General features: G+C 34.1%; 11 protein-coding genes and 2 pseudogenes across 15 annotated transcripts in view; 5 read left to right on the top strand and 8 right to left on the bottom strand.

Moving 5' to 3' along the window:
- The first annotated feature begins 3,924 nt into the window (after positions 1-3,924).
- On the top strand, positions 3,925-10,869 carry LOC118048946 (myosin-6-like; annotated as a pseudogene).
- Positions 10,870-53,000: 42,131 nt separating this feature from the next.
- Positions 53,001-55,637, top strand: LOC118048947 (probable indole-3-pyruvate monooxygenase YUCCA3). The gene is made up of 3 exons (XM_035058795.2): positions 53,001-54,062; positions 54,173-54,544; positions 55,073-55,637. The coding sequence occupies exons 1-3, from the start codon at positions 53,364-53,366 to the stop codon at positions 55,298-55,300; spliced, it is 1,299 nt and encodes a 432-aa protein (XP_034914686.1). The 5' UTR covers positions 53,001-53,363; the 3' UTR covers positions 55,301-55,637.
- A 2,094-nt stretch (positions 55,638-57,731) lies between these two features.
- Positions 57,732-63,444, bottom strand: LOC118048948 (7-hydroxymethyl chlorophyll a reductase, chloroplastic). Its single transcript, XM_035058797.2, has 17 exons — positions 63,084-63,444; positions 62,886-62,997; positions 62,664-62,748; positions 62,536-62,577; positions 62,315-62,393; positions 61,379-61,430; positions 61,219-61,281; positions 60,655-60,752; positions 60,175-60,210; positions 60,030-60,091; positions 59,514-59,541; positions 59,200-59,279; positions 58,999-59,068; positions 58,850-58,907; positions 58,296-58,360; positions 58,121-58,215; positions 57,732-58,034 (listed from the first exon to the last, which is right to left on the bottom strand). Exons 1-17 carry the CDS (start codon positions 63,339-63,341, stop codon positions 57,944-57,946), a joined length of 1,374 nt encoding a protein of 457 aa, XP_034914688.1. The 5' UTR covers positions 63,342-63,444; the 3' UTR covers positions 57,732-57,943.
- A 778-nt stretch (positions 63,445-64,222) lies between these two features.
- Positions 64,223-75,923, bottom strand: LOC118048949 (protein BLISTER). Of its 2 annotated transcripts, XM_035058799.2 has the most exons (14): positions 75,749-75,923; positions 75,488-75,598; positions 73,795-74,461; positions 73,092-73,642; positions 72,444-72,563; positions 71,522-71,587; positions 71,306-71,416; positions 70,645-70,721; positions 69,996-70,063; positions 67,883-67,993; positions 66,821-66,999; positions 66,593-66,661; positions 65,545-65,700; positions 64,223-64,732 (listed from the first exon to the last, which is right to left on the bottom strand). In XM_035058799.2, exons 2-14 carry the CDS (start codon positions 75,551-75,553, stop codon positions 64,652-64,654), a joined length of 2,322 nt encoding a protein of 773 aa, XP_034914690.1. In that variant the 5' UTR covers positions 75,554-75,598; positions 75,749-75,923; the 3' UTR covers positions 64,223-64,651. The 2 variants fall into 2 exon arrangements, with proteins under 2 accessions (XP_034914690.1, XP_034914689.1); XM_035058798.2 differs by having other exon boundaries at positions 75,488-75,922.
- Positions 75,924-87,633: 11,710 nt separating this feature from the next.
- Positions 87,634-88,796, bottom strand: LOC118048950 (probable glutathione S-transferase). Its single transcript, XM_035058800.2, has 2 exons — positions 88,407-88,796; positions 87,634-88,137 (listed from the first exon to the last, which is right to left on the bottom strand). The coding sequence occupies exons 1-2, from the start codon at positions 88,713-88,715 to the stop codon at positions 87,787-87,789; spliced, it is 660 nt and encodes a 219-aa protein (XP_034914691.1). The 5' UTR covers positions 88,716-88,796; the 3' UTR covers positions 87,634-87,786.
- Positions 88,797-92,794: 3,998 nt separating this feature from the next.
- LOC118048951 (probable glutathione S-transferase) lies at positions 92,795-93,883 on the bottom strand. Its single transcript, XM_035058801.2, has 2 exons — positions 93,506-93,883; positions 92,795-93,373 (listed from the first exon to the last, which is right to left on the bottom strand). The coding sequence occupies exons 1-2, from the start codon at positions 93,815-93,817 to the stop codon at positions 93,017-93,019; spliced, it is 669 nt and encodes a 222-aa protein (XP_034914692.1). The 5' UTR covers positions 93,818-93,883; the 3' UTR covers positions 92,795-93,016.
- Positions 93,884-100,721: 6,838 nt separating this feature from the next.
- On the bottom strand, positions 100,722-101,966 carry LOC118048952 (glutathione transferase GST 23-like). Its single transcript, XM_035058802.2, has 2 exons — positions 101,548-101,966; positions 100,722-101,305 (listed from the first exon to the last, which is right to left on the bottom strand). The coding sequence occupies exons 1-2, from the start codon at positions 101,854-101,856 to the stop codon at positions 100,946-100,948; spliced, it is 669 nt and encodes a 222-aa protein (XP_034914693.1). The 5' UTR covers positions 101,857-101,966; the 3' UTR covers positions 100,722-100,945.
- Positions 101,967-103,546: 1,580 nt separating this feature from the next.
- Positions 103,547-104,337, bottom strand: LOC118048916 (probable glutathione S-transferase; annotated as a pseudogene).
- A 685-nt stretch (positions 104,338-105,022) lies between these two features.
- On the bottom strand, positions 105,023-106,290 carry LOC118048954 (probable glutathione S-transferase). Its single transcript, XM_035058805.2, has 2 exons — positions 105,744-106,290; positions 105,023-105,597 (listed from the first exon to the last, which is right to left on the bottom strand). The coding sequence occupies exons 1-2, from the start codon at positions 106,050-106,052 to the stop codon at positions 105,247-105,249; spliced, it is 660 nt and encodes a 219-aa protein (XP_034914696.1). The 5' UTR covers positions 106,053-106,290; the 3' UTR covers positions 105,023-105,246.
- A 1,414-nt stretch (positions 106,291-107,704) lies between these two features.
- On the top strand, positions 107,705-108,831 carry LOC118048953 (probable glutathione S-transferase). The gene is made up of 2 exons (XM_035058803.2): positions 107,705-108,099; positions 108,232-108,831. Exons 1-2 carry the CDS (start codon positions 107,788-107,790, stop codon positions 108,583-108,585), a joined length of 666 nt encoding a protein of 221 aa, XP_034914694.1. The 5' UTR covers positions 107,705-107,787; the 3' UTR covers positions 108,586-108,831.
- A 1,788-nt stretch (positions 108,832-110,619) lies between these two features.
- LOC118048957 (uncharacterized) lies at positions 110,620-114,223 on the top strand. Its single transcript, XM_035058809.2, has 4 exons — positions 110,620-111,034; positions 112,832-112,936; positions 113,091-113,147; positions 113,681-114,223. The coding sequence occupies exons 1-4, from the start codon at positions 110,804-110,806 to the stop codon at positions 114,008-114,010; spliced, it is 723 nt and encodes a 240-aa protein (XP_034914700.1). The 5' UTR covers positions 110,620-110,803; the 3' UTR covers positions 114,011-114,223.
- A 4-nt stretch (positions 114,224-114,227) lies between these two features.
- On the bottom strand, positions 114,228-121,592 carry LOC118048956 (uncharacterized). Of its 3 annotated transcripts, XR_012171009.1 has the most exons (10): positions 119,505-120,271; positions 119,215-119,328; positions 118,435-118,499; positions 117,960-118,075; positions 117,819-117,873; positions 117,602-117,722; positions 115,854-115,901; positions 115,410-115,504; positions 114,831-115,262; positions 114,228-114,757 (listed from the first exon to the last, which is right to left on the bottom strand). XR_012171009.1 is itself a non-coding variant. In XM_073412028.1 (9 exons), the coding sequence occupies exons 1-9, from the start codon at positions 121,450-121,452 to the stop codon at positions 115,164-115,166; spliced, it is 852 nt and encodes a 283-aa protein (XP_073268129.1). In that variant the 5' UTR covers positions 121,453-121,592; the 3' UTR covers positions 114,775-115,163. The 3 variants fall into 3 exon arrangements, 2 of the variants coding, with proteins under 2 accessions (XP_073268129.1, XP_073268128.1); XM_073412028.1 differs by lacking the exons at positions 114,228-114,757; positions 119,505-120,271 and adding an exon at positions 121,314-121,592 and having other exon boundaries at positions 114,775-115,262; XM_073412027.1 differs by lacking the exon at positions 114,228-114,757 and having other exon boundaries at positions 114,775-115,262.
- A 5,711-nt stretch (positions 121,593-127,303) lies between these two features.
- Positions 127,304-131,890, top strand: part of LOC118048958 (uncharacterized) — a 10,310-nt gene continuing 5,723 nt past the window's right edge. Inside the window, exons 1-12 of one of the 2 annotated variants that reach the window (XM_035058810.2) lie at positions 127,304-127,649; positions 127,738-127,823; positions 127,909-128,010; positions 129,058-129,164; positions 129,280-129,380; positions 129,635-129,722; positions 130,123-130,211; positions 130,458-130,597; positions 130,704-130,869; positions 131,020-131,155; positions 131,292-131,388; positions 131,670-131,796. In XM_035058810.2, coding sequence (XP_034914701.1) covers positions 127,443-127,649; positions 127,738-127,823; positions 127,909-128,010; positions 129,058-129,164; positions 129,280-129,380; positions 129,635-129,722; positions 130,123-130,211; positions 130,458-130,597; positions 130,704-130,869; positions 131,020-131,155; positions 131,292-131,388; positions 131,670-131,796 — 1,446 coding nt within the window. In that variant the 5' untranslated portion in view covers positions 127,304-127,442. Of the gene's footprint in view, positions 127,650-127,737; positions 127,832-127,908; positions 128,011-129,057; positions 129,165-129,279; positions 129,381-129,634; positions 129,723-130,122; positions 130,212-130,457; positions 130,598-130,703; positions 130,870-131,019; positions 131,156-131,291; positions 131,389-131,669; positions 131,797-131,890 lie in introns of those variants that run through there. The other variant, XM_035058811.1, reaches the window with a different exon arrangement.

Here is a 131,890-nt window from a genome sequence, read left to right as displayed (position 1 = left end):
GAAAAGAAAAGGACCTAAGAGAAGATTCTCTTAGGCCTCCCGCACCCGTCGCCGCCTGGACCAGGGGCAAAGCGAGAAAAGACATCGGGAGGGAGAGCAACATCTCATTCTTTCCATGAGAACTCCACTTTCAGATCAGAACAGCATTCGGAACGGGCTCCGCGTTGGAGTGCTGAGCAACCCATTATAATTAATATTTTGAAATTATATGAAATTTTATGTTATTTTTATAAATTATATTTTTTAATATCAGATAGATTATAAATTAAATTTTATAATTTATTTTAATTTAACTTATATAAAAATATTCAATTCACATTAGCTTTGTAGATCGTTAAACTTATATTAATAAAAATTTAAAAAGTCAAAGCATTGTTTTTTTTTTAAAAAAAATAAAAAACCACTCAAGTTTTAATTAGATTAATCGAGTCAAATTAGACCAGCTTTAAGTTGATTTTTTTTACACCCAACTTAGACTATAGAGCAAGTCAAGCGAGTTCCATATCCATCCGAATAAGTCGAGTTTAATGACAATGCACTAACGACAATACCAGTTCGTAGAGGTAATCATTTTCCGTTCAGTTCAGTTTTTACCTAAAAATAATTATACCAAAAAAAAAAAAAAAACCAGGTTCAAACCAACTGGTTTCGATTCGGTTGAACTGGTTTCGATTTGGTTGGTTATTTTAGAAACAAAAACCGAAACCAATTGATTGGTTTCGATTTGGTTCGGTTATTTTATATTAAAAACAACAAGCTACATTGTTTTTTTGGGTTTTTTTTTTATATAATTTCTAATGAGTTTGGTTTTGGTTTAGTTTTTTTATTAATTTCGGTTCAGTTTAGTATTTTAATTTCAGGTTTATAAAATCAAAACCAAACAAAACCGTATCATTTTTTTAAATATTCTTATCAGATTAATCGATTTTTTTCACAATTTGATATTTTTAAAAATTTTTTTGTTTAATCTATTTTTTAGTTTTTTTTTTACCCCAACTCTCAGCAGTAATAATATACTAATATTTCAACGAAGACTTTGTGCATTCATTTTCTATATATCACTCGTTTGTATCTTATTAATTCTTCTCCCCAAACAAACAATTTTTCCTTTCAAGAAAACAAATTAAATCGCTGTCACCATGTCGCAATTTGTGACCTTGTAGCTATGTGTTTGTATATACAAATACATGTACATGACATCAGCTCTTGCCGCAGCAACTGCTTTCAACACCGAGAGAGCATTATTACAGATTTTACGATTGAACAAACAGCCTTATCAGAGCACTGCAAAAGACAACATCTCTCTTTCCATCACGTATATGTTCTTCACTGGCAATCGATTCCAGTACTTTTTCGAGCATTAAAGTTTGTGGTTAATTTTTTAAATAAATTTTTGTATTAAACTATATATTAATAATTTTTTTTATTTTTTAAAAATTATTTTTGATATTAATATATCAAAATAATTTGAAAACATTAAAATTATATTAATTGAAGTTAATAAAAAAATAAAAAAATTATTTTTTAAAAAAAATATAAATAAATAGATCCTAGAAAAGGTTATAATTTTGGTGCCAAAATAGCTAGCTTGCTAGCTAGGGCATCTTTGTCCTTGCCCATTGACAGAATTGTATGTGTACAAAATACACTTATGGTGACACTCTTCGGATTCCCTGCCTGAAAGAGACTTGCTGCAATAGCGCAATGCTTGGAATTTGACATCTACCAAAGAAATGAAGAAGGGAAAGCATGATTGTAAGCGAGTAGGGACCATTCTAGTTAACTTTGGCACTTAAATAATGCTTGATTTTCTGGTACAATTGTTTTTTTTTTTTTAATATTCTGATTTTTTTTTAATTCAAATTATTATATATATATATATATATTAATGTGCTGTTTTAAAAAAAAAAAGTTTAAAAATAAATAAAAATATTATTTTAAATATTTTAAAATAAAAAATATTTTTTTAAAAAATAAATTATGCTAACTCACTAACTAAAATGCTTATATACATGTATAATTAAATAAATTAAAATTAAGATATTTGATCTCGCCGCATTGAACTTGCACTCAATTGTGTTTAATAATTTTATTTATTATAATAAAAAAAATTGAATAAAATTATGGAACTCAACTATCAAATAACTCAATATTGAATGATAAAACTAAAAAAAAAAAACATAAGATAAAAAAGAACATGGATCAACTTATGTTAACTCACTAATCCCACAACCATGGATATGAGATTAGGATAGACTAATGCAAAGGAAAGTGAAAAAAAAAAATAGATAAAGAAGCATGGATATTAATTTTTTAGAAATTTTATGTTGAAGAATAAAATTAAAAAAAAAAATCAAAATCAACTTGTATTAACCTTCAAAACCCATGATCATGGTCATGAGATCGAGACTAACCTCACTGAAGGCAAATACAAAAAACAACGAGCAAAACTCTCAATAAAAAATGCTTAGTGATGAAACTAAAAAAATAATTAAGAAAAAAGCAATACAAAAAATCTAAGTCAACTTGAGATCAGGATAATTTTATATAAAAAAAAGTGAGAAAAAAACACGAAAATCAATTAAAAAAGTAAATGTTGAATAATAAAATAAAAAATAAATTAAATTTTATAAAATGATCTAAAAAAACAAAATCAACTTATATTAACTTTTAAAACCCATAATCCTGACCTTGAAAACCCGGACTAATCCCATAAAAAGAAAGAAAAAAAAACAACAAAGAAAAATTATCAAAAAAAAAAAACACAAAGAGATTAAACAAAAAAACAAAAAAAACCGTTTAAGTTTCTTTAGCACATTTAGTGAGATTTTAAAATCTTCTTTGAAATATATTAAAATATATATTTTTAAAAAATAATTATTTTTTATATTAAAAAATTAAAATAATTGAAAATACAAAAATAATAATAATTTTTAAAATAAAAAAAATTCATTTTTTTAAAATAACTGGATTGCAATGACAAATATCACATTTGCATTATTTGAAATCTTTTAGAGTTTTGGAAATTCATCTTTCAAGCTTTCAAATTCAACCTTTTAGATTGAGCTGTAATGTGGGTAACTCGCGTCAAACCAAACCCATACTAAATCTAGAAATGTCGCTGCCAACCCGTAACCCATGTACATATAGTTTTTAGATCCGGTTTGATGGCCAGCGCGGACTATAACCCGGGTTTCGGGTTTTGATCGGGTTAATTTTTTTTTAAAATTAAAACGACGTTGTTTTATAAAAAAAAAAGTTAACGGGTTGCAACTGAGTTTTTGATCAGGTCTTGCTGGTTCAACCTACCAGGTTTTTTCTTTTCCTAACCTGACTCGGTTCCAGTCCCGGGTCAACGGGGCCTAAATTAACCTGTCGGGCCGGGTTTTAAATTACACGACAGTCACATAACTAAGATACAGTTTTTAATTAGTTATAAATAACATTTTATAAAAAAAGCAAATTAAATTGTTTTATATTTTTTTTAATTATTTTATTATTCAGATATAAAAAATAATTTTAAAAAATATTATTTTAATATATTTTTAAATAAAAAATATTTGAAAGTTAATCGATACACTGTATCCGCTGCAACTTCCAATTTTTTTTGTTGAAGGTCTGGATTAATTGCGTCCTTGCATTAGTTTAAAGTGAACGCCATATATCAATGATATGTTTGAATTAATTCGACATTAATTCTTTCAGTTCAGACACATCAATTGAGTGGGAAAATGACGATCCACAATCACAACGAGCTCGACGAAGAGTACTAGAAAATAACGTGACGAGAGCACAATTTAATAAAGGCATCAAGTCCATGTAAAACACGTGTCCTTAAAATCTACGACAAAGCTTAATTCTGATTAAGAAATAAACTGATTATTAGAAAAAATAAAACACAACTGCATGGCAGTGTTATGCGCGTGGGAGCATCCATAGTCACTTCACGTGACCTCCCTAACCCCCTTCTTCTTCCTTTCAACTATTTTCCCTCCACGAAAAAGTTCCCTGCTGTTTTACAATAAACGATGAAGTTGCTGCATTCGTAGAGAGAGGGGAATTACAACTCATTCAGGACAGGACAGGACAGGACAGGGCTGGATAGAAGATATTTAGGATCTTGTCGTGACAGCATTTTGTTGCAATTGAAGAATTGGTCTATGGTTTCACTGGCATTGTTTGCTGAGGGAGGGATCTAGGGTTTCCATTGCCTACGATCTAATTCTAATCATTTCCCTTCTCCTCTCTCAATAATGGTATTTCCTTTCTCGACAATATTGTTTAATTATTTCTTCTTGCTTCGTGCTGAATTATTGAAGGGAATTTGTAAAGGTTTTAGAAATATCTGTTGCTTTTTATAGATAATTAAAAGTACTAAGAGTTTAGTTTTTTTATTGTATATAGTGTTGTGCAATGTCTAGAGTGTAGATAACGTGAGTAGAGTCTTACTCTACCCATAATCCTGCCCAGAGAGGCCAACCAAACTCTTTGGACATTGCTAGAAACTCATGAAACTGACAATCAAATCAACATTCTGACTTACCGAAAGTAATTTTTGGAACTTATGAGTTGGAACATGTGGTAAGTAATCTTTGAACTCGTGATTTGGAACATGTGGTAAGATATGTCAAGGGCTGTAGCCAGAATTCGTAACTGATTTAAATGTATGGAGTGTGTAGCTTGATGATGGTCAGTTGAGCTGAATAATATTTTGTTTATGAGATTCTGTTCGTAGAAGCAGTTATACTTGCTGCCAGCCCCTTCCGTGTTTGGGTGGATTTTTTTTTTTTTAAATGCTGCTTCATGCTCATAAATGAGAGTTTAGTGCTTTACCCACTCGGGTTGATGTTCCGATGAACTGGCAGGCCACACAGGCTGCTCAAGGCAGTTCAATAGTTGGATCTTTTGTTTGGGTGGAGGATCCTGAGGAAGCATGGATGGATGGGGAAGTTGTGGAAGTTAATGGTGAAGATATTACAGTAAACTGTGCACCAGGGAAGATGGTGAGTTCTTTCCAGGAACTTATATCAAGTTTTTATAATAGAATTGAGAATATTCTTGTTTCTTAAAAAAGTTCGTTCTTCAAACCCCCTTCCCACCTTCCAACCCACCCAATTTATGATTTCCGATCTGATAGATCCAAATGGTTTCCTTTCTGCATTCAATGTCTGATCTAAAATATATATGGTTTTATTGGCTAGTTCAATCAAATGCTTCCAGTGTGAAGGGTTTGGGAGTTGGTCTTTCTGTTTTGGCTTGTAGCAAAACAAGCTTCATGCTTATATATGTACTCTTATGATTTCAGAAACCTGGCGGCATCATAGCTCATCATGACGAAGCTTGGCATGTATGTTATAGAAAACAGTGGACAACAACCATTCATCCCATTTAATTGATGCAGACATTAAAGAGTATTTTGGTTTGTCAAGAAATTTTCCTTTGATGTTGTAGTGACATATTAGCTTTTGTTTATTGTTTGCAGTATGTTTCCTAGATTAACACATGAAACATTTGCAGAAAAGCTTTATCAGACTTTTAAAGACCACAAACGTTTTAGCAAGCCTAAGTTAGCACGCATTGACTTCACCATTTGTCATTATGCTGGTGATGTAAGTATGCTCTGGTTTTTGATTCATATGAGAGCGTGCCACAATATTAGTTGTTCATGTAGCTACTAAAAAGTGAAGCACAACCAAATACTCATCCCTGGAGAATTTTGATTGTAGGTGACATACCAAACTGAACCTTTTCTGGATAAGAACAAAGATTATGTTGTCGCGGAGCATCAAGCTCTCTTGAGCGAGTCCAAGTGCTCCTTTGTTTCAGGCCTGTTTCCGCCATTGCCTGAGGAATCTGCCAAATCATCAAAATTCTCATCAATAGGTTCTAGGTATAAGGTCAGTCTATGTTCTAGTGTGCATAAGTTTAATGTGTTATAACATTTTTAACATATTTCTGTTCTAACTCTATCTCTCTACCGCAACAACTACAAGCATTGCTTGAAACACTGAGTGCCACAGAGCCACACTACATGCGGTGTGTAAAGCCAAATAATGTTCTAAAGCCTGCCATCTTTGAGAATAATAATGTTTTACAGCAACCACGTTGTGGGTAATATTCAATATCGTGGCCATTTCATGTGTCATTTCATTTCTTCAGTGATAAAAACGATGTTTGTCATGTATTGTTTATACAATTTCAGGGAGTGATGGAGGCAATTAGGATTAGTTGCGCTGGATATCCCACAAGAAAAACATTTGATGATTTCGCCCGTTGTTTTGCCATTCTGGCACCAGATGTGCTGCATGGCAGGTAGCTTTTCAAAATTTTCTCGTTTAAATTTGTTTCATACTTCTAGTATTTTTTTTTTATTCTTTCTTGAATGTGAATTGCATTTTTTTTTTTTTTCATTTTCTATTATTTATTCCTCGATAGCTGTGATGAGGTTAGTGCTTGCAAGAGGCTTCTAGAGAAGGCGAACCTTGAAGGTTATCAGGTATATTTTTGTTAATTCCTTTTAAGTTAATGAATAATTGTAAGATATTGTTATAACCTTCGCAATTCATTTACAACTATTGTTATAGCCTTTGCATGCGTGGAATGACTATCAGTTAGGCAATGAATGAGTGTTGAAATCTTGTTTAATATAATGAGCTCTCTTTGGAATTTATAGCTGTACAGTATTTCTGCTGTTATAAATTGTTGGGCTACACCGTTCAAACACCCTTGAACTATAGGCCATTTTCATTGACACCCTGGATTAATTTTTTCCTTATGTCAAATCTTGAACTATATGGTGTTTTGATTGACACCCCTTCTGTTACATTCTGCCCAATTTAGTCATTAAATATCACATACAAGGTACATATGTTTTCCTTAAAAACTACAAAAAAGTCATGAAGCAGCTGAACAGTTCCCAATCACACAGGAAGTCCCAGTTATTGATAATGAACTGGTGAATAAACTTACTGCTGAAAATGAAATGCTCAAGGTAAAGCTTTTATACATTGCTATTTGCTTCTAAATGAACTTTGGATCTGTCACAGGCTTGCAAATGACTGTATACGCATTGCTTAAATATGACAGGATTTAGCATCCAAAAATGAAGGAGAAATAAGAAAAATCTTCCTGTTTGAGGTAACATGTCTCAACTGTCACTTGAATGGTGTTTCGTGGATGATTCTTTGTAGGCTATGGTAAGCTCAATGGAAAAGAAAATTGTTGAAACAGAGAAGAAATATGAAGAGACAAATAAGCTTAGTGAAGTGCGACTGAAGCAGGCATTGGATGCAGAGTCAAAGATAATTGAGCTGAAAACAACCATGCAGAGGTTTCTACAGTGATTTCTATTTATAGTAGTCAAGTACTTAAATTGCATTTTAAGTCAATGTGGAAGCAGGATAAAGGGATTTTTCCTTGATAACTTGGGGTTAATTATATGAATTTAAATTATTGACAACATCCTTTCTCAGGCTTGAAGAAAAACTTTCTGACTTGGAAGCTGAGGACCAAGTTCTGCAGCACCAAGCGTTGTTCAGTTCATCTTCAAGAAAAATGTCGGAACATTTAGAAATTACCTCCCTGGTAAAGTGCTTGGTTTTTTTTTTAAACTACTTTTCTCATGCTAGCCTTTGGAAACTTATTAATTCTTTTCCTTCTCTTAAACTGCTGCAGCATCTAGAAAATGGTCATCATGTTAGTGAAAAAAATAATGATAATTTAATTTTATTTAAGACTTGTTTACCATTGTCTGAATATTCCTGTATTATCTATCATCCTGATTGAGCATACTTCTTCAGGAACCACCTACCCCAGCTAGAATGTTTGGTACTGATGCTGACAAAAGATTGAGGAAATGACAGATTGAACGGCTAGATGTACGTGCTTAAAGTGGGAAAAACAGTTCTTTTTTCCTGATATATTTTTGGTTTGGGAGTTTAAATGGTTTGATGTAATCTTGATTGTTCATTTTTTTTTCCTGTGATGTAGGAGAGTGTAGATGCTCTGATCAGATGTGTGGAGCAGAATCCTGGGTTTAGTCAAAGGAAAACCAGTTGGAGCCTTTACCATTTACAGATGCCTTTTCCACTGGAGATTGTTTGAAGCAGAAAGAACTAGAGTATTTGATTGTCTTATTCAGATGACTGGTTCTGCTATAGAGGTAACTTGATTTTCTCCTTTCACGCTTGATTTATTTGGAAATTGTCCTGCCTCTAAACCAAACCACAGCACAGGTTACTGAAGAAAAAGGAATTGTTTTCGAGTTCTGTGATTTGATTTGATATCTAACATGCTTGATGTTGTTAATGTAATGCTTGCAGAACCAGGATGACAGTAATCATATGGCATACTGGTTATCTAATACCTCGATGTTGTTGTTCTTACTTCAACGGACTTTAAAAGGCAGTGGTGCAAATCCAAATTTGCCTCCACCTCCAACATCATTTTTTGGAAGGATGGCCAAAGTAATCAGATACCCTCCAGGAATTTCTTTTGTAGTAGTGCTCACAGAAAAATGATTTAATAATCTTAAATCATGTAACTACATTTTGAAGACACATAACTCTACTTTAATTCACAAAATTGTATTCTTCTTTAATTCTCAAAATTTTATTTGATGTCCTGCTTATGCAAATGACCTGATATTTTCTCAGAGTTTCCATTCATCGCCTTCTTCAGCCAATCTTAAAATTGGTAAAGATATACAGCTGGTCGAGGCTAAGTATTCAGCTTAGCTTTTTAAACAGCAGTTGACAGCATATGTGGAGAAGATGTAATTCGAGATAATTTAAAAAAGGATTTATCACCTCTTCTTTCTTCATGTGTCCAGGTAAACTGACCTTGATTCTTCATTTATGAATCTTGCCATGATGTATTTAATGAGTTTTTTCTCTCCCTATCAATAAATGGGCAAGCCCGTTGCATTTTTTCAATGATTTAAAATCTTCCATAATTTATGCTGTAATGTTTTGTTAAAAACTAACAGGAATGAAATGATTCATTGCATGGACCATTGAAATCCATTTTTATGTTGATCATAGATTTTGATTAAGTGTCATCCTCTATTGAGATTTTACTTTTGTTGCTTATCTTGCCTTTCCTTTTTCCCTTTGGTTTTCTTTTGTAATTAGATTTGCAAACTTTTCATGTTGTTGCATTGATGTATTCTTATGCAAATGTTTGAAGATATATTCGGATGTTGGAATACATATTTGGAACCAGTTTTTTCCTTGGCTTGAATGCATGTTCTTTTTAATTTTTACTGCCAAGAAAAATGACAATGGGTGCACTTGTAATTGGAGAGATTAAGTTACAAGTTGTTAGTTCTTGATTAACTTCACGTGCTATCCTGGGGAATCCCCCCTCCCCCCCCGCGCAACCACAATTTTCTAACACTAACAATGTGCTAATGAAATTCAGGCACCAAGGGCATCAAAGTGAACTATTTTAAAATCATCTCGGTCATTTAGCCATGATCATCTGGTTGATTACTGGCGCAACATTGTTGAAAGTCTTGATGGGCTTCTATGTACATTGAAAGAAAATTTTGTATGTGATCATTGCTTTCAATAATATCAAAGTTATGCTATTGTCCTTTTTATGCTCTGAACTCTGCATAATAATGTTTTAGGTGCCTCCAATTCTTGCGCAGAAGTTATTCATTCAAATTTTTTCATACATCAATGTACAGCTGTTTAATAGGTAAATAGCTTCTCTAACCTTTTCAAATTTCATTGTAGAATGCTGTATACTTGGATAGTGTTGCTGTTGTATTCTACTGCATTAACTTGTCAATGCAATTGCTGGTATAATTGCAGCTTTCTGCTTCGTCGAGAGTGTTGCACATTCAGTAATGGGGAATATGTGAAGGCTGAGTTAGCTGAATTAGAATTATGGTGTGGCCATGCAAAAGAAGAGGTACTCTTCTAAAGCTGTCTGCAATTAGTTGCTGTATTCACCACAATCATATTTTTCCATTATGCATGTATCATCAGATGCCACTATTTTTTCATGCCAATTCAAAAGCCATATAAAGGGATTTGAACAAACTTAGCAAGGCTGTGTGACCAATTAATGGTTTTGTTTAAGTCATTACAATCAAAATTTTTTTTTGAAAAGAAAAGTGTGGACGCTAACCATTAAGACCTATACAGTCCCTTTTTGTGTGGTTTTGCTATTATTTTAAACATGGAATATTGGCTGTTATATGGTTAAAAAAATGCAAGCTGAGTGATATTTCATATCTTGATTAATTACTATTGCATGCTTTACCTGCATCAAGTATATTTCAACGCAAAGGAGAAAAATGGTTTTGTGAGAATATTTAATTTCACATTAGACCTCACTGTCTTTGTGCTTGTGGCTAAGAACCTTCCAAGGGGCCTTGCAGTTTGTCTCCATATTAATCATTGTTGTGTATTGACTTTGAATTGCATTATTGGGATGAACTTAAACACATAAGGCAAGCAGTTGGATTCTTGGTATGGTTCTTTTTTTTGATGTTGCTTATTTTTTGAGCCTCGTTATGGATTACCAAGATGACATAGTTAGGTTGACCCTTGAGTTATGAAGAAAATGATACTATGACTCGTTTATTTGCAATCTTTTTTAGGTGGCCCAGGAATATCTTTAGGTGTATAGCAGGCATTCTCTCTCTTAGGCAAAAGTAGGATTTGACCATAAAGAAACATGTCCATGAAATGAGAATGTCACGAGAGAATACAAGGACATAACAAGAAGGGATCCAAATCCTCTCATATTCGGAGAGGAACAAGAAAGGTCATGTTACTAATTTTTTAATTCAATGATCTGGATGTAGTGAGAAAAAAATATTTACTATTTAATATGTTGCCATGCTTAACACCTGCTAAAATCATGCTCATTCAATTTGAATTTAATATTTTATATTTAATAAACATGAACTAAACATGAGAGAAAGGAACATGAGACAATATGGATTTCATAAGAGCACCTCCAACAAAAATGTAGAAGTTATAATGATCAAGGATTGAAGGACAATATGAGTGATCCATTTATGTTTGAGTGAGGGAGGGAGGGCAGTGAAAAGAGAGGAGCGATAATGTAAACCTAAAGTAGGGGGAAATGAAAAACTTGACCAGTAATGAGAAAGAAAGTAGAAGAGTACACCATGTATTGTGAGAAGCTAAAGTGGAGACAAAATGTTTATGGGCATTAATATATAGGTGCTGTTAATTTAAACTTAGCCCCGTTTGATATTGCGTTCCAAACATGGATTAGGTACAAATTGAATTTTTTTTTTTTTATATATTTTTGGATCCTTTTGATGTGTTGATATCAAAAATGATTTTTTAAAAATAAAAAATATATTATTTTGATGTATTTTTGAGTGAAAATTATTTTAAAAAGTAATCGCTATCATATTTCCAAACACTTCTATAATAAGACAAGGTTGAGCCTGTGTTTTAGTGAGTGTTTGGGAGAGTGGTGGCTTATGTGGTTTATCCCAAATACAGTGACTATGTTGTTCGGTAGTGTTTGGAAGAATGCTGGCTTTTGTGATTGCGGTTGGTAAAAAAAACTTTTTTGAAAATCACTTTTTTGTATGGTTCTTTTAAGTAAATGTATTTGGTTACTATTGTGGTTAAAATTAAAGTTGTCTAAAGAGGAATTGATATGTGTTTGGTTAAGTGTTTTTATTGGTAAAATTACCTAGAAGGACATGTGTAAATTTGTGAGGAAATTCTTTTAATACATCAAAAAATATGAATGTTACATTATTGTTGTCCTCATTCATCTCATTAAACTATCCGCCATTCCATCACGAACATAATTCATTTGAGAAGGCCTATGGTTACCCTGACTTTGAGAACGTGATACAACATCTGCTAAAAAATTATCAGGGACTAAAATGAGGATTGCGATCATATTCTACAAATGCAACATCTTCTTGTGACTTCCTTTTTATATAGTTCTGTAGTGCCATTGATGCCACTACAATCTGCACATGTGATTTTTACGGATATGCCGGCATGTTCTGTAAAATTCTCCATCGTTGTTTCCACACCCCAAATGCACGTTTAATGACATTGCGGAGTGATGAATGTGCATGATTAAATCGCTCTTCCTGGCTTGTTGGTTTCCTTTGACGTCAAAAATCTTAGAAGTGATACCTCTCACCTTTATATGGATCGAGATATCCAAACTCGTTTGGGTACCCAGCATAAACCAAATAATATTTACCTGAAATAACGATAGAGAAAATTATATCAAATGTAATAAAAAAATACAGAATAAACATATTTAAAATTATTATCATATATTTACCTTCAGGAGGTTTTGGAAATTTTATTTTTGGATTGTCAATAGCCTAAAAAAAATACGAGTATCATAAGCGTTACCTTCTCATCCTGCCCAAACAAACGTGAATTGCATATTAAAACTACATATTGCCATTATATTCTATGTTGGCACATCTTTTTTATCGATAAATGATACTTAATTTTCATGAGAAACAGAAGCACGCATATGTGTCCCGTCAATCGCACCAATACAATTCTACAAAACAAAACAATAACCAGCATTTCATAAGTAATTAAAGATGAATAATATAATATTGATGATTATGTCTATAATTGCTATAAAGACTGTCTGTCTGACCTTAAAATGAGGCATAAATCTAGGATTCATCGCAATTTTTCGTGGAGTGTATAAAAACTCAGAGTTCTCTAGTTTAATTATATCTACCGCAAGCAAACAAATTATCTTCAACACTTCATTAAAATAGCGACTCACGGTTTCACCTGAGTGTTGAAATCTTTCCTGCACTTGCCTATTTGTTGCACCTAATGCAATGGTATACAAAAACATTGCCACCTTCTCAATAACAGTTGTCATTTTCGATGGTTTCAAGGCATATTGTATTTCCAAGTAATAACAAAGGTTTTGTAACGTCGTTGCATCCATCCTAAACATATTAACACACCATTTCTGGTGTCCTTGTACGACTTTAGTAAACCATTTAATCCCTGTGTTATATGAAACAATACAAGGTTCCTTATGCACATAAGTAGCATAGTACATGTGTAAAACACCAGTGATGCATAATAATAGTTTTTTATGCTTAAACTCTCGTAGCCAAAACGATTCATCCTCATTGTCAGTACAATCTGAATCCTCATTTTCATCACTATCATCATCATGATCATCAGTTCCGTTGGAAGCATTCCTATTGTCACACCCCAAAAAAAAATCATGGCGCGCGGCATCGGTTGGCGATTTTTCTCGTTGTTGCGTTTGCTTTGAATTCGTTCGTGGGAGTCGCCACCTAGTAATTTATTGAGGGCTACTAGGAAACCTGATGTACTGGTCTTGTCAGAGATCATGGGTAAGGGACTGGTTGTGGTTAGGGAAGGTATTAGCACCCCTAACACACCCTACCTGAGATAAGCTGCTTCGTGTTCTGATGTGATTTGAAAATTTAAAATATTAATTAAATTCTTAGGCTTGAATAAATCAGTTATTAAATCCCCGAATATATGTAGAAACTTGTCCTCATATTTTCATGGAAAATACAACTTGATTTTATTTGTCCTTGAGATATTTAACCATATTTAAATTAACAAATAATTCTTTTTGTCTTTTTTTAATTTTTATAATTCAATAACATATAATAAAAAATACAAACACACACATTCATATTTCACTATTTTATTTTTTTGTTTCTTTTCTTTTCTTTTTCTTTTCTTGTCTTTTCTTTCCATAATACAAATACAAATACAAATTCAAAACTAAATAAAAAATTACATGAAACAAAAATTACATTAAAATTACAATAACAGCCCTAAAACAATATGGAATTCACAGGAACACCTTTTGCACCACTGAAACAGTGCTGGGAGCATTTTCAGGGCAACTGAACGCTGGTGGCGCGTCTTCCCACGCGCCGCCGTCACTGGCGGCGCGTGGGTTCACGCGCCGCCATGAAATCTAGGCAGCGTGAGGGGCTGTAATGGCTTCCTCCCCTCTTCCTTTCTCTCGCCGGCGGTGACCTGCAATAACAGAAAATGCACAACACAGTCGATTTTAGTTTTTTAGATCTGTTCAAGTTCTCTTCAGATCTGTCCCGTGCAGGTCTTTTGAATCTGCCTCGCTGCAGATCGGTCATCTCCTTCCTCTCCTCCGTTTCAGGTGGCCAGCAGTGAAGAGGGAAACGACTGAGAAGGGGGCGTTGCCGCTGGGACTGTTCGGCCGCTGCTGTGGTCGTCGCTGGGTTCTTCAGTTGCGGGGAGATCGGGTGCTGCTGTGGAGGAGCTGCTGCTGTTGGAGGACGGCGTTGATGGTCCGGAGGAGGAGGAGAATGTTGCCCCGGCGCTGCTGTTCGGCCGCCGCTGGGAGAAGGAGCTGGGTCTGCGGAGACGCCGCTGGTTTGCCCAAATGATGGGCGGTTGGAAACGATGGAAATCATGGCCAAGAGAGAGAGATCATTCCGATGCTCTCCTGTTTGTTTAGCAAAACCAAGGAAAAAAATAAGTGGTCGGCTCACTGGTCTGCGGGGGAAAGATGAGGGTTTTGTGGTTCTGAGATGAAGAAGGGGCTGTCGGGTTGAAGAAAAAATTCAAACCGACTGGGGGCTGCTGTTTTTGAAAGTGGAAAGGGAGGAATAAGCCGGCTCTGGTTTCTGAAGGATGAGTCGCCGAAGGAGAAGAAAGGGAGAAACAGCCGAGAGGGGGATGAGAAATGGTGGGGGTCCTTGGCTCTCTGGTTCTGGGAGAGGAAAATCCAAGGACCCCGGGGAATAAAAATTCAAAACCAGTAAGGGAGGCGCCGCCGGCTGGTTTTTTTTTTTGAGTGAGGAGAAAAAGTGGGTTTTTAGGGTTTTTGTGTTTTTTCTCTCAATGTGTCAAAAATGTCCCCCCTTTTGTAAGTGTTGGAAACCAGTATTTATAGACAAAAAATATTGCCAAGTTTTCAAAATTGGTCCCTTAACTTTCTTTTTTGTAAAATTTGATTTTTCTTGTTTTTTTGTATTTTTTGAAAACGAGCAATATCAACGTCGACTCGATGAGGAAAATCAATGATTTTAAAAACGACGCGTGAAAAGTCGAACGCGTTTGAAAATCTTTTGAAAAATTAAATTCTTTTTAGACGACGTTGAAAATGCTAAAATGACGAAAATATATTAAAAAACATATTTTTTTGGATTTTCTTTGTTTTTCTCTATTTTTGGATTTTTTGAAAATATATAAAAAACATGGGTCAAAAATTGGGTAGCAACAGATGCCCCCTCTTTACAATGCTTACGAAGCGAAAATCCTCAAAATTTTGCATAGTAAGCTTTGTAAAGAAACCAAAAGGAAAATGATTTCATTATCTTGGGCGACCTGCCCACACACTCACACTGATCTATTTTCACGGGCGACCTGCCCACACATACTCACCCTAGTCTATTTTCACGGGCGACCGACCCACACATACTCACCCTAGTCTATTTTCACGGGCGACCGACCCACACTCTCCCAATAGTCTATTTTCACGGGCGACCTGCCCACACATTGGGTTTACCTGAGATCCCATCTGGCGACCTCATTCAACTGGAACGAAAATATTGCGTAACTCGGTTAACCTGAAATCCTGTCTGGCGATTCCCTTTAACCAAAGCTACATGAGATCCCATCTGGCGACCTCATTCAACTGGAACTAAATTGTGTAACTCGGGTAACCTGAAATCCCATCTGGCGATTCCCTTTAACCAAAGCTACATGAGATCCCATCTGGCGACCTCATTTAACCAAAACAAAAGAATGTGTAAAAAATGGTCTCATTGTACGGGTGACGAACCCTAGAAAAAAGCTGGTCTCATTGTACGGGTGACGAACCCTGGTGCTGGTCTCATTGTACGGGTGACGAACCCTAGTGTTGCTGGTCTCATTGTACGGGTGACGAACCCTAAACAAGTGCTGGTCTCATTGTACGGGTGACGAACCCTAGAAAAAATGGTGGTCTCATTGTACGGGTGACGAACCCTAAAAAAATGCTGGTCTCATTGTACGGGTGACGAACCCTAGAAAAATGGTGGTCTCATTGTACGGGTGACGAACCCTAGAAAGATGCTGGTCTCATTGTACGGGTGACGAACCCTAGAAAAATGCTGTGAAGTGCGGTCTCATTGTAATGGGTGACCTACCCACGTGGAAAAAATATGAAGTGTGGTCTCATTGTAATGGGTGACCTACCCAGATAGAAAGAATGTGAGGTGTGGTCTCATTGTAATGGGCGACCTACCCAAAAAAATGGAAAAAATATGAAGTGTGGTCTCATTGTAATGGGTGACCTACCCAGATATAAAAAATATGATGAAGTGGTCTCGTTGTGATGGGCGACCTACCCAAATAGAAAGAATATGAAATGCGGTCTCATTGTAATGGGTGACCTACCCAGATGGAAAAAATGTGGAAAATTGCGGTCTCATTGTCATGGGTGACCTACCCGGATGGAAAAAATATGATGAACGGTCTTATTATGATGGGCGACCTACCCAGATGGAAAAAATGTGATATGACAAGTGTGAAAAATAGGACTTACCTGGCGAAGTCCTGAGGGGATGACAGAAGAAGGGCTGGAAAACTTGGTGCTTCCTGATAAGTCCCGATCATAGGATTTGAAAACTCGGTGTTTCCTGACTGCAAGGGTTGAAAACTCGAGGCTTCCCGATTGCAAGGTTGATCTTTTCATTTCTTTGGGATTTTCCTAATGGTAGGGTTCATCCCATCGTCCTTTTATTCCATGATCAAAACCGATTCTTTATTATCATCACCACCATGCTTCTTTCTTTTTCCACCATCTTGCTGGACCTCTTTAAGGATTTTCCTGTAACAATTCAAAAATATGTGCAAATTTTTTTTTTTTTTTAAGGTTAGATGATATGCATGCATCCTTTACCTGATTTGAAATATAGGTCCCCCCCTCTTTGATGCTCCATCGTCATAGGGTGCCTTTGTTTTCATTCCAAAGCTTTCCTTGCTCTTTCGATGCATTGGCTCATTCATGTGCAAGCCATCCACTCAGCTGTAAATGTAGTGCCCAACCCGGGCTGTCTTCGACAATTACTGCTTGCATCGTTCATCAAGCTTGACCCTGCCCCCAAGTGTGGTACTGCTTGATTCATCATGAAGGATTTTCTCCTGGCTTCTTCTGAGAATTATCCTCTGATTGATTGTGTGCATCATGCCAATACCCATCAAAATTGTTAATCAGTCATGAACTTGCCTCTATTTGAAACAGTACTCTTCAAGTACATGTTATCATTAGCCTTCTTGGAACTCATTCAGTCATCCAATCATGCATCTCATAGCTTGCAGTACAAAGGCTTATGGTTGTATGCTCAGTGCTCTTCTCATGGACTCCTTTCAACTCTTCTAATCAGATTGTGAAAAGAAATGCCTCGGCCTCATCAATGATGCTACTTCTATCACCCATACTCATGCGGTGAAGTGCTCATCTGGCTTAAAACAAATTGTCCCACACAGTCAGTCTTCGGGGTGGGTGCCTTTCTGACATTCATTCAATGCAGTTGCGTGGTAACGTCTGTCGATAACCATGTTTCAAAGGATGACAATATGAGATTGTCCTTCAAGTGCAGCATTGTTCCACAGTCAGTCTTGGTGGTGTGCATATAGTCGATGTTCATTCAAATGCACTCACCCGATAACATCTGTCAGGAGTCATAGCCATGTTTCAGAGGGTTACCCAAGATGAAGATATGAAAATATCCTTCAAGTGCAGTGTTGCTCATCAATTGCTGCTGAAGTTCACTAAATCATGGATTGTCTTTGAACAACATTGCCCCTAGTTGATCTGAACATGCTCATTCTTCTGTTTACAACCAAATGGCTTTTGTGAATGCCAGGAATGACTTTGATGGACTTTGATGACTCATCATGTGATTCTTTCTTTGCTCCCAGTTGATCTGGATACTGTTTGTTTTCCTTCTTAAGGTCCACTGTATTGCCCCCAGCTGCTCAACTTTTCAAGGAGTGTCGAGGACTTCAATGTCATTTCTATCAACGATTTTGCATACTCAATCAATGTTCTTCTGTGTTTGATAATCTTCCTTGTTCTGGAATCAACTCTCATATTTCAAAGATCATGTCTATTCAAAGTCTAGTTTGTTGAAATGAAATCAGAGATGTCCTTTTTTGGAAATCTTTTGAAAATCAAGCTTTTTGATCAAAGACCCAACACACGTTATTCGAAATACACGGTCCTTTGATTGTCTTGTATTTTGAAAACAGAAATCGACCCGTTGTAGGATTAAAATGGCTTTTTCCATGGTTCTTTGTATCAATTTGAATCCTTGATATTGGGTATATCATTTGATGGTCTGTGATGGGGTGACATTTTTATGAATTTCAAAAACAAGATGCTGAGGCTTTATCAAGAAAAGTTGTTTCTTTTCTTAGCATTTGTTTTATCAGCATGCATAATAACCAGTAACTTAATTCATGAAGTCACGACCCTTATGGAAAAGCTCTTTAAGTTTTGAGAGCGCCATTTATCGGTTCAAATTTCTTACTTGATTAAAAAGGGCTTTTAAAAGCACGTAATGCAGGCTATGGTTCATGGCTATGAAAGAAAAGAATTTCAAAGGCTCAAAAGGTGTTTGAGGGTTTCAAAGACCTAGGATCAACATCAACTATTCATCAACTCTTTTCTATTGTTGTCTTGGTAGAGGAAATGCCATATAACCTTGTTAACCTCAAAGATCAGTCTTTTCTTAACATAAGTCATAATCAAAATCCACGTTTCCATGATGAATAACCAACCTTAATCATCTGATAACATCATAGGCTTTATAATGGATACCAAAAGTCAGCGCTTATAGCTTAATCTCTTTTTTTTTTTTAGTATTGACTTTTGTTGTGCCTTTCCTTGATTGAAATTTCTTTTGCTCTTCATAGACTTGATAGGCGTTCTCCTTCCTTTATCTTTGACTTGTATTTAAGTGAAGGCAAATTCAACTTCCTTTTTTCATTCTTTTTTTTTTTCATAGCCTTCCTCAAAACTTTCTTATATGCCCCCAGTCTATGTGTCTACTATTAGCTCTCTCTCAATCATTGCACTTTTGTTCTAAGCCTTACCCTTTATCCATTAATCATATCAGTGTCTCTAACATATCTATCATTTGCCCCCAGTGTGGGGTGTGATCCTAGTCAGGGTTTTCATGAAAAGATATTTTATCCAGCTCAAAATGGGACTACAAGGGATATAATCTTTAGAAAGTGAAGGGAATATCAAAGATGGCCTTTTCTCATTTCAAGCAAGGTCGGTTAGAACCGATAAATTTTGATCTCATCCAGTGTAATGATTGGGACTTGTAAGAATCATGATTCACGAGTCCATAACTACCGAATCCACTACATGTCATTATGCATACTGTTAAAACTTAGCTATATGATGTGTGGTTCAGTTTCAGGAGGTATGAGTTCAAAATTGTTTAGTCACCTCATGTTGCTTTCAAGCATCGAGTCATTTCTGTAATCAAAACACTTTTAATCTTCCGGATTGATTAACCTTTATCGCATGTTGGAGTTTGATCAAAATATTTTGTCAGAATAAAATGTTAAACATCTGTTGATTTCAAAACAACAAAAAAAGATAAAAGCAAGGCATGTTTCGTTGAAGGATGAGATGTGATCCCAAAACAAAATGCAGAATTCCATAACAATATGATTGACAGTCCATCACCATTTTTGAATCAGCTTTTCTGGCAATATCTGTGTTTTGCCAAACACTTTCGATCACATGTCATCTTGATGATGTTCGGGGAACAATATAGCCAATGACACCCTTCTTCACCGACTCCACTTGTCTCTTGCTCACCAACTTTCAGACTCAATTCTTGCAATTCTTGAAACTGTTCACTTGAAATGGTTGAGGACCCCACCATGACATCACATCTCTTATCTGGATTATACCAACTAGAAATTGGTGGTTGCATGGGATTTGTCGGAGTCAAGCAAACTGGAATCTGGCAGATGCTGGTCGACAAACTTAAGTGCTAGAGGAATGTCAATCTTGGCAAAGACATTTGAGCAACTGATGCTACCGTGAGACCTGGCTAGACCACATAATTAAGGTTTCACACCGTCAAAGTCATCTCCTGATTCACCTCTCATCATTGTTCTGGAATCCATGGCAGATCCTTCAATCTTTCCTCTCTTCATAGCTTGTTCAATTCTTCGGCAAATCCTCACAACATCATTTCAATCTTCCAATGTTGTTGTGGTTGGCTGCGGATTGTTAGAAAACTTTCCAACAGCTTGGTAATCTTGGCAGCGCCCAGAAACTTGTAGTATCGCCACTACCGACGTGTGGAATCATGTCTTATCTCTTTTATGGGAGAAAATGATGGACATGAATCTCCTCTATTTCTTCTTCGATTCCTCTCGAACGGTGCAGCAAATAAGCACCAATAGAGGAAGTCCTGCTCTGTTGAAGTTTCAGTATTCTTCATGTTTGTTAGTCTAGGCATGTCTCTTCTCTCTACTTTTGTGTTTTAATACTGACATTGTTGGAGAGAAATCATAGATGATCTGAAACTACTGTATTCCTTCTTGGATTTCCCACTTACGGATCCACAAACAGATTCCTGCCGAGAGAGCTCTGCTACGTTGAAGTTTGAAGTCTGCTCATATTTTCCAGACCAGGTCTGGCTCTTCAACCTACTAAGATGTCTTCGTGCTGAAACTGATGAGAGAAATATTTGTAGCATATGCAACTTATAAATCCCCTCTTGCATTCCCAATTTGCAGAGCCATAAATGGATTTTTGTAGAGAGAGCTCTGCCACGTAGAAGTTCAGTGTCTAATCATGGTTTTTCAGACCAACATCTTGTGCTGCTGAAATGGAATTGAGCTCATAATTGGGGTAGCTTCAAAGAAGACTAATGCACCATGTACAAGAGGCTAGTAGTCATTTGGTTCCATTAGATGATGTGGAGGCAATGAACACTTAAGAGTGCAACAAAGCAAGAACCAGAGTTGTCATTAGTTGATGACTGAAGGCATTGTTGTTGTTGTTCATGACTGAAAAGAAGAGGCAGCTTCAATTGAACGTGGACAAGCAGTGTTCCCACGGAAGATTGTGCAGACATTCTCTTTCCATTTGATACTCAACACTTGTTCGAGCAAATCTGCGTCCAGCTACTTCACCTTCGATGCTCTCAACCTTAATCTGATAATGAGCCTCTATCTGACACATTTCTTCACTTTCATCATCTTTCTTCAATCACTTGCAGCACAACTTGTACAGGGGACCTACCTTTCAACCCGGTTCATGCATGATAAATGTATGAACATGTAACCTATATGATGAACTCGCCCTTCGAGGGGTGACAATATGATCGTAACTCTTGTATGATGGAACAAGAATCATGATTTTTGCCCAAACTCTCCAATGAAAATTTTCGGAGTGACGGCCAATGCTTCAAGAAGGGTTTGCTCGGATGCAAAACAAATATTTACGGAGCATACATCCTACAGGCAGGTTCTATTCATTTTACGTGAGACAGGGTAGGTTTGCTACTTGGTCTCTAAAAGGGGTCTCTTGTTGTCCCAGTGATTGCCCTCGTAAAGGCAATATAGGGGCCCAGCAGATAGTGGGATGGCACGTGTACCAATCACAATCAGTCTAAACACTCAGCAAAGAGTTGGGGTTTACACAAACTTAAACCTTGACTCAAGTCATAAGGCAAGCTGCTAGTCCCCCACTTAACCTTAAAGTTACAGGTGTGTGCCCTCATAATATAATAACAATAATAAAGTGATGCATGACCATGCCATGTACGATAGAATGTAAAGATGTATGCTAAAGCTTTTAAACAAAGCATCGTAAGAAAACAAAAACCAATAACACATAGCCTAAACAAACAAAAAATCAAGCTTAGTCCAAGGGTCCCCAGTGGAGTCGCCATTCTGTCACACCCCAAAAAAAAATCATGGCACGCGGCATCGGTTGGCGATTTTTCTCGTTGTTGCGTTTGCTTTGAATTCGTTCGTGGGAGTTGCCACCTAGTAATTTATTGAGGGCTACTAGGAAACCTGATGTACTGGTCTTGTCAGAGATCATGGGTAAGGGACTGGTTGTGGTTAGGGAAGGTATTAGCACCCCTAACACACCCTACCTGAGATAAGCTGCTTCGTGTTCTGATGTGATTTGAAAATTTAAAATATTAATTAAATTCTTAGGCTTGAATAAATCAGTTATTAAATCCCCGAATATATGTAGAAACTTGTCCTCATATTTTCATGGAAAATACAACTTGATTTTATTTGTCCTTGAGATATTTAACCATATTTAAATTAACAAATAATTCTTTTTGTCTTTTTTTAATTTTTATAATTCAATAACATATAATAAAAAATACAAACACACACATTCATATTTCACTATTTTATTTTTTTGTTTCTTTTCTTTTCTTTTTCTTTTCTTGTCTTTTCTTTCCATAATACAAATACAAATACAAATTCAAAACTAAATAAAAAATTACATGAAACAAAAATTACATTAAAATTACAATAACAGCCCTAAAACAATATGGAATTCACAGGAACACCTTTTGCACCACTGAAACAGTGCTGGGAGCATTTTCAGGGCAACTGAACGCTGGTGGCGCGTCTTCCCACGCGCCACCGTCACTGGCGGCGCGTGGGTTCACCCGCCGCCATGAAATCTGGGCAGCGTGAGGGGCTGTAATGGCTTCCTCCCCTCTTCCTTTCTCTCGCCGGCGGTGACCTGCAATAACAGAAAATGCACAACACAGTCGATTTTAGTTTTTTAGATCTGTTCAAGTTCTCTTCAGATCTGTCCCGTGCAGGTCTTTTGAATCTGCCTCGCTGCAGATCGGTCATCTCCTTCCTCTCCTCCGTTTCAGGTGGCCAGCAGTGAAGAGGGAAACGACTGAGAAGGGGGCGTTGCCGCTGGGACTGTTCGGCCGCTGCTGTGGTCGTCGCTGGGTTCTTCAGTTGCGGGGAGATCGGGTGCTGCTATGGAGGAGCTGCTGCTGTTGGAGGACGGCGTTGATGGTCCGGAGGAGGAGGAGAATGTTGCCCCGGCGCTGCTGTTCGGCCGCCGCTGGGAGAAGGAGCTGGGTCTGCGGAGACGCTGCTGGTTTGCCCAAATGATGGGCGGTTGGAAACGATGGAAATCATGGCCAAGAGAGAGAGATCATTCCGATGCTCTCCTGTTTGTTTAGCAAAACCAAGGAAAAAAATAAGTGGTCGGCTCACTGGTCTGCGGGGGAAAGATGAGGGTTTTGTGGTTCTGAGATGAAGAAGGGGCTGTCGGGTTGAAGAAAAAATTCAAACCGACTGGGGGCTGCTGTTTTTGAAAGTGGAAAGGGAGGAATAAGCCGGCTCTGGTTTCTGAAGGATGAGTCGCCGAAGGAGAAGAAAGGGAGAAACAGCCGAGAGGGGGATGAGAAATGGTGGGGGTCCTTGGCTCTCTGGTTCTGGGAGAGGAAAATCCAAGGACCCCGGGGAATAAAAATTCAAAACCAGTAAGGGAGGCGCCGCCGGCTGGTTTTTTTTTTGAGTGAGGAGAAAAAGTGGGTTTTTAGGGTTTTTGTGTTTTTTCTCTCAATGTGTCAAAAATGTCCCCCCCCTTTTGTAAGTGTTGGAAACCAGTATTTATAGACAAAAAATATTGCCAAGTTTTCAAAATTGGTCCCTTAACTTTCTTTTTTGTAAAATTTGATTTTTCTTGTTTTTTTGTATTTTTTGAAAACGAGCAATATCAACGTCGACTCGATGAGGAAAATCAATGATTTTAAAAACGACGCGTGAAAAGTCGAACGCGTTTGAAAAATTAAATTCTTTTTAGACGACGTTGAAAATGCTAAAATGACGAAAATATATTAAAAAACATATTTTTTTGGATTTTCTTTGTTTTTCTCTATTTTTGGATTTTTTTGAAAATATATAAAAAACATGGGTCAAAAATTGGGTAGCAACACCTATCATCGCCACCATCATTCACCCCTTTATTACCACAACCATTTTCATTACTGGTAACTCCACCACTACCACCGGTACTACTACAATTAATATGATCAATTACATGATTCATCACGGTATCATAATTGTCATCATAGTTAACACCAAACATGGCATTAACCCATTCATCTGTCATAACTACCTACATAAATTCAATTGCAAATGTTTGTGTTTATTTCAAGTCATTAAAAACAAAAAAACCATTACTTTTTATATTTAAATTGACAACACTATTTATCACTTTGGAAAATATGAAAAAAATAATATCATGTTATAGATTAATAACATGAATTTTATTAATAACTGTATAGCATTCAAATTCATGCATACAAAAAACTAGCATGAAAATAATAGTGTGAGGATAAACTATAATAAAGAATTGCATACAAACCACAACACAAGGCTAGTATTGAAAGACCAATGAACTTTTTAAACATTAATAGAAAAAATGAGATTGAAGTAAAAGAACTTACAACTACAACTTCTGTTGCAGAAGCTCCCAAGACCAAAAGTAAGAATTTTTATAGTGTATTAAATGTCCATGAAGAATATTTGTAAATGTGAAATAACATGTATTATATAGAAAGCAATGTACTATGTCAAAACTTTTATAATTTTAAAAAATACACATACTCAGCAACAATGAAGAATATGCCTGACTGCAGTGCTGAAAAGCTTTTATAAATTGAGAATATTATTGCTTTGCTTTTTTAGGTGCATGTACTTATGGATTATTTCTATACTGCAGCCTTACATACACATACAATCAAGAACTTGCAGCCTCACATTTTCATGACTGTGAAGAAAACAATGCCTGTAAAGAACCTGCAGCCTTACATAATTACTGTTAAGAAAACAATGGCTGAAATATAACAACTGTTTTTTAATTGATGTGATACTTGATTCCATAACTTCCTGTTGCCAAAGCCCCACCTATCATAGGTCCCTGTATGGTACTACTCTTCCTGTGAAATCACGTCTCCCAAACGGCAATAACTCACTACTCTTCCTGTAAAGTCACATGTCTCCTAAAAAGTAATGGCTCTCTCCCCTTTTCTATCTGTACGCGTTTCTTTTCCTTTGGTCCTTTCAATCTTCTAGCATGCTCTTACTGTTCCAGCAAACCAATACACCAGTACCAATGTACAACAATAACAACATTCACAAACATAACATCACACAACACAATCAGCATAGCCATACTTATTCACAAACAACATACTAATACTACACTAGTACTAGCATAACAATAATCATTCACAAACAAACTTATACTACACTAGTACCAGTATAGCCATAAGCATTCACAAACAACATACAATCACACAATAGTACCAGTACAAGTCAGAACAGTCATTATAAGTATCCATCAACATAACAGTAGACAATACAACAATTTAACAATACTTCATGAGGCTGCAGGTTCTTGACTGTATGTGCATGTAAGGCTGCAGTATAGAAACAATCCGTGAGTATATGCACTTGAAAAAGGCAAAGCAATAATATTCTCAATTTGTAAAAGCTTTTCAGTATTGTAGTCAGGCGTATTCTTCACTGTTGCTGAGTATGTGCATTTTTTAAAATTGTAAAAATTTTGACATAGTACATTGCTTCCTATATAATACATGGTGTTACTTCACATTTACAAATATTTTTCATGGACGTTTAATACACTACAAGAATTCTTACTTTTGGTCTTGGAAGCTCCTGCAACAGAAGTTGTAGTTTTAAGTTTTTTTACTTCAATCTTATTTTTTCCATTAATGTCAAAAAAGTTCATTGGCCTTTCAATACAAGTTTTGTGTTGTGGTTTGTATGCAATTCTTTACTATAGTTTATCCTCACACTATTGTTTTCATGCTAGTTTTTTCCATGCATAAATTTGAATGTTATGCAGCATATCATGCTGATTTTGATTTTTTCTTTCTTTATATAAGTTATGAATAAAATTCATGTTATTAACCTATAACATGATATTATTTTTGTACATGATATTATTTTTTTATATTTTCCAAAGTGATAAATAGTGTTGTAAATTTAAATATAAAAAGTGATGGTTTTTTGTTTTTAATATGACTTAAAATGAACACAAATATTTGCAATTGAATTTGTGTAGGTAGTTATGGCAGATGAATGGGTTAATGCCATGCTTGGTGTTAACTATGATGACAATTATGATACTGTGATGAATCATGTAATTGATCATATTAATTGTAGTAGTACCGGTGGTAGTGGTGGAGTTGTCAGTAATGAAAATGGTTGTGATAATAAAAGGGTGAATGATGGTGGTGATGATAGGGATGCTTCCAACGGAACTGATGATCATGATGATGATAGTGATGAAAATGAGGATTCAGATTGTACTGACAATGAGGATGAATCGTTTTGGCTACGAGAGTTTAAGCATAAAAAACTATTATTATGCATCGCTGGTGCTTTACATATGTACTATGCTACTTATGTGCATAAGGAACCTTGTATTGTTTCATATAACACAGGGATTAGATGGTTTACTAAAGTCGTACAAGGACACCAGAAATGGTGTGTTAATATGTTTAGGATGGATGCAACGACGTTACAAAACCTTTGTTATTACTTGGAAATACAATATGGCTTGAAACCATCGAAAATGACGAGTGTTATTGAGAAGGTGACAATGTTTCTGTACACCATTGCATTAGATGCAACAAATAGGCAAGTGAAGGAAAGATTTCAACACTCAGGTGAAACCGTGAGTTGCTATTTTAATGAAGTGTTGAAGATAATTTGTTTGCTTGCGGTAGATATAATTAAACCAAAGGACTCTGAATTTTTATACACTTTGCGAGAAATTGCGATGAATCCTAAATTTATGCCTTATTTTAAGGTCAGACAGACAGTCTTTATAGCAATTATAGACATAAACATCAATATTATATTATTCATCTTTAATTACTTATAAAATGTTGGCTATTGTTTTGTTTTGTAGAATTGTATTGGTGCAATCGACGGGACACATGTGTGCTTCTGTTTCTAACGAAAATCAAGTACCATTTATCGGTAAAGAAGGTGTGCCAACACATAATATAATGGCAATATGTAGTTTTGATATGCAATTTACATTTGTTTGGGAAGGATGAGAAGGTAGCGCTTATGATACTCGTATTTTTTTTAGGCTATTGACAATCCAAGAATAAAATTTCCAAAACCTCCTGAAGGTAAATATATGATAATAATTTTAAATATGTTTATTCTGTATTTTTTTTATTACATTTGATATAATTTTCTATTGTTATTTCAGGTAAATATTATTTGGTTGATGCTGGGTACCCAAATGAGTTTGGATATCTTGATCCATATAAAGGTGAGAGGTATCACTTCCAAGATTTTCGACGTCAAATGCAACCAATAAGCCGAGAAGAGCGATTCAATCGTGCACATTCATCACTCCGCAATGTCATTGAACTTGCATTTGGGGTGTGGAAACAACGATGAAGAATTTTACAGAACATGCCGACATATCTGTAAAAATCACATGTACAGATTGTAGTAGCATAAATGACACTACATAACTATATAAAAAGGAAATCACAAGAAGATGTTGTATTTGCAAAATATGATCGCAATCCTCATTTTAATCCCTAATGATTTTTTAGCAGATGTTGTATCACGTTCTCACAGTCAGGGGAACCACAGGCCTTCTTAAATGAATTATGTTCGTGATGGAATAACGGATAGTTTAATGAAATGAATGGAGGACAATAATAATGTAACATTCGTATTTTTTAATGTATTAAAAGAATTTCCTCATAAATTTACACATGTCCTCCAATATAAGCACTTATAAATGCAACTTAGCCAAACACATATCAATTCCTTTTTAGATAACTTTAATTTTAACCACAATAGTAACCAGATACATTTACTTAAAAGAACCACACAAAAAAGTTCTTTTTACCAACCACAATCACAAAAGCCACCATTCTTCTAAACACTACCAAACAACATAGCTACTGCGTTTGGGATAAACCATAGAAGCCACCACTCTCCCAAACGCTCACTAAAATACAGGCCTAACCTTGTTTTATTATAGAAGTGTTTAGAAGTGTGATAACGTTACTTTTTAAAATAATTCACTCAAAAATACATCAAAATAATATATTTTTTTTATTTTTTAAAAATTATTTTTGATATCAACACATCAAAACGATTCAAAAATATATGTAAAAAATTCAATTTATACCTAATCCATGTTTGGAACGCAATACCAAATGGGGTTAAATTTAAATTAACAGCACCTAAATATTAGTGCCCATAAACATCCTGTCTTTACTTTAGCTTCTCACGGTATATGGTGTACTCTTCTACTCTCTTTTTCGCTGCTGGCCAAGTTTTTCATTTTCCTCTACTTCTTTGGGTTTACATTATCGCTCCCCTCTCTTCACTGTCCTCCCTCAAACATAAGTGGATTGCTCATGTTGTTCTTCAATCTTGATCATCATAACTTCTATATTTTGGTTGGAGGTGTTCTTATTGAATCCATATCCTCTCATGTTCCTTTCTCCCATATTTGGTTTATGTTTTTTAAATATAAAATATCAAATTGAAATTGAATGGGCATGATTTTAGCAGATGTTAAGCATGACAACATCTTAAATGGTAAACATCCTCTCATGTTCCTTTATATGGCTTTTGAATTGGCATGAAAAAATAGTGGCATCTGATGATACATACATAATGGGAAAATATGATTGTGATGAATACAACAATTAATTGGAGACAGCTTTAAAAGAATACCTCTTCTTTTGTGTGCAGACACCATAATTTTAATCCAGCTAACCCAGCCTTCACATATTCTCCATTGTTGAATGTGCAACAATCTCGACGAAGCAGAAGGCTGCAATTATACCAGCAATTGCATTGACAAGTTAATGCAGTAGAATATAACAGCAACACTATCCAAGTATACAACATTCTACAATGAAATTTGAAAAGGTTAGACAAGCTATTTACCTATTAAATAGCTGGACATTGATGTATGAAAAAAATTGAATGAATAACTTCTACGCAAGAATTAAAGGCACCTAAAACATCATTACGCTGAGTTCAGAGCATAAAAAGGACAATAGTATCACTTTGATATTATTGAAAGCAATGATCACATACAAAATTTTCTTTCAATGTACACAGCACAGAAACCCATCAATACTCTCAACAATGCTGCGCCGGTAATCAACCGGATGACTATGGCTAAATGACTGAGATGATTTTAAAACAGTTTTCTTTGATGCCGTCGGTGCCTGAATTTCATTAACACACAGTTAGTGTTAGAAAATTGTGGTTGCAGGGGAGGGGGGGATTTCCCAGGATAGCATGTGAGGTTAATTAAGAACTAACAACTTGTAACTTAATCTCTCCAATTACAAGTGCACTCATTGTCATTTTCTTGGTGGTAAAAATTAAAAAGAACATGCATTCAAGCCAAGGAAATAACTGGTTCCAAATATGTATTCCAACATCCGAATATATCTTCAAACATTTGCATAAGAATACATCAAAGCAACAACATGAAAAGTTTGCAAATCTAATTACAAAAGAAAACCAAAGGGAAAAAGGAAAGGCAAGATAAGCAACAAAAGTAAAATCTCAATAGAGGATGACACTTAATCAAAATCTATGATCAACATAAAAATGGATTTCAATGGTCCATGCAATGAATCATTTCATTCCTGTTAGTTTTTAACATTACAGCATAAATTATGGAAGATTTTAAATCATTGAAAAAATGCAACGGGCTTGCCCATCTACTGACAGGGGGGGGGGGAAACTCATTAAATACATCATGGCAAGATTCATAAATGAAGAATCAAGGTCAGTTTACCTGGATACATGAAGAAAGAAGAGGTTATAAATCCTTTTTTAAATTATCTCTAATGATGCCATACATTTTCTCCACTTATGCTGTCAGCTGCTGTTTAAAAAGCTAAGCTGAATTTTTCATTTTTTCATTGTTTAGAAAAGAAAAGAGGACTACGTGTGCTGTAATTTTTCTTCCTTCATCATGACATTGTAATGTTCTTTTCCGAAATCAACTAAGTGTTCCTAAGCATACCATGATCTAAATTAACATATCAACGAAGCCTACCCTCCGTGTATTCAGAATTCTTCTAACTGCGAACCTTGATCCTAATTTTGTCCCAGACGTTCTAGGTTTATGGTAACTATGGTCTATACGTTTGGAGTTTGATATTCCGTAATTTGCTAAAAAATCTTTAGTTTTGAGATTGCTAACTTGTTCTTTTGCCTCAGCAGTCTCGTCACCTGACACTATAATTTATAACTTTTTCCAGTCCTTTTCCCCATATTTAAGTTGAATTGTACTTTAGTGTTGTTATAAACCATCCCCTTTGTAAAGTTTAGTTGGGCATATGAAATTCTGCATTAGCTGCTTTTCTGCTTTGCTCAAATAGAAATGATTCTTTCAATTGTATTTTTTACTATCCTAGTTCAGCATACCGTTTCCTTCCAGGTTATACACTAGAAATCGAGAATTTCGTATGATGAAATTACAAATGACCTTTGCCCGGTATGCCTCTCCCTCCCTCCTCTCTCTCACAGAGAGAGCGCGCGCGCTCACAGACGCATCTTGAATTGACAAAATATCATAGCTGTTGGAGAGCTAGTGATGCAGCAAAATTCAACTAAAAGAACTTAGTGGAAACAGGCGCATTGTTTGGCAATTTGTCAGTAATGAATCAAAGAATAATGATAGCAATACTACACTTTTTTTATTATTATTATTATTATTAACGTGAATGTTCGGGCTAGATTACGCATACCTCAATTAATCTCACAGGTCTTGAAGTTAACGATCATGTAAATCTTTAATAACTCTAAGATTTATGGGGTTCGAATTGGTGATCTCTAAGAACAAACTTAGAATGTGACCAGTTAAACTACACTCCACTCTTACTAATTGTTGTGATAGTGGTAACTCGTGACAGGTGTTTTGTGGTTCATGATAAAATGTGATAGATCAATTTAGGGATCACCATGTGTGATTTTAGTGAATGTTGGTAAAATGTCTATACATCTTGCATTACCATGTGAGCAATTGCCAAGTTATAGTTTTTCTGGTTAATATATCAAGATTGCCATGCTCTGCATCATTCAAACTCTCTCACTCACGCTCTCTCTCACGTCATTTCTTCCTGGTTTCAGGTCCTGAGTGTTCAACAGTTAAACAGATTATGTACTTTATACTGGGATGACAACTACAATACTCTTAAGTGTATCTCCCGATGTAAGCTGGATTGGATTGGTCATTACTCATTAGATTTTGTAGTTTAAGTTGCCCTGGTATTGATCTAAATATGTTAATTTTTTATGTGTTAATACTGCATCTTGTTTTTTAGTAGGTGATTTACAGCATGAAAATACTAACAAATGATCATTACTCATTCTCTTTTTAATGGAACAAAAATTTCTTCATTAGAATAACATTAAACAAGATAAAATTTATTTTTATACTTTTTAAAGATGCTCCAAACAACTTCACAAAAACAATTATCCTGTCCAGGCCATCATTATCTAACATCCCAAACATTATCATACTGAACGAGCAGAGGTTGTCACCGAAAGGACAATGCCCTCGGTCTTCAGTACTTGCACGAGATGTTGATGGGACTGTAATTGTATTCAACAGAGACAAGTTGAAGTGTTTTGGTTCGGAAAACATTTTCTACCGAATAGACTGTAATTGTATTCAACTCAACAGAGAGAATTCAAAGTGATATGGATCGAAAAACATTTTCCACCTCTACTGTATGTATTTTCAAGTAATTATCTTAATCTAATAGCTTAAGTTATTATGTGAGAGTTTAGGATATAATTTATATTATTCTTTAACACACCCCCTCAAGTGAAAGCTTTTTGAACTTAAAACTTGCACAAGCTCACATTACTTTGTGCTTTATTTTTTTATCAAATAAATAGAGATAGTGAAATTCAAACTCGTGACCGCTTGGTCATCAAGGCTCTGATACTATGTCAAAAAACTATCTCAACCTAATAGTTGAAGCTGTGAGGTTCTAGAATATGATTTATATTATTTTTTTAATATATATATATATATATATGAAAAGGGAAGGAAAAGATAAAAAGAAGCAAAGAGTTCTGTTATCTGCCATTGCCGAGTCGTTTCTCTGGTTTAACTTCGATGCATGTCCTCAGCTCTCGTCTCAATCGAATGTCATGATAATTGACTCAAATAAAAAATTCCCAGTCCGAATAGGAGACTAAACTTGAATCATTGAAATTTAAATTTATGTCGAGGTTTCATCTGAGGCCAACATTCGAAGGACAATTTCTGTGACAGCATAAAAACTAAACGGTGACGAAGGCTTACCGAATGATTAATTTACCAGGGCAGCACATGCCCCCACTGAACTCCGAAGACAATCCCATTAATGGCCTTGGTTGACCGGTTCTTCATGGCCTGATTCTTCCACCGTTCATGTGCTCACATGGTGCTGCCATGTTTCAGTTTCTGATTCTCTCATTTGGTAGGAGGTTTGACTGAAGATTATTTGTCCGATACCCTCTTTCAGTTAATACAGTTATGGAGTTAGTTGCATGTTGATATACTTAAACATGTTTCTTTCTATTTGCAATAAATAAATGAATGCATCGAATTATTCAACCATATTTCATCATTTTTCTCGGATCATTCCACATTATAAACCTTTTTTTGGGTATATTTGACTAAATGGATTTGTGTACATTCATTTAGGTGAGGTTGCTTATGGAAACTGCATTCTTTTTTTAATTTAATTTTGGCTTGATCAGGGAAATACAATGGGTTAATTCTACCATGTAGGAAAATCCGGGAACCTTTCTTAAAATGCATATAAAGAGGAGTTGACCATGCTTAGGCAGAAATAGCTTACCTCACATGCCTACAAGTGTGAAATAACTTGTATCACACCTATGTCGACAGCAAAACTTCGAGGACGTGCGTTTGGTTATTCCACCGCATTCAATTACATCGTTTCTGAATTTTAGTAGTTATTATTTTTTTATTTGAAAATATAATAATATCTTTTATTTTTAATATGAAAAAATCAATATAATAAAATAATAATAATAAAAAAAAATTCAAAACTTTTGGAAACACGTGGCCAACCGCATTTCCAGACATGTTTTTAAAACCTATTTAATATTATGATAATGATTGTTTTTAAAAGTGATTTTTTTAAAAAAATACATTGAAATAATATTTTTTTAATTTAATTTTATTTTTGATATCAATATATCAAACGATCTGAAAATATAAAAAATTTAATTTAAAAAAATAAATAAATAAATAATACTTTTTAAAAAACTCTTAAAACATAAAAATAAATATACTTTTAATTGCAATGATATATACAACGCAAAAAGATGAAATTACAGATTTTGTTTTTTAATCTCAAGCTCGAGCAATCAGAAGGATAATTTGTTTTCGATAAAATCATCAAGGAGTAAACGATCCCTGTTCATGTAATAGATTGATCATAGGGATAATTACTTCTATGGCCAAAATATATATTGAATTTTGGATTTATGGGAAAGGGAGATCTTCTTTTTTTTAGCGATCAACTTTTACAATTCACTTCTCAAGATCCTGAATCCCTCCCTGGCTGATTCTCAACCAACTAAAAAATATAAAAATAAAATAAAAAATCATCCAAGTGATATAGTAGTATGAATTTAGGACTAAGAGGTTTGCTTTTCTTATGATCTTAAGTTCAAGCCTTGTAGTTGCTGATGTGATGACCACTGAAAACTTACATAGTTGTTAACTTCAGGATTCTTGAAATTAGTCAAGTTACGCGTAAACTAGCCCGAACACCCACGATAATAATAATAATAATAATAAAAAAAAATACTCTAACCCATTCAAAAAATAATTCTTTATTACAATCTCCTTTAATAATTAAATTTTAGATGATAACATGGAGAACAAATCATTTATCAACCTTGCTAAATCTCCAATTCGATTAAAAATAGTTCCAACAACCTCTCTAATTCTTCTTGTATTTGTTTTTTTCCTTTAGAAGATTGATAATGGTAGAGGGGATTGCTCTTCCCTTTCCAAAACTAAATTTCTTACTCTATTTAACAGGTTAGCTAACAGCCACGATAATTTCTCATCATATCCTAATTAATTGCATATTTCGGCTCAAGCGAATCTCGTATATAATAATTTGAAAGAGTATTTGAATATTGCAGGTGGTCGCTTATGAATTTTAAATTCAAGAAACAATCAAAAGAACGTGGCAGCATCTTAACATGATCATCTTTAGCAAGTTTCTGCATATTTTTCCTAAAGATATAATTGTATCCTGCTCAGCAAAATAGAGCTTTTGGCTTCTTCTTCTTTTTCTTCTAAACTTTTGGTTTTTTCCATTAAAAAATCAATAAAAAAACCTAATTATAAAATCTTGAACCAACCCAACTAATATGGGCCTTAACAAGCTTGACTTGTCATATAAAAATCTAGGTCAACTTGCAATGCAAGGTAAAACCCTATCTTTATCTTGTTAATTTTTATTTATTTATTTATTTTTGTTAAAACAAGTCGTTCTAATCTTAAAACAAAATAAAAAAGAGATTTGAGTTAAATATCCCAAAATTGGCATTGTCTTGAGTAGACACTCCGATTAGATTTTATTGCTATAATAATAAAAAAAGATATTTGGTAAAATTCTAAAAATGGTTTTGAAAGTTTTTTACAAAATAAAGCTTTTCAGGTTTTTATTCTTATATAACATTAAAGTGTAACTTCACATATAATTATCAAATATTTTTCACTGGCCACTACTATCAACTATGTTAACGCTAACTAAAAATAAACTAAAAAAGAGAGAGGAGGATTTATACTTCTCCTCGCATGACATTATTATTATTATTATTATTATTATTATTATTATAGTGTTTTTTTTTGTTTTTTTATATATAATTTATAATTTTTATAATTTTAATTAGATTTGTTGAGGATTGAATTTCAATATAATTTTTTTTAAAATTAATTTTATAAAGTTGTCTCAGTCTTATGATCAAAACTGCAAGTTTAACGAGTTAACTCAGTTGACTCAAGTTTTTCCTCCCTTTTAATTTATTTTTTTCCTTAATTTCCTCAATTAATATTGAATTGATTGAGAAATATGCTTCTTGATTTTTATTTTTTTTTGATTTTTTTTTGTGAGGTTATCTTCTTCTCATAACTTGGGTCACAGATTTAGTAGATTAACTCGAGTTAACTTGAGTCATTTTTTAATTTTAATTTCATCCTTCAACATTAGGTTTATTGATATTTGGACTTCAAAATTTTGTTTTCAATTTATTTTTTTATAAGGTTATTCTAATCTCATAACTTAAATTGCAGATTTGAAAAATTAACTCTGCTGACTTGAGTTTTTTTCTATAATTAACTTTTTTTTTCTCTCAATTTCATCATTTAACATTAGATGGTTTGAGAATTAGACTTTGTGACTTGTTTTTGTTTGCTTTCTATGAGGTGATCCTCATCTTATGACTCAAGTCATGAGTTTGACGAGTTAACTTAGGTTAACTCGAATCATTTTGTTATGCATTTTTTTAGTTGATTGTTTTTCAACTTCATCTTTTAACACTGTCTTTGTTGAGAATTAAGTTTCATGATTTATTTTGATTTGCTTTATATTGGGTTGTCTCAGTCTAATAACCCCGGTCGTGAGTTTGAAAGGTTAACCTTGGTTGACTCGGGTTATTTTTTAATTGAATTATTTTTAATTTTATCGTTCAATATTGATTTTATTAAGAATTGAGTTTCATAACCTGTTTTAATTTGCTTTTTATAAAGTTATCATGGTCTCATGACCTAATATACGGATTGGCTGGTTAACACAAGTTGACGCGAATCGATCTAATATGTTATCGTCTCAGTATTTATCATAAAACTCATCTTTAATATTTATTTTTACCAGTCATTTAGGTTATTTTTGGATTCGTCATGTTAAAACATGGTTATATTAGGTTAATTCCCATATGATTTAAAATTCTTTTCTACTAGAAAAACCATTAACAATACCTTAGATTTTTTTATGTTTTAAAAAATAATCAATCTCTCAAACCAATAATCTTGTTGCAACTTGCAATTAATTAGGTAGCATGCATCATGAATAATGCTCGATCCATCAAAATTAGGATAACCATTCTTGAATTAATTATTGAGGTTTCACATTGGATTTATTCATAATGTCACTCTTGATGATAATGATTATAGTAATAATCCAACTGAGAGCAATTCAAGCGGGCCATCCACCATCATCCCTGGGGTCGCTAGGAGGGAAAGGAGAGGAGAGATGAGGACCGGAAGATGAGATGCTCTCCTTATTTGGTAAGAATGATCGAAATGCAAGAAAGGATTTGAGCTATCATCCATCCTTCTTCACTTGAGCTCTAAGTCTTAATTCATTGAACAATCCACATCCATGCTAATGAACTCATAAAAAAATGGTTTTTATTATTAATGTGAAAGCTAAATGTACTTACCAATTAATATAATAAGCCTGAAAGTTTCTTCAAATCCATTTAATTAATTTCCCTTTGTTTCCTAGCGACCCACGTAACCTAGGAGTACCAAATCCTTAACATAACAAGAATATTGACAATATTTTCAAAAAAAAAAAAAAACAAGAATATTGACAATAAAATAAAGATGATGGAGCCACAAGAAAGATATTGTCGAGTAAGAGCAAGCCCCATCATGGCATTTGGATCACTTGACCGAAATTAGGGTTCATTCATTCAAACTTCACGAGAATCACGACCGACCTCGACATCAATCTAATCCTATCATTGGAGAACGTGCCTTAATGTGAATTAGGGAGTGATATTCCGAGAGAAGGAGGCCGCCCCAATGCCCTATATTGATTTGCCTATAATAATCCCAATATTAATTAATTTTCTTGGGCTTTTCTACTTGTTTACGATTCTTTAATTCTTAATTATAACTTCTGGTTTGTTCTCCGAGGACTCAGATTTTTTCTCATAATTTTATTAACTATATTCTTGTCAATTAAATTTACCAGAGAAGAAAAGAAAAACCATTATTTGAAAAGAATTAACATAGATTAACTCTTGTGATTCAAACCAGTGATCACAAAGTCAAATAGGAGATGTGCATGATTATACATATATATGGTTTGTAACATGGGGGCTAATTATAAGTTTAATTATAAGGTCAAGCAATGTGGTTTCCGCTAATTATGATGCATGCCTTCTCTTATTGACTATACTTAGGAAGAAAATTCTTGAATGAATTTATTAATCCACTTTTGAACTCGGTAGCTAACTTGTCACGAATCCATGTGAGCCTTGACTAAACTAGTGTGGATCTTAAGAATGTGCCTGTGCGCACAAAAACTACATAATAGAAAGGAATATATAATAGATCCTCTCAAGCTATGATCTTATGGCCGGTCCCTTTCCTAATCATTGTTTAAGCTAAACGATATCGTTTTTCCCCTTTCGAATCTTATTAACCCGATCTTGGACGCACATCTTCGGTCCTCAATTCTGTCGACGATCGAAATGGACAAGAACCTATGAAGAAACATTTTCCATGCTCTCAAGGGATCGAGTGGGAAATTTAGAGGGAAAGGAGTGGGAATCATTGGCAAAGTATTCAGTAGGTAAGAAAATTGTTAAAGATGAAACGTTTATGGTGTTTTGGAAAAACGAAAAGGTGTGAATAAATGATAATAGCGGAGTCAAAATTAGTGTCATAGTCAATATTACATCATTGGCTATCAAAATTCTTACATCTGTCGAACAAAATTTTCCATCAATATTTATCCTATTATTCCATCAATATTAAATTTATTAATGAAAATGCTCCAACATTAAAATTTTTATTGATAATTTTTGGTATGTTTGTGAATATATCAGTAATAAAATTATCGATGGATTTACTGACCGAAAAGGTGTGCAAAAATCTTTTTTTTACTCACTTCATTCCACGGTATTTTTCTCAAGGAGCTTGTCATATAACCGATAGAAATACCATATACAATTTCATCGGTGATTAAACAGTGGTATAGTGTCATTTGCAATAATTTTTTTAACTATCTAAAATATACTAATAGACTTAATCCGTCGATAAGATCATCAATAATTATTTTTAAAAAATCTATTTAACAGAACTAGAAAAAAAATTAAATTCATATAAATCAACAATCCATAAAACTCGGGAACCGAGTTGCTTGGAAAAAAAGAAGTAAGAAAATCAATTCAAACAAATTTGCAACAAATAAATAACACAAAAAAATAAACAACAACAACAACAAATAAATAAATCAACTAAAAACAATTTACCTAACCTAGAAAACCTATTTCATAACCTATAATCTAGCAAGAAATAAAATAATTTAATTGAAATTAAACAACAAATGAAAAAACAAAATCCAACAAAATTGATCTCACATGAAAAAAAAAATCTTACAACAACATTCATACAATTATTAAGAGCATAAAGTTTTAAAAAAAAAATAAAAAAAAATATAATGTAAAAAAAAAAATAATAATCTTACCTTAATGTAATTAAGAGTGAAGTTGAGAAGAGAAAAGAAAAAAAAAATTCATAAAGTATGTTAATTAAAAAAACTGAGAAGAGAAAACAAGAAGAGAGAAGAAGACATGCATACGTGTGAAAGAGAAGAGAAGGAGTTGAGAAGAGAAGAGAAAGAAAGAAAAGGACGTTGGTGTTTTTTACATAAGAAGAAGAAGAAGAGGCGCGTCCATTATTAAATGAGAGATTCTAGTCTTTTTATTTGGGTATTTTACTGATGATTTTACCAATATATAATTAAATATTAGTATTTTTAATTATTCCGTCGATGAATCCATCTATAATTTTTTAATTTAATAAAAAACTTTTAGAAACACCCCAAATATTTTCGTTGGTGTTTACCGATGAATATAATAAGAGAATAATTATGTTGGTAAAATTATTATAATTTATAGAAAAAAATATTTTCATTGATATTTGTTAATTTTCTAGCAGATAAATACTTGTTATCCACTCATGTCACTCACTTTAAGCCTGATGCATGAGAGTTTACACGCTATGAAGGACACCACTTTAACTTCAAAGTTTAAATTAATGAGTAATGAGACTATATTATATATATATAAATACTATCTTTTTTTTTCATTTCTTTTTTTATGTAGGATAGTTACCCCTTTTATGTATATAAAAAAAATAAAAAATTTATAAATATATAAATAAAAATTTATTGTTTTATTTTTATTGTTATTGTTATTGTTATTCATTGATGGCAGAGTCAGAATAAAAATATCGATTCAAATTTATTTCATTGTATTTTATTTAGTTATATAAAAATAAAAATGTGCACTCGAAAAAAATAAAAATACAAATATAAATTTATTTTATTTTACTTTTACTTTTATTTAGCTACATAAAAATAAAAATAATGTGTATGCGTAAAAATAAATTTATTTTTATTTGTTTATTCACTGACGCCAGAGTCAAGAATTAAAAAAAAAATGATGATTTAAATTTATTCATTTTGATACCTATATAATATTTACCAACACCAGAGTTGGAAGTATTCGTAGTTGAATATTCACTGGCGCCAGAGTCAGGAACATTACACGCAAACCATCATAGTATAAACCAACAAAATGTTAGCAATCAATGACAAAGATCAGCAATGCAGCTTGCCTCAGGCAGGATGTTTAAGGTGTGATAATATCTTTCTTTTTAAGGAGTGATAAAATGTAACCAGTCTCGTACCATAGAATCTCTGTTGACTAGTTAGGGTTTTTAGTAACCATAATACTAGGTGATAATTTCTTAAACAAGAATATTCCTCATCAAAGAATAGGATGTCAAAAATCCATTCTTTCCTAAAATACTAATTTTTAAGGCCGTTGCGATGTCAGGTGTGACAATTTTCAGCACATATATTCTATATTCAACTTTCGTATAATTACATTGAATCTTTCACGTATTAGGCAGATCATTTATATATGATAATCTAATGTATTCATGAAAAACATTTTCCTATTAGACGATAACACGAAGAACATCCTTACTTACAACTTCAACATCTTGTTAAAATAGTAACGATAATCCAAATTTTTTAAAGATATCTAAGGATGATGGAGAACAGATATCCCAAGAGTTCATATATACATGTCTAGCTTATGATCGATGACCAGTCATAATCCCTAGAAAGGACCCTACAGCGCAAATTTAATGGAAACGGATAGGTACTCAAGGAGGGGTCTTGTTGCAGTATCCTCAGCTCATCTTTCTCATTATTATCGCGATGATTCGTGTATGATTGGTAGCTCTTCTTGTTCTGATGTTGCTATCAACGAGCTCATGCAGCACATCGTGAATTAATGTAGCTAGCCCACCTAGCTTGGGCACACACTTCTTGATGCTCTATCAAGAAAATGAAAGTGGTCATCGTCAGAAAGAAAAGATTTGCGACCCCATGTTGATCGCATATTAATTAGCAACAATATCAAAGTCACAAGGTAGGCCATTATCCCGAGCTGGCTCAAGCAAAGCTTCCGAGCCATTGGAAATTATGGGAACTCGGAAACTGGCTCAACTCTCGACAAAGGATAAATACTCCCCCCCCCCCCAGGGGTTTCGAGCACACAACGGGGCCTTTTTAATCTCAAATTCTCTCCCTTTCCCTTCTAACAAGGCTTGATCTTGAAATCTCTTGATAGAAATTCCACATTGCACGTAATTGTTTGATCACGACTGCTTTCTTTATTGTGATAATTAATTAACTCACAGTAAATACATACAATGCACCGAGACCTCCTTCAAATTTTGATTTAACCTCTTTCATTAATTGAATCACACATTGAATATTACTGTCTTTGTATTTAATTTGATTTGCTTGGATACATATATAATGAGAAAGCTAGATCACGTCTATGTACATAATTTAATAATTTGGTCCGTTTTCTTTTCATTCTAAATCGTCTAGGGGATGCCATAACAGTTTTGGAATGATGATTTCTGTTCATTTCGAAGCTTATAGAGATACGAACCCAAGAATCCCCAAACGCTAACCCTATCTTTGCATGAAAACAGTGAAGATTACAGATGAAATCAAAGTTCCATGCACATGCAGCCGCCTCTTTTCCCCATGAAAACTCCCTGTATCCGGCCACTTGCCAAAATACCATAAGCGATGTTACATTAATTATTGGTTTATGATTCAATGTCATATTCTTCATAAACATTCGAGAAGTTCAGAGAAATTCTTTAGCTGTAAGCCATGATACGCACAGCTAAGAAACGTGGTTCGGGTGGTCCAAGAGCCACTTGTTTGCGTGCAAGAACAAAGTATGCAAAGCAAGGGTATGTGGTTCCAGATTCCGATGGAGGAATTGAGTCCTCCGAGTGAAGTAATAAAGCTCTTACCCACAAAATCAACTAATCCACGTGGGCACATTGTGCTAATCCTCCTCGTCGACGTCGACTTTACTTGTTTGACATTGAAGTTGGTCGATATTTATACAGATGGATGTTCTCTTAAATACTAGAAAGGTACTTCGTCCAAACTCAAATCTCTCTTCTCTAAAATCAGGACAAGAGAATAGTTGTCAAGTTTCGCTTTCCAAGAGTTAATCCCCTCTTGCTTTTGCCAATTTTGGAAGTCAACAACAAATTATTTCGATTCATTGTGTGGAACTTACGCGATATCTTGGTCTATCGAAATTAACATTAATTCCTAGTATATATATTTACTTTCCGATCTTCACTTGATTTCTTGGTCTTTTATTTTTCTTTGGAAAAAACTATATATCCGTGAGTTTGTTACTTTTATGTTGTTTTTGTTAAATATAATGATGTGTAAATAAACTAGACAACTTAATTATGTGCAAATTAATCATTGACTATTGAGCAATTCCTTCAAGATAAATTACTACAAAAATTATACAACTCTTATACACGCATCTTTTAGATTAATATGGGTAATTGAGAATAACAGAATGACTTAGGTTGGCCTTAGCCAACCTTTTCTATTTATATATGTAGGGCAGAATACGGCAATAACCGTAGGGATTACAATATTGGATTAATCCTACATTAATTTTCTATTCAGAGATATATATGTTATACATTCTATAATATGCCCCCTCAAGATGAGGATGGAGGATCGACCCGAAGCTTGAACCTGAAAGTAGTAAAGGACGCAGCGGAAAGTGGTTTGGTGAAGACATCAGTAAGTTGATCCCGAGAGGGGATAAAGCGAATCTGAATTTCCTTCTTCACAACCCGGTCATGGACAAAATGATAATCCACCTCAACATGCTTAGTAATAGCATGAAAGATCGGATTCGCCGAGAGATAAGTAGCACCAAGATTATCACACCAAATAGTAGGAGCAGAGATGGCGGGAACCTGAAGATCTGTTAACAAATATTGAAGCCAGATGACCTCAGCAGTACCATCTGCTAAGGCTTTATACTCAGCCTCAGTGGAGGAGCGGGCAACTGTACGTTGCTTGCCGAATTTCCATAAAATCGGTGTTTGACCAAAGAAAACAAGATAGCCACCTGTAGACTTGCGATCATCAATACTCCCAGCCCAATCAGCATCTGTAAAAACATGAAGAGCAAAAAAGGTACCTCGAGTGATATGAAAACCATAGGATGCCGTTACTTTGAGATAGCGGAGTATGCATTTAACAGTAGCCCAATGAGAATCTGTAGGAGCATGCATGTACTGACAGACTTTGTTAACAACAAAGCAGATATCTAGACAAGTGAATGTAAGATACTAAAGAGAACCCATAATTTGACGAAATTGTGTGGGATCAAAAAATGGATGATCCGGCTGTATAACAAGTTTAGAGGGAGAAACTGGACTATCAACAGGTTTGCAAGAAGTCATACCAGCCCGAGTGAGAATGCCAAGAATATATTTGTGTTAGCGCAACATTAGACCCATACCTGTGGACTGAACTTCAATACCTAGAAAGTAGTGAACATCACCTAAGTCATGAAGCTTGAATTCAGAGCTTAGTAACTGGACTAGGTGATGAAACATGGCAGAGTTGCTGCCTGTAAGCAGGATATAACCAACATAGATGAGGAGATAAAAGATATTAGTGCCATCAGAAAAGATAAACAGGGAGGTGTCAACCTTGGAGGCAAGAAAACCAATAGAGAGTAAAAAATCACCCAGACGAGTGTACCATGCCCTTGGTGCCTGTTTTAAACCATATAGTGACTTCTGCAATCTGCACACATGAGATGGAAGAGTAGGATCAACAAAACCTGGAGGTTGTTTCATGTAGACCTCTTTAGTAAGAACACAATTGAGAAAAGCATTATGAATATCAAGCTGACGAATCTTTCAATTACGAGAAACTGCAATTGAAAAGACTAATCTGACGATGGCCTGTTTAATAACTGGGCTGGAAGTTTTAGAATAATCAATGCCTTCCTGTTGAGTAAAGCCTCTAGCAACTAGACGGGCTTTATAACGTTCAATGTTGCCATCAACACAACGTTTGATGCGATATACCCATTGGCTGCCCACAACATTCATCGATGGATGAAATGGCACTAGAGACCAAGTGTGATTGGATTGTAAAGCCTTGATCTCATCACACATAGCATCATGCCAAGCCACATATTTATTTGCATCAGAAAAGGCAACAGGTTCAGAGGAAGGAGAGAGTAATGCCCGGGTGGCAGCTGTATTAACTGTAGCAGAGGACACCATATTTGTGGTTTTGGGCTGCCGTGATCGAAGGACCATAGGGTGTCGGCTGAGCACCGGTTGTGATGCAGGAGAAAGAGGCATCACAGAGGTGTCCTAATGCAGTGGATAAGCCGAGAGATCCACCACCAGATTCAGACTAGGGGAAGAATCCGGGGAAGAAGCTGCCGCAAGTGGAGGGCTGGCAGCAGAGGCAGAGTCTGTAGAAACCAGGTTACTGGCAGAATAAAGAGAAGCAGAAGAGGAACCAGAGGATCTCTCACTACTCTCAAGGACTTCATGCTGGAGAGCAGGAAACACTGAGCTACAACATGTACCTACAACAATATGGTGAGATAAAAATGCATGTGGTAAGCGGCAAGGGAAAGATGGAGGTTGTGGTGTTTGGGTCGGTAGTGAGGGCAGGGTAGAGGTAGAGGTGGGTTGGGTTGTGTTTTGAGCGGTGAACAGTGGGGAGTGGGTTAGATTTGGGAGGATAGTAATAAGAGATGGTGTATGGGTTTGAGTGGATACCTATACAATTTGTTTAGATTTATCAAACGGAAAAACATGTTCATGAAAACGGACATGACGGGAGATATACATGCGATGAGATTTAATGTCAAAACATCTATAACCAAGGTGAGAGGGACTGTAGCCAAAAAACACACAAGGAAAAGACCGAAAATCCAATTTGTGATTATTATAGGGACGCAAAAAAGAAAAACATAGACATCTAAAAGTACGTAAAAAATGATAATCAGGAGACCGTTGAAGCAAACAATCAAAAGAGGATCGATTATCAAGAATAAGAGCAGGCATATGATTAATGAGATAAACTGAAGTGTCAAATGCATAATTCCAAAAACAAAATGGAGCTTTACATTGATCTAAAAGAGTAAGGTTGGTTTCCACAATATGCCTATGACGTCTTTCTACTGTTCCATTTTGTTCGTGAGTATGAGGACATATTAGACGGTGATGAATACCAATAGTCTGAAAGAAAGTGGAGAGTTTGTGATATTCACCGCCCCAATCAGTTTGAACAGATTATATTTTAAAAGAAAACTAACGTTCAACAAGAGTTTGAAATTGATGAAAGACATAATAAACATCAGATTTTGCAACGAGTGGATAATACCATATATATTTTGTGTGCACATCAACAAATATAACAAAATAACGATAACCATCCGAAAAAAAAAAAAGTGGAGCAGGACCCCAAACATCACTAAAAATTAATTCAAACGGAGCAGAAGTTTTGTGACCAGTAGGTCTTAAAGACAAACGCGATGATTTTCCTAAGGGAAAACTTTGACATTGAAAATTAAGACGTTTGTTGTTACAAATGATCTTATTTTTCAAGACTAAAAATTAAAAAATGTGAGAGGTAGGATGACCTAGGCGACGATGTCACAAATCAGTAGAAGCAGAGATGCAGGGAGACTAATAAGCTTGAGGAATTGACGGGATGAAAGACCTAAACCTGGACAAAGTATAGAGACCATCTTTACTTTGTCCTAAGAGGAGTACTTCATTGATGTTGAGATCCTTGACATAAAACAGAAAAGGGTGAAACTCAAAATAAATATTATTATCGAGACAACATTTCTGAACAGAAAGCAGAGGTTTCGTGATTGCAGGAACATGTAGGACATTAGATAAAGTGAACGAATGATGTGGGTTATATATTTTTGTATGGCCAATATGAGATATGAAAAGTCCCTTACCATCACCAACATGCAAATTATCATTACCATTGTATGGTTCTGAAGTAGTCAAGGTTGCAAGGTCTGGTGTGATGTGTTAATTTGCACCGGTGTCCGGAAACCAGTCAGCAGTACCTGCAGAATTATGTAGTGCCAGATTGGCACTATGTTGCTGTCCATAGCTACGTTGCTGAAGTTGGGAGCACTGAGGAGCAGTGTGTTCGAAGGCTTGACATAATTGGCAGCGAGAATTGGATCCCTTGTTGTGCTGCCAATTTCCCTGCCAGCTGTTGTGCTATTGTCGTTGCTGGGAGTGCTATGAAAGCTACGAAAATCAAGCCTAAAGCCAGAATTTTGAAACCCTCTGTGAAGGTTTTGTTGAGGACGCCAGTTGCCATAAGAACACCCACCCCCTATTTCATCCAAACTGAGCAGAAGGCTGACGATGAGAGAGGAGTGTTGAAGGTGGGGTGTTTGGCGCGGGCAACAATGGTGCATGAATGGCAGCAGATCCTATAGACAAATGAGAGGATTTATGAATAAATTCATGAGTTAGCAAATGACTAAGCAAATCTGCATATGGTAGAGGATATGTCCTTGTAATAAGACTTGTCATTAAGTCCTTAAATTCTCCGTGAAGGCCACGAAACACATATAGATTGAAATCGATTAGCGAAATAAGCCAGCCAGCAGCTACTAGCTCATCAAATAAAGTCTTAGCTTTTTGTAGAAATTGAGTTACCAAATCATCACCTTGTCGAAAGTCTTGAAGGAAGCCATGAAGTTGCATAATACGGGAATTAGATGTCGAAGCTAGAGCTTGCTCAAGTGTGTGCCAAACAGAACATGAGATTGGACAATCAACAACAAGATGAAAAACTTCCATGGATAGCGAAGAGAGCAAGGCACTTAGAATGAGTTGGTCCTGTTGTTTCCAACGAAGAAAGGATTGAGATACCTGAAGAGAGGCACCATCGGCAGCAAGAATATGTGGAGAGGGGCAGGAGTTTGAACCATCAACAAAGCCAAAAACTCCTTGGCCTAAGAGATATGGTTTCATCTGCATTCTCCAATATAAATAATTGGTGTTTGTTAATTTCAAAGAGATGACCTGATGAGTGTGGAAGAGGGACACAATTGCCACGGCAGAAGCTGCAGTGGTTTCAGCAGAAGAAGGCGACATCAGAGGAGCATTATCCGGGTTGAGAATAGCATGGCCAACATCTGTATGTTGTGGCCACTGCAGAATTGAAGCTGAAGAAGAAAGTGGTCCTGCAGCAGGAGTACAGGATCGCACAACCAATGCTGCTGCAGAGGAAGAGATGGCTGCCAACTGAGAAGGATCCATTGTAGAGAGGAGAAGAAGTGTTTTAGTTTATTTAAGGCTCTGATACCAAGTTGAGAATAATAAAATGACTTAGGTTGGCCTTAGCCAACCTTTCCTATTTATATATGTAGGGCAGAATACGGTAGTAACCGTAGGGATTACAACATTGGATTAATCCTACATTAATTTCCTATTCAAAGATATACATGCTATACATTCTATAATATAGGTGTTCGGGCCAGCTTGCATGTATCTGAATTAATTCCACAGATCATGAAATTAACGATCATGTAAGTTTCTAGTGATCTAAAATTTATAGAATTTGAACTGGTGATTTTTAAGTACAAATCTTGCTATACTACTAAATAGAGTATTATCCAACCCCTATAATTAAATATAGAAATTAATTAACATCAATACTTTTCTTAAAAAATATATATTATTATCTAAAAAAGCTCTTCATTAAGTAAAAGTATAATCTTTTTTTATATTATACTATATTATATTATATATCTTGGGTATCTGTCTTTAATTTCCCACTCGCTGTTGATTATAATTAATTACTATGTCAAATCTTGGAAATGCGTAGCCGCATCATCGCATGTTTCAAACCCAACCATTAAACTTTCTTGGTACTCGAAGAAGCTTGCATTTTATCTACGCACTAAGCTAATTAACAATTAGTATCACACAAATGGCTCCATATATACTGAATCATCATGTATCGAAAATGTAACTTACTCGAACAAGTAGCTTATTTTATCTTTATATTTTAAAGATTATTGTAAATAAATCCTTACGTGTATAATTATATCTATTATATATTTCATTTTTAAATGACGTATCGGAAGGAGGATAGTTTATTATAAGAATTAAACTTATAGGTCATGTCCAGTTTAATTTTAACATTTTAATTAATTTAGATGGTATATCATAATTTCAATTAATTTTTACACCCATGTGATATCTTGAAAAAAAATAAGATATACAGGAATTATTAGGATTAAAAAATTAATTTCATGTAATGACTAAACATACAAAATAAATTGTTGAATTGTCTTGCATTATTAAGGTATCAGGAGGGGAAACACCTGGTTTTAAAAAATTAACTTAATAGAAGGAAGAAAGATTTGCAACTCGGGCCCACACTACGGGCTGGATCATATATTTTTTTCTTGCATAAAAAAAATGATGTTTTGGTATTGCTTGAGCGATTTGAAAAAAAAAATTACAAATCGAGTTATAAATCTAATGAAGTTAAATAATATAATTTTATTTTAATTAGAAAAAGAAATAAATAACAACAAATAAATCAAATAATAATAAAAATGAACATAATAACCTTAAAAAAAAAAAAAACCAATTTAGTCAAAAAAACAAACTAAAATGAAGCAAGAAATATATATATATATATATATATATATATATATATATATATATAAGTTTTCATGCGTAACACTTTAGAATTTCAAACTAGTTTTTCAATTTGTTTTACATATACTGAGGTGAGGAGAGGGGGGTAGCAATGCCCTACATGCATCTATAGAAAGAAGAAGATGCAAAAACGAATCCAACTATATTGAGAAAGCACGCGTCTGCCAAAGGCCACAACACGTGCAAGTTGAAGAGGGTAGAGCGCCTAAAATGCTGGCACTTGCTATGCAAGTGTTAACCATTTTTTAAAAAAATATTTTATATTTAGTAAAAAACTAAAGTATCCTTGCATTAACATGAATATAACAAAAAAACTAAATTATCCTTGTATCAACATGAATATAACAAAAAACATAGTTTGAAAAAATGAAATAGCCCATGGATGATAACTTATCACTTTTTGATTTTTAAGAGTATTTGCATTGTTTAATTGCGCTGGCTGACCATAATAAAAAGACAAAAATAATATTGGATAGTAGTTTATTTTTTTAAGGGTATTTTAGTAACTTTACTGTATCGATTGCGCTGATCATAATGAAAAGACAAAGATAATGCAGCCAAAATTCATTAATTTTGTATCGGTTGGCTTCTCCACAAGAGACATGCCTGGTTGACTTAACATCAACAACAAAATTTCAGATTTAACATGACCCAAGCTCGGTAATAAAAACAAATATTAAATAATTTTTTTTTTTTTTTTTGGTAACCCGGGGTGTCCGGGCCAGCTTACGCGCACCACGACTATTCCCCGGGCCCACTGAACATCCTGCAAGCCCAATAGGCAGGTAAGGCACCGCGGGGGTGACAGGCTGGTACTCTTGAGGATCGAACCCAGGACCTTCGCAAAGACAAGCTTTGCTGTTGACCAATGGGCTAGACCCTCAAGTGTAACAAATATTAAATAACTTGTACTTAGATAACTTTTGTGTTTATAAACTTTTGTGTTTATATTTTAAAAATATTTTTTAAAAAAATTAAATTAAATTTTATTTATTTTAAATTAATATATTTTTAATTATTTTGATATAATGATATCAAAAATAATTTTTTAAATAAATAATTATTATTATACTTTTAAATATCTTTATATTTTGTAAAAAAGTGCTGAGTAGGTTACATAGAAACCCAGTTGTTGTTTCTTCATACTTTCTAAGAGCATGTACATCGGAAGGTAACTCAATTTTCTAACATTTTTTTAAGGGGCACTTTAATAACTTTACTTTGATAAAAAAGCAAGAAGTAAAAAGACCAAATTATCACTAGTTAATTGCATAATAATTAATGAGCTACCGGAAAAGATTAAATTACCCCAGCACCAAAACCACTGAAAAAGCCATTGATTTTTTTGAGAGAATAGTAAATTGAGTCTATATGCACATTAAATTTGCCTTTTGTTTTAGATTTCTTTTTTGTTATTTATAAATTTTAAAAACATGAATAGCGGCATAAATATAACAAAAAAGATCCATTGAAGATGTAATTAAGAATTAAAAACACATTAATTAGGCATTGCAAGGATTTATTCTCGTAATATAATTATGTTTTTCCATTGATACAAGGAAGGTTTTGCAACAATCGACACCTGTATTTATTAAATTTCTTCCAAACCTGCATTTAATATATATATATATATATATATATATATATATATATAGAGAGAGAGAGAGAGAGAGAGAGAGGCTAGAACTGGAGATTTTTTTAATAGAAGATGGGATATTATTAATGCTAATTTAGCTAGAGCTCATTGGTTGCATTTTGTAGTTAGATGAGCATTATTATGATGAGGTTATATTAACCACACATATTACTAATTAGAGAATTTAATTTTATTACATTTAATCCGCAATTAATTCGGCCTTGATTGCATTATTACAAAATCTACCAAACTTATGATTAGGGTTTCTGATGATTGAATGCATGGTAGGTGAAGTTAGAAGGGTCATTGCTTGCAGAACGCTGCTAGTGCTCGATCATGTGCTCATAATGCAGCCAAAATTCATTAATTTTGTATCGGTTGGCTTCTCCGCAGGAGACATGCCTGGTTGACTTCACATCAACAAAATTTCAGATTTAACATGACCCAGGCTCTGTAATAAAAACAAACAAATATTAAATAACTTGTACTCTAAATAACTATTTATTTTTACATTTTAAAAAAATATTAAAATTTTTTAATTTTTTTTACTCTAAATTAATTTTTTAGAGATTCAGCATGGTGCTCACTAAACCTCCGTAATATCTAACAAGTCGAGTCTTGTGTCGGTTATATAAAGCGGCTTGAATGTTTGTGGGTAGCTAAATAGCTCTTTTTTTACCCGGTTTTTTTATATAAAGAAATTAAAGTTCTATTTATGTGTAAACTAAGCTAGTTTAGGATGCTTTTATTTAAAACGTTCATAAGATATATTATCTTTTAAAGAAGTTATGATCAAAATTAGATTTGTAATATCAAATTAAATTAGTTTTCTCCTCTCACATGAAGCAAGGGGTCATTGATGTTTAATTGTTGTAATATCAAAAATATGCTAAACCAACCTCTCTTTTTTAAGAGTTTTAAATTAAGAAGTATTAATACCATACTATTTTAATATTAAATTAGCCGTAAAACTCTTACACGGCGGCGTAATTAGAAATCTTTTACTTAGGTAAGCCAATACACATGGGTATGGACCCCATGAATTATTAAGAGCAAAAGAAGCACATTAGTCCAAAGTCTCAATGATCAATCTCTGTCAGGACTCGAGTTAGGTTGCTGCGAGGGCTATAATGTTACAAGAACACATGTATCAGTGTGAACACATGTATCAGTATCAGTGTGTGTTTGTTTTAGCTTTTATAGTTGAGGTTATAGTTGAGTACAATTTATTTATGTATAAAACTCAATCATTAGAAGCTAATTTTTTTTGTTTTTTTATTTTTTTTAGTTTTTTAAGTGGGTCCAACATCCAAACCTCAACCTTTGTCTCAGATATAAACACACAATATTTCCACGCATGCGTTTATAATTGCGTTTGAAAAGCATTTTCAACAAAATTTGGATTTTTATTTTATTTTAAATTAATATATTTTTAATATTTTTAAATTATTTTGATGTTTTGATTTTTAAAATAATTTAAAAAAATAAAAATATTATTAAGATATATTTTAAATAAAAAATAATCATACAACTGTCCTACTTACAAATGTCGCTTTCTCCTTTGAATTCTGGTGAGATAGCAGTGGGTGGATATTGGAATCTGAAGGTAGATTTCTGAAATGTACTCTGTAGAATAAGACCTTGTTTTGGAATAGCGAATCCATGAGAAGAGCTGAGCAGCCCAGCGCATCGTAAGATACAAATATATTATATTATATAAAATGAGGATGTGCATTAGAATTTAGAAGTGACACTGCACCCGCACATTTTTCTCACAAAAACACCGTTCACCAAGATATATTAAAATAATGGCATATCTGTTTTATTAAATTTTTTATATATTTTTTTATATGTTTATTTAACGTTAAAAAAAGTTTATAAATAAAAATATTCTACGGTCATAGAGAAATTTGACTAATTTTTTTATTTTTTTTTAAGCAAAAAACACATAGTTATGAAAAATTAAAAATTATAAAATTATAAAAAATTAAAATAATATCTTATTATTTGTTAATTCAAATTTGATTTGGTTCTTAATCTTTTAATTGTTGTATATTTTATTTTGAATTTTTTTTTAATTTTATCAATTTTAAGTTGAATTTGATTTTTATACCAACTTTGATTCTTATTCTTTAATTGTTATTTTTTTTTTTATTAAATTTTTTATTTATTAGATTTTATTTTTTTCCTTTGATTATTATTTATTTTATTTTAAAATAATTTATGAAATTAAAATTTTTTTAATCTAATTTTTTTAAAAAAAATTATCATGATATTTATTTTTTTAATTATTTTTTATAATATTATTAAATATTAAAAATAATTTATTTTTTAGAGATTTATTATTCGTGAAAACTATTTTTTAAAAATAAGCTACCTTTGCAAGCAAATGGGGCCTGATATTTATAGTGGTATTTTTGTGATTTCATATAATTTTTAAGGGCAAAAAAGGTATAGACGATAGTAGTTTATCAATGGTGATTTTGTGATTTCATATAACTTTTTGTTTATATTAATTTTTTAATTTTTCAAGTTTTATTTTTAAATATTATAATAACTTTTTATTTATTTATTAGGACAGATGGTTCCGATGTAGTGTATCCATGGATGACATTAGACACTCGTACGTACAAAAAGTGAAAAGAAAAGAAAAAAGTCAATTTTCAAGGAAGGCAGGTGTGTGTTGTGGAATTACACTTTTGTCAGATTTGTATCTTCAAACTTTCATCTTTGGCTTATAGTGAGACTCTATCACTAAGTGAATGTTTGTTTTTGGGGTCAAAATAGTGTTTTAAAAAATTTAATTTAATTTTTAAACTATTTTAATACCTTAAAATCAAAAAATAAATTTTAAAAAAATAAAAAAAATATTATTTTAATATATTTCTAAACTATTTTTTTTAAATAATCCCCTGTCTTAAACATGAATGAAATCTTATAGAATTTTTTGTTGCTGTCTGGTTATACAGGGAAGGTTCGAATTGAAGATATTTTGAAGAGAGGAGAGACTCTGCTACGCTTTGTGATGGCACTCATTATGTGTAATTTAAAATATAGAAAAACAAAGTAAAAAACAAAAGAAGCCCCCTGAAGCTTATCATTTGGGATGATGGCCTCCGCAGCACCATTTTCCAATCCCAATCACATGCCTCCACTCTCATGGCCATGACTCTTCCCTATTTAACCCCTTTCCCCCACCTCCTTCTCCCCTACACCCTTCACTTCAAACAAATTACATTTTATTCTCCTCTCGACTCTTCGTCCTATCCATCTTTCCACAGAGACTTCGAGCTTGCTAGTTTCTTCATTTGGAAGACAGCATCCCCGTCATTCTTTTCTCCTCTCTCTAATCTTCTATTTCCCACTTTGGAGATTAACTACGTTTTGTTCAAAGACTTGTCCTTTTCTCGTAATCCCTTTTTTCCATTTTAAAGAGCCAACACACATACTCTTCTTAATGTATAACACTTGTCTTAAAATACCAGATATGTTTCAAACTTCTGGTCCTAATCATGACTTCGTTGCTCACCGATGTGTATGGGTGAACGGACCTGTCATAGTTGGGGCTGGCCCTTCAGGTCTAGCTGTTGGTGCTGGCCTTAAAAGACAAGGGGTGCCATTCGTTATACTCGAAAGAGCAAACTGCATTGCCTCTCTTTGGCAAAACCGCACCTATGATCGCCTCAAGCTTCACCTCCCTAAGCAATTCTGTCAACTACTGGACTTCCCATTTCCAGAGGAGTTCCCAGAATATCCCACCAAATACCAGTTTATTAGCTATCTTGCATCTTATGCTAAGCATTTCGATATAAATCCACATTTCAATGAGACTGTGCTGTCTGCGAAGTATGATGAGACCTTTGGTTTGTGGCGAGTTAAAACCATTTCAACAAGCAGTTCAGATATTCCTAGTGAAGTCGAATACATTTGCAAATGGCTTGTGGTGGCCACTGGAGAGAATGCAGAGAAAGTTCTGCCAGAGTTTGAAGGCTTGCAGGACTTTGGTGGCCATGTTATGCATGCTTGCGACTACAAATCCGGTGAAAGTTATCATGGAAAGCGTGTGCTTGTTGTTGGCTGTGGCAATTCAGGCATGGAGGTCTCTCTTGATCTATGCAACCATAACGCAAGCCCATCAATGGTTGTTCGCAACTCGGTGAGTAAGCATGTCTTGTAGAATTTGCTATCCTCATCATTAATAAGCATCCAGCTTATACAAGTTCAAACAATAATTGGCTCTCAATTAATTACTGTAATGGTCTACAGGTTCATGTCTTGCCTAGGGAAGTTCTTGGGAGATCAACATTTGAGTTGGCAGTAGCAATGATGAAATGGCTGCCACTTTGGATGGTCGACAAGGTATTATTACTTCTTTCCAGGCTAATCCTCGGAAATGTTGAAAAATATGGTCTGAAAAGGCCATATTTAGGACCTTTACAGCTCAAGGATACGCAAGGAAAAACCCCAGTATTGGACATTGGTGCCCTAGAAAAAATAAGATCTGGTAAGATCAAGGTTGTCCCTGGAATCAAGAGATTCTCTAGCGGCAAAGTGGAGCTTGTTAACAGTGAAGTTCTTGAGATCGATTCTGTAATTCTGGCAACTGGGTATCGCAGCAATGTACCTTCATGGCTAAAGGTGAGAAATTGGTTTGCCATTGGTTTTTCTATTTTTATTACAGTTATGGAAGTGGGTACTGCTTTAGAATCTATGCCTCTGTTTTTGATTGAGACAGCTTTGTTTCAGAGATTTTGGAACTGTGGTCCGGTTGCTAGTTTTTTCAATGGTTGGTTTATGTTTTGTCCTATTCATGGATCAGATATAATAGTCAATGCTGAGAAGGGTTTTTTCCACTCTTATTCCTGTCTCCACCCATGCATTTGTGAGTTAGTGTTGCCTAGTAGTTTTTACCAGCAGGCATACACAGGAGACATTAATGACTTGGAAATTTCAAAATGAATCAGGGCATGTCAGGTTGCTTCTGCTTCTGGTTTTTTTTCTTGGTATCTCTCGGGTCGTTGGATTCTTTTTCACTTACCATTTGTTTGTGGTGACCATTCCTCTCTGAGAAAACTAAGTTTCAGACATTATATCTGCACAAATTCCACAAACAAGGATTTATACAACTGTGCTAATCTAAATATTTGGAATGTTTGTGGTTCTCAGGAGAAAGAATTCTTTACTGAAGACGGGATTCCTAAAAATCCATTCCCTAATGGATGGAAAGGCAATGCTGGGCTTTATGCAGTTGGATTCACACGGAGGGGTCTATCCGGGGCGTCTCTAGATGCTATGAGCGTAGCACTTGACATTGCCAAAATCTGGAAAGAAGAAACCAAGCAAAAAAAGAAAACCGTGGCAGCTCGTCATAGGAGATGCATTTCACATTTCTGAAGTCAAAGTTTTTTTTTTTTTGAGTCTCTTCATTTCTTTTATTCAGGAACTGAGACCGAAAAGAAAAGAAAATGAGATCAGTTTGTGTAGAAAATAATGTAGAGCACAAGAACCGTAGCCCTCTCCTCAAGAAAACCCAAGATTTGCAGATAATTGGGTTTTTTTTTTTTTTTTTTTGTACAAAGGAAGATGAGGCTTATTGGTGTAATAATTTTTTTCCTGGTTCAAAGGAATTTTGTATCACAATTTATTTTAATTAATAATAAATTATCCAAGTCAAATGGTCATAATCAACTGATGGGCCATATCTCCTCTCTTGGTCCACCTAGGGACGATCAATAATGTGGGCCCAGTCCATTAACGAACAACCTCACAAAATCTCTTTAGGCAGAAAAGTGAATTCCGGGGAAATGTTAAAGTTCCTGACTCCAGTGTTGTTATGAAAACAGGTCTGCATGAAATAAGAGAGAAAGAGTTTTCATATTCACTCTAAACGTTGCAAACTTATTCAGTGCATAAAACTGGACAGAGTGTAGCAATACAGTTGTTAATTTTGGAAAACTGGAGGTGTCTGAATTCTGGAATCGTTTCCTTGAAACAAACAAGGCCTAAGGCTGAGAACAAAGAGACACGTTGCTTTGCACATGGACAGAGAGCCCACAATAGCGAAGGATAAACCATGTAATTGGAAATGGAGGTGTCGTTCTAATCGAAAAACAAAACGACTCACAAATCTCAACGTGAAACGTTGCCTTCAATGCCATGTGTTTCCTGCTGGCTTCAATATCCTCTTCGAGGAAGATTCATCCATGTTCAATGCTTCTGATATAAGATGTCAAACACCTTCCGCCGCCGCCCCTCCCCTTTCTGCGGTCAAAACCAGAAATTATCTGCGCTTGCCATCGCAAGTTTTGAATTATCTATTCAATGACATGAGAGTCGAGTAGGGGCTTGTGGTTTAGGGATGATCAGAAGCCTAAGTTTCTTGCGAACTTGAATGGAGAAATTTATGCATATACTGCCAAATCGGAAAATCTTGCACCACAGCACCAATACCAGAACCCTGTTTGGCTTTATATATTCATACAATTGAGTTGCTAGTTTAGCCAGCATGGCCGCCAGCCATGTGCAAACAAAACTTAGCCTCACCTTTTCAATTCAGGTTTTGCTAGAACAGTTTCCCTAAAACATTACAAAGAACTATACCACAATATTAGAGGAGGAAAAAAACAAAATGAAAAGTGAGAATGAAGACAACCCATGAGTGCCCATGCTTTTGATTCACACGTGCAAAAGTAATACAAGGGCCCATTTGAAATCAGCTACCTGTGCTCAACTTATTTTAAGCTAGAGAAACAAAGATTTGATAGTTTGGAAATTGCACTACTTCTAGACTACAACATTAAGAACTTGAACTGTATTTGTGTCTAATTCCAGTAGAATATCTAGGGTGGTTCTCACAGTCCTGTAACCTCTTACTTAGACGTCACAGTTACCGGGAAAGGAAAACACATGGGGTGGCCACCACCTTTATATCCCTTCTTGTTCCACCAATAGCCCATTCCTACGGTTCTGAATCTTATAGTATATGTCAATGTACTACTACTATCAACAAGTTCTATACAGCAATTATATCCCACGAAAAATTGCAGATATACAGTCCTGTATGCGCGTGCAATTGTGAATGCATGTATTTCGTGCGAGGGTTTTGAAAGAGTCTGCGACAAGAAGTTACTAACCTATAATCGAAGTAGCATAAAATTTCTCTCATGTCCAGCATGGATAGGGATTGTCTGATGGATTAAAAAATGGGAATGCATGTATTTACAGAATTATATACTCAATACCTACGCTCTAATATTTAGACATACAATCAAGTGCATGTACAAAATAAATAAAATATGGCGAGGTCGCATAGCCTAGAATGACCCTAAACCAAGAAAAAAACAGAAGTTGAGAAAAGGGATCTAGCTTGTGTCTGTAAATTGTTCCAAATCGTTGAACCTAGCTTGCCGACCCTTGCATGCGAGAACTTGCTCCTTAGAATATGTATTCCTTTTCTTAATCTTTGCCTAGTGATTCCAGCTACAAAATTTGTTTGTTTTTTTTTTTTTTTTTTTAAGGGGTATGGGTGTGGGGAATTGTTGGATATATGAAACAGCGGATTTTCATTGATAAGCTAACAAGCCTACAGTCTGTGTGTCTTTTCAGAGCTAGTTTAGTATTGACAACTGAAAAAGCTAATAAACACCAGGAGTTGTGTTCATTTAGTGCAGTTACGTATTCAGATAATTCAAACTTCATGTTTTATTTTGGTGAAATGCACGCCAAGATAGCTAGAGCAACATCAGCCTTGTATCAATTAGCTGATAATAGATTACACAGGAGGTTCCCAATTCTAGCAGCATAAACCATAAAGGACTAAGGTATGTACACCATCAAAAGAATTAATTTTTTTAAAAGGAAAATAGTTAAGGATAAGCTAACAAGCAAGTCAATAGTTATATGGCTTACATGGAAGCACCTGACAGTCACTTGTGAAATTTTAAGCTGCAAGATATACTGTGTCATCGCCTAAAAATAACCTTAATACATATACAATACAAGTTCAAAATTTTCACATACATGGAAGCAGCTTCAGCATCACTTGTTCTGTAGCATCAGATCAATCTGACCATTCTTGTTGTATGATTCCACAATTTTCTTCGCGTATGAAGGTGTGTGCCTGTCAGCTCTGCATGTGTTGCAAGTTACAAATATTAAAAGCAATGGCAATGCATTATCAGAAAGTTCATTATTCATTTTACTCAATTACTGTACCTATCTTTTCCCCAAGTACGGTTTGTGTACAAATAGTTTCTGATGGTATGGTAGTCTAGTGAATAACGAGCAAATTCCAGACCCTTTGGACCAACCTGGTTAAAAAGAGGCAAGTCAGAATGAAATATTTTCTCGGTTGCTTTATTACTAATGCATCAGTTAGGGAAATCCTTACCAAGTTCAGTAAAAACGCTATAAAATTTCCAATGAACTTTGGGGCAGGTTGAGAAGGACCCTTTCCTGGGGAAAAATGACGAGGATTCATACAGGTCATTAAATTGCTTTTATTCTTTGATAAATTATAAAGATTTAATTATGAAAGAAAATAATATAAATCATCCTAAGCCAAATAAAAGATAAAACAATAAAACATGAAGTTTTATTAAGTCTTTCAACTGCAAAGAATTCTAGTAAGGTATGGTATTGGTGTAAATAAATTAAAGGATAATTTCTGATAAGAATATTCAGACTTGCATGAGCACTTGAGCACACATTTCTGAATAGAGTGAAATCTTTTAGCACTCATTAAATCCTAGAGAGTTTTTCCACAAAACAGTGTGATATGTCCATTAGATCAGATGGCCAACATTGCTGCACCATGAATTGTTTTAGAATCCCCATCTAGTGAGAGTCCCACGCAAGGCATTTAAGGAGCTTAAAGCCCATGCTTAGGGTCCCAGACAAAATGGAAAAAGCTTTCATAAAATAAGGAGAAAATGCCACACATACCCAGCTTTGCATTATCATCAGCTTTGACAGTCTCCGTAACAAATGGTCTCCGGTCACCCTGTAATAATATATTCATATTTGAAAGTCAAGAGTTTCTAGTTTACAGAAGAACTAAAGAAACCTGAATGTGATAGAGCTTAGGGTTTTACACTATTTATTGTTGGGGTAATCTCCAATAGATTTTTTACCAAACCAATCATTTCTCTTCCTCGTTCATTTCTACAAATGAAAGCATTAAAAAAAGTTGTTATCATTAAAACACTACCAATCAACATCAAACATAGTAACATCTCAGAATGACAAACTAATAATTTAAGTATTTTCAAGCATACTCCTACATCTGATCTCACCTTACTGTAATATATTGTGGATGTTGTGTCATGCTGACCCCAGGATACTTCGGCACACCCATGTATCCAACCACCAGATCCTGAACTTTGATATATAAAAAAGTATTATGTAAAGTCAAGTCATATTATCCATATGTAATTGAATTTGTTCCCGGTCCTTGTGCAAGTAAATCCTTGTGGTATAATAGTTCCTCAGATTGAAAGCCAAAATAAATGAATGACAGATTGAGGATATTAGATATGTTGGTCACTGTTCAGCTAGAATGTGACAAAACCATAGAAGATGATATGCTGGTGAAAATAATTCATCTCACCGCTAAAGCATTTGTGTAGTCGAAGCAGCTGTAGGAAACCCAAAAAAAAACAAGGTAGTTAGAAAAATCTAAAACAGAAAAACAAGTTTTCTGTCCAACCAAACTTAACCTTCAACTCTAAATGCATTTGACATGATAGACAGGAGTGACCAGGAATTATCAGTTTGATGGTGAGGTTCTTTCAACATGGTAAAGTCAGCAATGTCTAGTTAAATCAATTTTCGAATGCAATAATACTTACATTTCAAGTTATGTGTCTAGAGAGAGAATGTAGCTCATCCTATCAATTTTTTCTCATTGGAGAGAGAGGAAAAAATGGACAATAAATAAAAGCAATAATTGCCATCTAAAACTGGGCATTCGTTTCCATCAACCATGTATATAATTACAATCCCCATGGAAAGTTTTTTATTTAAAAAAAAAAAAAAAAAAACAATGACATGAAATTTTTTAATCTGCTATTCTGGTCAATATAAGAATGTTCAATGATACTGTATCTTAAGACAAGTGAATTACCTATAGCATGAAGGTGCAATAACATCAACTAACTCGTTTGCTGGCAGACAGAAATAAGGAACCTGCTTTAGTTAAGATTTGAAAGACATGAAACAGCAGGGATTGTTAGACTTGGACCAAGCAGAAAGCAGAGGGGATGTATTACCTCTTCAATACGGCCATCCAAGTGCTTCAAATGGACCTAAGAAAGGATGAGCAAAGGATCAAGCTTTTGGACACAATAAGATGAGGTCACTCTTCTCTTCTTCAGAGATAAGGCTAGTTATAAATGTATGTTTGTGTGTGTGTGAATCATACTTTTCTGCATAACAAATCAGTGTTCTTAGAAAATAGATTGATGAATGCTCTTTTTCTCTCCTTTTCCCCTCTCTTGGCAAGGGAAAATAGATATTATAATAACAAGATGTCCATCCAATAGCAAAAGACATGCTGATCCAGTTGTCTTATGCAGCATATCATAGTCATATATTGTTTACATTAATATCCTACAGATACAAGAAATCTCTTATTTAAGTTTGTGTTTGGTTTTCTCTCATGAAATGTAACATCATGAAGATTAGAGCTCATATGAAATCCATTAGAAGAAGACAAATGTGTTCAAGTCAAATAATTAATCAGCACAAACCTTGTAGTCTTGCATAAACTCGTAATGGAGAACAGTTTCTGGTTCATCACTAGCAGCCTTTAGAAACTTATCAAGCCCTTCTCGGGTTCCATTATCCACTGTTGAATAAGAAGGTTACATACAATATAGATTATATGGTGCTCAGTAAATATCACATTGAGATTAGCTACGAGTCAGCAATTATCCATCGAGTACCAGAAATCTAAAAGTATTTAAGTTGCATCCTTTTAGACAAATATCAAAGTGATTAAACCCATTTGATAGGATTTTATCTTAAATCAAAAGGAAACGTTAAGGTCTGCTCCAAAACCAACTCCGAGAAATGCAGTTTTAAATCTTGTGATGTACACTCTTTATTGATCAATTAGGTAATTTACAAACAGGATGCTCACAAGTTTTATTTGCAATTGACTAAGCTGTACCAAATATAATTTAATAGACAGTCCAGATATGCGTAACTTTGTTCCTTGAATAGTAGATAACAGGTTTGGACTTGATGGCCAGAAGGTAAACAATTTTGACACATTAAAATTATAACTAACTGCATATAAAGCTCTTAATTACCACAGTTGGTGCCCAGTACATAAAGCTTGTCCAAATTCAGATGGTGCTCCACAGATCTTAATGCTGCAGTTCAAGAAACCATTCTGCATTACAATAGTACAAGTCACAACAAAGAAAAGAATTGAAAGTAGAACCTTCCAGCACATGATATCAGTCATACCTTGCACTTGGCAACCCACGCCACAGAAAAGAAGACGCTTGACACCAGCAGCCTGTTGTATAAGACAAAAGATCATTTGTACCGCTAAATTTTTGAAGTATCATATTATCATAACCAATTAACTAATATAAAGTACCAGTCATTTGTACAGAAACAGAGAAAGCATAAATCATGAACCATGTATTTCACGACCTAATGTTTGAAGTGTTGGTCAGGATTTTTTACTCTTACCCAACAATATTTTTAATGTGGTCTTCAAACAACACAAACATTCAAATCACCTGAATACCTAAAGCTACCAGAAAGTAGAGCTAAGTTGGCCAACTTCTACAAAAGCAAGCCATCATACCATGGGCCCATCACCTCAAAGTGTTATCCATAGGGACTTCTGGGCCTTACATAATTATATCAAGTATCAGCACATTGCACTATGAAGATTGAGTCGTGACAAACTCTCCCAATTCGAGCCATGGTGTGCTCCTTGAACCAAGGACAAGAGAACAAAATGAAGCCAAATCTAAAATTGGAATCAAAATAACCACACTTCTTATATGATAATCAAATTGGCTCTGATACTTCTTGTAGTACCAAATAACCACGAAATGTGAGAACTCTTTTCAAAATTAAAGCATCTAAAACATTGCGAAAAAATTGCCTCAATACACCACTGATGTTGGCAAGAACTGTTGGAAGACTGGTAGGCATCACATATAGAGCAAGAATTGCCTCTTTATGCTACTGAAGTGGTGATTTAAAATGTTCCTGTCAGGATGACCACTTGTATGGTTTCTATCTTTGCCATTCAGTCCCATTTTTTGTTTCATTGCTCAAGCTTAACACGTTTAGCATGTTTTTAATTGTAAGAGCTTCAAGAATGACAAACAAGACAGATATCAAATGTCGAAAGAACTGCTTATAAGAATAGTTGCTAAGCACCTCAACCAGTGCAAGGGTATTCAGATTAGGGGATAGTGTTGGCTTGACTCCTTTTGCTGCTAGAACTTCTTCTGGTGTCCTATTACAGAAAACGAGGTGGGGAGTGGCAGAGTAGCGGAAATCATCAGAAAAATCAAAGAAATAAATCAAATTAAAAAAATAAAAACATCAACGAAAATCTGAGAAGGTAATGAACCAAGCTAAACGATGCAGTTACAAACCTGGCTAAAACAGGCCTGGGAGAGAATCTGTCCTCTGGATCACTGACAAAAAATAAATAGCTAAGAAGGTCACGTAACTTGACAGGGGAATAAATCAACAATAGAAGTTTCTCTATTTATTCACACACCTCTGTACACATATAACAGCCTCGACCATACCAGATTTCAGCATCTCAATTGCAATAGAAGTCACTATTCCGGTCCATTGAGCTCCTGCCATCAAAGAAAGTTACAGACAAAACATAGAGAGAGCATTAATTAAAACTGAGCAGCAATGGACAACCTAAAACTGTGATAAGCAAAACATCATCTGCTATGGAAGTAAATTACATACGCCTAGTAGAATCTACCTTCAACAGGCTTTGTTTTACGAGCATACAAAAGCTCCTCATGGACCCCAAAGTATGTCTCATCAAAAGAATCTGCCTTCCTCCCTCTGCCATGGACCACAGGTTCCAAACCCTGAATGTCAAAAAAAAAAAAACAAGGGAAATGCTTTGGATTGGATAATCAAGGTGCTAAAGAAAAGTAGTAAAGAAGAAACTTACTTCGATTTTGGCCATTCCATCACCTAGAAAAGCACAAGCATTCTTGACATGGGCTATGTAGTAAGTATCACATAAGCCACATCGACTGCAGTGGTCTTTTGCTGGATAAATGCCACCTGGTGGAATGGGTTTGGAACGTTGCCTCCAGTCCTCTCTTGTTACCTTCGGTGAATACTTCTTTGAGGAATTGGAGTTCGAAGAAGAAGATGATGAGGAAATGATTGGTAGTGAGAGCTTGCATGAGATTGAAGTCATCATTATTATTATTATAATGGATAGCACGGCAGCAACACAGAGGGAAGAGGGAAAGAAAGAAAGCAATGGAAGTGGAGCTTTGAACTTTGTTTCTGCACCACATATTATATACGGAGGATTTAAAAGAGATTAATTAATGGTTACAGTTTTGTTAACGGAGTAACGACACCGTCTCGAAATTATTGCTAATTTAAAATCTAACGATATTTTAGGATCTTTTTGTAAGAAACCAAAATTACAAGTTATGTCCCTGTTCCTTGGAATTTTGACTTAAATAGATGTCTCGGTCACAAACTTAAAACAAAATATTTAAAAATAATTATTTTATATTTTTAATATGTTTTAATGAACTGTATAAAAAATAAATTTTAAAAAACTATATATTATTTTAATATATAATTATATATATATATAAAAAAAAAAAAACAACCATTATCATTCACTCAAACATCTCAAAAAATATTAATTCAATACTTCACGTCAACAACAATAATCACCAAACCATCTAGAAAGTTACTTTGTTATAAGAGCCTGTAATTAAAAGATTTTTCCATATGTAATCTTATATTTGAGCTATTTGATTATTCGTTCATATTATGATCATTGAAGGCTTGTATAATCATTAATTTCAGAACCTGTAAAATTAATCAAAATACATACAAACTAATCCAAATATCCATATTAATTAAAAAAAAAACAAAACAATGATCATCAATATTACCATTAATGGAATCGTGTTCTTCGTCCTTCTTTTCCTTCCCAAGAAAATTAAAGTATCAATTCCCATTCCGAGTTATTATTCCCAACACAGTTATTGTCCATTTGTGCATCAAACTAACATTCGAACCCATGTTTAAATGAAGTTATTTTCAGTACTAAAAAGATGCCAAATCACTTGTTTCATTTCTAGGGCTTTGAGCCTGTAAGCGCTCATGAATACAATAAATGTGGGCAGAAACTGAAGTCCAGCAAATTCACAATACAGTTCCTCATCATTGTCGGTAACTCTACTCTAATTTTTAACCTTCCATGTATAAAAGACATCCCTCTTTAAAATTTCTCATTAAACAAAATTATAGCCAGAAGAGACTTACTTATTGTCATATGCCAAAGAATGACAAACTGGATTAAGGCCGCAAAAAAACTTAATTTTCATGGGTTACAAAACAATGGATGGTATAACTGACTTGAAATATACAAAGACCTCCGTTGAGTTGCCATAATAAGGGGAGCGGCGGATATGGAAGACGCACAGGATGGTCCTCCAGGAAAGATGCTTCTTGTCCCAGTATGATGAGTGATCCTGTCTCGTATCAAAGACGCTTGCCTGTTCTTCGTCTGGATGGTCCTCCAGGAAAGAGCTTCATAATCCACCCTAAAACCCTTTCCACCACCTATTTGGGGAAAAAGAAAGAGCGAGATATATATTTATCAGCAACCAATAAATGGGGAGCAAAAAAAAATCTTCTATTTCCTAATGAACATCTCTAACACTCGGTTGGTTGAGGAAGTAGGGAAAATGGATGGGAGAGGGGATGAGATGCTTCCTTGTTTCGTTGGGTGGAAAGACCCAAGGAAAAAGATCCCTTCCTGACATGACATGTACTAATTTTAAATCTGCCCACTTTGGGCAGTTTATTTTCCATCTCCCTCCCTTATCACATCTCATGCATTAATATTCATCCTTTCTCCTCTCTATCCCATTGTAAACTTTCCTCCTCCCCCTCTCTCCATCCTTCCTATTGAACAAAGCGCAAATTTTCCCTCACCAAATGGCTGCCGCTCCCACCCCTTTGACATGCTCCAGGCGTCTTTCCAACCAAATAAGTAAGGGTATGCCATCTGCTCCGCAGGGGATATCAGTGGGTTCAAGTACAAGGAAGAAAAAGAGATACAAGTCAAGGTTCCAGTGCTGTTATTGTATTTACGAATACTTGGCAGGGTAAAAGTAGAATTCTATCCTGAATTCATTGAATTTTGCCATCATCCACCAATCAAGTATAGTTTCATAGGTGGACATAGATTTTCTTCATACAGAATAATCATTGCACTGCAAAAGTGTGATAAGCCCTAAAATCCAGGATCCAATGAGCCATTTACCTTGTTAAGACTCGAAAAAAATGCAATTCCTCCCCTCTAATCAGACATTACTGACTCTACCAATAATTACAACAATAGTTCTAATATTTGGTGTTAGATATCATACCTCATCACCTTCATCTGCATATGTATTGCTGTCCTGCACGGTATGAGAATTGGGCAACCTTGCTGGGATATTTTCATTGGCCATACTTTGAGCAGTCAAAAGCTCTAATCTTTGAGTTTGAACCTCAAGTTTACGCGACAATTCATTGTTCAAATCCTTCATTTATTTGAAACAAAAATCCCAATAAATTATATAAGAAAACTAGATGAAAATATTGAATACACGTCAGCATCCAGAAATAGAAAATTAATCAATAGTATAAAACATTTGATTATTCAGGAAAAAAAAAATTCAACTTAGACTAGATCACTAGAATAACACTCACCAACCTCGTCAATTTCTAATCCATAACCATTTCCTGATCTAGGGAGACACATTGATTCTAAGAATGTGTAAAATACACTACAAACTTAAGTATACCACCTGTAGTAAAACAATACTCTCCACACATTCTAATATGATGGGAAGTAGGCAGATCTTCACAGGTGTTTGTCCCTATAAAATACAGTTTTTCAAAATCTTATTTCTAGAAGTTTAAACATCAAAATAAAGTAGGAGGTACCACCTATGTACAAGAAAAAAATGAGTGCGTTGACAACATATTATGCAAAATTTACAATTTATAACATGAACTTTTCAGAATGAAAAAAAAAAAAAGGAATAGCTGTGTAGTAAGCAAAAAATGAGAAGTTTTAATCCAAAAATGTTTCAAACGGCTAAGAGCAGACTGTACCCCCTTAAAAGCTCTCTGTTTTGCTCCTTTCATCAAAATCCAAAATCTTACTAAGGTATACACCCCATATATCTTTTTGCCTGTACCGAAACCAAACCCTTGCCGAGCATTTAATCCCTATTCATCTGAACCTCGAAGAGATCAATGGAAAGAAATGGTGCCATGCACCATAAACCATAAGATTCCTTCCCCTCTTTTCTCGAGATTAGTTATAGTTATAATCCTTTCCCAAGCTGCTTCCCTAAGAGGTTCGCATCCAACAAAATCACTTCACATATAATCTAACTCCATTGTTCATTTCAGGCTAGAGGTTACCTTTAGCTTGGAGCACTGAGATGACTCAGATGTCAAAGCATGCATCAACTCTTCTTTTTCCAATGCAAGCTGCGCCACAAAAGGGACATTGTTGACTTTACATTTATTTATTCTACTTCAGTCACTTCATAAATTATTTCATTATTTAACAGAAAAGAAGGGGAAAATTTTCTCAAAAGCCTTGAGTGCTTAGGCTTGCAAAGAATTGACAGTATATAAAAAACATACCTCGGAAAGTATTGTGTTAATGTTTTGAATCATTCTCATTTGATCTGGTGGAATGTACACAGATGAAGCTTCAAGATTTGACTGACCATTTTCGGGTAGCATGAGAAAATCAGTAGCATCACTTCTAGGAACAGATGAAGTACCATGTGTTTCCTGGCTGGTAGTCACCGGGATGTCATCTGCAATTGAAATGAAGAAGAAAACCATGACTAATGGGAAAAGGAAAAGACTTTGGAGAACAAATTGCAAAATGATTCATTGCAGCACAGCAGTAACCAGAGTGAATATTGTCTGAGGTTGTACAATGGAAAGGGAAAATAGTATACACCAAGAAACCAATGCCCAACACAAAAATTAAAGCTCAAACATACTCGTCCAGAATAATATGTTGATGAAAACAAGAACAAGGAGGCAATCCCCCACATCTTCACGTCTATGAGATGTCAAAGCTATCCCACAGTTTCACAAAGGACATGGGAGATCAATAGGTCTGAATAAAGTGTCTGAATTTTTGTCTCTATAGAGTCTATCAAAGCATTCAAATGTGATAATTAGCTGTCATCCCATACATTATGTAATGTTGTGATTGACAGATATATTAAACAAAGAAAAAACAGGAAAGCAATCACTCTTAATCCAGAAATGTAGAGGATGTATGAATTTTAGGTCCAATTGTACACACTCTGAGAAATGTACACTGGCATAATGATCCATAGTTGTGGAATTCCTGAAGTTTCTTAACAGAACAAAAGGCTCAAGACTGAACAACCAAAAAATGAGCTCAATCATCATTTCCACCATACCCTTTTTTTTTTTATGAAAAAACATGTAGCAACAGCATCATTTCCAACGAATTCCTGAAGTTCCTTGACAGAACAAAAGGCTCAAAGACTGAACCACCAAAAAATAAGCTCAATCATCATTTCCAACAAATAGGACCCCTTTTGGAAGACAACCCCCCACCCCCTTTTTTTTTCAGTGAAGAAACATGTAAGCAACAGCATCCACTATGCAGTAACATTTTGAACAGCACAACATCAATTCCAAGAGAACTATCATTACCTAAATCTTCTGTCGATGTTGCTACATTTTTTTTCTCAGCACTCCTGCTTGCACCTGGGGACTTTTCAGTTACAGAAGCTTTACGTAGCTTGGATTGCAATACTTTCTTCTCTGTCAAAAAAATGATGATTAGTTAGGTAGAAACATTAAAAGCATATACAATTTATGTGAGATAATTAATCATTTCATTTTTCACCCACAAATAAAATCACTCATTGATGGAAAAACTTAACAGAACTGAAAAAAAAATCAATTGATCTGAAACATTGCCCTAAAAAGAAATCATAATAAGTATATTCTGGAATCATGCAAAATAATTATATGGACCATATTGGGTTAACAGTCATACAAGTTCTTGAACTTCAAAAAGCCCAATCCTATAGCAGTTTTAAGAAATGTTGTATCTCCATAATCAAAATGGAGATGATTACGAGGCTCCCATGTAGTAAATATGCTTTCATCAGCATCATAAAATATCAAGACAAAGAAAGCTTGTTGTTAGCAAATCTTTCATTTATCAGCTGGAAGGATGGGTTATGCTTGGAAATGAATTCTGCAAGCTGTTTGCAAAACTCTCTTCAACCTGTCTCTTTTATAAATGGTACTCAACTGAGTTTTTTAAAGAGGACAATGACAAACTGAAGAACAGAATAAACCAATCAACTGTACTTATTAATGATTTAAAGGTCCTTTCAAAGTAGTTTGAGGAAGTTTTAGCAGACTTCTTGATTTTGCTTCTCAAAGCAATGCATGCACACTCTATGTTAAGTCAGGAAGTTTTTATTTTCAACTTGTAGAGAACTACCAGATGAAGTACACAGTATGTGATAAATTTCTTTCTTGTTAGGTTTCATTCGTGAAAGCAAACATAGGAGGATCTACAGTGGTGTCCCTCTTTTGACACCTTTCTTGATTAAATTTAACTAGGTATGGACCAGACCATTTTTTTTGTTGTGTAAAAATGATGATCAGGTGCTGCAATTGCATTTTGAAAAGGGAAGAAAAATCCGTGATTCGGGTCATAGATCTGATTAGTCAAATAAGTTAGTTTTATTTAAATTAGACGATAAAAAAAAAAAGAAAAAAAAAAGGCAACTATAGCAAAATGAACATTGTTTTTTTATATAAAAAAAAAAAAAAAGTGATCATGAGAACTTGGTAAAAAAATATTTTTTATCAAAATGGGAGAAATGATGTAGCTTAATTCTCAACCCATTAAATATAAAAGGATGAAATGGGGTATAAAAAAATCTGGTTTGGTCAACTCAAGTTAGCATGACAAACTTGTGGCCCCAGTAATCAGAGTTGAGCCAACTTGAATTATCATGCCCACTTTTTGTTTTTTTTTTGTTTTTTATATTTAGTCAAATACCAAATTGCCCCTCAGTTGACCTAATAATAACAAAAAAACCATTATGAAATAATGAAAAAGCCCTTGGCGCTAGGTTGTAAATTTTTTGCTTTCAAGGGTATTTTGGTAGTTTCATTATGCTTTATATATATATATATATATATATATATATATATATCAAATATAAACTGCCCCTTAGATGACTTGATAATAATGAAAAAACATGTGAAAATACAAAAAAAACCGTTGGACATCAATTTTAAAAATTTTGCTTTCAAGGGCATTTGGTCAATTGATCTTTGATCAATTTGGTTATGACTAATGCAGCTTGTAAAAAGACCTTAATGCCCCAATAGCTAGTTCAATATTTTTGGGTGTGAAGGGCAAAGATCTCATTACACTGTTCTTATTCCAGTGAACAATGCAAATAGATATGTCTGAAGTGTTTTTCCATGCCTAAACTTTTCTTAATAATTTTATTGATAAAACAAGTTCTCTAAATTTTCTAACAAGTGGATAATATATCAAACAGTTTAGGAGGAATGACTTCCTCATTGTAACATTTCTCATCCATAATGGTTACAAAGTTGCATGGCATATGTTTATTTTTGTTTTTAATAGACCAAATATTTCTTTTGCTAATCCATCTAGTTCATCATCCCCCCATTTCCTCACTCCCCACTCTTTTCTTAGACCTCATTTTAGCATAAGGAAAAAAAAACATATATATAAAAGCAGTGAACAAAAACTATGTGTGAATACCTTCTTGGAGAGCATCAATTGTTGACTGCAAATCCTGACGATCTTTCTCCAGGCTGGACATTTTCTTTCTGCAGGATTCAATTTGAATCATAATGGTTAAATGTTGTTTCAATTAAGAAAACATAGAAAAAAAGGCAATTGGAAAGGATAATGTAGGACTAATACAAAAATTGTCCACTAAATGGAGAAGGGAAATATATTGGTATGCACATAGGTATGCGCATCATCAGTAAAAAAAGAATAGTTCCCTAAAGGAAAAAACATTGGCTAATTACTGTCATTTTGTCCCTTTGGAACTAAAGATAGAGTCTTCCTTTTTTGGCATGCATATTTCACTCAATCATGGAAATGTTGTTGGTATTCTAATGAAAATCGGTGCTTGCATGACAGAATCCCTCTCTCCCAAAATATGGTTACTGTTACCTCCCAGCATAGCTGGACTCCAATTATATGGATAACTGTTCCAGAATCCATGCATAACAAATCTTGATAGTTGCACAAAATGCTTCTTTATATAAGTTTTTTAAACAAACCCTGTTAAAAGTCCACCAATATAAACACACAAAAAAAGACTACCAGAACATCAAGTTAAACTGAAGATGTACATCTCAAATTCTTCATCTCCAGTCAAAGGAGAGGTAAAGCATACTTGTATGAAGTTATCTCAGCCTGTGAGTTCTCTAATTGCCTCCCCAGCTTAAGCTCACTAGACCTTAGCCTGAGTGCCTACACAAGCAGGTTATAGAACAAAGTTAAGGGAAAGAGAGAAGTAACCAAGCATAACAACTATATTAAATTTGTGGTTATGAATGACATTGGTATCAAAAAGTACCACAATATAAACTACAATATGAGGAGATTATTTTTCATATGTGGATGGTACAAAAATTTTAAGCACCCAAATGTAGTGCTGTTTTAGCAGATTAGAACAATGTATCATCATTCCAGCAATTTAATAAAGGATTTCCATATTAACTTCACAGCAATTTAATTGTTGTGCCTCCGTAAAGAACAATTTTGTATACACAAAAATTTACTTAGTAGACAAAAACTAATGTTACAAAATTAAGAGTCAACCTTGAATTAGATGTGCCTAAGACAAAAACCAGTGGGTTGAGTGTAATTCAAACAATGCTATCATCTATCAAGAACAAATGAAACTTTAGTTGCATTCCTACATTAGCATATTCCAATTCAGTCACACATTCTTCACAAAGCAAGGGCAAAGTGGGGGGATGCTTGGAACTGTCATCTTGAAAGGCAAGAAAACAAGACGAACAAGAACCAATAATAAAAAGGCAATTTAGTACCTTCTCTTCCAAACTAATAACTTCAGAAGCCAGTAGCTTGGCTCGTTCATCAGCAGCATTACACTCGAGCTGTGCATTTGCACATGCAATTTTGACAGACTCGAGTTCCACCTGGTAACATCAATGCGCATAAAAACAATGGAAATGGAAATGACCATAAATACCAAGATAGATATAAGCATAACTAGCTATAATCAAGGGACAATCACTACTAACCAAATGGGTCTTGATTTCTTCCTGTAACTGCTCCATATCAGATTTCAGTTGGTTCACAACACCTCTCTAGAGAAAAATTCAACGAAAGCATTAACAAATTAAAGACATAAACCAAAAGAAGTGTCAGGTATAATCAAACAGCCAAAGGCATAATATAGAAACCACACCACTGCAATTTTTATAACTTCAACTTCCAGACTCTGATCCCAATTCCAACATCAAAACAAATCAACTAGCAACCAAGCAACTTTGATGAACTACTTTATACTTTATGTAAATATTTTGTGGCTTACATCCATTGGCAATGGGAAGTTAATGCAACAATATGTCGCATTAAAATGCATATCAAGTGGTGTATTCTTACCAGCAAAATTTATACAAAGTGCCAGTAAAATCCGCAATTCAGATTTGAAAAATATAAATATCAATGACGGTTCCAATCTCAAGTTCCACAAAAATTGTGCTGGTAGAGTTCAAGTCTCAATGTTAATACGTTGGAACCTTGTAGCCTAATTATTATGAGAACTTTAAACAAACACCTTTGTAGACACATACAAAAGATGAGAAAGGTGTAGCCCCAACATCCCTAAGAGAGCATGATAAAAATTCTCTTATGTTAAAACTCTGTTTCACCCAAAAAAAAATGAGATTTTATAAATTAACATAGCTTGCTACATAAAAAACAAAAATAAGGAAAAGATTTTTTAAGGATTTACTTCGTAGTCTCACAAGTCTTATCCAAAGAAAACATTATCCCATCCTTAAGAAAACATTCAACTTATCACATTTTTCTTATATATAAGATGTTGATGGCTAATGGGAATTACAGGAATAACAATAAGATTGGCAGATATTTATCCTCTTTTAACTATAAAAAGGAAAGAGATCACAAGGACAGCAGAGAAAGATTTTGTATGCCAACCTGTTGGTTATAGCTATCTGTCAATGATGAATTTTCAGCAGCCAAGGACTCTGCTAAAGCACGTGAAGCTTCAAGAGCTCGTTGCAAGGAGAATTTTTCTTGCGTCAAGTCTTCAATATGCTGCAATAACAGGACCAACATAAACAAGAATGTGACTGTAATCGGTAGAATTTTTGGCAACTATCTCAGAGAAGTGACAGCAAAAACATGTTGAAGTGAAATTTGATAGTTTCCTCTTGGTTCACAGGGAAAAAAAGAGGAAAAGAAATGATCAAAAGGGATGTATGCATCACATAACATACCCCGACCACAATTCCTAAATATAATCCCAATCAACTTTAATATTAACATCCCACCATTCTCCTCACAGCAGATGCTATGTGTTGTGATGTTATGTACACTATTCCATCTGGATAAAATTTTAAAGGACCCAAAATCTAGTGCTGAGGAATTCTTATGTGTGCATCACAATACCAACAAGTCCTTGACAAACATATATTTTAATAAATTGTGAAAAACACTTAATTTTATGATATTCAAAACATTGCACTTGCAGAGCTAAATTCACAAATTTCCAAGGAAATGCTAAAAAGAGACTGGTGAAGCAAGAACTATCAAACAAATATTAAATAACAGAAAACAGGGTACCTGTTCCAAAGCAGAAAAATCTTCATTTTGCTTGGGTTGATAAAACTCATGTTTTCTCTCCATAATGTTCTCGTTAGTATTAGTGTTCATTATACCAACCCCATTAGTAAAAGAAACTGAAGATTTTGTTGCATTATCAAATGAACTAGGTATATTTGAAGAAGCCATCTCTGATAAACTCCTGTCAGTTTTGGTCTCCACAGGAAGCTTCTGGAAAGCAGATGATCCTAAAGCATCAATGCCATTTGATTTGGAAGTATTGATTATAAATGAATCCTCTGGTTCAGTCCGTTGGAAAGAACTACTAGATGACGATCTAGACACATTAAGAGAGTCGAGGAAAGATGGACGAGATCTCCTAGAACTATTTGAGTTGAAACCTGTGGATTCAGATGTCTGCGCAGCTGTATCGTGCACAGGACGCAAACTACTAATGGAGCTACTAAAATTTCTTTCACCAAAATCCAAATTCATGGGATAATTGAAACGCATGTCCTGCTCAACTTCAGAATCAGAATCTCTCAGCTTCATATTTGGCAGGGTAGAGTCCACTGTAAAACCCCAAAACACGACTGTATTAGTTTTTTTTTTTTGGAAAATTAAAGATTTGACAAAGTAAAACCTCATAATGTGTTGCTTATACAAACAGACAGACATGGAAATCCAGGAAAAAATATACAATCCAAATAGGAGGGGGACATACCAGCAGTGGCAGGGGAGCTACTATAACTGGGCTTAAAGGCTTGCTGTTCAGAGCTGGCAGAACTTGGATATGAAGTAAGGAAACGAGTACTATCATTATTAACCACGGAATGCTTTAAAGATATGTTATTTTCTTTGGATTGGAGCAACTCCCTTCCATAAAGGCTGGATTGACTAGAACTGCCATAAAAACCACTAACAATAGAATGGTCAGATGAACTCCTGTCCCCTTGGCTCCCTGTATATATTCCAGATTCATTATTCATTTTTTCTGTCTCTTGGCCATACTTAACATTGGCTGATCCAGCGAGTCCTGAAGCATCATGCCTGTTTGAATCAAAATGATTTGTGTGTTTCTCTGTTATTCCTGAAAACAATGTACTAAAATCACTCAATGAAGGAGGGCTAGGATCTGCATCTTTCAAAGAACTTTGTTCAACTTTCTCGGTAATATAAATTTTGTTGCCATTGTTCATAAATGCACCAATGGGTTCAACAGGTCTGCCAGGTCCATCAGATGTGCCAACTCCATCTGAATCTGTTAGCCGTGCACGTTCAGTCTCCAACAGTTGCTTCTGATCTAGGCTCACATCCAAAGCATGAGGTTGGCTGGTGGGCGCAGCTTTCTTGGCTCGCTCTGCTGCCTTTTTCTTGCGGAACTCCTCCAACTGCAAAAGAACACATAGACATGGGGAATATGATCTTACAACCAGATTTTTTCATGCTTTAATCAGATAAAAAAACAAAAGAACTAAAATGGAAGGAGCCAAGGAGCAGAAGGCTATGGGTGTGAGGGACATGTTACTTAATCATCAGGTGTATAGTCTAAAATCTCTAAAGAACCACAAACAGAGACGCACAAGGGCAACAAACAATTGCTGCTTCTTGACCTGAGAAGGCTATCAAAGATTTGCCAAAGCAGAGTCTCAAAAAGAAATTGGATGTACACAATGCACTTTTTGTTATTGCAATGGAGGTGTTTGGAAAATTGTTTTTCAGCTGAAAAGCCCAAAAGCATTAAAAAGCACCATAATTGGCTTTTACCCAAAAGGAATAACCAATTGGAATTCTAGTGGACCACAACAATCCTCTAAAATAGAGTTGCATGACGAGAATCATGCCTTCAATCGAATTAAATTTACTTTTTAACTCTTTCAGCTCCGAGTCAGAATTACAAAGATGGTTTCAAGTCTTTCCTGATTGCTTCCACTTGTTTCTGTGTAGAGTACTGATCATAGAAATATCCAAACCTTTCATCTTTAAAAAGTTGCATTTTATTTCTAGCTCACCAACGGACATACCTAAAGTCATAACTGGATCCTCAAAAACAATAAAACCAGTATGTAATTCTGATTTCTTTCTCTAGTCCAGTAATCTCACACTTAACAAAAATTATACACATTCACTCCCCCGTCCGGCAAGAAAAAAGGCGATTGCAGCAACATGTTTAACTTGGATCAGGAGCGCAAAGGTAATAAAAACTAAAAATTCTATTTGATTACCACCCAAAAATACACAATTCGCCAAAAAAAAATAAAAACTCGATTATCTAAATTGAATCACAAATCGTTGATAATGGAACCACATGCATGTTTCTCGCTGCACATTTTGCAAAAGAAAATTGATGATATCAAAATACACTTAATCAGTTGCATGAACAGAAACAAACCAATCAATCAAATAATTGAACATACCCGTCGCTTTCCTGCTTCGAGATGCTCCTGTTTCCGTGAGCTCGGCAACGCCTGAGCCGACGCCATTTACCCCTCCAGAAGTTGATACCCTCAAATTCTCATCCAGCTAAACTACTTATCCACAAACCAATCACAATCACAAAAAAAGAATCCAGATCAAGAAATAAAAAACGAAGGAAATATTGCAATTCGAAAGGTATAATGGTGAGTTAAATTCGGATTTTGAAATTTAATTTAATGGAATCTTGATTTTGTACGGACCGAAAAGGAAAAACAAAGAGGTCCGATCTGATCGGGTGAGAGAGAGAAGGGAGGATAGCTGTTTGTTGTGCGCAAAAATAAATTGTGGGTGCACTTCAGGCAGATCTCCTTTGTTTTCTCTCTCTGTTTTTTTTTTTTTTGTTTTTTGGGTTTCGTGTATTACGTTTTGAGTTTAAATTTGGGGTGGATGCGAGGGACAAAATTACGTGCTGCTGCGTTTAAAATGACGGGCGTTGGATCTTTTGTGTTGTACTCCAACAGTAAGATTATTATTTTTTTTAGGAAAATTGTTATTAATATGTGCAAATAGTTATTAATTTGTAATGTTTGAAAATTAACTTTTTTTATGGAAACTTGGTAATATTTCCTTCTTTGTGGTAATTTTTTATCAAAATTATATTTAATCATTTGTAATTATCGCAATTTTGATGTAATTAATTAAATTATAATATGATAAGATGCATTTTTATGACATAATAGGTAAATATATTTTTACGTTACATGCATTGGATAATATTCTTTTCCTTTTCTAAGATAATTATACCGTATCATTTGCATGGAGAAATGTTTTACCGCGAACACTGCAGTCATTATTATTTAAAATTATGGAATATCGAGGGTATTTACTTATTGATGTTATAAAAAATTGCTTCTTCTCTCTATAAATTAATAAATTATTCCATAGAATAATACAGTGTAACTGTGATTTAATAAATTTTGTTACTTAAAGGTAGAAGAGAGTTTTTTTGGGTCGTAATATTATAAATTGTTAAATACATTTACATATAATATCGTAAAATTTTATCTTATGATGTTGTTTTTTAACTAATTGTACCTTAATTGTGATAGTTAAACATGATTAAGCGTGATTTCGAAAAAAAGAATTGTAACAGTCTCAACTTGTAAACTTAAAAATATATATTATATATATTCGTAGTTACCAATTTATATATATATATATATATATATATATATATATATTTTCTCGAAATTTCGGCAGAGTTTCCTTTGTATTCTTTAGGTACCAAGTTATCGACTCAATCATTTCTCAACCTGTAACATCAATCACAATATTTGTCCCATCATTTGGACATCAAAAAATTCAAGCATATTTCAATATCTCGATTCTATTTTCTATAAAACACTACAATAAAACTAATAAATTATTAACATGCATCGTCTCTTTATATATATATATATATATATAACCAACCATAATTCAATTTAATAATAATAACCTTACAAATTACATTATACACAAGATAATAAGTTAAACATTACAATTTTAGATATGGAAGCATATTACAACAAAATATTAGTTCTTCCAAGTACATTAATCACAGAACAAAATTATTTATCCGAGCATCTACTTTCCAGATCGAGGGTGCGATGTACCTAAAAATATAATTGCATTAAACATGATTAAAACAATTGCACATTTCAATAAGTAACTGATTAAGGACTAATTATTTATATACATTAAGGTGATTTTCATATCATAGAATTAATTGTCTTATTTTCTTTTTGAAATTTCTAATTTCATAAATTCTCTTCTAGACAGGGATAAATCTAATAAAATAAAAATATCAAGAGTGTCTCCCATAACCCAGCATATTTAACTTCAAAGTTTTATGATTTATTTTACATCGAGTGATTATCCCATTAATTTGAAAATTTAATTTTCTTAACATGGTCATTCTGCTAGGCATAAATTTCGATAATCAGGAAATGATCTTCAAGGCTCGCCCATTCACCAGGGCATTATTTCCAGTAACCAGGAAATAATTTTTTCAAGGCTTGCCCATTCACCAGGGCATTATTTCTAGTAACTACCCATTCACCAGGGCATTATTTCCAGTAACTAGGAAATAATTTTTCAAGGCATGCCCATTCACCAGGGCATTATTCCCAGTAACCACCCATTCACTAGGGCATTATTTCCAGTAACCAGGAAATAATTTTTTTCAAGGTTTGCCCATTCACCAGGGCATTATTTCCAGAAACTAGGAAATGATTTTTCAAGGCTTGCCCATTCACCAGGGCATTATTTCTAGTAACCAGCACTAATATTTATAATCTATAAAATTCCTTGTACAATAAAAAATATAAACTGATTAATTACTCAAAGGTGTTGAACACCTACCTGGTGTATGTGCGCGTGAAGAGGTCCCTTGTTGCTGATCAGGTCCTGCGGCCTCCTCTGCACCAACAAAATTACTTTGTCATTTGTTCATTCATTTGAACCGGTAAAATTCTAATACCCATGACATATTCTTTGATTAAATCCAATACCCTTAATTAAGTTTAATTGACTTTTAATTCAAGGGGGATAAACCCCTCCTTTTTGAAACGTTTTCTTATTATTATTATTATTATTTTTTCCACAAAAGTCTCTATTCAATTTAACCTATCAACATCAATTGTCTTAAATTTAGTAAGATTCCTCAATAATATTATTTAAACTCCATTCTCTAATTTTTCTTCTCTATTTAGCCAAGAACTCCTCAATAATATCATTTAAACTCCATTCTCTAATTTTCTTCTCCATTTAGCCAAAAACAACCTAGGGAGGGAAGTGAATATTTTTCTTTTCTCCTTGAAAAATTCCTACTCCATTCATATAACAACACTTATAAACTTTCATCTTCCCATATTTTCCAAACAATTGTATTAAACCTCAAATCCCCTAAATTATTCCTCTCTTGGCCAAATATTCAATTAAAATGGGGAAAATCAATTTTTGTTTCTTTTATTTAAAATTAAACACTTACCCAATCATAATTCATGCTTTCTAACATGGTTCAACCATAATTTGCATTATTCCTATAAATTATAACATAAATCCACAACTTCACATAATCATCATTTTGCATAATCCTTCATCAAACATAAAATTAAAGGAATTAATCATTTAGAACATGTTATTTACCTCACTTTGATAAGGATTTAAGAAGAGAATGCAAGAAAAAACAAGTTTTCTTCTTCTCCCTCTTCAAACCCTAGCTTGAAATCTTTCCTTCAATGCACTCACCACCTTAAAATCAACCTCCTCTTGATGTTTAATTAAGTTAATCACTCTAATTACTCACTTTAATTAGTGAAATCAATGAGCATTTAAGTAGAAAATCACACAATTCTTCCCCCTCTCTTTGTTTCAAACTCACGGCTAAAAGAGAAAAAGATGAAGCATTTATAGTCTAACTTTTACCAATTTACACATTGGCCCTCATTTCTTCTTATTTCTATTTTTGTCACTCAACTCTTCTTTTACTTAATTCACACCATAACATCTTATATTTTATTCTATTGTATCCAATTACAATACTTAAAATCTTTTTATTTAATTTATTCAATACTTTATTTATTTTACTCATATTATAATTTAGTGGGTTTTCACAAGAATACCTTGTTATTTTAAAAGAGGGAAAAGGTGTTTTACTCGACATAAAAAAATTAAAATAATTATGAATTAATAACTTTTATTTTAGAAGAAAGTACAAATTATATTAAAAAAAAAAACCAAAAACCTTAAGTAAAACACTATGATCCAAGATATATTTTATTGTTTAATAGAAAAGTGAGATAACGCTTTTTTCCTTCTAAAATTTAAATAAATAAAAAAACTTGCAATTTTTGGTAAAATCATCTTTTCATGGGAATAAATTATGTATTACAAGATTGATTAAGAATAAATTGTTCCACACAAATTTTTAGAGCATAGAGGAATGACTTTTACTTACGATTGTTTTGTTATTTTATGGTTGACCTAAAGGTTGTCTGGTAATTTTACAAAGTTAAATATTTTTTTAAAAAAATTGTTGATGCGCATGAAGGCCCCCGCACCATTTTAGAGGCGCATGTAGGGTCGTCCAATTATAAAAATCAGTTGTTCACAATAGTGTTTGGAGCAGCGCATCATTCTCTTTGTGTTAGTGTGGCCCGTATTCCCAAAGGAGGCGTGGTTGGGCTCCGATGATGTGAACTTCGTGATCATATAGTGAGGCAATCCATAATAAAGATGATAACTTCCATAAACAAGTCGAGTAATCAGGTTTGGTTGAACCTTTGCCCAAAGTTAACTTGTAACTAAGAACCAGAGATATTGGATGATTGTGAATGATGCCACAATATCAATTATACCTTGATAAGTCTAATTTACTCTTTGTCCCAACAAAAAAGAAGAAGTTTGTTCAAACAAAATTAAATTTCATTAATATTTAAAGCCTACCAAATTCGATGTAAAACAAAATATAATATAGTCCCAAGATAATAACCATAATTGTCCCCTATTGGGTTGCAAACCAATTTGCCTTAACTAAAACTCGGCTAACCACAAGTCTAATACATAAAATAAGCCCAAAAATTGATTTTGGGCCAAAACAAACCCAACAGAAATAAAAGCCATATACCTGAAATATAATTACCTCGTAGATTAATTAAAACAAAAAACAAACCTTAAGAAATATTCAGAACAATACAAGTTATCAAAACATCTCCAATATCGTATATCCTTGCTTTAGATCTTTTATAGTCAAATCTAAAACTTGTAGAAGAAAAAGTGTCCATTTGTTCGTCCATTAATCTTTTTTTTCTTACTTGAAAGATGTTGTCTTGAATGTTGAAGTTTCTTCCTTTATTTAGCTGAAAGTATACTCTAAAAACTAGAAAGGAATCTCCATTTTGAATAAGAAAATCTTGTAAAAGAAAGGAAGAAAACAAAAAGGAAAGTTCTTTTATTATAGCCTTCCCTTATACTCTATGTTAATGAAGGATTCCTTGCATTTAAAGGACAAATATATGATGGGAAATAATTCTCATATGTTGTCGCCTTTCTCTTTCCGTGCTAGGTATGAAATCCTTGCCCAATATGAAAAAACAATAATTCCTCTTCAAATCAGCCTTTGCCATTTCTTTGTTTCTCATTTTAGCATTAGGAAACTTCCTCTCACAAATAAATAAGTAACCGTCACCCATGCATCCTAAGTTAGCTAGGATATTTGATAGATCATTGTAGAAAAAAGATCTCAACACTCTAATTAATCCAAGCCAACTTTGGATTCCATGCGGCCCAAACTTATACACATTAATATGAACCAAATTATACCTGATACAAATTCTTAACAAGCCTACTTTGATGCCTAAATCATACCTTTCATAGGTTGCTCAAATCTTGTCAAATGCAACATTAATGACCTGGACCAAACCCTTCACTATATGACACGACCAAAAAATTGATGTATTTCCAAGTGCAGAAGTGTCAAAATAATAAATAACCCGGCAAGACCGGAGTCGAACCACAGGGAGGTTAATTGTATAAATTATAAATAGCAATAATACAACAACAATAATAGTAATAGTAATAGTAATAGTAATAGTAGTAATAATGGTAATGGTAATATAATAATAATAATAATAATAATAATAATAATAATAATGAAGAAGAAGAAGAAGTTGATGAGAATTTTGAGATGGAAGATCAATGTGAGAATTAAACAATGATAAAAACAAGTGTCAAGGTTAGAAGATCTACTAATGGTATTTCAAATAAGTATAGTATAAACTCTTATTATTCAACTGGAAACCAGATACAAAGGAGGTTTCAATCGGATGATTTGTCATTCAGAGCTCATTATAAATTGTTAAGATGATCATATTAATTATTTTATTTAAGTAACACCAAACTTTTAAATATTGTCAGGAATTCATGATGCTAACTTATGTTAACAACAAATCAAGTTCCTGTCATAGCACAGATGTAGGTTATACCATACGGTTAGGCTATGAGAGTGTCAAGCATTTATTGTACCAAGTGTTATACAACACAAATCTAGATGAACCATTTACCAAGCAAGGTATTAAGAATTAGTAAGATAAAAAGATAAGACATGTTAATATTAAACATTAAGGTCCATTTTGAGTTTACACTATACTTATTCTTACACCATTAGTGTAACCTTTTCACCTTGACATAATAAACTTAGCTAAACATAATAAAGAAGAGAAACATAAATAAACAAAATAATAACAAAAATAAGATACAAGTTAACTAAATAAAGAAAAGGAAATGAAAAGCATAAACAATATATTAATGAAAGCAAAACTTAAGAATTAAAAAAAAATATAAAGAGAAAGAGCAAGAGTAAGTTCTTGATCTAAACAACCAAGCCCTTAAATGCATGGCAAATGCCTCCTTTTATAGGCCAAAATTTAGAACTATTGATTTGATGACTAATTGTTGAGTGGGGTGGCCAACTCTTGACTTGGTGAAAATCCTTATCTTCTTATCTGAATAAAACATCATTGCTAACATCAGAATTGAAACCACCTGTACTCATGAAAGTTCTAGTAAATTGTCTTATCTTTCCAGGAAAAAAAATTAAAGTCTTTTGGACTTCTAGAACTCAAGATATGGACTGAACACTGAACAATGTCTAGGCTGTAGGACAGATTCGGACTTCTCCGTTATTGCTATAATTTGGATTTGAAAACGGTCTTTTTAAATCTTAAACTCCACATGAAAGTTGTAGGCCTATATCTTACCGAATCTGTCTAAAAAATTAAGACCATTTGGACATCTAGAACTCGAGATATGACCCAACTATCAAACAGTGTTCCAGTTTGGACTGCACCAACATCTCTTTTCTAAGTTTAGCCCTCTCTTTGTCCTTTCAATTTCAATACTTAAACTCATCAATCAATCCTTTCATTTATGTTGATAAAATACACTCCCTAATCAATAGGGATTTAACAAAATATTAATTAGAAATAACTGACAACTTAACATTCTCCCTTAAACTGATTGTTGCTAGCAATTAGTTTATATCTAATTCTGGACACACTCCCATCAATCCTCACAACTTCAAAAATACATCTAGTTTTAGTGGCTTAGTCATCACATCTGCTATTTGATCTTGAGTACCATAATGAATCATCTTTACAATGCCTACTTTTGTAAGCTCACAGAGAAAATAAAAGCGAACGTCTATGTGTTTACTACGCCCATGCATTACTGGATTTTTGAAAAGCTTAATTGTTGAATTGTTATCATAATAAACAATAGTAGACTTACTTTGAATATGTTTGAGCTTTTAAAAAATTCTTCTTAGCCATACTACTTGCCAAGCACAAGAGGCTGTTGCAATGAATGTGGCTTCGATGGTGGATAAAGTCACCATTGGTTGCTTCCTTAAAGACCAAGACACAACTTCTGAACTTTTTTTAAAAACATAACTTGATGTGCTTTTCTTGTCCTCTAAATCCCCAGCATGGTCACTGTCTGTGTAGGCTGTTAATTCCTTATCTTTTTCATTTTTGTAAAACACACCATAGTCTATTGTACTTTTCAATATCTTAAGATTCTTTCAGTAGCCTGCAAGTGAAGCTCGGTAGGATTTGTCATGTATCTACTGATAAGACTCACGACAAACATCACATCTGGTCGAGTAGCAGTTAAGTACATCAAACTTCCCACAACTTGTTTGTAGAAAGTATTGTCAACCTTCACTCCATCTTCATCTTTTAAAAGCTTACATCTAGGAACAATAGGATTATAGACTGGATTGTTTTTGTCCATTTTAAAACTCTTCAATACCTCTAGTGCATACTTCTTTTTATTAATAAATATTCCATATGTCCTTTGGACCACCTCAATACCAAGAAAAAATCTCATCTTCCCAAGGTCAGTCATGTCAAATTCACGCATCATAAAACTTTTAAACTTAACAAACATAGACTCATCATTCCTTGTGAATATAAGATCATCAATAGATAGACTTATAATCAGAATTTTACCTTTTGCCTTGTTTTTTATGAACAAAGTATGTTCATATAAACATCTTTCAAATCCCTCCTTCACAAAATAAGACACTATACGACTATACCAAGCTCATAGAGCTTGTTTAAGTCCATATAAATCCTTTTTCAACTTGTACACCATCTGCTCACAACCCTTTTTCATATATCCACAAGGTTGTTTCATAAAGACTTCCTCATTCAATTCATCATGTAAGAATGCAGATTTTACATTTAACTGGTAAATAGTCCATTTTTTTTGAGCTGTAAGTGCAACCACCAAGTGAATTGTATCTAATTGTGCCACAGGTGCAAATACTTCAATGTAGTCTATTCCATGCTGCTGAGTATAACCTTTGGCTACTAGTCGTGCCTTGTGTTTATCGATTTCTTCATTCTCGTTGAGCTTAGTTTTATACACCCATTTACTTCAATCACTTTTCCTCAAGTCGGTAACTCCATCAACAACCATGTATTATTCTTCTCGATTGCCTCTATATCTGAATACATAGCTTTTCTCCATATTTTATATTTCACTGCATCTTCATAATAAAATGAATCATTAGTTAACAAAGTACAAAGTTTATTGTTTCTTTATCATCAGAAAGACTTTCTCCAGTGACATAATCTCTCATCCAAACTGGAGGTGTCATGTGTCTTCCTACATCGGAGTCGGGTGAGTTTTCTTCAATTAATTCATTTGAAGAAAAATCTTATATTCATTCATCTGTAGGAGCAGCAACATTGTCTTCATCATTCCCTTCATATGTAGGATCAGAAGCATTGCCAGCAGCACTATCTTCTTCATTGACATCAATTATGGTTGTTTTGTCTTCACTATCACCCCATTCCAAGTCAGTGTTAATTGCTCCTTCATGACTCTTATCTCAATCCCAACTCTTATCTTCTTTAAATGCAACATCTCCGATCACTATGATCCTTTGAGATATTAAATCATATAATTTGTATGCCTTTGATTCTGTACTATCTCCAAGTAATACACAACCCTTACTTTTGTTATCTAACTTCGTTTTGTTATTATCAGAGATATAAACATGAGAAAGACATCCAAAAACCTTAAAATACTCAACTGAAGGTTTAAATCCACTTCATACTTCTTCTAGAGTCTTATCTTCTACTACAAAAGTTGGACTCCGATTCAGAATATGTATAACCCAATTGACTGCTTCAGGCCAGAACATCTTTGGCACTTTCTTTTCTGACAGCATGCTACGAACCATATTCATAATGGTCTTGTTCTTTCTTTTCATAACTCCGTTCTGCTGTGGAGTATATGTAGTCGTCAACTGTCTATGTATGCCATTTTCACGATAAAATTTGGTGAACTCATTTGATGTGAATTCACCTCCACAATCAGTACATAGACTAATTATGTTTGAACCTGTTGCCTTTTCAACCAAACTCTTAAAGTTTTTGAAACTAAAAAAAGCTTCTGATTTTTCAGTCAAGAAGTAAATCCACGCCTTATGACTAAAATCATTAATAAAGGTAATCATATACCTTTTCTTGTTGTTTAAGATAGGTTTGATGGGCTCACAAATATCAGCATGCACCAGTTGAAGAATATGAGAAGCTCTTCATATGCTTTTCTGTGGAAATGAATCTCTATGTTGTTTACCCATCAAACAATCTCTGCACGACTTTGTAGAAGTCTTTAATCGTGGTAAACCATGTACCATTTTCTTATGTTGAAGTTTTTTTAAACCTGTGAATCCCAAATATCCATATCGTCAATGCCAAAGTTGCGTTGAATCTTCTGTGATTGTGTTGAAACAGGTGGACTCTTGTGGCTGAGATCCAGCAAGCAACATAAACATTCTATTTGAAGCAAGGTTGTCAATTCTGTTTCATTTCGCTCGGAATGGCCGAAACATTCCATATCAATTTAAAAAACGGAACAAATTTCATTTCATTTTAAATCTCGGTCTGTTCCGTATTTTTCGGTTAAATTCCGCCCGGAACGTTCTGGTTTCATTCCACATTCCGTTCCACTCTTGAAAAGCAATTGAATCAAATTGAACCTTGTTCAATTTAATTAATTAAACCACCTAATTATAAAAAGCTCTTTTTTCATTACTATTTTCAATAACAATAATATTAATAATAACATTGAAAATTATTATTACTATTTTCATTAACAATGATATTAATTTTTTAAAATTAGATTTATCACTAATATATATGGTTTATATTCATGTTGTTTTTTTCATGTTTATACTTTGTAGGAATTTGAGCAAAACAAGGGATGCTTTAGATTACATTAGCCTTGATAACATTGACCTAACTTTATATTTAAAATATTTTTGTTAAAACATTTTACTTTCATAATATTTTGATATTTTGTTTAAGTTGAATTACTTTAAGTTAAAGATCTATTTAATCTTGACTATTTAGAAATATTTTAAATTTTGAAATTATATTTATTTGGCATTGTGTTTGTATTGCATAATTTATAATTAATTTATCTTGAATTTGAATTATGTTTGTTGAATATATATATATATATATATGAATTGTACACACCCGAAACGGCACGCCGAAACATTTCGAAACTGAAACATTCCATTCCAATTAAAAAAACAAAACACTTACCAAAACAGAATTGATAACCTTGATTTGAAGACATCACAGTCTCTATGATCAAGCCATGTTCATGATGATAGATCTTCAGCTTTCCATGTTGAATGAAAATGGAAAGTTTTTTTTCTTGTAACTGTCCAATACTTAATAAATTGTTTTTTAGATCAGGTACATAAAATACCCCAATGATAATCTAAACAATCCCATTTACAAGAAGCTTTATGTTGCCTTTTCCTATCACTACCATGCTTGAATTGTTTCCTAGCTTCATAGATTCTCTAAAATTTGTATCAAGATCAGAGAAAATTTCTTTTTTTCCCCCACATATGATGACTACATCCTGAATCAAGAAACCACACTCTCTTTCAGTTAGCATTTTGACAATTTACATAAGCCATCAGAAACACCTCATCAGCTTTCATATAGTTAGCCTCCTTCTTTAGCTTAGGACATTCATATTGAAAATGTCCTAGCTTATGATAGTAATAGCACTCCACGGTGGCTTTGTCAAAGTTTTGTCTCCCTCGTCCTCTTCCTCTAAAGCTTCCACAACCTTGACCTTTCCTCCAGGTGGACTTTCATGAATAACTTGCAGAGCTTGTTTTTCTTCAAAATGAGAGCTCATGCGTTGTTCATGTATAAGCAAGCTACTTTATAACTCATCAATGGTGAGAGTATCTATATCCTTAGATTCCTCAATAGAACACACCACATAGTTAAATTTAAGAGTCAAGGATCTTAAAATTTTCTCAATGATAGCAACATCTCCCAAGGTCTCACCATTTGCCTACATCTTATTGGCTATGGTAAGGGTTCGAGCAAAATATTTATTCACTGTTTCTCCTACCTTCATGTGAAGAACTTCAAACTCCTTCCGAAAAGCATGTAGTTATGCACGTTTGACTCGTGTGGTACCTTGATATTTCTGTTTTAATGATTCCCAAATATTCTTTGTTGTGTCTTTGTTCAGGATGGTCTCCAGAATGGAGCGATCAATTGCTTAAAAGAAATAATTCTTTGCCTTCAAGTTCTTTAATGTCAGATCTTCAATGGCCTTCTGTTGTTCATCTATGAGCACTACTCCTACGGTTGTTGTAGGAATACCATGCTCCACAAGTTCCAAAACTCCTTCGATCTCATAAAGTTCTCCATGAGCATAGCCCAATGTTCATAATGCCCATCAAATTTTGGAATCGCTGGTTGTACAAAGTTGTTGCTTGTTGATGCCATGTACTCATTACGACACACTTTAAAAATTTATTGCTTCTTGTATTTCAATCAGGTCTAGTGATAGGTTCTGATATCAAATGTTAAATCAAAGTAACATTTATGAAGGATAAGTATTCGGAGAAGTAATTTTATTGAATTGAAAACCAAGAATTGGCTATATTTACAAGTAACGTAAAACTAAAATAAAACCACCCACATCAAAGCAAACTTCATAAATGTAGTTACAAATAAACAGATCAACATAACACCAGCCACCTAAAATATTTGAACAGCAACAACTACATCACCATTATTATTAGCATGTCAACGAGAAATACAAGGTTTCCACACGCACACACACGAAACAGAAACCATACATGAAGAAGAAAGATGAGACAAGACAAGCATGGAATTGGGATTCAGAAGCATTATAAAGGCTAGTTCTTGGCCAGTTTCTTCATGGAGTCAGTCCTATAGGCCAGCATCTCATCGTAGGCAGGGATGTTTTCTTTAACCACCGGAAGTTCGACGAAATTCTTAGCCCAGGCGTGCAACCGAGGCAAAGTGCTTGGTTCCAACACTTTCACACCTTTTGCTTCTTCCACGGCTGCAAACCAATAACCCAACACTCCATATGAGATGTCGACGAGATTTATACTTTCACCGCCAAAAAACTTCTTATCTCCAAGACCTTGCTCCTCCAAGATTTTCAGCCACTCCGCCAGTTCTTTTGCTGCCTTCTCGAGCTCTTCTCCGCTACCGTGGCAAAATGCACGAAAGGCAGCACCCTAAATACCCAAAGAGTTTGATTATTTCTTGAATATAATAAAACAAAAAAAATCGAATAATAAAAGTTTAAAAGTTCTTAAGAAAGCTAGTGAAGAGAAATCAATCCAATCAATCAATTACTAGGACTAAATTGAAATCTTGGAATCAGTTTCTCTTTCCTTAGGACTGCAACCTACCAAGTACCAGATCAAACTAAAAGATTTCAGGAACCAGAAACAGTTGAATGAAAAAGAGACGATGAGACCTGTAACTAGATCGACACCCTCACCTTGGTAACTCCATACTGGATCCAGAACCGAGCCATGGCTCTCTCATAAGGGTCTTTGGGGAGCAATGGATTTTCAGGCCATGTTTCTTCGATGTATTCAAGGATAACAAGAGACTCCGCAATTGATTTGCCACCATGAACAAGAACTGGGATCTTCTTGTAAACTGGGTTGTACTTCAAGAGCGATTCACTCTTGTTAGAAAGGTCTTCTTCTATGTATTCATACTCCACACCTTTTAATTTCAGGGCCCATATGACTCTGTGACTAAAAGGGCTCGGCCAGAAGCCATATAGCTTCACTTCTGCCATTGTTTTGATGAGGTCAGGATGCAAGGTCTTCTGCTATGGAAACCCACTTTATAGTTACTTTTCGCTTGGGCATGAAGTTTCAGTTGGAAAATCGGACTCAAAACATTATTTTACTAGTGTTGACTTGACTTGCCGCACAATTTTATAGACTAGTTTACTATAAAGAAACAAGAGAGCTCACCCTGCAAGAAAGCATGGATCAGCATTAATGAAAACAAATTACAACAGCCGTTGCCTAAAAATAGCAGAAAAATCATGACTATCAGAGATATCGGGTTAACATCCCAGATTTGTACAATCTATAACGAATATCTTGATAAATACTCTTCACCAAATCATGACTGCTACACTCTCTGTCTGGTTTAGTGAAGGTAACAAAAACAAATCTTGATCTATTACAGTGGAGGAATCCAAGTAGGATTTTGGTTTGAATTTGTTTTCACAATTGAAAACATTGTGGGTCTTTCATCTTTGGTCTTCAATTATTTGTTCAGGGTCGAATTGTTGCTTTCTTAATATAAATAACCCTGCGCGGGAGGCAGGCTCAGAAGATCAGGGCAGAAAGCATATATATATATATACCCATGCAGGAAATTAAAACGACCGCAACAACAGAGTTTTGAATGAAGAATGCTATATCATTGAATTCATGCCACGCCACTTGGGTTTTTTTTTTTTTTTTAACGGTATGCAGTTTATTTTCTGTGCAAGAAATCTACAAGATGTTTAAGGGTAGGTTTCAATTTCTTTTTTATTAAAATTTATTTATTTTTATTTTAAATTAATTTTTTTTATATTTTTAAATTATTTTAATGTGTAGATATTAAAAAAAATTAAAATATTTTTTTAAATAAAAAAATACTTTAAATAACAACGTTTCCTGCAATTCAAACTCACTCCCCACATCTGATAGAAACTTACAAGCTGTGGATTTTGAGGGTGTTTGGGAGTGTGGTAGCTGTTGCTTTTCAAATAGCTTTTCGTGCCGAAAAGCATGCCAATAATATTTTTTTTATTTTTTAAAAAATTATTTTTGATATCAGCACATCAAAACGATCCAGAAAGTACAAACCGAACTCAATTTTAGCAAAAAAAAAAAAAAAAAAAAGTTTGAATTTTTTCGAAAAGCAGGTCACACTTCAATCCCAAACGGCCGCTTTGACTTTGAACATAAACATGCATGTCTTGTCTCCGGATTAGGTGGGGGATATGGAGTTGTGGACACGTCACTTATGAGCCCGTGTGATTTTCGTAGAAATTTCGATGCCCTGCTCCAAGATCTTGCATCATTGTCAAGATATTAATTATTTAAAAATTTGGAAAAGCAGAGAAATGAACTATTCCTCCATTGACTGCCCTTTTTCTTTTGTTAACCTTCTGCTAAGTATCTATTGACTGTTGAAACAATCTTAATTTACCAAAATGAACCGTTGATTTAACCGTTGATTCTGTTTAGTATTTCAGTGTTTGTTTTTTACAGTATTTTTATTTAGAAATATATTAAAATAATATATTTTTTATTTTTTAAAATTTATTTTTAATATTAATATATTAAAAAAATCTAAAATTATTTAAAAAAATAATTTGAAACAAAAAAAATATAAATTTTTTAAATTTTTATTTAAAACATAAAAAGAACCAGAATTTTTAACTGGTAATCTGAACCAAATGTAAATGCTATGTTTAACTCTTTTAACTTTTTACTGTATATGTTCCCATAAAATCTTGTGATCTTTCAAATGAGATTAAGAGTTTTTGAGATAACAAAATACGATAATTAAAGGTTATTTAAAATTATTTTTTCATTCACTCGTAACTTGGAAGTTGATGTTTTATGGTAAAATAAACTTTTTGGAGAATAAATTCTATCTTTTTAACTTAAAAGTAAATAGATCTCATTTTTAATTTTATCTTTAATGTGTATATTAACTATATTTTAAAGCAAAATTTTTAAAACTTCATACATGCATGCAAGTGAGGAAAAGTGTGTTTATTTTTATGTTTAAAAAATATTTTTGAAATTTATTTTTGTTTTAAATTATTTTTTTATAATTTTAGATAATTTTGATGTATTAATATTAAAAATTAATGTTTAAAAACTAAAACATATATATTATATTAATATATATTTTTAAATATTTTTAAAAATATCAATTTGAACAAACTTCACGGCAATAATCTCGCCCGTAGCTGCTAATGTATGAAATTTCCATTAGTAAGTTAATATATAGAATGATTTGCAATTGTTTTCCTAGAATACTGCTGCACCATCTTTTTGCATTAATATACACATGATTTTCGGCTCGGAGTCTGGTGGATTCGTTTTGCCATTAGCTGTCTTAATACTCCTAGCCCCTGCTCTTCTATGGTTCTCGAGGTCCGCAGAGTATTATTTATTAGCTCCTCCACATACGAAAAAAAAAGATGCCAAGTGTTATTTTATAATGTGTCAATATTATTTTTTAAAGTATTTTTTATTTAAAAATATATTAAAATAATATTTTTCTATTTCTAAAAAATTATTTTTTATATCAACATATAAAAATAATTCAAAAACATTAAAAAATCAATTTAAAGTAAATTGTTTTAAAAACTTTAATAAAAAACAAATTCAATCTCAATTACAAACAGGATATAAGTTAATAAAAGTAATGCCTGCACCTGAGTTCATCTTCAATGGCAATACATTTTAAAAAAAAAAAAAAAAAAAATAGCAAAATACATGCTTGACAAGATTTTCATTCTAAGAAAGGTATCAATAAGTTTACTTTTATTATGATATATATCATAATAAAATATATCACCACTCAAGTGATATATCCATGGAGAGGATTTTCTGGCCATGCATCATCAATGCACTCAAGAATCAATTTCAATTTTGTACACTAGCTCTTGGCCCAACGGTTGAAGAGACTTGTTCTCTTTCTCTGCATCCTGGGTTCAAACCTCATTGTGCACGCCTGTCACCTCCGCGGTACCTTACATGTTCACTGGGTTTGCAGGATGTTCAGTGAGCCGTGAGATTAGTCGTGGTGCGTGCAAGCTGACCCGGACACTTACGTAAATAAAAAAAAAAAGAGAGAATCAATCTCAATTTTAAATGGGACATAAGCTGATAAAAGTACTGCTTGTATTTGAGTTCCCCACTGTTTATTTTTATATTTTAAAAATATTTTAAAAAAAATTTAATTTTTTTTTATTAACAAGCACTGGGATTTTTTTTACTATTAAAATAAATACTAAAAAAACACATTCTTTGAACCGTGTATACACTCATATTTCTCCATGGATTTCTATAATAAGATTACCATTTTCTGTTTAATAATTAAAGAGTTTTATAGCATGCTTTCAAGGGTAATGCTTTCAATGGTAATATGATATTTTTCACGGATACATTTGCAAGATTGAATGGAGATTAAAAAACTTTCATCCTTTTATTTACATAGAATAATATCTAAAATAACTTTAAAAATTGAATTTGCTTAACCGTTAGGACATGGGTGTATTCAAAATTTTCTTCTTCTGAGCATAGTGTAATTACAAAAATATCATTTGAATAAAAAAAAATATAACTAAGAATGAGGGGTTTTTTAATTCTTTTGTTATCGTTTTTTAGTTAATATCATGTGGGGTTAGAAACATTTAGGTATTTATATAAATTAAATTAAAAAATAGAGAAAAATTACAAGTACACGCAACGTACCTATTAATGTATAGAAGACACTTACACCTTTTAGATGGCGCATCTAACGTCTTCCAGCTGTCAAAAAAGGCCGAACAGTATCTCTTCTAAAGGATAATGTTGAGGCATATCCACTAGAGGGACGCGTGTCATCCATATTGGTGTTGGATTCCCCATTATTTTCTCTTTTATTTTTCCCTTGGAAAATATGCAGCTAAAATTAGGAGTAATACACTATTTTCATCTTACTTTAATTATAGCCTTCATTATTGTGATTCCTTTTTATTTGTTTTAGATTTATTTTTTAATTTTACCCCTTAATATTTTATTTTATTTTATATTTTTATACCTTATCCTTCTCCTTTTGATTTGTAAATCTCCATTCTAAGAAATAGAGTTTGGTTAACGAGTTCTTTTATTCCTTTTAGTACTTCCTTCACTCATGGAAGGGAACACATAACGAGTCCACAGGAATTGAAGACGGGCCTAGGCCTATCACAACGAACAGCTGAAAAGACGACACGAATACAATAAAGAGACAGACTAGACACGAAACAAGAGGCCGTGAACACTGAAAAACGCCGCACAGATCCCGTTATTATCTGTATCGCCGCCGCGATCAGGCAGATGCAGCCATTGCTTCTCTGCGACGCTTAAAGAAGGTAACCATCCAGTCCCTATCTGGAAGGTTTTCTTTAATTACAGGCGCTTGCTTGAAGTTTTGAATCCAGGCATGCAGGCGAGGAAACTTGTGGGCTTCAAATATTACTCCTTCCCCTACTACTTCTTCAATGACTTCCAACCAGTAAACAACAGAGCCAAAGGCTATATCTGCCATCCCTATACTGTCTCCACCAAAAAACTTCTTCTCCCCCAACCCGTGTTCTTCAACGTTCTGCAACATTTCCAGGGTTTCCTTCGTTGTCTTCTCAAGCTCTTCCCCTTTAGCACGAAACAGTCTCCACACTGATGAACCCTGAAGCCAGAATCAACCATGACATTAATCACTAGAAACTAAATGGAGTACCAAAGAAAATTAAGCTTAACAAGTCCAGTTTTATAGCATTGTATGAATCATGAAATGTACAATAATGTCTGCACGCTGTACCTTATCTTCGGCAAATTTGACCCAGAAACGAGCCAGAGCTCTCTCGGAGGGGTCATTTGGCAGCAATGGATTTTGGGGCCACATCTCATCGATGTATTCGACAATGATCATGGACTCGCAAACTGGCTTATCGCCATGGAGAAGCACTGGGATCTTCTTGTGAACAGGGTTATACTTGAGGAGCAGCGGACTTTTGTTGGTGAGATCTTCTTCTATAAACTCGTATGGAATAGCCTTTAGTTTTAGTGCCCAAATCACTCGGTAAACAAATGGGCTGGGCAATGCTCCAAGCAGCTTCACTCTTTCCGCCATGACTGAGAGGTTTGTGGTGATTCTTCATCGTTACCTTCCACGCTCCTTTATAGTGTTAATTCAACGGAAGAGTCTTGCTTGGGCAGCAATTCATTAACTTCGCCTTTGAAGGAGTTTTTCTATTCCATATTGATGTATTTGCTTACGTGATCATATTTTATGTATTTATATAATCTATTCGCCAAAATCAGAGATTGAAGATGCTAAAACATGATCTAATTAAATTAAATATATTCTATTTCTCTTCTCTTTTCTTTATGCTCAAGTTTAATCATGTTTTAAGTTCAATTATATTTTTTCTGAGAAAAAAAGTTTGGATTTCTCTCTCTCTCTCTATGCTTTTTAATTATGTGTGGAAAGAGACATAACTACCAAGATAAGAAATAAAATATTAATTAAAACCATGTCCAGCAGTGAATGTGTCGCAATTTCCCGGAACATACTCGATGTTATTGATGTTGACTATACATCATCTTCTGGATGTTGCTACATGATAGTCGTCATGCATGATGATATCAATACTAAAATCATGTTTTTTCCATTTTAAATTATTATTTTTTTATTTTTTATATTATTTTAACATAATATTAAAAAAAATTTTAAAAATAAAAAAATATTTTATTATATTTTAACATAATATTAAAAATATATAGCCACTCGAGTGGTTTTTATTTTCTTTCTTTTTTAGTTTTCTTTAAAAAATTAAATTATTTTAATATTTTTGTAATCAATTCTTCTTGTACAACTATTATTGTAAAACTTTGAAAAAATATATATAATTATGATGGTGATTTATTTTTTAAAAAAATAAATTTATATGTACCTTTTTCTCAATTGTACATGTACAAAGAACTAAGGTTCAAGTTTAAATAAACCAGATTAAGAATGAGAAAAAAAATTGAAAATTAATTAAACTAAAAAAAAAAATAATAAATAAAAAATAGATTAAACTAACTAAAATATTAAAAAAAAAATTCGGTTTAGTTCGATTTCAATTTCAGTTTCATAACCCTAAAACTGAAAAACAAAACAAAACAAAAAAGATAAAAAAAACCCGAAATCAAGTCTATTAGAAAGTTAAAAAAAAAACCCACAAAAATCAATATAGTTTTTAATTTTTAATATAAAATAATTAAACCAAACATAATTATACCAGAATTGAAATCGATCGGTTAAGTTTTGATTTTTTAATATAAAATAACTAAATCAAATCAAAACTGATCAATTTAAATCAACTTTAATTTAATTATTTTTCTGGGTAAAAACTAAACATAAAATTATCACTCCTAATTTAGACCATTCTACTCAATAAATTAGGCCAAGTTCTCTCTTCTCAAGAAAATGAATGCTTAGTAAGTTACATTCTGAATAGCCCAAAGGAAAAGTACTTACCTTTTCGAGCAAGGGATCTCTCATAAGTCACAAGGATCCTTCCCCAGCAGAGGATTTTCTGGCCATGTATGTATCATCAATGCACTCAAGAATCACCGTAGACTCCGCTAATGGTTTTCCATCATTAACAAGCACTGGGATTTTTTTTACTGGGTTGCACTGCGAAATCAGTTATTTTTGTGGTATGTTTGTTTTTATATTTTAAAAGTGTTTTTTAAAAATTTAAAAAAGTTTTTATATTTTTTTATTAATTTTAAATTAATATATTTTTAGTGTTTTTAAATTATTTTAATGTGTATTATAGAATGTAATTATATAGGAAATATTGTAGTCATATTCTTATGTGGTAATCTCCACCTTTACTATTGTATATTGCCCTACTCATATATATAGAAAGGGTTGGCTAACCTATTAGGTTAAGCCTCCTAATTATTCTCAACTTGGTATCAGAGCCTCCTAATATTTTCTCTCTTTGCAGCCGGCCCTAATTTTCTCCCCCATGGACTCTCCTCCTGCTGCCGTTGCTCCAACCTCTCCCTCCACCGGTGATGCATCATCACCGGCCAGCCCTCTTCCTGCTGCCGGCTCTGCCGTTCCTCGGCCTCTTATGGGAACACAATCTCCAATGGTTCCTCTATCAAACACCCACCATGTTGTGTCGTTGAAACTTACGAACACCAACTATCTTTATTGGAGAATGCAGATGAAGCCATATCTCCTTGGTCAAGGTGTTTTTCAGTTTGTTGACGGCTCCTTGCCGTGTCCTCCATCTCATATGATTGATGCTTCGGCTGATTCTTCTTCTGCCATCAGCCCCTCTTTTCTTCGTTGGAAGCAACAAGATCAACTTATTTTGAGTGCTCTTCTCTCCTCTCTTTCCGTGGATGTGCTGCATCTTGTCGTCGATTGTTCTACTTCACATTGTGTTTGGCACACGCTTGAGAAGGCACTTGCCTCTCCATCTAATTCTCGGATCATGCAACTACATGGCTCCTTTCAAGACCTTCGGCAAGGTGATGCATCGGTTAGTATGTATATGCAGCAAGCCAAATCGTTATTTGACGAATTGGCTGCTGCTGGTCGCCCAATGTCCCTTGAAGATTTCAATCTCTATGTGTTTCGTGGACTTCGCGGTGAGTTCAAAGACTTGGTAACTAGTCTCATAACCAAGGCTGAACCGCTATCGTATGCTGATCTTCATAGCCATCTCCTTACCCATGAGTTTCTGCACAAGAACTCTTTTCACTCCATGGCTGTCAGTTCATCCTCTTCATCACTGCTGTCTTCTTCTTCTCTGCCGCAGCAGCCACCATTGCTGCCAACACCTCCGAATTCTGCTTATTATGCCATGACTAATCACAGCCGAAACAGGGGACGTTCTAGAGGTAATTGGCGCTCAAACACCAACCGATTTCAGGCCCCAAACAGAGGTCACTCCGCTGCAGATTGGAGGCAAAATCAGTGGCAGAACAGGCGCACCTCTGCTGCAGATTTTTGGCCAAATCAGGGGCAGTGGTCTGGACATGTCCGCTGCCAATTATGTTCCACTCCTGGCCATTCAGCTCTTCAATGCTATCAGTTTCGCAGCAGCACACAGCAGCCCTCTACTCACCTTGCTGTTGCGAATGATTCTGCTGCAACGACTTGGTTTCCCGACACCGGCGCGAATCAACATGTGACGCCTGATCTTGCAACTCTAACTGATTCTGCTCCTTATCTTGGTAATGATTTCTTGCATGTTGGTGATGGTAAGGCCCTTGACATATCCCATGTTGGACATACTACTTTATATTCCCCCAAACGCTTGTTTACATTAACTAATGTTCTTTGTGTGCCTCACATTACCAAACCGTTGTTATCTGTTCAGAAATTTTGTCGTGATAATCATGTTTATTTTGAATTTCACGATTCTGTGTTTTATGTGAAGGATCTCGTCACCAAGGAAGTTCTTCTTTCCGGTCGGAGTCATGATGGTCTTTATGTTCTCTCCGAGTCCTCGGCTACGTCAGTTCCTCAAGCTTTTTGGTCTCCTTGCATTTCCGCGACTGCCGACTTGTGGCATCGTCGTTTAGGTCATCCAACTCCTCGCATTCTAAATTTGTTAGTTTCTGATAATAAAATTATTTGTACGTCTAAACGATCTTTTACTCAATGTCAAGCATGTCCTTTAGGCAAGTCATCCCGTTTGTCATTACGACCGACGGGTCACAAAACTTCTACCCCGCTTGAATTAATTTTTAGTGATGTTTGGGGCCCTGCTCCAATGTTTTCTTCTGATGGTTTTCGTTATTTTGTTATCTTTGTTGATGCGCACACTAAATATATCTGGTATTATCCGCTTGTTGCGAAACCTGATGTATTTTCCACGTTTCAACGTTTTCAGACACTTGTTGAGCGTCAGTTTTCTCTTAAAATTAAATCTGTTCAAACTGATTGGGGTGGTGAATATCGTAAATTAAATATATTTTTTCAAACAATTGGTATTCATCATCGATTAATTTGTCCTCATACTCATGAACAAAATGGCACAGTTGAACGTCGTCATAGACATATTGTCGAAACTGGCCTAACCCTCTTAGGACAGTGTAATGCCCCATTGCGTTTTTGGAACTATGCTATGGAATCATCGGTCTATCTTATTAATCGCATGCCTACTCCTGTTCTTCAAAATAAATCTCCTTTTGCGTGTCTGTTTCATCGCACTCCTGATTATAATTTTCTACGCACTTTTGGGTGTCTTTGTTTTCCATTTTTACGTCCATATCATGCTCATAAATTAGATTTTCGGTCTTCTCCTTGTGTGTTTTTAGGCTATAGCTCGTCTCATCTTGGTTATCGGTGTCTTGATTTAGAGTCTGGTCGTGTCTATGTCTCCCGTCATATTCGTTTTCATGAATGTGTCTTTCCTTTTCAAAAGTCTGAACAGGTAACAACACCCCCGGTTCCCCCCACTCCACCTACCTATCTTCCATCACTGCAACCCCCTTCCTGTTTTCAGCCTCTTCCTTCCCAACTCGGCAAAACACACAACTCACCTTTGCCCCTTGCCGCAACCCCCCAGCTTGCTCCCCTGCCCGTTGATTTAGCCGACCCTGCCTCACCACCCCACACAGCCATACTATCACCACATGCTTGTATTTCCAATGATTATTGTGCAGGAACAGGTTCTGACGTGCAGGATTCAGTTGCGGCACAACCCCGCACCTCCCCGGCTTCACCTCCTGGTCTGCAACTTTGTGTTGATCTCTCCTCTTATCCTCTTCAGCACATTCCAGGTACAGGTGTTACTACTCCATGTCCCGCTGCTCCTAAACACCCCATGGTTCTTCGTCCGAGACAGCGCTGATCACCATCATGGCAACCACCTCTGCTGCTTTCTTCAGTCGGGTATCTTTTCCTCCCTCGCATGAGCCACTTATTTTTCCTGATGCTAACAGATATGAGGCGTGGCATAATGCTATGCGAGAGGAAATTCAGGCCTTACGCGCAAACAGAACATGGACTTTAGTGCCATTTCATCCGTCCATGAATGTTGTTGGTAGCCGATGGGTCTACAAAATTAAACGCAAATCTGATGGTAGCATTGAGAGGTATAAGGCACGCCTGGTTGCTAGGGGCTTCACTCAGCAAGAAGGTATTGATTACTCAGAAACTTTTAGTCCTGTTATCAAACAGGCAACAGTCCGTTTAATGTTCTCCATTGCAGTTTCGAGTGGTTGGAAAATTCATCAGCTTGACATTCATAATGCATTTCTAAATGGAGTCCTTGATGAAGAGGTTTACATGAAACAACCTCCAGGTTTTGTTGATTCTGCACTCCCAGGTCATGTATGTCGATTGCATAAATCTCTATATGGGTTAAAACAGGCTCCGCGGGCTTGGTACACTCGTCTGAATGATTTTCTATTATCCATTGGTTTTCGTGCTTCTAAAGTGGATACCTCATTGTTTATCTTCTCGGTTGGTAGTGACATTTGTTATCTTTTGGTTTATGTTGATGATATTCTGCTTACGGGTAATAATGGAACTCTGCTACAACGACTCATTCAGCTACTGAGCTCCGAATTTAAACTTCGGGATTTGGGTGATGTTCATTATTTCTTGGGTATTGAAGTGCAGTGTACTGGTTTGGGACTTATGCTTTGTCAACATAAATATACACTTGATATCCTCACACGAGCTGGTATGTTATCCTGTAAACCAGTTGATACTCCTATTTCGGCATCCAAAGCCACCATTATGCCGGATCCATTGTTTTCTGATGCTACTTGTTTTTGGCAACTTGTTGGTGCTCTCCAATATCTCACTTTCACACGCCCGGATATTTGCTTTGCTGTTAACCGGGTCTGTCAATTTATGCATGCTCCTACAGAATCCCATTGGGCTGCCGTGAAACGCATCTTGCGTTATCTCCGTGGTACGGCATCACATGGTTTACATATTACTCGCAGCTCTTCCTTTGCTTTACACGGTTTTACAGATGCAGATTGGGCAGGTAGTATTGAGGATAGAAAGTCTACAGGTGGTTATCTTGTGTTCTTTGGTCAGACGCCAATTTCATGGAAATCGAGTAAGCAACGCATTGTTGCTCGTTCTTCGACGGAAGCTGAGTACAAAGCCTTAGCCGATGGCACGGCTGAAGTTATCTGGCTTCAGTACTTGTTAACAGATCTTCAGATTCCGACTCCTTCTGCTCCTATTATCTGGTGTGACAACCTTGGTGCCACGTATTTGTCCGCAAACCCTATATTTCATGCTCGCACAAAACATATTGAGATTGATTATCATTTTGTCCGAGATAGAGTTGCGAAGAAGGAGATTCAGATTCGTTTTATTTCCTCTCAGGATCAACTTGCCGATGTCTTCACTAAGCCACTTCCTGCTGCTTCATTTACTGCTTTTAAATTCAAGCTTCGGGTTGATCCTCCACCCTCAGCTTGAGGGGCGTATTATAGAATGTAATTATATAGGAAATATTGTAGTCATATTTTTATGTGGTAATCTCCACCTTTACTATTGTATATTGCCCTACTCATATATATAGAAAGGGTTGGCTAACCTATTAGGTTAAGCCTCCTAATTATTCTCAACTATGTGTTGATGTTAAAAATAATTTTTAAAAAAATAAAAAAATTATTAACATGTATTTTAATATGAAAAATTATTTGAAAAGCAATTGTTATTGTAATGGTTAGAGCGATAGTATTCTTCACACTCATAGCTAACGCCCTTTAGTTTTACAGCCCAGATAACCCGCTGGCTGAATGCGGGTATTGATCATTTCAGGCTTTTCTTCTTGGCAAAGTAATGGAAAATTAGAAGAGCAGTAATCAAAGTCAGGCTCCATGATTTGATGAAGTATTATTTTTTATCCGTGGGTGATTCTGTTTAAGTTGAGATTGCATTTGAAAATTCTAAATAAATTGGAGGGTTATTGGCTTTCTTTCATATAGATCACAGAGAATTTATTCTAGGATGCAGATACTGGGGCTTTCCAGCAGAAAAGGAGAAATTGAAAGAGAGAAAAAACGATCACAAGGTTCATGGATATCTCCAAAATAATACATCAGGTACAATAATTTAACGTCACTGGATAATCTTAGCTTGTAATCTAGTCTCCACAACATAAAGTTCTTGCTTGGCTAAAATCCTGATCAGGACAAATATATATCCAGATTTCTCCTGGTTCCTGCATAGATCACACATTGGGCTGCTAGACTTCTAGTGATCATGACCCTACATAGACGGGTCCGAGAGAAACATCTGCCTTAAGCGTCTAAAATGCACCAGCAGTCTCTCACGATCAGGGAGGTTCTCTTTTATCACCGGAATTTCTTTAAGGCGGTGAATCCAGGCATGTAGGCGAGGCAAAGTGCTTGGTTCCACCAATTTCACACCAACCACTTCTTCCGAGGCTTCAAACCAGTGAGCCAGCCACCCATATGCTATATCTACCATTCCAATGTTTTCCCCTCCGAAAAACTTCTTGTCTCCGAGGCATTGTTCTTCGAGGATTTTTAACACTTCTAATGCTTCTTTTGCTGCCTTCTCTTTCTCTTCTTCAGTTGCTCGGAAAAATGCAAAAAATGTCATGCCCTGGATAATCAAGGATATATTTTCTCTCAGCTTGATCTTAAAGGCCAGAAATATAAGAAGATTGGAGCTATAATCAATGGAAAACTGGAACTTTGTGTTCCAAATAAGATCCAGAAAATAACTACCATACTGATAAATTCTTGCACAAAGAACTTGAAAAAATTATTGAACTTTCATGTTTTTTTACTAATCCGCAAATAATTCATGGCAAAAAAGAAGTTAATTGAGCAACCAAGGATTACCTTGTCTATTCCAAATTGAATCCAGAATCGAGCTATGGCTCTCTCATAAGCATCTTTTGGTAGCAAAGGATGATCTGGCCACGTTTCTTCTATGTATTCAAGAATAACCATGGACTCCACAATTGGTTTGCCGCCATGAACAAGTACCGGAACTTTCTTATGAATCGGGTTGTGCTGCAATAGTGCTTGACTTTTGTTGGAAAGGTCTTCTTCTACGTACTCATATCTGATACCCTTTAGTTTCAGTGCCCATATCACTCTGTAACAGTACGGGCTAGGCCAGAAACTATGCAGCTTCACTTCTTCCATTGTTCTTGAGAGATCTGGACCAAAAAAGTCTAGTTGCAGAGCAAGTCAAAGTCTACAAACAAACCAGATAGGTGGCAGCGGCTGTCGATTTCTTTCCTATCCTAAAAACACAATGTTACCACGTATTTAAAGCAAAATAAAATATTATGACTCAGTATTTTTTTATTATTTTTATTAATATAGGTGTTCGGACTAGTTTATATGTACCTTGATTAATTTTATGGACTTTGAAGTTAAAGACTATATAAACTTCCAGTAATTATCATATTAGCAACCACAAGACTCAGAACCTAAGATTACAAGAGGAGAACTCGGTTATATATTTTAATATCAAAGAACGATGAGAAATTTTTTAAAAAAAAAACCAACCTAACCACTGTTGGTATAACAACCTTGTGACAAAAAATAATTAAAAAATAGTAGTACATTTAATATATATATATATATATATATATATATAATGATATAAAAAATTCTAAACTAATCTAAACCATCATAACAAATGTGTGACCTCATGGTAAAAAGAAAAAAAAAATTAATCTTTAATGAATTCAATTTTAAATGAAAAAATAAAAAATATAGCAAAAACAAACACATAAAAAAAAAGATCAATATTAATTTGAGTTAAAATTTTGTACCTTTAATCTGGAATATAAGATCAAAATCAATGCAAAAAAAATCAACGAAACTCAATTTTAAACAAATCAAATGTTGAATGATTAAATTGAAAAAATAAATTCAAGAAAGGAACCAAGAAAAAAAACAATAATTAAAAGAATAAGAGTCAAGTTTCACATAAAAATCAAATGACTATGAATGAAATTGAAAAGATATTTTTTTAAAAAAAATAACAATAAAAAAAATGTGGATCAAATTTGATATAAAATACCAAATGGAACAAAATACTAAGGGATAAAATTAAAAAAATTCAAAATAAATAAAAAAAATCACAAGAATAAAGGTCATAATTAAAATAAAAAGAAAATAGAGTATTATTTTTAATTTTGGGTGGGCTTGCATGTTTTCCAAAGAAAAGAAAGAGAAAATAAAGGGGAATCCAACCTCCACTTAACCAGATGTGCCTTCACAATATCCTTCAGAAGAGACGGTGTTTAGGCTTTATTGGTAGTTGGAAGACGCTGCATATATTGGCAAGCATTGCATGTACCCATAACTTTTCTCTATCTTTTTTAATTTAATTTATGCAAATATCCAAGTGTCTTTAATTCTACATGATATTAACTAAAAAACCATAATAAAAGGACCAAAAGGCCCCTCAATCTTAGCTATAGATTTTTTTATTCAAATGATATTTTAGTAATTATACTATGCCAAGAAGGAGAAAAAATTAAATACTCCCATGTCCTAACGGTTAAGCAAATTTAATTTTAAGGATATTTTAGATATTATATTTTAGAAATAAAATGTTAAAAGACTTTTTTATCTCCATTAAATCTGTAACAACAAATATATCACGTGCTTAAGTTCTCTTGTTCGAGAGATTTTCTAATCTGACAATTTGATGCTTAAAATGATTAAAATAGCCATTATATATAATTTATACCACGTGTCAATCACGTTTTCGGTTGGAGTAAATGTTTTCTTATGACATTAACTTTCATTTAAGGTTACTACATGACATTAATTTTCTTCGATCTTTATTCAATCACAAACACGTACTCTTGTCAAATTCATCACAGAAAAACAGGGATATCACTTGAGAAGAGGCGTGAGGCCGGGAAGGTTTTCTTTGATCACAGGATCTTCCTTGAAATCTTTGGTCCAGGAATGCAGACGAGGGAAGTTATGGGCTTCGAGCATCTTCAAACCCTTTTTGAATCACTGGCAACAAACCAGTGAGCAATTGCACCCAATGCTAAATCCACCAGGCCAATCTTCTGACCACCCAAAAACTTCTCGCTTATTCCATGTTCTTCGATCATTTTTAGCATCTCGGAGGCATCCTTGATGGCTTGCTTTTCTTCTTCTCCATTGGTACGAGCTATTCTCCACAGCATTGGGATCTGCTAACAGAGCAAAAGTCAGGAAACAGAGCAGCATCGGAGCAATCACGCATCATTGCCCCTGTACAATATCCCGTTCTCATCTGATCATTGTGATTTAGATTTGAAGAATTTGCTGGGGGATTTTTGCTATCCCTCTAATAGAAAATTCGCTACGCACGTATTAACTAAATTTGACGGCTGATAAATAAATTGTCAGGAACAAAAATCAAAGCATACCCTATCCTCTGCAAACCCGAGCCAGAACCGAGCTACAGCTTTGTAATAAGGATCGTTGGGCAGCATGGGGTTCCGTGGCCAGGTCTCTTCAATGTATTCGAGGATTACCATGGATTCACAAATTGGTTTCCCATCAAGAACAAGCACTGGGATCTTCTTTTATGTATTCATACGGTATGCCCTTCAGTTTCAGCGCCCAAATCACTCTCCAACTATATGGGCTATTCCATGTCCCGTATCAGGTGGATTCTCAGAGGATCTTGAGTGATGAACTGATCAATTATGTATAATAGTGTATTGATTCTCTGTTGAGAAACTGGCCTAGTTTAGAGTTTGTGACTTTAAACAATGTAGCAATTATTGTTGATATATTACATCTGGTTTTTGTTTCTTTTGTTTGCCATTTCTCGGAATTCAAAAATCAATTTAGCTGTCTAATCTTGGACTCTCCGATTAATTACGAGGAATCTTCGGACTCCACGAAGATAGAACTACAGAGTACAGTGGTTTACGAAAGCAACCGGTGGATTTTCCTTCAGAAAATGTCCAGCTCTGCCGAACAAATCCATAATTTAACTGAGGTCGCGAGACAATCATCGAATAAGAGAATGTTTATTTTTTCATTCAAAAAATAATTTTTTAAATGTATTCAGTCTAACAGTCAAAAGAACCTATATTCTTATATCTGATAATAATATCACACCTAAAAACATCAAGTTTTGTGGTTGAACAGACTTAATAATATTTAATTTGATAATTAAAACAGATTTAATATCTTTAAATTTAGTTATTAAATCAGACCCAATAATGTTGTATTTAACAATTAAGCCAAACCTACCATCCTTAAATTTAAGTGCTCAAGTCATGTCATTCCAGTACTTAGAGCAAAATATTATATCTTAATCATTCTTTTAATCTCAAATATATCTCATATAAAAGACAATTTTACCCCAATTATATACTTAACAAATTTGTTTTTGACAAAAACAATTATCTCATTACATTATCCCAGTTCACAAAGATCTATATCTTTATAAACAGCAAAAGATGAACAGTAAAACTACCAGCAGTTTTAGTTGATAACTAACATAAAAATAGTTGTAATTCAAGGACCCATATCCCTGCCGTGTCCTGATTGCTGGATAAATTAGCGTGACGGTGCCCTTCCTCCGAGAGGTTTAAAGCAGACCAGCATCTCGTCACGTCCTGGCAGATTCTCCTTGATTATGGGCTCGTCCTTGAAATTCTTCATCCATGTATGCAGGCGAGGAAATTTCTGAGGTTCAATCAGTTTGATTCCTGCCACTTCTTCCAAGACTTCCAGCCACTGGGCAATCCAGCCATAGGCTAAGTCCACCAAGCTAATCTTGTCGCCGCAGAAAAATCTCTTCTTTCCCAGAGCATGTTCTTCAATGGTTTTTAGCATTTCCAAGCTGTCCTTCACTGCTTTTTCTTGCTCTTCTCCGCTGCTATGGAACATAATCCATACCGCAACACCCTATCACAACCAGTACAAAAACAAAAAAAAATCAGAATCCCTTTCATCGGGCATAGCTCTCTCGTAACGAATCAAATGTTTGGCAGATTTCTAGGGGGAAAAGGAGGAAAAATAAACTAGCAGAAAGTTGGGGGAGAAAAAAGTACCTTATCTTCAACAAATTTAACCCAGAACCTGGCTCTAGCTCTCTCGTAAGGATCATCGGGCATCAGTGGAATTTGGGGCCAGGTCTCTTCCATGTATTCTAGAATGACCATGGATTCGCAAATTGATTTCCCCCCATGGATGAGAACTGGAATCTTTTTGTGGACTGGGTTGCATTGAAGAAGCAAGGGGCTTTTGTTGGAAAGATCTTCTTCAACGTACTCGTATGGTATGCCCTTAAGTTTTAGAGCCCATATGACTCTATAACTGAAAGGACTCGGCCACTTTCCTAGCAGCTTAACTTCAGCCATGTTTTGAGAGATCAGAGGGTGGGATTTCGTTGACTGTGACTGTGGTTCTTATAGCGATCATCAATGTCCTCTTGCTTGAGCAGCAAGTTAATACTCTTAATTAATCAATTAAAGGTTGAATTCAAAGAAGCTTTATCATTAATTCACTTTTAAAACTTTTTCATGGATACGGTGATGTCCACAATCTTGACTTTCAGAAACGTCTTTGCAACTCTTTCTTTTTCTTTCCTTTTTTTTTTTTTTTCCTGTTTTGAAAGATGAAGAAGATATGATAATCAACCAGCAAAAGCTGATTTACTCCAACAATGTCCAGAGTTTGACGTTGTCCTTTTTTTTACAGTCATATCCACGGCAAAGACGATTTCTCATTCATTAAAGAAAGGAAGAAGAAAGAAAAGTTTCTTCCCTCGTCACTAATTTATAATTGTTTTTGGGGTCAGTCAACGTTTTTCCACTGTTTTATAATAGAATAGTGAGAATTTGTTATCTTTTGATTATCTTATCATATTAAATAATTAATTTAATTTTAAATTATTAAATATACTAGATATAATTTATATTATTTTTAAATATCAAACCTATTTCTTTATTTTTTGTTTTTAAGGTAATGTTTATTTTTGTGTTTGAAAAATATTTTTGAAAAAATTTAATTTTTTTTTTATTTTCTTCAAATTAATATATTTTGGTGTTTTTAAATTATTTTGATGCACTGATGTTAAAAATAATTTTTAAAAATAAAAAAAATATTATTTTAATATATTTTTAAATAAAAAAAACTTTAAAAAACAATCACAATCACGACCACGCTTCCAAACAAGCTTTTAAATCAATATAATTAGTTTTGTTAAAAGAAATTGTTTATTCTTTTGTCACTCAAATAGAATTTTACTATAATTTAATTGTTTATTAAATTTAAATTATCAAATTCAAATTGAACTGTCAGAATTTAACACATGATAAAAAAATGTAAACAATTTAACTCTAAGAAGTCCCTAATGCCTCAAAATAAGATGTGCAATACGAAAACCAAACGATCACGAATTAATATTGCACATATACAAAGAAGAGTTTATCTTATTTCGGCACAATTAAATAATGTTTATATAAATCAATCAATTTACCTGTCTTGGCTATCGGGAGGCATGGCAAAGTAATTATAGTCTATTTAATAATATAATAGGGATTGTTTTTTTTAAATATTTTTTATTTAAAAATATATTAAAATAATTTTTATATTTTTTAAAATTTATTTTAATATTAGTATATTAAAATAATAATAAAAAAAAAAAAAATATCTTAGCTTGGATACCGTCATGCATGACGGCTATCATGTAGCAACATCCAGAAGATGATGTATATTCAACATCAATAACATCGAGCATGTTCCTGGAAATTGAAACTTTCGCAGAACAAGCGACACATCACTATTCAAACTTTTTTCCCCAGAAAAAATATAATTAAACTTGAGCATAAAGAAAGGAGAAGAGAAGTAGAATATATTTAATTTAATTAGATCATGTTTTAGCATCTTCAATCTCTGATTTCGGCGAATAGATTATATAAATACATTTGTTTATGAATATGATCACGTAAGCAAATACATCAATATGGAATAGAAAAACTCCTTCAAAGGCGAAGTTAATGAATTGCTGCCCAAGCAAGACTCTTCCGTTGAATTAACACTATAAAGGAGCGTGGAAGGTAACGATGAAGAATCACCACAAACCTCTCAGTCATGGCGGAAAGAGTGAAGCTGCTTGGAGCATTGCCCAGCCCATTTGTTTACCGAGTGATTTGGGCTCTAAAATTAAAGGCTATTCCTTACGAGTTTATAGAAGAAGATCTCTCCAACAAAAGTCCGCTGCTCCTCAAGTATAACCCTGTTCACAAGAAGATCCCAGTGTTTCTCCATGGCGATAAGCCAGTTTGCGAGTCCATGATCATTGTCGAATACATCGATGAGATGTGGCCCCAAAATCCATTGCTGCCAAACGACCCCTACGAGAGAGCCCTGGCTCGTTTCTGGGTCAAATTTGCCGAAGATAAGGTACAGCGTGCAGACATTATCGTACATTTCATGATTCATACAATGCTATAAAACTGGACTTGTTAAGCTTAATTTTCTTTGGTACTCCATTTAGTTTCTAGTGATTAATGTCATGGTTGATTCTGGCTTCAGGGTTCATCAGTGTGGAGAATGTTTCGTGCTAAAGGGGAAGAGCTTGGGAAGACAATGAAGGAAACCCTGGAAATGTTGCAGAACGTTGAAGAACACGGGCTAGGGGAGAAGAAATTTTTTGGTGGAGACAGTGTAGGGATGGCAGATATAGCCATTGGTTCTGTTGTTTATTGGTTGGAAGTCATTGAAGAAGTAGTAGGGGGAGTAATATTTGAAGCCCACAAGTTTCCTCGCCTGCATGCCTGGATTCAAAACTTCAAGCAAGCGCCTGTAATTAAAGAAAACCTTCCAGATAGGGACTGGATGGTTACCTTCTTTAAGCGTCGCAGAGAAGCAATGGCTGCATCTGCCTGATCGCGGCGGCGATACAGATAATAACGGGATCTGTGCGGCGTTTTTCAGTGTTCACGGCCTCTTGTTTCGTGTCTAGTCTGTCTCTTTATTGTATTCGTGTCGTCTTTCAGCTGTTCGTTGTGATAGGCCTTGGCCCGTCTTCGAGTCCCGTGTGTACTCATTTTGTTACCTTCCATGAGTGAAGGAAGTAAAAAAACAAAAAATAAAAAAAAATAAAAAAAAGGAATAAAAGAAGTCGTTAAACTACCTCTATTTCTTAGAATGGCGATTGACAAATGCTTAATTTAATTAACCAAGATCATTAAACAATAATTTCAGTAACGTTTTGATAGCTTAATAATCACGAGGGATTGGAAGTTAACATATGCTCCAATATCTATTTTTGTTGGTTTTTAAATGGATTCAAATTTCACTAACGTTATGATGAAATAAGATTTATTAATCTTGATTTGGGGGGTTGATTTTGAAAATTCAGTACTTGAAATTTGAATTAAATTGGAATTTTAGTTTTCGAGCAAGTAATTTATTTGGACAAAGCCTAGTTGACATTGATAGGTGTGTAATAACTCAATTGAATCAAATTCAAACTAAAAGTCAATATTTTGTAAAATTAAAAAAATTTTATTTTAATAAAAATAATTATTTGAATTAATTTTATAACCTAATAGCCTTGAACTAGTTATTTATTAAATTTGAAAACCATTTAATATTGTGATAGCTTCTGTTTTTTTGCTGGAAAAAAAATTACTTTGTTAATTTTTGCATTTTGCATTAAATATTATATAATTATTTTTCCAATCTTGATTTTGTAAGTGTTAAAATAACTTGTTTTTTATTTTACAAAAATCTATTTTTTTTATTTTGCATATAAAAAATTCATTTCATAATAATTTTAATCAAATACATAATTTTTTTTAAAATCATAACTAAAAATATTTTCTTAAAATCTATTATTTAAAAACATAATCGTAAATGCTACTATTGGTATACACTTTAAGGTCCCCAAGAGGTGTAGCGTGATGACAAAGGGCTTGAGACCTACACAGCAGGTCTTGAGTTCGAGTCAGGGCGTGCATTTCTTGTAAGAGCCTGGGACAGTCGGGGTTTTACTCGCTTATCTGGGCCCACAAAATACGCTTTCCTGAGGGTGGGGTTTCCTCAAATCCAAAAAAAAAAAAATATATACACTTTAAGGCATAATAGAGCATAAAAAGAAAATTCAATTTGCCACGTCATTTTGATAAGGGTAAGAGAATTGGAGGTGAATTTGTCACAGTTTGTTGATTGAATTTGAAGGGGCCTGATTGAATATATCAAGGACGGGTTGGGTTAGAGAGAGCGGAGGAATATGACCTAGCAGCGACTGCATAGGTGGTATTAAGGGATTTTTCTTTTAAATTTCCACAGTAAATTAAAAGTTTTTGAAATCAATAATATTTAAAGGATGAAATACTATATTTCTTATTTTTTCATGTTTTAAAATCAAAATATTTAAATATATTATATTTTAAAAAACATCAACATGACAAGTTTAGGTTCACGAGAAGGTGTGGTTATGCCAAACCATAATAATAGATTAAAAAGATCTTAACTTTTAATTTTATCGTTGATTTGCATTTAAATTTTTGTAAGAGTTTCTAGAAATTGCTTTTTTTAATGTAGAATGGAATTGCTATTTTGACCATCAGATATTTTAGATTTTAAAAATCTTACCCTGAGGTCCTAATTTTGATAATTTTATAAATTTATTTATGAACTGATTAACCAATTACTTTTAAATTTAAATAGATATGGTTGTTATGAATTGTGATATAAATTAAAATTTTATTATAGTTTTCTAACCATGATATTTAATTAAATATCATATTTTCTAATCATTACATAAAAAAAAATATTTTATTTTTATATCATTTCCTTATTTATTTGCATTTTTCATGCTAATTGCCAATTTGTCCAACCTTAACTAAAACTAAAAAATCAGCACACGTAAGACTTCCGAAGATGATCTCCTCTTCTCTAGTTAAGTTACACTGTATTCAGACAGAATCCCAATCTCACAAAACGACAACAGAGTAAAGAAAAAGGCCAGAGAAAAGAAACGTTAAAAAATGCAAAGCCAAACTTGATTCACATTCCTTCTTTCTTCACTTCTCTGTCTCACTCCTCTTCAATGGCACAGACCAACGAGCAAGAATTATAGGAGAACCAGAGCAAGGACATGGAAGAGGGCTTAGCTTTAGTAGTGGAGAGGAAAGGAAAGAAAAGGAAAAGAAAGAAGATGAGAGAGGATCGAGGTCGTCCCTTTTGTCAAGACCCTTTGGATGTGCTTGGTAGGGACTTGATGTTGAGGGTTTTGAACAACCTTGACGCACGCAGCTTGGCACTATGTCTCGTCGTTTCTCGTACCTGGAACCGTGTTGCTTCTAGTGATCTTCTTTGGACCTCCAAGGTCAGTTTTTTTCCCTCCTTTTTCTTTCTTAATTGATGTTTGTTACGATACCGCATGGTGGGATTGGTTATGATTTAATTACTTGAGGGTTTTTGGTGTTTTGGCTATGTATTTGATTAATTAATTTTTGAGGGTTTGCTTGCTTTTGATCCTTTTACAGGGAATTGTATTGTTTTTACTTTTTAATTTTGATTCTAAAGGATGGATGCTAAACCAACAAGTCAATAGCTTATGTTAAAAAACAAAAGATTAATGTGTTATTTAAGTTATTTTCATATTCTTTCAGTGGAAAAAGAATTTGTGGTTTGGTCAAGGTTAATAGAGCTGGATGTTATGCAGTTATTATCCTATAATTAAATAATATGCAAACGTATATTGACGAAGTTCGAAAAACTTCACCCGGACCTTTCCACGGCTGCTTAATGGGATTGGAAAAAAAAATGTGCTTGGGTTAATAATCCATTTTCTCCTGTGAAACAAGTCCTTCATAGGACCCTCCAATGCCTAAGCATAATTTATAAAAGAAGGGAAATGAAAATGTTGGAGAATGCAAGCATAATTTATAGAAGAAGGGAAATGAAAATGTAGGAGAATGTGTTGTGTTCTATATGTGTGGATATATAATGTTATGCAGTTCTCTTTTATACCTGTTGGTCATTGGTATTAATATACCTGGCATCACTTGTATTTTCTGTATTTTCATTATAGCATCACTTGTATTTTCTGTATTTTCATTATAGGTTAGAGGTTCGCACACCTACTCGTGAGAATCAAAGAATATTTAATTCACCGTGAATGTCTGCACAAACAACCTGTTAGGACAAGTTGTTCATGCCATCATATTAACTTGTGAGACAAGGCTTTTAGGCAGGCATTGTATTGACAAATTAGAGAGTTCAAGTGGGAATCGTTTTAATAACCTTGTAAGAAGAAAATTCAAGTGTGACTGATAACTTGTAAAACAGAGAATTCAAAGTGGTGAATATATTGGGCATGCCTTGAACCTTGTGTCATGTCCAATTTGAAATTTGCTCAATATGAAAAGAGCCAATGTGTTTGTCGCTAGTTTGGGTTGGCCACCTTTTCCATCTCTTTCTCTCTTCTTTTTTCTTCTTCTCCCTCACTTTTTGAGGCGAGTTCGGTTGGGTTAGGGTTTTTTTTTGCCTGGTTGAGCCAAAAAAAATTTCCCCCTTTCCTCTCTCTTACCGGGCTTAGTTGGATCGGGTTAGGTGTTGAATTGAAGAGTTTGTCGCTGTGGGATTAGGCATGTGCATGAATGTATCTTGCTTCAGATGGGTGTTAAAAGAATTCTAGTTATTTTTTAACTAGAATTACGATCTATCTCTCTAGTTTGTACATAAGCAACAAGAATGCTGCTCTTAAAGGCACCTAACTACGATGAGCCAAAAATAGAATATTTAAAGGACATCCTAGAGCAGAGTGGTAGATAGAGAGAATGTTTAAGGTAAGGTAAGATGACACGAATATAATGTTACATAATGAAGTTATTGACAATGGAAGGAAACCTTGAGGTGAGCGCCTTGTTGCAGGTTTGAGGTTGCTACCATGTGCAATTAAATTTTGATAGGTTCCATTGCTTTTCACCAATCCCGAGAAGTGAATGTTATGAGTGCCCTTTCCTTTCTGAGCAAATAATTTTGTTGTGCAATCATGAAGCTTCCATTCTTGTTCTATGGTCAATGTTACTTTACGTGTTCATGAGAACAGCTGCAGTGGTATTAATTTAGGATAATTTTGCATTATAAAATTTGACTCTACTTTTGCTGTCCGTTTTAGTGTGAGGAATTGTGGTGTGGGAAGGCACACATACCGCGCTTGTCTCTTGTCCAGGGAATTTCTAAGTTGGATGCTTATTCACTATCTGTTATGGATGGCAAACGTGTGAGTATCGTGTAACCTGTGCCCCTATTCCCAGCTCTCTGTCTCCTTTTTCCAATTCATACAGTCCTCATTAATTCAGAAACTTGTGCATTACTTGCAAATGTGCTGGGGGAGCCCCAACCAAAGTGATTATTTTGTTTGTTGTTTATGTCAGAATCGTATCATGAGGGATGATCTATGTGATCATGTTTGGGAGTTTCACTTTACCAAGGTATGCTTCGTCTATGTAGATTGCAGTCTCATATTTGGTAGAGTCAAACCCATGCGGTGCAGTGATGATTCAACAATGTGAAGCTTGCTGGAAGTGTTCGATAGTTTTACAAAGCCAAAGCTCTTTTGTATTTTGTTTCATTGTTTGATCACAATTCCTGCATGCCACAAGTACTTGCATGCAAAGCAGCCTTAAAATTCATTCCAGTGCTAAGGGAAGGTCATGATTAATCCTTGGTCCTTTTACACGTCTATTTCTTAACCTGCTTTGTCTTGTTTGCCTACTTGGTGAAAGCACTTGGTAAGTCAAAAGCCCATTCTTTGGTGGATTCTCCGATGATTCCTATAATTTCTGCATCTTGTGCTGTGAATGACATCTAAACTAATAATTCTCATAACGGACAATCATCAACCTTTTTTTTTATCTTACAACCTGGGAAACTTTGTTTTGAAAGTTTAGCTCATAGCTTGCTTGAGTCTTGTTACCATTCTTTCTTGTGAAGCTCATATAGTTTGACAAATATCCATCCCCAGGCAGCTCCAGAATACTGGCGCAATCTTGATCCCTACTGGAAAGGCAATGGCCCTCCCATGCACCGGTACTTTCATCCAGATGGAAGCCAAACTGCAGATCCTGGTGACAAGGTCTGGGGTGGTCATGAAAGCTGCTATTCCATCGTGACTAGTATTATTGGCGAAGGAAAGATCAGGGAGCACTATGTTCGGATAAACCGGTGGCGTCCTCTTGCTGTGTCCAGGAAACAGGACTGGAGCTGGGAAATGACCAACAACCTTTTCTGTTACTCAAGTATTCCAGATGCCTACAAGGAAGGTGGAACGGGACCTCTCTTTTTGGTTATGTAAATATTTCTCCTCTTTAACATGTATAGTTGTTGTTTTTAGTTTCCTCTATCCAGCACGCAGTTTAAAACAGTAGCTGAAATGGCAACTTTTGTGTACAGATTTATGTGAATAATACAGTATACCTAGTCATGCTTTAAGGCATATGGTTTGTACTGTGTACAGAATTAACTCTTTGGTATCGATATGAATAAGATGAACTTTCTTTTGATAAAATTTGAAGAGTTCAAGGGATTTCTGTTGAATCATGATGGTGTGTTTTACACTACTTTCCCTGATCATATAAATTTACGAATCATTATTACAAGAATTCTCTGTACTGTATAAACGAATAATTGTTTCTGTCAGAGTGGTGCAAGTGATTTTCACAGTATAAAGTGCATTCTTGTTCTCTTCTATCCTCGGGATCGTATCATGTTTTTGCTCACAGAACTCAGCTGTGGAGCATTAATTTGATTGCTCGTCTGTCATGATCATATTGGACAACCACGAATAGATTGATTTTAAACCTCTGTTACTTTTTAGCAACCTGTTCATGAATCTCTTCCTGGGACTTCAAGAACTGATTTCCTTTCTGTTCTCTTCCCAGAAATATAATTATCACAGATAGCATTCAAAGTAGTGATTTGAGTTCGCTTCCCACACTATTCTTCTGCTTGTAGGTTGTTTATTCTCTATAATCTCTGTGCTATCTTTGCCTCGTTTTAAGATGCAGCAGCTTTTCCCATTTTATCGTGTGGAACTCCCAACCTGGAAAAAAGAGTCAATTTGGATGACCAATTCGTAGAAGTAAAAGGAGAACAGTGTTCAAACTTTCATTTACATCTTAGCTTCTCTGTTGATAGTTCTGCCCCTTTGAACTTCGTAAATGGGGCTTCAAAAAATGTAAATATACAAAATTACTCATCAGTATCACAGCTCTCTGCATGTCCACCCACCTCGGACAGCTTTAAAGCAGAATGTTGTAGTTGGCGTAACAGAGCATTCCCATCAGATTTTGAAATGTATCAGAACAGCAGGATCACAAATTAACTTAGCAAGAGAGGAGATGGGAGTAGATGAAAAGGAAAAGGAAAGGGACTTTACACAACTTCAATGTTAAACAAATACACCAGTGGCCGGAACCAGCCTGGCCTGAAACTGTAGGAGGTTGTTGCTAAATGAGAAGGCTGTAAGAAGGCATGTCTTCAATCCGTAAGACGTCATCCATTAGAAGTTCTCTCTCTACCTGGGCTCGAGTAGATTTCAAGACATCCTAGTACATATATCATTTGATCAGTGACCTTTAACAATCAGCATGCAGCAAAAAGGGAGTTGGCGTGTTGATATACTGATCAGCAAAACCAAGCTATCAATCCATATGGACACAAAAAGGAATGGAGGAGGCTAAATAGATTCTCACATTGAACTCCATGTATGTAGCCTTTGTATGTAGCCATTGATTGTCCATGACCACAAAAGCCACACAATAGAGAAGGTCAAATGCCCATTCGCTTTCTGAAAGCACAAATTTTAGTCATTAGGCGGCCATAGAAACAAGTGAATTGATATGTCCTGGGATAATGGAAAAGTAGAGTATCCAACTCTTTAATTTATTTTTTGATTTGTTTTTACGTTTTAAAAATATTTATAAATTTTTTTAAAAAAATTAATATTTTTTTATTTTTTAAATTATCTTCATGTGCTAATTTTAAAATTAATTTTTAAAAAATAAAAAATATATATTATTTTGATATATTTTTAAATAAAAAAATATTTTAAAAAATAACTATAATCAAATTAAAAAAGGTTCGAAGATATGATTGCATGTACTTAATTTTTACTGGATATAGCTGCTACTTCTTACCTGACAGAATCTGTAAGAAAACTGGCCTGGAAAATGTTCGAGGTTTCACTGCATAAAATAAGTTCACCGAAAAAAAAATGTCAAAAACAGCAAATTTAGGCCAAAATAAAAATGTGTTGGTTCATGAAGATCTTCTAGGAGTATCATTAGCCTGCTCCGCCCCATTGGTTGAAATTTTTTTAACTTCAAAAAATTTCTAAGCATTTTTAATGTGTTCTTTAACTTAAAAAAAAAAAACTTTTTTTTTTTTTTGAATTCGAGGAAACTCCACCCTCCGGAAAGCGCACTTTGTGGGCCCAGATAAGCGAGTAAAACCCCGGCTGTCCCAGGCTCTTATAAAAAGTGCACGCCCTGACTCGAACTCAAGACCTGCTGTGCAGATCTCAAGCCCTTTGCCACCACGCTACACCCCTTGGGGACTTAAAAAAAAAAAAAAAAAAAAAAACACTTAGTCATGAACATAAAACATGATGTATATTAGATGATATTTTTATTAAATATTGATACAGTAATATTTTGAATAATATTTTAAAAATAATATTGAAACAGCATATTAAACCTGAGCTAACCTATCAAATTTATATCTCGTATCATAAAACTATGATAACATTATATAAATTATATAAAAATAAGTTATCAAGAATAGTTCTTCATCAACAAAATATTAAGTAATGAAATTAAAAATATATTAAAAAAAAACTACTCGAGTCAATTTAAATTAACCTACTGCACTCATAATCTAGGTCATAAAATCAAAATAATCATATAAAAAGCATATCATAAAAAATTATAAAGTTCAATTTCCAACAAACTCAATGTTGAAAGATAAAGTAAAAAAAAAATTATTAAAAAAATATTAATAAAAAATAACTCAAGTCAACCTAGTCAAACATATTAGACCTGCAACCTTAATCATGAGATTAGAATAACTTTATAAAAAAAATATACAAAGCTCATTTCCAACAAATCAAATGTTAAGGGTTGAAATCAGAAAGAAAAAAAAAAAGTCGTGGGATCAAGATAATTTCACAAAAAATAAATTAAAAAAAATTTGTTGCTCAATTCTCAAACAACCTAATATTAAAATATGAAATTAAAAAAAAAACTAAATAAAAAACAAATATTGAATTGTTGGAGGGTGAAATTAAAAAAAAAATCCAATTAAAAAGAAATCCAAAAAAATAAATTAAGTCAACTCAGGTCAACCTACTAAACTTACGACCCAGATCATGAGATCGAGATAATCTCATGGAAAGCAAATAACAAAAATTATGAATCTCAATTAAAAAAGAACATAAAAAATTAATAGTTTAACTTATCAAATCCACGATCAGGATAACCATGTAGAAAGCTAATTGAAAACCAATTATAACCTAATATTAAAGAATAATTTTTTTTAAAAATCAATTAAAAAAGGTGGTAAAAAAAACAATTCAAGTTAACTTGTTAAATGCACAACTTAAGTTATGAGATGGAAATAAATTTTAAAAATTATAAAGTATAATTTCAAAAATAAACTAATATTAAAAGATAAATTAGGTAGTGAAATGTGAAATTGAATGGAAAAAAACAAACAAAAAAACACTATTTAGGAGAAGTGTTTTGTGTGTGACAACATTTGATTTAGCCATAACCTTTTGTGTTTTTTAAATTAATTAATTAAAGAATGAGAATAGTAATTAAGATGTTTGTCAAGATGCAGTTGATGTTAAATTCTGGAGAAAAGCTAATATTCATTGCACACTTACTGGCATCAAGGTCAAGCATCTGCATAATCATAAATGTGATATTTACACCAGCAACAGCGAATGGATACTCCCAAGCAGATCGTTTTCCTCCTTGTTTTCTTAGCAAATGTTGAAATGATGGCTGTCACGAAAAAAACAGATAATGTTATTGCAAAACATAGCCTGGTGTATGCCTATTTATTCAAACTTCTCGGTATTGCCAGATAAAGAATCTTACTGAAAATGTCTTTGCAAAGAACAGTAGGTTTTCCAGAGAAATGAATCCAGCTCCTCTGTTCACCAGGAAAAAACGCGCAGCTAAATAAGTGAAAACAATCACACCAGATATGCTAAGTAAATGACAAGCAGTTAAAAAAACCTGAAATCAGTAGATGGATCTCTTCCCTGCCATCCCATTTCTTTCCATTGATCAGATATTAAGCCACTCAGTTCCCGATCAGGATATGTGGCAGACCATAGAGCTCTCAAAGCATCCTGCTCTCGCCAGAGTATCTTGTTAGGAGGTGTTTAGAGTACAGTTAAAGTTGCTTTTTAAAATATTTTTTATATAAAATATATTAAAATAATATTTTTTTAATTTATTTTTAATATTAGCACATCAAAACACACGATCTGAAAATATAAAAATATAATAATTTTAAAAAAAAAAATTGAATTTTCACAAATCCACGTTGCGGCCTGAACAGGGGCTTAATTAGTCAGAAAAAAACTTGCAGCGAAATGTAATTATGGGATGCAGTTTCAGGGTTTCAGTTTCAACAGCTGCACCCATGTTACAGATTTGATTCTGTGAGATATCCCATTCCATATTTTCCGATATAAGAATACCATACCTGGTGGTCTGGCCTGGAAGCATCAAAATAAACCTTCATCCTATTCTTCAACCTCTCCAATCTTTCTTCCTGCAAGATTTTAAACTAATCTATCATGGTTGGCAATCATAAAGAAAAGAGAGAGAGAGAGAGAGATCATAAAACTGGAAAAGCTATAACAAACTTCTATGAAGTCTCAGTTTCACGATTCCATATAAACTAGATTAAAGGAATAGTTTAGGTAATTAAAATTGAGCCCGGTCCCTACACTACCTGTAAAATCAAAGGCACTATTATGACAACGCAAGAGTGGAAAACTCAGTAACTAGCATATATACAAATTCAGTTCATAATCTACACGAATGGCTGACATGGGAAGACAATGCGTCCATTACTTCTATTTTCCTGCATTTGTGACTATATATAATTGATCTTGCTAAACTATTTGCAAAGTGAAAGCAACCCCTAGTAGAGACTAGAGACTTAAACAACGAGGTCTGGATTTGTCAAGAAGCATCACGGTGAGGGATGATTGATTAAATTAAAGAAATAAGCTTTTATTAATCTGCACTTCCAAGTTTGCCAGAACAGACCAGTTTTGAGCATCACATAGATCAGCTCCATTTGGGCAATGTACGACCAAGGAAGGCATCTTTATTGGTAAGAATCGACAGAAACCAGATGTTTAGAGTTTAGTGTTAGAATAAGATGAGAGAAATAACAGCAAAAAGAACAAGAAAAACAAGTAAAAACTATCATCTTTTTTTCTTCAATACTATATGGTTCTTGTTGTAAGTTCACTTGCCTGTTGAGGGGTCAAGTTAATGCAAATTCGTTCATATGCTCCCTTTCGCTTGAAGCAAACACAAGTGAGGCCCTTACCAATCCAAGTAGGCGACCCACAAGTTACGTCATCTGCATACAACAATCAATATCTTTGCTTCAATCATAAAGAACAATATTCACTTCAGCAACCAATGACAAGTAGCCCAATATTTTGCAGCCAAAATACAAGAACAAACAAGGTGGGGGTGAGTATTTTTTTTTTAAAAAAGGCTACCAACTAGCAGAGCAAGACAATCTTTAGCCACCTGGTTTAACAGCCACGCTAAAGCATTTCATATCAGCGATATGGAAAAGCAATGCTCCTAGTTCTAAAACCTGAAGTTTCAGGGGGTGATGAATCCCACATAACATAAGCTTATTACAGTATATTAACATGAAAACAAACATATTTTTGGTAATGGGCATGGAGCAGTCTGCTGCATGCCCAGTTTTGTCTCTGAAAAGGCAGTGGGGACCTCCGACAAGGCGGCTGGATATAAAGGTCACGTGCCGCACGACGGTGGTTCTGCTAGTGTACTACAGCATTATTATACGTATATAATCAATTGTGTTTTACTGCTATCATTTGCGTCCGGGCCGATACATACGTGACAGTCTCAGAGCCCGATGCAGTGTCTTCGTTTAACCGGCGAGCATAAAGTAGAGAGAGTGTAGACACGCGCTGAGTTGGAAATCCCGCCACATGGGGAACATATGGTATCCAATATCCATGTGAGCACTCGATCTTATAGGGTCGGAAGTGTCTTCCACGCGCTAATAACGGAAAGCAAGTCTAGACGGTCTGTCACCTCCAATCATGTCAAAGCACTGCCTCGTTGTTTCTTTTTCCATGCCAAGATTGCAAATAAAGACAAACCTTCACTCTCTTGCCACGTATACCGTACATCCACAGAGAAATTAGTAAGCCATTCACAATTTCACATATATATTTTTATCTATAGGTAATACCGTGCGTGAAAGGTTGTAAAAATCAAAGCTATTTAGTGCCTGCATAGTTATTTTTAAAAAAAATATATTATATTTAATATAATCAAACTAAAAGGTGTTTGGGAGTGTGGTAGCGGTTGCTTTTCAAATAGCTTTTCGTGCCAAAAAGCATGCAAATAATGTTTTTTTCATTTTTTAAAAATTATTTTTAATATCATCACATCAAAATGATCCAAAAAATACAAACCGCATTTAATTTTAAAAAAAAAAATTTGAAATTTTTCAAAAAACAGGTTAAACCTCAATGCCAAACACCCCTGTCTGAGTTTTTATTTATTTAATGATAGTTATTTGTTTCCCGTGAAGGTCTGTGTGTGACAACACAAGTTGTTACGCCTAATACCAACAAGGCAATAACCTTTTTGGGGATGTTGGACCACCATTCCAATCAGTGACAGTCATCGTGAAGTGTATCGGCTTTGATAACTGGCCCACTAGCCCGTCCGATGCACCATAGTCCCCTTCTCCCTCACACACTGACTGTTGTAGTCACTAGTTCACTACTCTCGATCGCGCCGAATCCGGCAAGATCAAAGATTTATTTCATTCCACGCTTATCCCAAATTTGTTGTAACTATACACCGATTACATTTGCGTAATATTAATAATTTATTAAATTAAAAAGTACAAATGTGTGCTTAAATTATTGTTAAAACCGTGTCTACCACTGGTATTTTGAAGTTTAATCGCCAAAAATGTTCTCGTAAAGCACGGATCCTGTTACACAAACACTTGCCTGTAGCTTTTTTATTGTTGAATAATTACAAATTCCTAAGAGCATGAAAAATAAATCAAACATTGCAGTGTCGAAAATGACTGGACAGTATTATTTGACAGAGAGAAGAATCCAGAGTGTCTGATTGCATAAAGAACGAACGGAGAATTAAACACACACACGCAGAGCTCCGGAAATATTATAGTTGATGATCACGTGAAGTTATAGAAACAGAGAGATTAATCAATGCAAGGGAATCATATGGTTTCTGGTTTTCTGCATGCAATCAAGAAAATGGATTCTGCTTATATTGAAGGAGTCGCGTTGTCAGAGTGAAGAAAAGGGATAAAACCTGAAGAAGCAGAGCCGTGAGCGCAAGATCGGTTGGTGGTTGTAGAAGGAAAGAGAGTACGGATAGCCACGCAGCTACCCCGGGCCCTGACAACACTCATCGCTAAATGATTAGAAGCCGCGAATTTACCGCATACCATGTTCTGAGAAGAGAGGAAGGGGGAAGAAAGCAGAAAGAGAGAGACGGTTCCTTCTGGCCCCGACTTTAGCGATCGAGTGGGGGTGATAAAAGAGTGTCGAGCGACTCGAATTCGAAGGCGAGGAATGAACCGGTTTTTGTCCCGTTTCGCATGTGGAGACGAATTTACGGATTGCCCCCCAACAGAGGCCCGCGGCTCGTCAATCCTAATCGTATCGACATTTATCTTTGGCGGGAGGGATAAAATCATAAAGGAGTGTCAAATGTCAACGACTCAATATTTAACTTCTTCTCTAGCAGCACAAAACAATTAGTGCATTGCTGACCACAGTCTTTGATATAGCGATCGTGACAAGGGACTGAATTAATTAAGATACTAAAATTTCAAAAATTATAAGCTTCTAATATAACATTTAAAAAATTTATGTATATTATAAAAAGATGCTTCATGAAATTCTTTTTTTTATATAGTTCACAATTGCTCCCTACAACATTTTGTATTGAAAATATTGTAGGATTTTCTTATTATTAATACTTTAAAATATCTTTTATATATATATATATAATCAAACAATCATTTAAATAGTCATTCCCGATTTAATTGCATAACTGATTTTTAACTTATTTAATTGCTAAAAATATTCTCTCTACTGATATAGTGACTACTAGTAAAGTTAATGTTGATTTTACAAGTAAAACAACTAAAAACAAATATACCACGACCTTTTTTATCTTCATTGATTTTTTTTAGCAACATCATTAATTCTTTTTAGCTTTAAAATTAGTTGGATGCCCGTGCTACATGGTGGCCTCACTTTTTATTTTTATAAAAAATTATTGTAAACTTTTATAATATAAAAAAATAATATATTTTTTAATATTAATAATAATTGTTTTTTTAAAAATTTATTCATTATTTTATTAATAATATTAATTATAATAAAAATAATAATATTTATAACACAAATAATACTATTTTTTATATGAATATTTAGAATTATAATAAAAATAATAATATTTATTACATAAATAATTATATTAAAAATTTCAAGGATGATTACAACACATAATAATATTTTTTATATCAATACTTTGAATTATAATAAAAATAATAATATTTATAATACAAATAATACCATTTTTTATATGAATATTTAGAATTATAATAAAAATAATAATATTTATAATATAAATAATTATATTAAGAATTTCAAGGATGATTACAACATATAATAATATTTTTTTATATCAATACTTTGAATTATAATAAAAAATAATAATATTTATAGCACAAATAATGCAATTTTTTATCTGAACACTTTAAATTACAAGAGAAAAAATAATATTTATAAAGCACATTATTATATTAACACGTGGAGCACGAATGCGTTGAGACCCAACTTAGGGGTGGATGCGGATGCGTCCAGGGCCAACTTAGATGTGGGTCTGACTGGGTTCCAACCCCACTTGGGGACGGGCATGGAAACGTTCAGCCTCACTTGGAGGTGGGCGTTGTTGTATGCTCCAGCCCAAGTTGAGCAAGGATATGTCTGGACCCAACTTGGAATTGGACGTGAACGCATTCAAACCTAACTTTTATTATAATTAAAAGTATTGTTATAAAAATAGTATTATTTATGTTATAAATATTTAAATTTTTATTATAATTAAAAGTATTAATATAAAAATTAGTTTTAGTTGTATAATGAATAGTATTTGTGCTAAAAAAATATTATTATTTGTGATATAACTAATACTATTTTTATTATAAGTAATAATATTATAATAATAATAATGAGAAGCTCCCCGTGGCACTAAGGTTGCTTTTGCACCGCATGAATGTTGGGCTACTACAACCAATCAAGTCTTTTGTCAAAATCCAAGCACTAGATGGCGCTCAAGTTTTTCCAAACATCATATGGTGTAAGGTTTGTCATAGCCAATCGGATATTTTGTCAAGATCCAAGCGCTAGGTGGTCATGGCAAAAGATCTGGGCTGGGCTTGCAACTCTTTGTATTAAGGATTGGGTTGTTATCATACTGCTCTAATCTATAGTATTTTATATCCATTTAAACAATAACAAAAATATTGAACCCTTTTAATATATTATGTAAATTCTTCCCAATATGGAATGTCAAAAATGTAAGTTTATCAAATGCTGCAAGCTCAATCATGTAAAGGTCAAATGAATAAAATTTAGCAATACATCAATTTTTGCTTGAAAAGACTCCCTTGGATTAAAAAATACAATGCAAAGAAATAACTGTGTTAATTTGAAGCTCTAGATCATAAAATTCAGGCCATAAAATTTAAATTTGGAACTTTCTTAAGTATAATCAACTTTTTTTTCAATTTTTTTAGGAAATTATTTTTTTAAAAAAAACAGAGGAATAAGATCACGGGATGATGGAGGCGTGGGTTGTTGCCCCCAACCTCACCATTCAGGAGTAGAAATTGCCATTTAAATCCATTAGTTATTGCATATGAATTTTATTATTTTTATATACAATGATTTTAATGTGTATTTTTGTTGTTTGATAATCACAATATCATCATATGACTAAATAGGTTTGCCTATTTGTTTAATTTATAAAAAATTAAAACACAGTTATGATATACATATTGAACAAGTATGAAGTTTATACTTGGATATAAAAATATAACTAAGTTGAAATTTTTGTTATTACCAGTGATAAATTATTTATCTCCAATACTATATCACTTCTCACTTTGTATAAAATAACTAATTAATTTTGATAAGTCTATTAGGATTTTAACAACTACTCATTGTCTTTGTATATTTTAAAATAAGATTCATTGATTTCAAATGAATTGTACTAGTTATCTATCTACAGAGACCAAATATAAATTATAAAGTAGAAAAAAATGAGTTAAATATCAAGTTTAAAAAACCCAACAACAAACGAATGAAAGAGCTTAAAATAAAAATTTATCACGCTTTCCACTCATAGGAACACCTATTTATATAACTCGAGATCCAAAATATTAATTACTTATAATTCATGAATATTTATTAATTACCATGAATATTTGTATTCATAAACATATTCATGACTCACGAATTACTTATAATTAAATTTATTATTACATATTGCATGTTAAAGCACTAATGTTGAAATTATAAAATTCAATATGATTTTAATTTTAAATATGAGTGACCCTTGCATTTTATCAAGTAGTCTATTAATCTTATACAGTGACGTGAGTTTTTTAATTTGTTCCTGTGTTTTTAATTGATTCAATTTTATTCTTGTAGAATGACTAAAATTTTAGTTTATCATCTTGTTGACTTTTCGTTTTAAATTAACACAGCCAAACATGCATATGATTTAATATTATATAAAAAAATGATCCTAGTAAAGGTGGAGGGTCACCTAAGACAGGAGAAAATAGATGTTTATAAGAGTGTGAGAGATCCGGTATCATGTGAAGTTGTTCAAAAAAAAAATATTTTATTTGTCGCGTGCTTTATATACAACTGACAATGACATGTTGATAGAGTACAATACTTTTTTTTTATTATTTTATTTTATTAAAATAGATATTTAAATTAATTTACATGTATCTTAATTAATCCTGCGAGTTCTGAAGTAAATGACTATATAAATCTTTAATGGTTCTGAATTTATAAAATATAAACTAGTAACATCTAAAAAACAAATTTAAAAACTAACTAATTGAAACAATATCTTTTAGGATTCACATAGTGGAATACCTATTCATTCATGTGACTTTTTTTTAAAAAAAAATTCAGCACATTAATGGATTATAAACTTTCTCATTTTACCGGGATAAAATTAATTCAATTAATAAAATAAAATATATTGAAAATTCATTTTATGACCCCAATTAATTTTTAGTTTTAGAAATACTTTTTAAAAAATTTGGAAGATTTTTTTATTATACATTAATTTTTTTTTATGTTTTCTGATCATTTTGATGTATTAACATTAAAAAAAAATTAAAAAATTAAAAAATATATTATTTTAATATATTTTTAAAATAACAATATTTTGAAAATAACTGTTATTAAAATATTAAATTGACCCTTAATCACAACTTAACTATTTTGCCTTCAATATATATCTTTCTCTTTCATTTGTGTTGCTTCTGTACTTTTTTATTTCTCAAAAAAATGATCACGACCTGAGAAGGAAACGTAAGTGAAATGTTTCAGAAAAATAATAATTGGACGATTAGTGTTCTTCGCAATATAATCAGAGGGTGGCGACATGCCCAGTCTCATTTATAAAGTACTTGGAATAATGGTGTAAAATATTTTTTATTTTTTATTTTTAATATTACACTTAAAACTGTATTATTTCATTAATTTTTTTATTTTAATTCATTATTTTTTAAAGTTTCTACACTAATCACCCCATTTATCCATGACATGGATTAGTAGAACAGACCTCAGTCGCATTAATATCTTAGTTCGGTAATAAAAATAAAAAAGAGAGACTAGAGCGATCATGTTTTGGAAACTCCAAGAATGTCGTTGAAACTGTGTGTGTTCCACAGTCTCGAGCGGCGCGTGAAATAAATGGAACTATTACATGAATTCTTTCTGCCCACGACAGAAGCAAGGATCAGGGCGTCTTGTTTTTGGAGTTTGCTACCCCACTTTACTGTCTTGTCTCTTTCTGTTGGTTTTCTGACCTTAGATTTGATGCGATCGCCACGTGGCAGTTGTTGCGAAATTGGCGAAAAATGCTGTGGTATTTAAAGAATTTTTAAACGAGGAGGGAACCTTTAGAGACTTGAAAGCGTGCAGTTTAACATTGAATATTAAAAATCACCTTACACCATAATTTCAATCGCTATCAATATCTTCAATGTTCATAACCTTGTCTTTATTTATTTATTTATATGAATATTAGTTCTTAAAATAAATAAAAAAACCCAGCTCTCCATCAAAAGTCAAATTAGTTCGTTGAAAGCTACTTGTATATTTGAAGGTATTTGAAAATGTGATATAAATCATGTTTCATTAAAATTTTTTTTTTATTAAAAATTATTTTTTATTTTTTAAATTATTTTGATGCGTTGATTTAAAAAAATAATTTTTTAAAAATAAAAAAAATATTATTTTAATATATTTTCATCATGAAAAAATATTTTGAAAAAATAACCGCAATTATATTTCTAAACATTTAATTGCTTGATTTTTTCAAATTATATGATGATTTTGAATTTTTTTTTTTTTTATAACTACTCTTGCTGCATGCAATCAATAGCAAGATAAATATACACATGTTATAAATAAGAAAAAGAAAAAAAATATAATAAAGGAAACCTATATACTTATTTTTAATCACATCCAAAACTTATAAATCTTATCAATTTGGTATCAAATATTTCCTACATTTGTCAATTTTCTAACTATTCAAAGCCTATTTTGCATATTTTATACACTAAAATAGTGTTAATTTAAAGAAAATTCGATGAAAAAAGTTAATAAACCTCAATGTTTTCAGTCTAATGTGCATATTTATGTACTGACATTAATTTGAAAATATTCGATAAAATCATCGATGAACATTGACAAAAAGATCTTATTGAAATGTTTTTGAAATATTTGGAGCCTAATTAATAAAATTTATAGATTTGGTAGAGTGGTTGCAACTTGCAACATGTAATTAGAGTTCGGCTCTAGCTTGTCTTTAAGGCAATTAAAACCCAAAACAAACATAGTTTGGGCCCATAAGATTAGCCCACAGAATTTCAACACCAGCAAACGTTAACGTAGTGGAGAAGGAAACGGAATACCACCTGCCCGTTTAGTTCGCCATGTCAACTCGCTACTGACAAGTAATAACAAAACACGGCATAGCATAAAAATAAAGTAAAAGCTGAACTCCTACAACTCCTCTACTCGCACACATTATATAAGAATTCCTTGTCATCTTGTTTTCCGTTCCAGTGTCGGAAGACAATTTCCACAGGAAAAAGGAAAAAGAGATACCGAAATGGCGTTGAGGCTGAGCTCAAGAGATGTATCTGGATTCAAATTCCTCTTCTTTCTAGCGACCATCTTTAGTCTCATATCGGTTCTTGTTTACTCCATAATTCACATGAAATTCATCAAGCCTCTCGAGATCGACGCCCCTCTCGATCGCTTCTCCGAGGCCAGAGCCATCCAACATGTTGCAGTTCTAACCAAAGACGACCGTCAGGTGACAAACCCCCCCCCCCCCCACTGTCTTTGCATATATATAATTCTTTAATTTTCTATTAATTGGCTTTGACTTTGAAAAACCAAAGGAAGGGCGTCCTGGATTAAGAAAAGCGGCGGTGTATATTAAAGAACAGTTAGAAATGCTAAAGGAGAGAGCTGAATCCAATATCAGGTTCGCCGGTATGGTTCGCTTTTTAGAGAGAATTTAACTATGAGTTTGGTTTATTCACCCTTGCCATTTTTTTTAAACTTTGCAGAATTGAGGTTGAAGAGGCAACTGTTAATGGTACATTTAATATGATAGTTCTAGGGCACAGCATGTCTTTCGCGTATAGAAACCATATAAATATTGTTGCCAGGTAATCTCTTTACTTCTTGCTGAAATTCTATTGCCTGTTTGATTCCGTGTTTCATGTCCTGACGTTCAATTAGTGTTAGTTAGAATCATCCGAGGAATGAGACTTTTTTCCCCATTAAGTATGAGTGTAGTTACAATTAGCTTTCATATGGGGACCGGTATTTTTCTGTGGGTTTTCTTACATCCTCCAAGGAACCTCGTGTCTTCCATTTTCAATGGAATGGGCCATATACCTTTGTCAAGATATTATGGTTCTGGAGTTATTACATATAAGTTATCCAGCACCGAATCTGGTAGGAATAATAAGAATCAAAGCCCAGGTTGGTTGGTGAGCCTAGTGACAGGAGACTATCTAGCTTGTCATTTGCTGGGTTAAAGATTTTTTGTTTCAAAATGTCATGACCCTACTTGTTCGGATGGGTGTTCACACCCTAAAGTGTTCTCCGACTGCATGCATACATCTGTAAGTAACTTAGTGCAACATGGAAAATTTCACTTAGAGGAATCAGACATTTAAAACTTCGCTGTTCACTGCTGGAACTAAAGCCAGGAAGCTGAATCACGTGAAGGGAAAATGTTTAATTTTTTTTTCTTCTTACCTCAGAATATAATAATAAAGGTATCACATTATGTTTTTTATGCAGGGTCTTCGATTACAGTGCCTAACTTCTATGTTTTATTAGTTATAGAATTGATAGGTTAGGAAATGGGAAAATAGGCTTTAGGTGGGTAATGGGGTGTGTTTAGCTTAAGGTTGTGTTCTAGAAATGTAAATGAACAAGGAACTAGGCTCAAGTAGGCTAGAAAGGAAGAAAACAAACCTAGCATCACACCAGGGCTACTAGAAATCACTCCTATGAATTCTTAGGCATCACACCGAAGATAAGATGCATCGCACATCTAAACCTTAAAGGCGTAAATCGCTTGTACTTTACATGTGGTATTATAATTGTCTATAATGTGTATGCCTTGTGACATGACAAAGGTTGTATTTTTATCTTATATTTTTGGAAAACACCATTGTGGACTAACTTTTACTTAATGACAGGATATCGTCAGCAGATTCACAAGAAACTGACCCATCTGTTTTAATTAATGGCCATTTTGATAGTCCTCTTGGTTCACCAGGAGCTGGTGATTGTGGTTCATGTGTTGGTGAGTAAATTACATCTCTTAACCACTTGGGCTGCCTTAAATATCTCAAACGTACTTGTTGATTATGAATTTTCATGCCTAGTCATTTCAATTTGCATGTTTGATTGTTTTGCAGCATCAATGCTGGAATTAGCTAGAGTTACTGCAGAATCGGGCTGGATTCCTCCTCGACCTATTATTTTTCTTTTTAATGGCGCAGAAGAACTTTTTATGTTGGTATAGGATCTATTCACAAGCAATATTACTATGTGATTAGCTTTTTAAAACACTTGTTGTGTCGAGGTTTCCATTGTGGACCAATCATATTTCTGAAGATATTGAATGCAGTTTTCTTTTTCCTACTTTGTTAGACAACCTCGACAAATCTAGTAAAAAAAAACATTTAATAGACCATTATTTCACTAGGTATTTTCTATTTGACTTCTCTCATTTTCAAGCTTAAAAGAGGTTGGTTGATTATGGTGTTTCAGGGTGCACATGGCTTCATGAAGACACATAAATGGCGTGATTCAATTGGAGCTTCTATAAATGTGGAAGCATCTGGGACATCTGGTCCTGGTAGGATGTGATCCAATTTGAATGTTACTTTTCTTCAGCCTTTTTAGAATGCATATGGTACATTGACTCAATGATTTGGAGAAAAGGGAACTGGATTTAGAGAAGAAAATGTAAAGCAGCCTGTGATCTACATGACATACAACTTCTTTCTTACATCATGATTGATCCAGGAAGCATCTTAAAGTTAGTTCAATGTAAATTCACATAATATCATAATGATTTTACCATGTTCTAGACATCACTCACTTCCTAAGCTGCCAGTTATGGAAATATAAGAAATGAATTGAAACTTTATCTGTTGTTAGTTGGCAACATATGTTTTCGACTTTTTCTAATGTTCCTGAGTTGTGTGTAATGGTCCTGCTACTCTATGCTAATGTGAATACTGTTGTATTAACAGATTTAGTCTGCCAATCTGGACCTGGGTCTTGGCCTTCTCAATTATATGCAGAGTCTGCAATATATCCCATGGCACATAGTGCTGTTCAGGTTTTCTTTTCTTTTCTTGGTTTTGAAAATTAACTTCAAAACATTCTGATGAGTGTTTTATTAAATGATTACTTGTAAAGGAAACAGGCAAACAAATAACATTCATATAATTTTGTTTCACATCATTTGGGCCAGTATAAAACCCTCCTAACATATTAATGTGGCTTATCCCAATACCTGTCTGCTGCGCTTGTCTGCTGTTTGCATTTAATTGTTTCAATTCTAGTGATCTATTTCTCTACGTAGGACGTCTTTCATGCTGTTCCTGGAGATACAGATTACAGAATATTTTCCCATGATCACGGAAACATTCCAAGCCTGGATATTATCTTTCTTCTTGGTGGTTATTACTACCATACATCCTATGATACATTGGACAAATTACCGTATGCTTTGCTTCTGCCATTTCATCATATAAATATTTCATTGGAATTCTTTTGTCACTTTATTCTTAAACGCATCCTCTTATGCATCTGCATGTACTCACACCAGACCTGGGATCATGCAAGCACGTGGAGACAATTTGTTAAGCTTACTGAAAGCCTTCACAAATTCTTCTAAGCTACAAAGTGCTCGAGAAAGAGAATATCTTGAAGCTTCAATCAATGACTACAAGGATGAGAGGGCTGTTTTCTTTGATTTCTTATCATGGTTCATTGTATGCTGCAAAATTTATGATATCTGCTCTATCCAATTTCATTATTTGTACTTAAATTTTAACTTATTTATGACTCACTGTGTGATCTTATTATGACCTTGATTAATTCATAACATTGTCCTTATATCTTTAATTTTTTTTTTTTTCCAGATATTCTATTCAAGAAGGGTAGCTCTGGTACTTCATAGTATTCCCATTGTCATTTTTCTTGTCATGCCATTCCTTTTGCATTTTTGGGATTCTAGGTCACGTTCTTGTTTTGCAACCTTCTATGATTTTGTGAAAGGTTAACTCTCTACTGCTGATTTCTGTATGATTTTTTTTCCATCTGAATCTCCATGCTCTGATACTTCATACACACGACACAAGACATGCATATTGAAGATTTTGTGAATAATACTCAGAATTTGTTTATTTTCAAGGAATGCTTTTCCATGCTGCTGGAATTATATTGGCTATTATTTTCCCAGTTATCTTTGCCACTGTGAGACTGTTCTTCACTAGTTATGCGATGAGCTGGTGAGTTTGTTCTCTGTTTCTTTTCTTTTATTCTCCCTGAAATTTCAAATGGGAAAAACTTCACCAGTTGTGAGCGTGGGGTCTCCATAACTGCTGGTCATGGTCTTTTTTCAGTAGTTTCATTGTATTCGACAGAAATATGAACTTCTATAGGATGATGATGTTATAATGATGAACTTCCATGGGACACCATGAATGTCTTCTGTTACTCAGAAGTAGCTAGAGGATGATGTTATAACTGTTGGTCATGGTTCTCTTTGACATGCAAGATTCTAATGCAGGTTTGCACGTCCATACCTGGCATTCCTGATGTTTGTCCCAAGCTCACTTGTTGGTTTGCTGATTCCAAGAACTGTTTGGGGTTGTTCCCCCCCTTCTCAAGATGTTTCAGTCATCAATAAATCAGAGGTATTATTTTCAATTGATTACTTATTCAGGCCGTGTTTGTTACATTAACACACATGACTAGAAGTGCTTGCAAATCGGGATTTTTTCTAGCTTT

The sequence above is a fragment of the Populus alba genome, chromosome 10 (assembly GCF_005239225.2).
Source record: "Populus alba chromosome 10, ASM523922v2, whole genome shotgun sequence".
Classification (NCBI taxonomy): Eukaryota; Viridiplantae; Streptophyta; class Magnoliopsida; order Malpighiales; family Salicaceae; genus Populus; species Populus alba.
The sequence above is the reverse complement of the archived record's forward strand: the minus strand, read 5'-3'. Positions and strand labels throughout refer to the sequence as shown.

Coding starts and splice junctions, on each gene's coding strand:
- LOC118048952 (XM_035058802.2), bottom strand. CDS start 101,856: ATGGAAGAAGTGAAGCTGCATAGTTTCTGGCCTAGCCCGTACTGTTAC. Junction 101,306..101,547: donor TTCAATTTGGAATAGACAAG/GTAATCCTTGGT, acceptor TTGATTATCCAG/GGCATGACATTTTTTGCATT.
- LOC118048953 (XM_035058803.2), top strand. CDS start 107,788: ATGGCGGAAAGAGTGAAGCTGCTTGGAGCATTGCCCAGCCCATTTGTT. Junction 108,100..108,231: donor TCAAATTTGCCGAAGATAAG/GTACAGCGTGCA, acceptor TTCTGGCTTCAG/GGTTCATCAGTGTGGAGAAT.
- LOC118048947 (XM_035058795.2), top strand. CDS start 53,364: ATGTATAACACTTGTCTTAAAATACCAGATATGTTTCAAACTTCTGGT. Junction 54,063..54,172: donor CAATGGTTGTTCGCAACTCG/GTGAGTAAGCAT, acceptor AATGGTCTACAG/GTTCATGTCTTGCCTAGGGA. Junction 54,545..55,072: donor ATGTACCTTCATGGCTAAAG/GTGAGAAATTGG, acceptor TGTGGTTCTCAG/GAGAAAGAATTCTTTACTGA.
- LOC118048949 (XM_035058799.2), bottom strand. CDS start 75,553: ATGGCGTCGGCTCAGGCGTTGCCGAGCTCACGGAAACAGGAGCATCTC. Junction 71,588..72,443: donor CAGATAGCTATAACCAACAG/GTTGGCATACAA, acceptor ATTTTTCTCTAG/AGAGGTGTTGTGAACCAACT. Junction 66,662..66,820: donor TTAACACAATACTTTCCGAG/GTATGTTTTTTA, acceptor TTTGTGGCGCAG/CTTGCATTGGAAAAAGAAGA.
- LOC118048950 (XM_035058800.2), bottom strand. CDS start 88,715: ATGGCAGAAGTGAAGCTATATGGCTTCTGGCCGAGCCCTTTTAGTCAC. Junction 88,138..88,406: donor TCCAGTATGGAGTTACCAAG/GTGAGGGTGTCG, acceptor TTGGGTATTTAG/GGTGCTGCCTTTCGTGCATT.
- LOC118048956 (XM_073412027.1), bottom strand. CDS start 119,664: ATGCCCATTACCAAAAATATGTTTGTTTTCATGTTAATATACTGTAAT. Junction 117,874..117,959: donor GATCCATCTACTGATTTCAG/GTTTTTTTAACT, acceptor CCTGGTGAACAG/AGGAGCTGGATTCATTTCTC. Junction 115,263..115,409: donor CTACATACATGGAGTTCAAT/GTGAGAATCTAT, acceptor TATATGTACTAG/GATGTCTTGAAATCTACTCG.
- LOC118048954 (XM_035058805.2), bottom strand. CDS start 106,052: ATGGCTGAAGTTAAGCTGCTAGGAAAGTGGCCGAGTCCTTTCAGTTAT. Junction 105,598..105,743: donor TTAAATTTGTTGAAGATAAG/GTACTTTTTTCT, acceptor TGGTTGTGATAG/GGTGTTGCGGTATGGATTAT.
- LOC118048957 (XM_035058809.2), top strand. CDS start 110,804: ATGGAAGAGGGCTTAGCTTTAGTAGTGGAGAGGAAAGGAAAGAAAAGG. Junction 112,937..113,090: donor CTGTTATGGATGGCAAACGT/GTGAGTATCGTG, acceptor TGTTTATGTCAG/AATCGTATCATGAGGGATGA. Junction 113,148..113,680: donor GGGAGTTTCACTTTACCAAG/GTATGCTTCGTC, acceptor ATCCATCCCCAG/GCAGCTCCAGAATACTGGCG.
- LOC118048948 (XM_035058797.2), bottom strand. CDS start 63,341: ATGATGACTTCAATCTCATGCAAGCTCTCACTACCAATCATTTCCTCA. Junction 60,211..60,654: donor AGTTTATGCAAGACTACAAG/GTTTGTGCTGAT, acceptor ATCCTTTCTTAG/GTCCATTTGAAGCACTTGGA. Junction 58,908..58,998: donor TTACCCCAACAATAAATAGT/GTAAAACCCTAA, acceptor ATATTATTACAG/GGTGACCGGAGACCATTTGT.
- LOC118048951 (XM_035058801.2), bottom strand. CDS start 93,817: ATGGCGGAAAGAGTGAAGCTGCTTGGAGCATTGCCCAGCCCATTTGTT. Junction 93,374..93,505: donor TCAAATTTGCCGAAGATAAG/GTACAGCGTGCA, acceptor TTCTGGCTTCAG/GGTTCATCAGTGTGGAGACT.